The 142918-nt window shown below is 49.9% G+C and overlaps 1 protein-coding gene across 1 annotated transcript; it reads left to right on the top strand.

Annotated features, from left to right (window-relative positions):
• The first annotated feature begins 43085 nt into the window (after window positions 1–43085).
• BMP7 (bone morphogenetic protein 7) lies at window positions 43086–140248 on the top strand. Its single transcript, XM_054468135.2, has 7 exons — window positions 43086–43993; window positions 81339–81531; window positions 106754–106902; window positions 126643–126840; window positions 135697–135773; window positions 137428–137538; window positions 139632–140248. The coding sequence occupies exons 1-7, from the start codon at window positions 43576–43578 to the stop codon at window positions 139779–139781; spliced, it is 1296 nt and encodes a 431-aa protein (XP_054324110.1). The 5' UTR covers window positions 43086–43575; the 3' UTR covers window positions 139782–140248.
• The last annotated feature ends 2670 nt before the right edge of the window (window positions 140249–142918 follow it).

Below are 142918 nucleotides of genomic sequence, written 5' to 3'. Positions count from 1 at the left end.
TGCACCCTCACCTCAAATGCCGCCTACCATCCTTTGCCTTGATGGGTGTTGCTCATTCCTGGGGATGACCTCGTCCATGAGGTCCTCTGCACCCTCACTACCCCTGCCTCTCATGCTCACAGCTCCCAGTGACTCACCACCATTCCTGTGGGCACTTGGATGGAATCTTCTACTGAGAGCCAACGGCTGTCTAGGTCTCCCACCTGTAAGTAGGGCCACTGGATCACACAGTTGTTAAGGTTCTGTTCAAGCCAATATGGGTCTTTGGAACATAGCTAAGAAAATATTGATGATACCTGTATGGGGGGAATCATGAAACATTATTTAAGGACACGAAAGAAGATCAGAATAAATGGAGCTACGTGGCCATATTCATGGATGTAAGACTCAATATTATGAAGATAAGAATGTATCCACATTTACTGAAGTTCACTGAAATTGCAGCAATTACTTTTGGATGTTGCATTTCTCTTTTTAAGTCCAGTCAAGTGAAGCAGTGGGAGTGGGGAAGGAACAAATAAATCTGTAACGGGCTGTGATCAATTAGTTGTAAACACTACGGCACAGCCTGGGCCAGCCAGGATGTTGCATTCCTAGTGGAACTTAACAAACTGATTCCAAAACTCATATGGAAAAACAAAGGCGAAGAATAATTTAGGCAATTTGGAGAAGAACATGAAGGGAGGGCATACCAGACGTCGAGTTGTTTACAAAGCTCTAGTTATTGAGAGAGGCTGATATTGAAATAGTGATCGAGAAATAGATGAATGAAACAGAATGGAAACTTGCTCTGTGACTCAGGTGGCCTTGAGGACAAGGGAAAAGAATGGGTCATTCAAAAAAAAATGCTGGGACAACTATTTTTCCATACCTTAAAAAAATTGATTCCAGCCATATATCATACTCAACACTCAATTCAGGATGGATTAAACACCTGTGTATGAAAACCAAAACTTCAAAAAGAACATGTTGGAAAATATGACTCTTGGGGAAGGAAGGATTTCTTCTATCTATGAAAACCAAAACTTCAAAAAGAAAATGTTGGAATATGACTTTCGGGGAGGGAAGGATTTCTTGAATACTCCAGGTAGGAAAGGTGAGGAAGATAGCGGTCAGGCTGCGTGTTGTGGCTGTGAGTCACTCCAGCTGCCACCTGCCAGCAATGTCACACTGGACATGCTCTTCATCTCTCTGTGCTTCAACTGGTAAAATGTGAGTGTGCATTTTGGAAAACTAAATCTACTGCTGCCTTTCCCCATTCTTTTTTCTCCAGCAAAGTCAGCCCAGCTCCCACTATGGAAGATGAGTGCTCTGGCTAATTTCTTTTTAGTGAACTGTGGGCCGAGTAGAGGCATATGCCCCAAGCCCAGCGGACAAGACCTGAGGGCCTGTGTACCATGGGCTTCAGAGAAAGGCTCGCTCCCTAAGAAAGAGACATCCAGGAGCAGACACCTTCCACCAGCATGTCGTCCAGACCGTATGCGGTACCTGGAACTGCAGCAGCACCCTGTTACCATGAGGGCTCCAGCTGGCGGCATAGATGGAGGAGCACAGAGATGGAAAGAGCCTGGGTCCCTGAAGAGTTTATGGGGACACTGGTCTCAGCTGGGACTGCGTGGACATCGGACATCACATTCCGGGAGAAGATACATTGTCCTTATTGTTCAATCCACTTAACGCATGATCTGTGATCTGCTGTTAGATTCATTCTGACTGATGTATAACAGTCCTACATCATGATTCCTTGTAAGAATTAAGGGAGGCAGCCAGGCTGGGTGGCTCATGCCTATAATCTTAGCACTTTGGGAAGTCGAGGAGAGTGGATTGCTTGAGCCCAGGAGTTTGAGACCAGCCTGGGCAATATGGTTGCCCATCTCTACCAAAAATACTCCCCCCCAAATTAACCAGGCATGGTAGTGTGAGCTGGTAGTCCCAGCTACTCTGGAGGCTGAGGCAGAAGGATTGCTTGAGCCTGGAGGGTCAAGGCTGCAGTGAGCTGGGGCACCACTGCACTCCAGCCTTGGCAACAGAGGGAGACCCTGTCTCAAAAAATAAAAAGAATTAAATGAGGTAACAATGTGTATAAAGCACTTTGCACAGTTCCTAGTGCCGCTGAGAGCTTGATAAATGACAGCTGCGCAGTTGCTAGAACGTGGAAGCCCCTCACTGTGGTGACTGAGTAAGGCTAATGGTCGGTTAGAGACATGACAGGAAAGGCTGTGGCTGGAGTTCAATGGGCATTATCCCACGAGTCCTCATAAAGGTCATATGAGGTCGGTACTATTATTATCTCCATTTTAAACACCAGGAAACTGAGGCTCAGAGAGGTTAAGGAACTTGCCCAAGGGTCTGCAGCAAGAATGTGGTGGAGCTAGGGCTTAAATCCAGGCCAGGCTTAGACACTGCAGAGCTTATTTGTCTACTTTGGGAGATGGTTTCTCCTAGGACAGGAGCCCTGATGTTTCCTTTGTAGGGTGGTGGGAAGCATTTTCATGTCATCAACAAATCCTGCTGCGTGGAGCCCCACCAGCTCCTGGAGAGCCCAGCGCTGGCCTCAGCCCTCTGCCTCACTGTGTCATGGCTGGTCCTGGTGCACTCCCCCAGTGAGGCAAGGAAGAGCCAAGAACCCCTGGCTCAAACCCCTCACTAATAGAATTAGAATGTTCTTGTCAAGAAGGATTTCTTTTGGGGACAGCCAAGTGAGCCACATGCTCAGCTTTTAGAGGCAAAAGGACAAACATGATGCGTTCTTAGGGACTCAGCTACGGCAGCTGACACTTCCATCTTCATGGCAGGGCATACGAAGAGGGGCCTGTTAGTTGCACATGAAATCCAACTTCCTTGGGGGTGTTTTGATGATTTCTGAACACTCTGGACTTTCTTGCTATGTTTCTGTCAGTCTCCTCTTATGACTTCTGCAGGCAGTCTCCGTGCCAGCTCAAAAGGACCTTGATCACTGGGACAGCAAATGGTAAGGATAACCCCTACCCTCTTGGGGAGTCTTTTCAACCCATCAGCTTGTGAAGGGGAGGGTGAGGTACCTGAATTGGGGGAGGGGACCCCTGGTGAGATCCTCGACCATCTTAACATTATCCACAGCCCAAGGGGAAGCCCTGAGTCAGAAACTGCTGTTTCTGTTGCTTTTAAATTCCAGCTCTGGCTTTCCATGCAGATTTCCTTAGCCAACTTCAAGCTGGACACTGCACAGCTGAATCCCCCTGGAGCACTGGAGCTGGACTCTAATGAAGTCACCACTGAACTCTTGGGAGTCTTCGAAGAAGACAGAGAAGCCGAGAGGCAGCATCTGAGGCCACCAACCAGGGCCATCAGCCCACAAGTCACAGCCTCCAGCAGGCCAGGGACTTGTGTGGCTTGTGACTCAGTGTCGGAGATAATTGCACAGAGACCTGTTTCCCTTTTCTTCTTATCCATTTATCTGCAACACTGAAACTCCCACCTTCTTTTGCATAATATACGCAGCGAGGGAAGCTGTCCCTATCATCACGTGCTTGTGAACTGTCGTGTGGGTCAGCTTCTCACTGTGTCCGGCTGTCTCGCTGCCATTCCCGGGGGTACAGCATCTCCACTGTGACCCTGCTGAGATTCCATCTTGGGGTTATGGGTTCTTATGTGCTGGTCACAGATGAATGACTTCACATTCTAGGCTGTGCTAATCTTTTCACCACTCACCCAAAAATAGGCAAAATACAGATCCAAGAGGCCCCTTGCTGAGTCAGCTAAGCTGCTGGTGCGAGGGATGTGGGGAGTCACTGCAGGGGCCTGGCCTCGGTCCTCACGTTGAGCCCTAGGCTCCAACAGCTGGTGCGAGTGGATGTGGTATAAGCACTCCAACCCCCAGTGCAACCTCATCAGCCATCTCTTTCGGTTGCCATTTCAAAACCCTAGTATAATTTTCACTGCTGTGTGGTGGTATTTAATTTTACCAAAGTATGACCAACTCTCAAATACATTCCCTTTGGGGCTTTTCTCACTCCTCCTCCCACTTTAAAACATAACACATTTCAAACAAACCATAAATTCTTCCCCTTTCAACTCCTGTCCATGTCTTTCCCTTTGGGCTGCTTTATGTTTCTTCCTATCACCTTCTGACGTGATGTGATGATGTCTGATGTTACATCTGACTCTCCGGGTGCTGCCGGCAGTGGCAGCTTCAGGGGGACAGAGGCTTTGCAAGTCTTTTGCTGCTTCCTTCCCTGTGTCTAGAATAGTGAGTGTCTGGTGCCTTGTAGGAACTCAATCAAGATTTGGTGAACAGTGGCACTAAGCCATTCACTGAATATTATATTATTGGACAACCTATGGTATGTGTTGAGTACTGTGGAGGACACAAATAATGGCCAGATGGCTACCATTGATGGACGGCTAGGTGCAGAGGCCATGGGACATCTCTACATCTGTTCTACATTGAACCAGGGAGCAGTGGGATGTGGGTCAGAAAGCTGGGCTCCAGTGACCAACTGCCTGGGTTCATTTCTGGCCGCAGCACTTGGTAGATCTGTGACCTTGGGCAAGTTCTTCAGGTTCCCTCTGTGTCAGTTTCCACATTTGTAAAATGGGGATAATAGGAGTACCCATCTCGTTGGGGTATTGCCCAGATTAAATGAGGTCACACATGTCAAGCACTCAGACCCCCTGCAGGATACAGCCTGGATGAAGGCAGAGGTCACTAAACCCTTCAGCAGCTGATGAAGCAGGAACCATTAGGATGCCCATTAGCAGATGAGGAAATGAAAGAAGCTTGCCAAAGTACTCAGCTGGTAAGCATACGGGGCCTCAGAGGAGACCCATCCTGCCCTCCAGAAGCTTACAGTTCAGCCTGAAAGAGGAGACAATTGCACAGATAATGATGCTATGCAGTGCACTTTACAAAAACGTCAAACGCAGACAAGGTGCTTCAATTCCACCACTCAGATCTCTTTTCTTACAGGACCAGCTCCAGGGCCTATATACCCCAGTCACAAACCTGTACTCTGTGACTTCCAAACGCCTTGAACCAACTCACCTGCCATTTCAAGGGAATCTTCGGTTATGCAAGGACGTGGGCTGGGATGGGACCTCAGTGTCATGTGGTGTTCAACATTTTACACAAATAGCAGGATTTTTGAAGAGTGTTCTGTGAATAGAAAAAGCTTCAATAATATATATCACAAACCGGTAGCATTCCCAGTGATGGTTGAGGGTGGGCATGCTATTCCAATTAATTAACAGGCTAAATTCATGATGGGACTTATTAGTGCCCTGTAGCAAATGTCCATGCATTGACTGCATATTTCTGCTGTAAGAGTGCTGAGCCTGGGGACCCAGGACACAGACACTGTGGCTCCCATGAGCTTCCTATTCCTTAAGCCAAACTACTCCTTGCAAGACGAGGCTGTTTGCTGCAACCTCACCTAAGGGAAGCTCCATTCCTTGCATAACAAGATGAAACTTGCCTTAGATTGAAGGCCCATTAGGGATAGTCATTAACTGGTCCTTGCTTTGAACCTTGCCAATGGTGGTAAATATTCTTTAAAACGGGCTGAGCAGGCAGGCATTTCATTGGGGTGGGCCCTGTTTGAGGAATTAAGTCATCGACTAACAGAGTCTGCAGATAACTTCACGGTGACTTCCAAGGAGCAGGCCAAGGTCTGGTAGCCTCTTTAGTGCTCAAGGTCACCCATGGCTATGAGCATCAGTGGTAGACTTAGGCTGTGTACTGGGGAGAGAAGGTAAAGATTTGCAATAGTAGTCAATGTTAATGAGTACTCCCTATGGGCCAGGCACACGTGCATGACTTAAACTCTTCATAAATAGGAATTATTATTATTAGTTTTGAGATGAAGTCTCACTCTGTCATTCAGGCTGGAGTGCAGAGGTGCCATCTCAGCTCACTGCAACCTCCGCCTCCCATGTTCAAGTGATTCTTGTGCCTCAGCCTCCTGAGTAGCTGGGATTACAGGCGCCTGCCACCACATCTGGCTAATTTTTGTATTTTTAGTAGAAATGGGGTTTCACAATATTGGCCAGGCTGGTTTTGAACTCCTGACCTCAAGCGATCTGCCCACCTCTGCCTCCCAAAGTGCTGGGATTACAGGCATGAGCCACCTTGCCCGACCATGAGTAGGAATTATTATCCCCATTTATGGAAAAAAGTCTGAGTCTCAGAGAGGTTAAGAAATCTGCTTAGGTCACGCAGCTGGAATACTTGATGTCTGATGTTTATGATGTCTTGGATGTCTGGCTCTAGATTGTACACTCAGATTCAACTTGTCTGCAAGTCTCCCTCAAGAGAGAAGACAGGCTCTACAGAGAAGAAGAGGGGGAAGAATGTAAGGGGAGAGGAGGAGAGGAAGAAGAAAGAGTAGCAGGTGTCAGGGAGCGAATTTGGGCAGCTGTGATGATTTGCCCCAGGTCCCCCAAAGGAGCCTGACCTGTTGGGCAGGAGGGCCAGCTCACAGCCATCTGCAGAACACCAAGGGCAAATCTAGGAGGTGTGGCTACTGGAGCAACTTCAAAAGCAGCTATGTGTATTTTGCCTTTGGGTATGAGTGAGACTCTAGGTTGCAAGTGACAGAAAACCTAATCAAACCAGCTCAACAGAAAAATAAACATTAGCTCATGTAACTGAAATGTGCAGAGTTGGTGGCTTCATTCAGGCAAGGCTGTGTCCAGGTGTTCAAACAGTGCCTTTCTCTGTGTTGTCTCCTTTCTCAGGCAGGCACTCTCCCAGAAAGATGGTGGTCTGGAGCTCCAGGTATGTCCAAATCTCATAGTAACCCCAGCAGAGAGAATTGCCTCTCACAAGACTTCCGAAAGGAATTCTGGGACTGAGTGGTATTGACTCTGATGAACTTGGCCTGGGTCAGGTGTCCATCCTTGAGCCATCGTTGAGCCATGCTTGTCCATCCCTGCTCATGGGGGTGGGAGGATGCGATACTCTGTGCCCAGTTCACCCGTGGACAGAGCCAGGCTCAGCCCCACCAGACTATGTGGAGAGAGTTGCAGGGCTGGGTGGGGGTCTCTGTATTAGCCTACTTGGGCTGCTGTAGCAAAATACCGCAAACTGGGTTGCTTAAACAACAGAAATGTATATTTTCACCATTCTGGAGGCTGGAGGTCCAAGATCCAGGTGTCAAGATGGTCAGGTTCTGGCGCAGGCCCTCTTCCTGGCTTACAGACAAGCCGCCTTCTCACTGTGGCTCACATAGCCTTTCTCGGTGCGCACGGAGGTAGGGCATCAATGAGCAAACGCTCTGGTCGGTGTCCCTTCTAAGAAGAGCACCACTTCCACCACATCAGACCAGGGTCTCATGGCATCTAACCCTGGTCACCCCCCAAAAGCTTCATCTCCAAATCCCATCACACTGGGGGTACAAGCATTCAGTTTATAGTCTCTGAGGAGAAGTCCTAGAAGAAAGAAAAGATTAACATCCTGAGAAGAGAAGATAAAACCATCAAATGTCCTGTACAAAGATCTTTCTTAGAAATCTCTCATAGTGTTCCCCTTCTCCCTTTCTGTTGTCATGGCAGTGGCCCGAGGGGCTTTGGCTGTCACCCCTTCAACAGCTCCCTTGCTTGCAGCCCCGTGGCATCCTATGGGCAGAATGCTCTTCTTAAGAGGCTATTCAGGTGTGGTTCCCCCCTTTTAGCAATGTTTTCTTCCAGGGTTATAGAGTAACGCATGACATATTGGAAAATATAGAGAAAAAAATTGCCCACAATCTCACACTTGGAGGAAGCCATATTTCCCTCTAGCGCTTTTAAATGCACTATAGATATTTTTATACAATTGAGCTCGTTGTACTCATAGAATTGTATGTGTTGCTGCTTCACTTAAGTGGAGTAAACTTTTCCCTGCATCATTAAAATACCTTTGTAAAGACACAAAACCATGGTGGCCAAGGGCATGAGGCTGCGAGTCTTGTGCCTCACACCATAGCCAGGAGATCTGGTCACAGGGATAGGCAGCTGTACCAGGACCACGGTGGGAAAGCACACTGGGAAAAAGCAGTTCCCCTGATGAAGAGAGTGGGTCTGTTTTACAGACAAAAGAATACATGTTTGTACTTAACCTTCTTCCCGCAGGCCTACCTCCATATCCAGCTTCCTGCCGCCTGGCCAGAAGACACAGTGCGCACTCAGCCTCTCCCACTGTGTCCCCGGCTGCCCCATCCCTGTATTTCTCCAAAGCTGGGATCATTGTGATGCTCTGTGTTTCCTGGCTGGGAGCAATCTCACACCTTCTCCTCTCTTCCTACAGACATCATGTATGGTGAGGACTGCCTGTCTCAGGGCTATCTAGGCCCAGTCCTGTCTTCCCCCAGGGCTGTTCCTTACGCAGTGGTTACTTAATAAGAATCTATGGGGGTGGGCACTGCTGTGGGCTGGGGATGCCATGGACAGCCAACAGGCATGGTCCTGCTCTCCTGAAGTTACAGTCTCGAGAATCAGCCTGTATTAGTCTGTTCTTATGCTGCTAATAAAAACATACACAAGACTGGGTAATTTTTTTTTTGGAGATGGGGTTTTACTCTTGTTGCCCAGGCTGGAGTGCAATGCGTGATCTTGGCTCACTGCAACCTCCGAGTCCTGGGTTTGAGTGATTCTCCTGACTTAGCCTCCAGAATAGCTGGGATTACAGGCATGCGCCACCTCACCCGGGTAATTTTGTATTTTTAGTAGAGATGGGGTTTCACCATGTTGGTCAGGCTTGAACTCCTGACCTCAGGTGATCCACCCACCTCAGCCTCCTAAAGTGCTGGGATTACAGGCGTGAGACATCAGGCCCGGCCGAGACTGGGTAACTTATAAAGAAAAGAGATTTAATTGACCCTCAGTTCAGCATGTCTGGGAAGGCCTCAGGAAACTTACAATCATGGCGGAAGGGGAAGCAAACACGTACTTCTTCACACAGCAGCAGCAAGGAGAAGTGCTGAGCAAAAGGGGGGAAAGCCCCTTATAAAGCCATCAGCTCTTGTGAGAACTCACTCACTATCATGAGAACAGCATGAGGGTAACCACCCCCACAATTCAATTACCTCCCACCAGGTCCCTCCCAGGATACATAGGGATTATGGGAACTATTAATTATCTTAATACAATTCAACATGAGATTTGGGTAGGGACACAGCCAAGCCATATCACAACCACACAAATAACAATGTGACTGGTGCCCTAAACCTTGAGGGCATCCCTTGAGGAATTCCCCCTTGGGGAATCAGGGATGGCTCCATGGAGGAGGTGATGTCTGAGCTGAAGTCTGACAGATGAGAAGTTACCTGGTCTGAGTGGCAGAGAAGAGAGTTCCAGGCAAAAGGGACTGCAGGTGCAGATGTTCCAAGGAAGCATGGTGACCTCAGAAGTGGGTGAGGCTGGACAGCAGAGAGGTATCGGGAACAGGACAGGAAATGGGGAGAGGAGGCTGGAGAGGACCGTGGAGTGGAGCAAGTAGCACCTGCAGGACTGGTGCGGGTGTTGGTCCTTGTCTAAGAGCAATCATGAGGTGGGGGTTGAAATGACCAGTATGCCTCAGGCATCAATAGTGGATGGCAGTGGATCAGAGCTTAGAAAATAGAAGCTACTCTAGGTACTCCAAGTTTGTAGGGTTTAATCGAGGAATTGGGGGCTTTTGCAGGAGCAAAGGTAGTGAAGGATGGAGATGTTGCCAGGAAAGATCATGGTCTGCTTCACAGAGGGCTCAAGAAGAAGCTCCGGGTGTGTGGTTGTCAGGAGATCACTGGGAAGCCCCTGGGAATCCTCAGGTCTCCCGCGCCTGGCTGCAGCTGCCTCGGAGATCAGCGGCTCCTTCTTTTCTTCCACTGTCCAGGTTTCTCACAAGAACCTCTCCTTGCAAAAACTGACCTGAAGCCCATGAAAGAAGGATCCTTGGAAACACAGATCCTGCCCCTGCAAAGCCACTTTAGCTGGACATGGACGCAAAGAGCGCCCCAGACATTCTGTGTGCATGGTGTGTGGTTCACAGTAGGTGGTTTGGAATCTGACGATTTGGGTTCACATCTTGCTACTAACACTTTTGAGATATGGGACTTAAAGCACGTTATTTATTGTATGGGTCTCAGTTTCCTCTTCTGTACCATCTGCCATGGGTTGGTTAAGAAGCTGAAATGGGCCGGGCGCGGTGGCTCACGCCTGTAATCCCAGCACTTTGGGAGGCTGAGGGGGGTGGATCACCTGAGGTCAGGAGTTTGAGACCAGCTTTGCCAACATGGTGAAACCTCATCTCTACTAAATATACAAAATTTAGCCTGGCATGGTGGCGGGCGCCTGTAATCCCAGCTACTCGGGAGGCTGAGGCAGGAGAATCGCTTGAACCTGGGAGGCGGAGGTTGCAGTGAGCCGAGATTGTGCCATTGCACTCTAGCCTGGGAGGCAGAGCGAGACTCCATCTCAAAAAAAAAAAAAAAAAAAGGCCAGGCACGGTGGCTCATGCCTGTAATCCCAGCACTTTGGGAGGCCGGGGTGGGCAGATCACGAGGTCAGGAGAATCAGACCATCCTGGCTAACATGGTGAAACCCCATCTCTACTAAAAATACAAAAAATTAGCTGGGCGTGGTGGCAGGCGCCTGTAGTCCCAGCTACTTGGGAGGCTGAGGGAGGAGAATCACTTGAACCCAGGGAGGTGGAGGTTGTAGTGAGTTGAGATCATGCCCCTGCACTCCAGCCTGGGTGACAGAGTGAGAATCCATCTCAAAAAAAAAAAAAAAAAAAAGTTGAAGACCAAAAAAAGGAAATAATAATAAAAAAAGCAAGGCGAAATTCATATAACATATAATTAACCACTTTAAAATGTACAATTCAGTGGCTTTTAATATATTCTCGCTGTGCATGCATCACCACTCTGCAGTCCCAGAACACCTTCATCACCCCAAACAGAAGCTCTGCACCTGTTACCTAGTCAGTCCTCATCTCTCTCCCACCAGCCCCTGGCAATGACTCATCTTTCTGTCTCTTTGGATTTGCCTATTCTGGACATTGCGTATCAAGGAAATCATAACAGTGTGTGATTTTTGTGTCCACCTTCTCTCAATTAGCATGTTTACAAAGTTTATCCATATTGCATCATGTATTCGAACTTCATTCCTTTCACGGCTGAATAATATTCCGTTGCCTGGCTATGCCACAATTGTTTATCTATTCATTTCTGGATGGACATTTGGGTTGTTTCTACCTTTTGGCTATTAAAAATAATGCTACCATGAACATTTGTGTACAGATATATGTCTGGGCCCCTGTTTTCCATTCTGTTTGTTATATACCTAGGAGTGGAATTACTGGGTCATGTCATAACTGTTTAACTTTTTGAGGAACTGTCAAATTGTTCTGATGAATTCTTTTTATTTTTATTGTATTATACTTTATTGTTTTGAGACAACGTCTTACTCTGTCACCCAGGCTGGAGTGCAGTGGCATGCTTATGGCTCACTGCAGCCTCAACCTCCCAGGCTCAAGCGATCCTCCCACTTCAGCCTCCCTAGTAGCTGGAACTATAGGCATGTACCACCATGTCCAGGTAATTTTTTTTTTTTTTTTTGTAGAGACAAGGTTTCATCATGTTGCCCAGGCTGGATTTTTTTTTAATGGAGTTACAACCTTTACATCAAGTACACACATTGTTAGATAAATAGCTTGATGAATTTTTCCATACATATGGAATAAGAGATAGAACATTTCCATGACCGCAGAGGACTTTCTTGAACCCCTTTCCAGGCAGCACTTCTCCCCATCCCAGCGGAAAGGTGACCACTGTACCGAATTCTCTCACTGCCGATTAGCTTTGGAACTTTATGTAAATGGAATCATATAGTAAGTTCTGTTTTGTGTCTGGCTTCTTTGTCTCAACACAACGTCCATGAGATTCATTGATGTTGTCGTCGTTATTTTTCATGGCTGTGTAGTATTCTACTGATGAATATACCATTTTTTTTTTTGTTTTTTTTTGGAGACAGAGTCTCGCTCTGTTGCCCAGGCTGTGCAATGGTACAATCTCGGCTCACTGCAACTTCCGCCTCCTGAGTTCAAGCGATTCTCCTGCCTCAGCCTCCCGAATAGCTGGGATTACAGGCACACGCCAGCATGCCCGGCTAATTTTATTGTATTTTTAGTGCAGATGGGGTTTCACCATGTTATTCAGGCTGGTCTTGACCTCCTGACCTTGTGATCCGCCCGCCTCCGCCTCCCAAAGTGCTGGGATTACAGGCGTGAGCCACCGCGCCCAGACTACCATAACTTATTTATCCATTCTATTTTTGATGTATATTTGAGTTGTTTCCAGTTCTTGGCTCTAAGGAACCAAGCTGCTTTGAGCAGCCCCGTGCTTCTCTTTGTGCCGATGTGCGTGCACTTGTCTTGCTCGTGCCCTCAAGAAGAGCGTGCACTTAGCTTGAGTAGGTGCTGCCCGGTAGCTTCCAAGGGGTGCAGCCCATGGAGCACCCACCCTGAAAGGCAGGAGGGTTCCAGCTGCGCCACCTTCTCATCAATACTTGGATTTTAAGCTTTTGGTTTTTTTGTTTTGTTTTGTTTTGTTTTTAGCTGTCCTAGAAGAATTTCAATAAAATTCAACTAACAGAATTTCAACAAAAATTATTTAGCACTTTGAGCGGGTAAAACATTCAGACAGCTTCTAGTTCGAAAAGTATGTAAAAGTTAACAGTAAGAACCCCCCTCCCTCCCTGCCCCCGTCCATCCACCCCAGTTCCCATCCCAATAGGAAAGCCCTATTAATAGTTCATTATTTATCCTCCCAGATATTTTTTATAGATAAAAGGCAATGCAAATATATATATATATAGTCCCCATTTTAACACAAAAGACAAAATATTATGCACACTTTTCTGCATCTTGCTTTTTCCATAGAGCCATCTTTCAAAACTCCTTTCACTTCAGCACATGAAATTCACGAGTAGTTGTGCTGTGATGAGGTCCCCTTGTTGGAAATATTTAGGTGGTGGTTGATCATTTTCTTCTACAGAGAGAATTGCAATAAATAACCTTGTATAAAAATGATCTTGGTCCTGCTCAAGAGCAGATCTGACCAGGCACGATGGCTCACGCCTGTAATCCCAGCACTTTGGGAGGCCAAAGCTGGTGGATCATTTGAGCCTAGTAGTTCGAGAACAGCCTGGGCAACATAATGAGACCTGTCTCTACAAAAAATAAAAAACTTAGCTGGGTGTGGTGGCCCAGGCTTTGTGGTCCCAGCTGCTTGGGAAGATGAAGTGGGAAAATTGCTTGAGCCTGGGAGGCCAAGGCTGCAGTGAGCCATGATCAAGCCACTGCACTCCGGTCTGGGTGACAGAGTGAGACCCTGTCTTAAAAAAATTATCATTCATATTTACTTACTCATTCTTTCATTCATTCAGAAATACCAGAAATATCACCTGGGGTCCTTGCTAGGTGTCAGGCACTATTTCAAGTACTAGGAGGAACTGGTCACAGTGGCTCATGCCTGTAATCCCAGCACTTTGGAAGGCCGAGGCGGGCAGATCACCTGAGGTCAGGAGTTTGAGACCAGCCTGGCCAGCATGGTGAAACCTTGTCTCTACCAAAACTACAAAATTAGTCGGGCATGGTGGCATGCGCCTATAATCCCAGCTACTTGGGAGGCTGAGGCAGGAGAATCACTTGGGCTCAGGAGGTGGAGGTTGCAATGAGCTGAGATTGGACCATTGCACTCCAAACTGGGCAAAAAGAGTGAAACTCCATCTAAAAAAAAATAAATAAATAAAAATAAAAGTACTAGGAGGCATCTCAGGACCTAGAACAATTGGACAGTATGCTGTGCATAAAAGATGCTCAATCTAATATTTGTTAGGCAATGAAATGAGTCTCTATAGAGCTTTCCAGCAACACCATTCTTGTTCGCTGGTTGGTTGATTTATTGTTTATGATGGTTTCAACACAAAATCAATTGAAATTCCAGGTTTTACAGTTTGTGAAAATTGTAACCTGTACAAAAAAGTGCACAAATTTGTAAGATTTCCAAAATCTACAATTTATTATTTGTGTGACTTGGAAAAAAATATTTAAATTTCTGAGCTTCAGGCTCTGGACTGTACGAAGGGGGATAATAACATAACCCACAGGCTTGTTCAGGAGGTGGAAGAAAATCTGCCTTAGAAAGTGCTTAGTGCGGTCGGGAGCAGTGGCTCATGCCTGTAATCCCAGCACTTTGGGGGGCCGAGGCATGTGGATTACCTGAGGACAGGAGTTTGAGACCAGCCTGGCCAACATGGTGAACCCCATCTCTACCAAAAACAGAAAAAAATTATTCGAGTGTGGTGGGGCATGCCTGTAATCCCAGGTACTCGGGAGGCTGAGGCAGGAAAATTGCTTGAACTCGGGAGGTGGAGGTTGCAGTGAGCTACGATTGCGCCACTGCTCTCCAGCCTGGGCGACAGAGCAGACTCTGTCTCAAATAAAATAAAATAAAATAAATAAAATAAAACAGTGCTTAGTGCACAGTGCCTGCCTGCAGAAAGCCCTCAACAATGCTAGCACTGGTTATGCCTAGGACCTGGACAGCTCTGTGACATTTCATGAACCCAGAATGGCTGAGGAAGAAGCCGTGTGCAAGGAAGACAGGGGGAAAGGAGGACTGTGCCACCTCAGCCTTCCGTCCCCCAATCTGCTCTCTCCTCTTCCACTTTGAAGTGGCCACATCCCAAGGAGGGAGAATCTCATCTGTTGCCCCTTAGATCAAAGTCTCCCCGGTCTGAGCAGCTGGCAGGTCTCTCTAGGTGTCCCGAGGGGGCTGATGGAGCATGGCAGGCCCCACTCCTTGTCTGCCTGCACCTCTGATTAGCAACATATCCCCTAGCACAGCCCTCGGGTCACCTACCTAAAGTCACACTCGATGCCCTGAGATTCCTTTTGCAAAGTATGTAACAGCCCTTTCCAGGTCACTGCAGTGGAATTTGACCTCTGGAACCGGGCTCTCCCCCTTTCCAGAGTCACAGTATTCCACGATGTGTTCCCACCCTCCTCCAAAGACAGCAATCATGGCCATTTTCATTTTAATGTGCACTTCTTGTTATGGCATTATTTGTCGATTACAAAAGTCTTATATTCTCATTATAAAAATACAGAAACATAAACGGAGAAAGTGAATCCTTTTCTCTAGAAATGAGCAGTTTGTGAAAATTCCTTTAGAATGCATTTGCCTACCCTGACCATATTTTTTAAACTAAAATGGTATAACTGCATATTGTGTAGTCACCTTCTTTTTCTTGTTTCCTTTTTAACTTTAGGCACATGTTGGACATTATTCCAAATAGAGTCATCCTTTTTTAACCGCTGCAAAGAATCCCATCATATGGATGATCTGTAACAGGGGTCCCCAACCCCTGGGCGAGGACTAGCACTGGTCTGTGGCCTGTTAGGAACGGGGCCACACAGCAGGAGGTGAGCGTTGGCAGAGAGCGAGCATTACCATCTGAGCTTCGCCTCCTGTCAGATCAGCAGTAGCATTAGAGTCTCACAGGAGCATGAACCCTGTTGAGTTGCGCATGCGAGGGATCCAGGCTGCACACTCCTTATGAGACTCTAACTAATGCCTGATGATCTGAGGTGGAGCAGCCTCATCCCAAAACCATCCCACCGACCCAGTCCATGGAAAAATGGTCTTCCATGAAACTGGTCCCTGGTGCGAAAAAGGCTGGGGACAGCTGATCTACAGTATATTGTTCCCACCCCATGGGTTGATATTTAAGTGGCTGCCAATTCTTTGCTATTACAAATAGCTATGCAGCAACAAACAGCATTATACGCATATTATATGACACTTGAGGAATTGTAAAACTGAAAGTTGGAGTTACAATTGTAAAAATAGAATCTGGGCCAAATAATAGCTGTAATATCAATCAAGTGCCCACTGGATCCAGGCATGGTTTAATGCGCTTCCCGTTTACTAATTAATTTGATCCTCACAGCGATCTATGAATCAGGCACTGTCAGTCCCATTTCCAGGTGTAAAAACGGAGGCACGGAGAGGTTAAGTAATTGAGATCACGTGGCTGGTAAGAAGTATGTTTCGCCTTCTGACCCACATTCCAACACTGACTTCCAGAAAGAGTGTATCCAGGTGTGCTGTTGCCAACTCGGCCTTCCTCCACTACAGCAGAAGCAGAACACAGAGGCCTGCAGCTCACAATGACCGAGCACTTCGTGTAGATTCTGCCATTGCAATCCTTACAACCACCCCATTAAGTAGGAACCCTCCTTACCCCACTTTACTGTTGGGGAAACCAAGGCACAGAGCTTCAATGTTCACTTGTGATCAGCCTGCTGGCATAAGCAGATTTGGAATTATAATCTGTTGAATTAAAGAGAATTCACATGAAAGTGGTTTAAGAAGTTTATGGGCACCCAAGACTCCTGGTCCACTAGGTGACCCCTCTCCCCCAGGCATTCCCTTTGTACACCATTGGTGGATTTGGTGTCATTTGTGGATGGCAGTGACAGTGCCCTTGGAGACCTATGGGGGTGGCTGGGATGATTTCGGCAAAGATGTCAAAGCTGAGCAGGCTTCCATCTGTGAGAGGGCAGAACTGTCCTCCAGGCGAGGGTTTGATACCACTTAGTGGGAAGGGAGGGAGGGCAGAGATTCCCCCAAATGTGAGGAAGGGAGATGGGAGGGATACCTTGCTCTGAGATAGCCTCCAGGTGAGTACCTCCTGGGGCAGCCACCTGTGTGCCCCTCCCCATCCGCCGTCCCCTCCCCTGCACACTGGTCTGGGCTCCTCAGCTTCACTCTGTGGCCTCCCGGCATCCAGCCCCAGGTGCAGCCTGGGCCACCCACAGCTTAGTGCCAATTGCTTTACTCAGCTAATTAGATCAGCACCTCAGCCTTCTCAGGTGCCTCTGGATGTCCAGATGTGGGCCTGAGGCTGGGGAGAAAGAAGGACAGGTTCCTTCCCTCAGGGCTTATTAGGAAGGAGACAGACTTATTTCTAAGGAGAGACAGCACAGGCCTGGGTAGAGTTGGGGGTGGCCAACTGGTAACGTGGACAAAGCTGTCTCCGGGAGGGACCTCCGAGGAAGAGTGAGACAGGAAAGAAGGGGAGGGGATGGCTTCCTGGCCACTGAGGAAGGACAGTGGGGTGGAGTCAGCCCCCAAGGGGTAGCCTAGACTACTCAGATCCCCCACCCACCCCCCGCCGCTGCAAACACACATACCAGGGGCCCACAGAGCCCTGGGGCGCTGCCTTTCCTGCTTGGAGAGGGCTGCCCCAGCTGGGATGTGACCTCAGCCCCTGTTCATGAGTCTGGTCCTGGGACCCTGGCTCCTCTGTGGAGTCTTTGTATGTTTGTGGATCCTTTGCTCACTCCCTCTCCACTCTCTTAGAGTGAAGACAGCCATCTCTGGGGTGGTGAGAGGGCCCTGAGAGAACCTGCCTTGGTCCCCCTGGCTGCAGCATCGTGTGGTTGCCAGGGCCTGGTAGCCCCTTTTGTCTCCTGCTTCCCCTAGGGCCCCCTCACATCACCTCCCACAGCTGCACAATGGACACGGGATTTCTGCTCTGAACCTTTGCACAGGATGCTCTGTCTGTCCCAGAAAACATTTCCCCACTTCTGGGGTGGGGTAGGGTTATCATCCTGGGGAACCTTATCCATCCTTCAGATCTGAGGTGACATTTTCCCTGCCTCCCCTACTTATTCTGGGTGGAGTCCAGCTGCTAGCCATGGGTGCCTTAGCTGGGTTTTAAAAAGACGCCCTTGTACCATGATTATGCAAGATGCTAACGTTAGGGGAAGCCGGGTGAAGGGCACATAGGAACTCTGCTGGTTTTGCAACCTTGCTGCAAGCCTGAAATTACTTTCAAAACACAAATTAGTAAGCAAAGATGTCCATTCCTCCCGACAGTCTTAGTGGGCTTGATCTCAGCTCCCACTTTTCACATGCGCAGGGCAGCCTGTGGATCAGACCTACTGGTCCTGTGGGTTAAGGTCTCCCCTTTGTGTGTCCCCCATTAACACAAAGCGTGGCCAGATGGGGTGGCGCCCCAGGATACACACAGGTGCACTCACCTGTGCACTAAGCCCCTGGTCTTACCTTCCACAAGCGTCAGCACAGGATGTTTGACTCCTAACCTGCTGTTTGAAATCACTTTGCTAAATGTCTTTGCATTAGAGCAAGTTTCCCTGAAGCAGACCCAGAATCACTGATTCACACGCTCGTGGTTTATTGGGGATACGTGTCCAGGAGAAACCACTATTGGAGTCAGGAAAGCAGAACCGAGAAGGGAAAACATCAAGGAAATCTGTGTGATTTTAGGCACAATCCCAGCCTCACCTGATCCCAGGGAGTTCTGGGCTGTGAATGACACCTAGAGCTTGGCCTGCCTGAAGGCAGGGCTAGGCTTTCAGTCTCTGGCTACAGGCTTCGGGAAGGTAGGGACCAGGTGTGTCCTGCTCCCTGCACCTGCAGGGGGAGCATCTGTGGCACAGAGCACCTGGCGCCAGCTGTGGAAGTTGGGAGGAGAGCACAAAAGCAGAAAGGGGGACCCGAGGAGACCTGGGCAGGTCCAGATGCATGGAGTCAGGAGAACAGACAGTTGGAAAAGGAAGGTAGATGCAAAATGGGGAGAGGAGGGAGAAGCTGGAACCGACGGCACGAGCTGGTGCCCCGAGGACAGACTGAGCCCCGCATCCGTTCTTGTTGCCTCTCACCGTGGTGATGAGGATGTCACCAGCACTGGGCCCTTTATCACGAAGCTGAGCACACACCTGGACCTGGAGAAGCTGTAGGAGGAGCCAGGGCCAGGTGGAGCAACAGCAGGCTGGCAGCTGCCCCGGGCCGTGCAGTGTGCAGTGGAGAGCAACCATGTGTGTGCACGTGCTGCAAGGGGCTGAGGTGGTTTCACCCTCCAGGTCTCACTCGAGGGTCTCTCTCCCGGCCTCCTTCTCATGGGTTGCATCGTATCCCCCAAAAGATATGTTGAGATGCTAAGCCCCAGGATCTCAGAATGTGACGTTATTTGGAATTAGAGTCATTGCACATGTCATTAATTGAGGTAAGGAGATCATTTAGAATAGGGTGGGCTGCTGATCCAGTAGAACTGTCCTTATAAGGAGAGGGAAATGTGGACACAGACCTGGAGAGGGAAGACGACAGGAAGACACACAGGGAGAAGATGGCCAGGTGGAAATAGAGGCAGAGATTGGGGTGATGCAGCCACAGCCAAGGATGCCTGGGGCTACCAGAAGCTGGAAGGGGCCAGGAAGGCTCTTCCCCCAGAGGTCTGGAGGGAGCGCTGCCCTGCTGACATCTTGATTTTGGCCTCCAGGCTTCTGGAACTGTGAGAGAACACATTTCCGTGGTTTTCAGCCATCCAAGCCTTCAGAACTTTGTGACAGCAGCCTCTGGAAACAGCCTCACAGCAGAAACCCACATGGAAGGCAGTTCTGGAAGTGTGGCTCAGCCAGGCCCCGCAGGAGATCAGAGCCACCCCAGCCTCTGAGATGAATGTCTCCTCCTCACGGAGTTTTGCCAGGCCCCCTCCCTGAACCAGGGAGCCAGTCCTCTGCCCGGCTGCTTCCTGGTGCCAACCACAGTGGTGATTGCGTTGGGGCCCTGGACAGCCTTGCCAGGCTCCCTCAGGAGCCGGTCACTCTCTGAGGACAAGGGTACCGTCTGTTTCCTCTTTTGGTTGCCCCGGGATTCAGCAAAGGGCCAGATTCCTGGTAGGGCCTTTTGTAACTGATGGAGAGGGTGGGGAGTTGCAGGGAGAGAGAAGTGCCCATCCCCAGGGTGGCATTGCAGCCACAGGGGCCCGGTGGGCAGGAGTGGTGCCTCCCTGATCTACTGCACTCTGTTGCCCAGGCTGGAGGGCAGTCAGCTGGTCAGCTGATGACCTCGGCTCAAAGAAAACCCAGCTTTTCTTTCCTGTGGGACAGACAGCTCCAAACCCTGGCCCACCAGCTTTCTCTGAGTGTTAATTTATCAGGACAATAATAATCCTCCTATGATTTAGGGTTTGGAGGGATTACCAGGCTGTGGTGGTACAGCTGATAGGCGTTTATTACCTACTTAACCATTTAAGTAGAACAAAAAAGAAAATCCTTGTTGCACAAAAGGTGATGAATGTTTTTGTTAAAACACTCTATTAAAATGATTCATTAACATGACAAAGAATCGCCCGGTCTCCAGGCGCCCTTGAGGAGGTTGGAACATCTGACCAGACAAGCGTTTTTGGGGAACTGCAAGAATTCAGGATTTGCTTCTACTCTGCGTGGGGTGGGGGGTGGGGAGAACCCCCCACCCCATGCAGAGGATGCCCCGCTGCTTTGTGGGATGTGGGTTTTTTTAAGAACCCAGACCCGTGTTCTCCTATGACAGCGCTGCTGCGAACCATATTGCTAAGGGAGCAGCTATGAAGGAGTCCCAGCAGGTTTCCCAAAGTCTGCTACGTATTAGGTCATTTGCTCTCCTTTCCCTTTTAAACAGCAAAGGTGTCAGCTTGGCACGTCACTCCTGTGCCGTCCGATGATAGTGTTAGATCACTCAGGGGCTGACGCACAGTAGGTGGATTCTAAACTTTTAATGAATATAACATGGCAGGAAGTGGCTACCCTGGAGTGATGGACAGCTGGGTCGGGAGGTGGGCAGGGGTGCTTTGGACTGGCCTCGGTTTACATCCTCACTGCCCCGCCCTCGTGTGTGACCTTGAAGAAGTGACTTCTCTCCAAGCTTCAGTTTCCAGTCTGTAAAACGGAGCTCACACCTAGACTTTGTTCCTAGGGCTGTCGCAGGGGTTAAATGAGAGCACAGTGGCAATGTTCTTGGGCCAGTTCCTGGAAGGAACGTAGCACATTGCCCGGCACAGAGGAAATGCTGAGGAAAGTCACTTGGGGCTGTCTTCAGGCTGGATCAGAAAATTCCTCTTTCAGCAAAGACACCATCTGGCAAGCGCCCTGCAGTCTCCGCCATCCTCTGTAGTTCTGCCAGCTTATTACTGTTTTGTTTTGTTTTAAAAATATAGATGACATTTATCGAGTACTCACGGTTATTTCTCCCTTAATTCTCTCCACAGCCCCATGAGGTAGGTGCTGCCATGAGCCCTAGTTTCCAGATGAGGAAAATTGAGGCTTAGAAACAGTTAAGTGGCCCATCCCAGATCACATGGCCAGTAAGTGACTTGTGCCCAATTTGAACCCTAATCTGTTTGCATCTTTGCCTTCAGTATTTACAAATGTGTCTTGCCAGTTGGGAGAGGCAGGAAATGGGCAAGTGTTTCTTCAGGAATCACGAACCAGAATCTTCCGTGCCCTTTGTGTCATCGACGCGCCACGGCAGCACTTCAAAGTAGATGTTTTATTTGTTTTGATTTATGGCTGCTTGCTCATGAGTGTTATTCCTTTGGTGAGGAAGGAGAGGTCTTGGGAGAGGCAGGCAGGCTTTGGAGGAAAAAATGCATTTGGGTTCAGCTTCATGATGGAGCTGTGTGACCCAGGGGATGTTTCTTAACTTCTCTGTGTTGCAGCTTTTTCAGTGGTAATCTTGACACCTGCCTTCTAGGGTGGTCTGAGGCACAGTGTCTATGAGGGGCTATGCCAGTGCCTGCCCACTGTCAGGGCTTGGTAACTGTTGGCTGAGATGATCTGACAGGACCATGCTGGCCTCCCTATCATTACTCAGTGGATGGCGATGATCTGTGGGGTTTCCACCACTGCACACTGTTCACACCAGTCTGACCGCTGATAACTCCTCTACTCCCAACAACAGATCTCCCTATTTTCCTTTTAGTTGAAGATGAAATTCATATTTCTATTATCTACTATAGGTGTGTCTGAGAGCAAAAAGGGAAAAACATGTGATTTAAAGCCTGGAATTCAAACCCCTCAAATCTTTGAAGCTACAGCCAGCTGAAAAAAATTGCAGTCAACTGTAGTCATTCATGTTTATCAGGGGGAGAAAAAAAAAAAGGTTCACTCCAAACAAAAGCCCTTACCAGGGAGAGGGAAAATATGAGAAGTATTTGGTCGGACGCTTCATTTGCTCCAGAGCCCGCCTCTGAGCGGCTTACCCAGCAAGGCATTCTGGCCACTGCGGCTCGACCTGTCCCCCACCCCAGGACGTTATTAAGTTGGAAATAATTAAGGTTGCTAAGTGACTTCACCCCTTGTGAAACTGCTAGAAAGGAATCCAGTCATTGTTTAATTAAAAAATGAAGAAAGAGAGGCTAAGAAGGGCAAAAGAAAAGGGAGGAAGGAAGAAAAAGAAGGAAAAAGGGAAGGAGGGAAGGAAGGAATGGGGAAAGAAAGAGAGGAAAGGGAGCTGTGTGATGTACTCAGGGAATGGGCTCAGAGGCTAGGTAGGGGCATCTCTTCCTATCACACAAGACTCCATCTCCTGCTCAGCCGCACTGCGGTCCCTGCCTTTGCACGCCCCCGTGGCCATCATCCCTCCTGGCACCTCTGTTTAGGCAGCTGCCTCCTCCCTGCCACCAGGGAAGAACAAAGTGAACCTGGAGTTCTCTTGGCGTCAGACGCCAGCTTCTAAAGGCTCAAAGGGGCCCAGTTAACACACTGAGCAGGAGTTCCAATTCAAGAGTGGCTCCTGCGCTTCCCAGCCGTGTGGCCTGGGGAAACATCTTTTAACCCCAATGAAGCTGCCATTTTTCTAGGTTAAAACGGTCAGATATCAGCAATTCCATAAGGTCCCACCTGAATTGCTTAAAAGGAAAGAGCGTAGGAGTGCTTTTCAAATGGGCAAATGTCGTCTTAACTAACAGGCAGTAACGCGTTCCCCACGCAGTCACCGAGTATCTCTGAGATGTCAGCGTGGGGCCAAGTTGGTACGTAGTGTGGACCTGCTTAATCCTTGTAGCAACCCCCAAAATGGATGTGGCTGTTTCGCCATGTCGTAGATGAGGCAGCTGAGGCTCAAACAGCCCAAATCTCATGCCTCAGGATGTTCTACTAGAATGTGAAGCAGCTAGGATTTGAACCCAGGTAGTCTGGCTTCAGAGCCTGGGCCCTTCACTATTAATTAGTCAACCATCAATTAATTAAATCAATACATTCCTTTGTTCAGGATATACTTATGGAGTTTTCTTTTAATGGACCATGTACTGTTCTAGGCATTAGAAATGCAATGATAAGGAAGAAAGAGACTCTTCCATGGAGAAAGAAAACATGCGGCAGATAAATAAAAGGTATTACAGACAATGGTCGTCCCCAGGGGGAGAGATTTTGCTAGGGTGGTCTGGGTGGTGATATAGAAGGAAGAGGCAGGGTAGCTGGAACATCTGGAATGGGGCAAAGTGATACTGGCAGGGAGCAAGGTGAGGGGGGGAATTGTGGGCTGTGGCATGGACTTCCGGGGCCACAGTCCAGGCAGATGTAGCCTGGACCCAGGGCAGAAGTGGGTAGGGTCAGACTCTACCTTGAAGGTAGAAGCAGCAGGACCTGCTGATGACTTAGATGCGTGGGAAAGAAGAAGGCTATTATTTTTGTTATCCCAAGTCCACAGCTAGTAAGTTTCAGAGCAAGGACTGGAAGCCAGGCTCTTCACATGGGGCAAATATTCCCTTTGCCATTCATTACACAAGCATTTACTGAGTTTTGTGCCAGGTGCTGAGACAGCCCTGTTCTGCCCTTCCAGAGCTTCTGTTCTCCAGGGGAAGGCAGACTCCAAGCCACAAAAGTCATTGGGACCCATACAATTAGGTAGGTGCAAAGAAGCGGGGTGCCCCAACACGCAGCAAGGGGATGGACCCCCATCACTCCAGGCTTCCTGGAGCCTGCAGAGGGGCAAAGTTGGACTATAAAGGTAGCTGGCTGGGCGCAGTGGCTCACGCCTATAATCCCAGCACCTTGGGAAGCCAAGGTGGGTGGATCACAAGATCAGGAGTTCGAGACCAGCCTGGCCAACATAGTGAAACACTGTCTCTACTAAAAATATAAAAATTAGCCGGGTGTGGCGGCATGCACCTGTAGTCCCAGCTGCTAGGGAGGATGAGGCAGGAGAATTGCTGGAACCCGGGAAGTGGAGGTTGCAATGAGCCAAGACTGTGCCATTGCACTCCAGCCTGGACCACAGAGTGAAACTCTGTCTTAAAAAAAAAAAAAAAAAAAAAAAAAAAAAAAAAAAAAGCCAACACCTTCTGATGCTTCCCAGAGGCCAGGGAGTATGCTGAGAAGTTTACATCCATTATCTTATGTCAGTCTTTATAAGAACCCTGGGAGGCTGGGTGCAGTGGCTCACACTTGTAATCCCAGCACTTTGGGAAGCTGAGGCAGGTGGATCACTTGAGTCCAGGAGCTCGAGACCAGCCTGGGCAACAAGGTGAAACCCCATCTCTACAAAAAAAAAAAAAAAAATTAGCTGCACATGGTGACATACACCTGCAGTCCCAGCTACTTGTGGGGCTGAGGCGCAAGTATTGAGCCCAGGAGGTCAAAGCTGCAGTGAACCGTGATTGCACCACTGCACTCCAGCCTGGGTAACAGAACAAGACCCTGTCTCAAAACAATAACATCAAGAAAAACAACCCCCAAAACAACAAAAGCCTAGGAGGAGGAAACTATTTTTACTTCCTCTTTACAGATGAGAAAATCCAAGTTTTGGGGTGGTGGGGGCAGGTTGCCCAAGGTCACACCGCTGGCAGAGCTGGGACTCAAACCTTGGGGCTCAGATCCTAAACTTCACCCCTTCCCTCTCTGCTCAAAGTTCTCTGATATCAGCCCCTTCTCATCACTTCCTAGAGACAAAGAGATGTGATTAACAAATCCATATGTCAAATACTAAGCATGTTCTACCTCCAGACAGTCTCTGGTGATGGAAGCAGGTGTGTTTGGAGGCAGGATAGAAGGTTTGAGCTGAGCAAAATTTGATGAAAGTCCAGAATTTTGCATGGTTTTTAATTACTTTCAGATTTAATAGAATATCATTCAGTGTGATTTATTCTACTCAAAGATTGATTAGTAATACAACTTGAATTGTATTCCATTTCCCCCACACAATTTAAGATGATTTAGTGCCAAATAAAGACTAACCCTAAAACCTGTTTCTTTAAAGAGCCCCGGTTGCCCTTGTTCTCATGCACTTGGGAAGGACAAATTGTGCCTCCGCCAGTCAGACAGCAATTTGATCCTTCCTGAACTCAAACAAATGAGGGTACTTCCCATCTCAGCGGCAGTGGGTGCTTTAATGGGGTCTGAGTCACCTCCTCCTAGCCCAGGGTTTCTCGACCTCAGCACTATTCTCTTCTGGGCCGGATCCTCCACTGTTGGGGGGCCCATCCTGTGCATCAGAGGGTGTTAAGCGACATCCTTGACCCTCAGCCACTAAATGCCAGTAGCACCCCCTTTCCCCAGTTGTGACAGCAAAAATGTCCCTAGACATTGCTCCATGTTCTCTGTGGGGGCACAATTGCCCCCTGCTGAGAACCACTGATTGCTTTTGTGGGGAACCAGAGCATGTTCTTCAGAGGCAAACTTAAAATCTCACTCAAAAGTGGAGAAACTCCCTCTGAGGGATAAATCACAGCTTTTCATTTTTTAGAGACGGGGTCTCGCTCTGTTGCCCAGGCTGGAATGCAGTGGTGTGATCATAGCTCACTGCAGCCTCAAACTCCTGGGCTCAAGGGATCCTCCCACCTTAGCCCGAGTAGCTGGGACTACAAACGTGGGCCTCCAGGCCCAGCTATTTTTTTTTTTTCTTATTTGTTCTGTAGAGAGATGAGGTTTCACTACATTGCCCACGCCGACCTCAAACTCTTGGGATCAAGCTTTCCTCCCACCTCGGCCTCCCGAAGTGTTGGGATTACAGGCATGAGCCACCGTGCCCAGCTTGTTTCCTTGTTTCCTTTGTCCCTGTTGCTACATGGACAGCATCCTTCAGGTGCCACTGGGGGACCCTCAGAAGACTGACACCTGCAGATGTCAGGGCTTAAGAGGGGTGCGGAGCAGGCAGCTACTTGTGCCCTGGCAGCGGTTGGCATCTTTCCATCTGTTTCTTCCCTTCTGTATCCTGGATTCTGCATGAACTAAAGGGCCCCCTGAGGCCTCAAGATGAAAAGTAAAGTGGTCAGAAACGTGCCTCCCTTAATGCAGTTGGAGTTCTTGGGCTGGGGAACACATGTTGTTCCATTTAGTGGATTTGCTCTACCAGCTTCTGGGTGTTCAGCTTTTGGGAACCCCTATCCCTCCAGGATGATGTTTGATGTTACTGTGTGTGTGTCCCTAACACTCTGCAGGCAGTAATTATAGAAATTTGCGGGACGGTCGTCGTCCCGACGACCCCCTCCCCCTTTTCCATCTCAGACAACAAATAAAACAGCCCAGCTCTCCTTTGCGGCAGGACCACCACGGCTGAGCAAAGGGCCGCCGGCCCCTCCCCAGGGTCCCTCGCGCTCCCCACTTGGCTCTTTCAAGGGCGTTTCAATGAGCGGCCTTGTTGAGACTTCCACTAGGGCCCAGCCTAGAAGGGACCATTAAAAACAGTTTCATCAGAACAAAAGAGGTTCTGTTCTTATTGTCCCCCTGGCTGCAGTTTGGATGCAGCAGCTGAAAATCTATCTGGACCGAGCAACAAATCTGGACTCAACCACGCTGTGGAGTTCACCCTCAGTAGGGATTTCTGGATGGATCCTTGGAGCAGATAATTTACAGCTAAAGCAAAACACAAGGAGAAGCTTTTTATTTGGCACAAATGTTTTCTATTAAAAGCCTTCGGAAGCCCCGGTAACTGGAGCTCTCTTCTTCTTACACGAGCTTGAGGTGATTGTATTCCTGCACACAGAGCCCCTCAGAAGAATTCCTGGTTTGAATGCCAGTCTTGTCTGCGAGGAAGAGTGTGGAGCTGCGCTATGAAAGATCGCACGGAGCCCAAAGCATGTGGAAGGGGAGTGTCTTTGGGTTGATTTTAAATGCTGGCCCTGGAAGCTTTGTGGTTGGTGATTTTCTGCTGCTGAGACGCACCAAACAGGCAGGGGCATTTGTGGTCTGGACACAGGGAGAATTGCCCCAGAGTGGAACTGTTTGTCTGTCATGGGGGATGGAAACTTTTGTGGCCAGCTTTCTGGGACATCAGATGAGGTCAGTGCCACCAATTCCACGGAATGGACTGCCTAAAAGAAGTTATTTTAAAATTTCTGTTTGTTTTAAAAAAGTTATTTTTAGGCTGGCTGTGGTGGCTCACACCTGTAATCCCAGCACTTGGGGAAACCGAGGCCGGTGGATCACCTGAGGTCAGGAATTCGAAACCAGCTTGGCCAATATGGCAAAACCCCATCTCTACTAAAAATACAAAAAATAATTAGCCAGGTGTGGTTGTGGGCACTTGTAATCCCAGCTACTTGGAAGGCTGAGGCAGGAGAATCGCTTGAACTCAGGAGGCAGAGGTTGCAGTGAGCCGAGATCATGCTACTGTACTCCAGCCTCAGTGACTTAGGGAGACTCTGTCTCAAAACAAAACAAAACAAAACAAAAAGTTTTTGAATTTTTTTTTTCCTGTATTGCCAAAGATGAAATTTCGAGAGATGACTAGTTTCAGCAGCTTATTTAGTTTGACCTCTGGAATCCTCACGCAGATTTCCAGAACGGTCATTTTCAAAGCTGCCAGTTAGTGTCTGTATGCAGGGCCTAGTGCAGCTCAGAGCCACTTTCATTCGGGTCATGAATTTGTTGAAATAGAGGAGTCGCAGGAGCCAGTTTTGCTGTTCTGGATTCTCAACTCCAGGAAACACGTCCCTGCAAGGCCCTGAGGACGACCCCCAAGTGCAAACAAGAACCAGCCAGAAAGCTACAGGCCAACAGGTGTATCCCAGCATTTCTGAGAATTCTATATCAGATGGACGTCAGCAATGTTGCTTTCCCTGTGCCCAACAACCAGGATATTCCTGGAGTCTGTTTTTCTTTCTCCCTTGAGGAATTCAGAAGTGCCCTCCTGAGGAAATGTCAACTGCGAGGCCAACATGAAGAGTGGTACTGGCTGCCAGTCATTTCTTTCTTTCTTTTTCTTTTTTTTTTTTTTTTTTTGAGACAGAGTCTTGCTCTGTTGCCCAGGCTAGAGTGCAGTGGGGGTGATCTCAGCTCATTGCAACCTCTGCCTCCTGGGTTCAAGCGATTCTCCTGCCTCAGCCTCCTGAGTAGCTGGGATTACAGGCACCCGTCACCACACTGGACTAATTTTTGTATTTTTAGTAGAGACAGGGTTTCACCATGTTGACCAGGCTGGCCTTGAGCTCCTGACTTTAAGTGATCTGCTCGCCTCGGCCTCCCAAGTGCTGGGATTACAGGCGTGAGCCACTGTGCCCGGCCAGTTGTCATTTCTTAAGTTGATTTTGTGTTAGGCACTTTCCATGGATTATCTCATTGGTTCTTCCCAGGAATCTGAGGGAGACAGATGAGAGAAATAATTCTGCCCATTTTACAGATGAGAAAACAGAGACCCAGAAAGGTTTGGCAAATTGTCCAGGGTCGCATGGTGAGCAAATGGCAGATTCTGATTCAGGAGTCCTGGGTGGGCTGAGGTCCTGCTCCTGGTGGTGCTGAAACCCCATCTCTACTAAACAGACAAAAATTAGCCAGGCATGGTGGCAGGTGCCTGTAGTTCCAGCTACTCGGGAGGCTGAGGCAGGAGAATCGCTTGAACCTGGGAGGTGGAGGTGGCAGTGAGCCGAGATCACATCACTGCACTCCAGCCTGAGCGACAGAGTGAGACTCCATCTCTTTAAAAAAAAAATAAAAAAGGAATGCTCTTCCCCAGTGATGTGAGCGGCTCCCTCCCCTCTGTCCTCAGGGGTCTCTGCTCAGATCCAGGGCTTTTCCTGATTACTATAGCTAAAGTGGCATCCTTGTCCCTCTCTGCACCCCTGCCCTGTGTTACTGGGCCCCGTCTAACAGCGCTGTTAGGGTAAAAGTCCCATGTGCGGAGAAGTTTAGTCCATGTTGTTCACTCCTGTATGCACCACGCTCAGAACAATGTCTGGCACATGGTAATACTCACTAAATAATTAATGCAAGAGGATAGAATGAACCCCTAGAAGAATCTATTCAAAAAGCAGACAAAAGGAGTTTAAAATTCAAAGTAGGAACAAAGACGGGCACAAAAGCCAACACATAAGCAAAACCCAGCAGCAAGCAACGGCCGCTTCCTGACTGAGCAGCTGTGTTGAGTCCCCGCTACCTGCCAGGTGTTGAACCAGGAGGCAGGAGCCTGCAGCAGATGGTCTTATGACGGAGGTGGATGAGAAGTCAGGAACCACACTGGACTGAGTTAGGGCCGCAGCTGAAAAAGGGCAGGGGATCTGTGAATTCCTCTATTGATCAAGTGTTCATTGAACACTGACTGTATGTAGAGTCCCGTGTTAGACACAGAAAGTACAAAACAGCATATGCGGCATGTCCTCTGGAAGCTCACAAACCAACGGGCACGTGGCACCCAGTGCTAACGACCTGCAAACCCATGCCAGCGCAGAAATTCAGAGCTGGATAGGTCGTTGTCCGGGGTAAGCGTCTGCTCCCCAGGGCCTCTGTCTACAGAGCCCCAGTTCAGCTGGGTGCTCGGCCATCAAGGGGGGTTTTTGATCGAATTTTCTTTTCTTTTCTTTTCTTTTCTTTTCTTTTCTCTCTTCTCTTCCCCTTTCTTTCTTTCATTCTTTCATTCTTTCCTTTTTTTGAGATTGCATTTTGCTCTTGTCGCCCAGGCTGGAATGCAATGGCGCCATCTCAGCTCACTGCAACCACTGCCTCCAGGGTTCAAGTGATTCTCCTGCTTCAGCCTCCTGAGTAGCTGGGATTACAGGGGCCCGCCACCACGCCCAGCTAATTTTTGTATTTTTAGTAGAGATGGGGTTTCGCCATGTTGGCCAGGCTGGTCTTGAATTCCTGACTTCAGGTGATCTGCCCACCTCTGCCTCCCAAAGTGCTGGGGTTACAGGTGTGAGCCACCATGCCCAGGAAAATTTGGTTTCCTTTTTACTGACCCAGTGTCCCTTCCTGGATTCAGGTGACAGCATCCCCCTGCTTTGGGAAAATGGTGCCTGCCCTACGATATGGGTCTCTGGTGGGGCTGACCCAGTGCCCTGACCTCCACCCTCACTCAGAGGTGAGCAGGCGAGGCTGGGAAATCCAGGTGCTCCCTTCCCCATTTGCCATTACTGGTGTGCAAGGTGAGCCAAGACCTGGACATTCTCTCCTGGGAGCAAGAGGCTCTCTCTCTCTCTTCCCAGGGTCACCTGCTGGCCTTGACATATGGCAATGCAGAGGAAGCCTCTCTGTGGCAGGAAATAATGAAGCTAGCATTCAGATAGATGCCGAGTTGAAAGATGGAGACAGAGAGAAATGGACCCCAGAGGCAGAGATCACTCCATGAGCCGCCCGGCACAGCGTTGATTGATAGGACTTCTCTGTTAGGGACACCACTCTGAGTTGGGCATTGAGCCGTTTTGAGTTGGGTTTCTGACACTTGCACATGATAGATCTCTGACTTAATATAACAGCTTGTGAAACACTCTACCCTCTCCTCCCTAGTTAAAGACTGAGAATGTAATTCCAGCACTTTGGGAGGCTGAGGCGGGTGGATCACAAGGTCAAGAGATCAAGACCATCCTGGCCAACATGGTGAAAACCCATCTCTACTAAAAATACAAAAATTAGCAGGGCGTAGTGGCGCGTGCCTGTAGTCCCAGCTACTTGGGAGGCTGAGGCAGGAGAATCGCTTGAACTCAGGAGGCGGAGGTTGCAGTGAGCTGAGATCACGCCACTACACTCCAGCCTGGTGACAGAGCAAGACTCCGTCTCAAAAAAAAAAAAAAAAAAAAAAAAATTGAGAAGTCCTGCAGTGAAGAAACATGTTTCCCTTTCTGGAGCCCATCGTTTCTTAAACTTACTTGACAGAAAGTCATTTTCCCTCACAACATGTGCAAACATTTTGGTGAACTGGAGAAAGAGAGAGGGTCCTCCATGCAGTGAAACATTGAAGGCGTGGAGGTGATATTTGCAACAGGAAACTCCTCTGGAAAACGGAGCTTCGGAGTGGCTCCTTGAAGCCGGACATAGAGAATTATCTAGATGAAGCCTTCCTGTGCTGCTGTAGAACTTAGCTCCTGAGTAAAGAATTTTGTGTCTACATGGGGCCATTTTCCCAACACGACTTTTTTGAGTCACGTTCTGTTGTTTTATCTATAAAAATTCTGCCTTGGAGACAGGCCTGCTTTTTAAACACAGGGTGGTTTTATCTGCTCAGCCTGTTTATTGCTTCATGCCAAGAAGGCTTTCTGAAGTCACAGATGCCTTGAACCTCTAAGCAAGGGACTCAAAATGTCCACACTAGATTGATTTCTTTTCTCTCCTCAAAAAATGGAAATAGAAGAACCAAATGTCTGTAAATTGAATTTTCTGGTTATAATGAGGCTTTTAAACCCCTGTAAATCATCCTTTTGTTTCTCTGGTTCCCACCCCACCCCGCCAGCAAATTCCTACATGGCATTTGGGGATGAAAGAATATTACCCCATAAAAACAAAATCAGGGCTCCAGTGCCAGAGATGTGGAGGGTTGTAAGGAGCCATGGATTACGGTGGGGTCCAGGGAAGGGAGGTGGTGGTGGCTTGAGGTGCAGGGTAGCTTCTACCCTTCACTGGAGCCCTACAGAAAAAACCCTGGACTTGGTATCTAAACAGCAGCCTCAGGAAATGGTCTGGGTCTAAGGTGACCACAATCTTTTGCAAACTCTTTGATGTCTGGGAACATCATGTTTCCCGGCTTTGCAGATGCAGGCAGCTCACTGGGAGCTTGTTGGGAGCAGAAAAGGGTGGGGCAGAAGTCTGGCTGAGGAGGGTCACTGAGCCTTAGAAGAGGAGAACAGACCAGGGCCAGCAATGCCCATGTCTGGAGACTCTGTTCGGGGACAGGGGCCCCAGCTGGAAGTTGGGTCAGAGTTCTTTGGGCTGTGAGAGTTAGGCACCGCCTCGAGCCACCCCAAGGAATGTGGTGGGATCATAAAGACACCTGTGTCTGGGGACCTGGGCACAGGGAACCATCAACTCCAGGAAAAGCTGGAGTTAGGAGGGGCTTCTGAAGCCAAGCATCCCAGATGCTCTTGTGGGTCACCACAGGGCCTTTGCACCCACCGTTGCCTCTACCCACAGTCCCCTCCCCCTACTCCTCCTAGGCCCAGCTTTGGAGACCTCCCCTCCTCAGAGAGGCCTTCCCACCCTCTGCTCTCAGCCTCTCGCTGGGCTTTCTTTTTCTCCATGCACTTGTCAGTCACTCCTGCTTCTCGTCCATCTCCCCTAACTAAAATACCTGTGTGAGAAGTCTTGAATATCTTTTCACTGCTGCTGTCTCATGGTTTGAAAGAGACTGTCACATGGTGGGAATAAATTAATATATATGTGAATGAATCAATGAATGAATAAAATTCCAGGGCTGCTGGGTACAGTTGCTGAGAGTGTGTACTGCACAACTCCGGAGGTCACCGTTCTCAAAGGCAAGAATAGGAATGTTGATCCCAGAGTGCACAGTGTACAACCTACACTACCGGACCCCAGTGGTCTGAGCTCCTTTATAAGGCCAGCTTGCTCACCACCCATCATGGTCACACTTTGTACCTCTTGACCTGGCCTCACTCCTGTAACCTCGTTTTCTCTGGATTTCCTATTTCAAATACCCAAGGAAGTGAATCTGATAACTCTGGATAGCTGTCTTTCCTCAAGCTAGGTCATTGGTCACTCTGGGCAGCTTGGAATAATGGCCTTCACATGACATCCTCTATCCTGATTATTTCTGGCTGGGGGGAGGGCAAGGTTGCCTGTGGTGGCCACCTGTGTGTGCAGCCTGCCTGGACCCATGCAAATACTTCATACGCAATGTCTCATTTTATCCCCATGACATCCCAACAAGGCAGCACATTTATTTATTTATATCTGAGATGGAGTTTTGCTCTTGTTGCCCAGGCTAGACTACAATGGCACAATCTCAGCTCACTGCAACCTCCTCCTCCAGGGTTCAAGTGATTCTCCTGCCTCAGCCTCCCGAGTAGCTGGGATTACAGGCATGCATCACCACACCCAGCTAATTTTGTATTTTTTAGTAGAGACCGGGTTTCACCATGGTGGTCAGGGTGGTCTTGAACTTCTGACCTCAGATGATCCACCCACCTTGGCCTCCCAAAGTGCTGGGATTATAGGCGTGAGCCACTGTGACTGGCCAGGCAGCACTATAATTATACCTACTTTACAGGTGAGGAAATGGGCTCAGAGACTGCTATCAGGCTGGCTGAATGAAAACATGGTTCCATTGCTTTCTGGCGGTGGAACTGATTAATCTGAGCCTCAGTTTCCTCATCTGTAAAATGGGCACAAAAATATCTATTTCAAAAGAGTTGTGAGGATGAAATGAGGTGATGCAGACAACTGGACCAGACGTCTAGACTATTAGCCGTCGTTGGTACTGATGTCTGTTGGTGTGCTGTCCTTCCCTCCGACTCGGAAGTGCTTATGCCACTGTCTACAGTGATGCCAGGGGTGGGAGGAGCTTGCATATGCTCTGAACACTGGAAAAAATTGTTTTTGAGGGTTTGTGTTCCGAGGCTCAGTTGTCTGGGGCACGAGTGCTTGAAGGAGAAGAGAAGAGAAAAGCACACTGGAATGCTTGCACACGTGCTCCGGCAAGTTTGCATCTGACTCTCAAGGCTGTTTTGTCACCTGATCTCCCAGTGACTCTGAGATGTGTGATGAGTCCGGCTCAAGGAGTGGGGAGCTCAGGGGCATGCCCACTGACACTCAGAAGGTGAGTGACAATCTCAAGTCAGGCAGTATTCCAGACAGAAACCAAGATGTGCTCGCAGAGAGTTCATTCACTCATTCAGCAAATATTCACTGAGTATCAACTACATACGGGACACTGCTCTGGGCTCTATTCACGGTAGTGAACAAATCAGACCAAAACACATGCCCACATTTCCATGGCAGGAAGGAGAGAGACAATGAACAAATAAACATGTAACTATTGTATTTCAGGTGGTGGTGTTAAGAGAAAAAGAAACATGGGTTGCTTCTGAGAGACGGGCAAGGGAAAGCTTTAATGGTGAAATATTTCAGCAGAGACCCAGAGGAGGTGAAGGAGGTGAATATCAGCATGAGCCTTCCAGGCAAATGGCACAGCAAGTGCAAAGGCCCTGAGGCTTTTTGCAGAACCAAGGACACAGCTGATGCTTCTTGCTTTATGCGTAAAAGCCCCTTAGTGTAGAATTGCCAGACAGAATACACCGTGAAAAGTTAAGTTTGCATTTCAGATAAACAAAGGCTCATTGTTAGTGTAAGTATGTCCCGTGCAATTTGAGACATATTTATTCTAAAAAAATTAGTCATTATTTATCTAAAATTCAAATTTAACTGGATAGCCTATATTTTTTATTTGCCAAATCTGGCAACTCAGCTCAGTGGTTTGTTATCATGTGAGCTATGGAAATAAAAATCTCAGGCTGGCTTTACAGGGGCAACTGGCTGGGTGAAATAGGGGATCAGAATTGGGTCATCCAGGTTTGAATGCTGGCTTTGTCATTTGTTAGTCATGTTTCTTGGCCAAGTCCTTTGACCCCTGGGCCTCCAGATCTTCATCTGTGAAATGGGAGATACTGCATCCAATTTCAGGGCGATTAGAAATGAGAGCTAATCAGCAAAGCTTGGACATCAGATAGCTGTGTCATTCATGCTAACTCTTATTAGTTGTTGCATCATATGGAAGATGAGCTCAAATCTGTTAATCTTTCCATATGATCTTTTCACATGAGTTGGGACTAACCTGTTATATTTAGAGTAATGGTTTACCAATGGGGAGGGAATAAAGATAAAACTCAAAGTAAAAGAATACAATTTTTTAAATGAGCAGAAACACAGTGAAAGAGGTGAGAGAAGGAAGAAAACAACAGAGATGGAGAGAAGCACGACGTGGGATGGTGAGGAGTTCCCAGGACTCTGGGAGCAAGGAGCCCAGTCTAATCCCAGCTCTGCCCTCATTCACTGTAAGACTTTGGGTCCAACAGTTTCTCTTTGGGTGTCAATTTCTCTGTCTTCAAGATGAAGGAATTGAACCACGTGTCTGCAGGACTTTTGTTGTAACTGACTGGAAACTCAGTACACAATGGCTTAAACTGAACAGTCCTGGGTGGGGCTGGCTTCAGGGATAGTGGGCTACAGGGGCTCAATGATGCTGTCAGTCTCCTGCCTTCTCTTGTTTTACTGTCCTGTGGCTTCTCTCACAGGGCAGGCTCTCTCTGAAGGGAGGGAAGATGACGGCCAGCAGCAGCCCCTGACCTAGCAACCCCAGTGGGAGGAGAGACCCCTTTACCGGTAGTTCTAACAAAAGTTCTAAAAGTTGAATCTCATTGGCCTGGATTAGGTCACATGACTGTCACTGAACCCATCGCAGGGGCATCTCTGGTTGACCAGGCTGGGTCATGTGCCCAGTCTGAATTTTAGAGAAGAGGATAGTTCAACCTGAAATACAGGGACTGACAGTGAAGAAGGGGCATTTCCACTGAGGAAAACAGAGGAAATCTTGGCCAGGCAGAGTGGCTTATGCCTGTAATCCCAGCACTTTGAGAGGCCAAGACGGATGGATTGTTTGAGGCCAGGAGTTCAAGACCAGTCTGGCCAATGTGGTGTAACCCTGTTTCTATTAAAAATACAAAAATTAGCCAGGCGTGGTGGTGCACACCTGTAATCCCAGCTACTCGGGGGGCTGAGGAGGGAGAATTGCTTGAACCTGGGAGGCAGAGGTTAGAGTGAGCTGAGATTGTGCCACTGCACTCCAGCCTGGGAGATAGAGGGAGACTCTGTCTCAAAAAAAAAGAAAAAAAAAAGAAAAGAAAAGAAAACAGAGGAAACCTTTGCAGAAGAAGGAGAAAAGGCAGGGGTCTCAAATTAGGTGAGCTTCCACAGTGTTTTCTGTGGAACCCTGGGAGCAGAGAAAATGGTATTGAAAAGAAACCAGGCGTGGGGACTCTGGGCCCCTGCTGGGATCACCTGATAACAGGCAGGGTGTCCAGTCTGATTTGAACTTCAGATAAACAACGAGTAAATTTCAGTATGAGTATATATAATATATATACTCCAATATAATGGGATATATTCATACTAAAATTCATTCATTGTTTATCTGAAATTCAAATCGAACTGGACACCTATTTTTTTTGCCAAATGTGGTAACCCTAGTCCCTCCCCTGCTCTGTGTAACCAAAGAAGCTCTGTTTCTGTTTTCTGTGTCGAGCATGTGTGAAAAACTCCTTGACCAAAAGTTTTAGCTGCTGAACAAAAGAGAAGGCCTGTATCCTTTTAACTGACATGATTGCCATGCCCTCTCCAGCTCCCCAGTGCTGTATCCAGCAGGGCTCCTGGCTGCAGGCAGCAGAAAGCAGCTTGGGCAGGCTGGTGCAGAAAAGAAGACCACTAGAGGATCTTGGGGGCTCACAGAACCCCTGGGAAGGCCAGAGAACCAGGCTTGGGGGCTCTGTAGTTGGGACATGGCCCCAGATCACTCTGCAGAATAGTTTGAGCCTGCACTGATAGCTTCTGGGGTGGGTGCCTCTGACTGGCTGAAACTTGGTCACCTGTCAGGGCTCTCGCTGCAAAGCAGGCTATTCAGTGCGTCTCTGGATATACACTAGATGGGGCAGCCTCAACCATAAGAGAGGGCTCAGATCTAGCTGGAAGGAGGGAGATGCTGAAAAGCAGGAGCAATGAACACTCACTCCTGCTCTTGCAGATGGAATTCTGGTTTTTGATGTTTCTGGGGAGAGGGGGAGTTTATCAGATCAGTCACCAGGGCCAAACAGCAGAGTTCTGCTGGGAAGGGACTCTGGGGAAGGTTAGGGTCAGATTTTGCCTAAAGGGGCAGACAGCTCCAGCCTTTTCAACCGCTGGCTCAGTAGCCCTCGAATCATGAATTCAATGGAGCTGTCTTGAAATGCACCATCCTTGGTGGTCCTTTGGTTTGGGTGATGGGTTGGGGGAGGCTGGGCACATCCTCCAGACACAGCAGAGCCCTTTATGAGGCCAGGGCAAACCAGATTCATCGAATCTGACTGGTAGATGTGGCTTCTTTGGTCTAATAACCAAAATGAGTTGAATTAGTTGCCAACAGATAAACATTGAGAGATGTCACATTCAAACTCAAGTTTCTAGCTTCTCTGGAAAATCAGAACTTTCTGGTGATGTTGGAATCAAATTTCTGGATGGCATCACCCATGGGCATGTGGTTTCCAGTTCACCCCAGTCTGCACCCTCCTTATTTATCCAGGCCAGTGTCTCCTGCCACCTGTCACCGTGTCTGTGCTCATGATTGCCTTCCATTAAATTAAGAGGTAGAGAAATATTCCTTGAGCCTCATGTTGCATCTCTGTATTTATGTTACCTGGTTGGTGCCCGTTGGCTTTTGAGTGCATGACTTCTGCAATAAAGGAAGAATTGAAGAGGGGCTCAGGGGTATGTTCCTCAAACACTGATAGGGCATCTACTGTGTGCAAGGCCTCCATGGGTACTGGGAGGTCCCTACAGGACCAAGACAAACCCTGTGTTTTGGTGTACCTCAATGTTTAAGGACTTAAGTCCTGGAACAAGATAGCCGGAGTCAGAATTCTGATTTTACCATTCACTCACCATTGGTGTGGCTTTGGGCAGGTTCCCTCAAGTATTCGAGCCTCAATTTCCCCATCTGTAAAATGGGGATAATAATAATAATAACCATATAAGGTAGTTGGGAGAATTAATGAGTTAATTTTAAAAGACACCTGGAATCACAGATATTAAAGTTTTAATTTGAAGCCCCAATTTGTCAGCTATAACTTCAGAAATCTAGAGCCTCGATCCTCAACATACGGCCTGAAGACCACAGCCTCCAAGCCCCCAGGAGCTAGTTAGAAGTGCAGAATCTCAGCCCACTCAGACTGACTGTGGAAATCTATGTTCTAACAGACTCCCAGGGGATTCACATGCACAGTTGGGTTGGAGAAGTGTTGCTTTAGGTTAAAGCAAGGAAGGAAGGGGCTGCTCCCAGGTCACTGAATGTGCACTGATGCTTAAAGGCCTGGGCTGTGTAGACAGATGTGGCTTTGGATCCTGGCTCCATTACAGATTGGCTGTCTGACTCTGGACAAGGTGCTCTCTGGATGTTGGTCCTCCTTCTTTGCAATCTGAGGAGCAGAACTAGCCTCTCCATGCAGTGAGGAGTTGCGGGTGATGTGGGCTTGGGCAGTGCAGGCTTAGCAGGTGTCCAGCAGAAGCAAGTGCTCCCAACAGGTGACAGGTTGGCCGCTCCCCTGTCACGTTTTGGAAGGAGGAAAGGGCTATCTCTAATGCTGAACCAAGGATAGTTAGTGCTCAAAACCATACCAGGCTTCCTCCAATCAAGGAAGAAATAACAGCCCTGATAATAATAAACAAAACCACTGCTTCCCCCTAGCTGGCTTCCAGATCCTAGAAATCCTGCATAGTATCAGCTTTCTCTAGAGTGTGTGTGTTGTCTGTATTTTCCATTTGGAACTGTGGCCACTGCCATGTGTACTTAAGACTGATGGAAGACGTTTAATCTCTTATTCTGCTGCTTTTAAAGTTGTGCAAAGAAAATCTCAGAGTGTGCAAGCGTGAGGAGTCCAAGCCTCCCGTGCAATAAGAGATCTGCATGGGAGACAAAATTTCACCACAGGTGTGAGCTAATAATTTCCTCTGCAGGGTCCACCTCTCTGCACACAAGGATTTTCAAGCCTGTGCAGGAGGCAGCTCTTGGCCCTCTATTCCTTGTTGGGGTTGGAGGTCCAGGTCATCTGGCCTTAGCCAGGTGGTGTGGACAGAGAGAGAGAGCGGCCCACTGGCTTCCTTGGTTGTGCTCCCCAGGGAGCTCCCAGGCCAGCTGAGCCTCCTCTAGGGCAGACAGATGAAGATGAGGTCCCCACCTCGCTGAACAATGTGTGTGTCAGCAGAATTCTTTTCTTCTTTTTACTGCCTTAGAGAGACATGCTGACTTGGTCAAAATCGCTTCGGCAAGATGTGACTGATGATGTAGGAAATGAAAACTCCTGGCCCAGCACTGGGAGGCCAGCAGGCGAGGGGCGCGGATACTGGGTCGGGGCCGCCCGACACAATAACACCCCTTACAATTCCAGGCCGTCTTTCATCCAGGCAAAGGCGGCCCCAGGTGTGGAGCAGACTGGGGCAGATCGGATTACGGTCCTGGAGCCCAGTGCTGGGTGCCCTGGCCAGGGGAACCACAACTGGGGGTGTGTGGGTTGGGGGCTAGCTGCTGGGGAAATGAGATAGGCCCCAGGGAAGTCCCTGGGCCCCAGCTGGCCTGCAGTGGGCCTAGGCACAATGTGAGGATCGGAATGCAGTGATGACCTTTTCATCTCTCATGTTCCCTTCCACTTCGCTCTCTCTTTTGCTCTGGTACTTTTGCTCTTGCTCTCAGAGTCAGGATACATTTGCTTTTCTCTGCTTGGCCAAAAAGCAGACCATCATGAAAAGTTTTGTTGTTATTTTGTAACTCAGGAGGCTTTCCTGTTCATATTTTCCTTTTCATCCAGATGGTAACATAATAACATTTATCAAAGGTTTTCTCTGTGTCCCAGGCACTGTGCAAAGCCCTTTCTATGAATTAACTTCTGAAACCTCACAGCGATCCCAGAAGACAGGCGTTATCAGTCCCCCCATTTTACAGATGGGGGAACTGAGGTGTAGAGAGGTTAAGTCCCTTGCCCACGGTGCACAGCTGGAAGAGACAGAGCTGGGGTGTGAATGCGGGTGGGCAGGCTTCAGTGCCCAGGCTACCTCCTCCACACAAGACTTGCCCTCGGCAATCTCAAAGCCTTTTCTGGTGGTGGTCTCAGCTCCCAAATTGGCATCAGATGCACTCCCAGCCAGATATTTCTTGCTTGCTGGTTTTCATTCATTCATTCATTCATTCATTCATTCATTCATTCGGCATTCACTGAGGGCCTGGTGCAGTCTTGGGGATGCCTCTCAGGGAGGAAACAGGGAAAAGAAAGACCCCCCCAAGCATGGACCACAGGAAAGAGAAGGCTAAATGGGGGTTTGTGGGAGTTCAGAGAAAACCTTATATCTTGAGGTCTCAGATATGAAGGGCATGTTGTCTCTTCCTCTTGCATGAGAAAAGATGGCATCTCAGAGGAAGGGTTGCTGGGGTGAGGGATCTGGGAGATGCCTTAGCTTGGCGCCTGCACTGGCGCCTGCACAGTCAGCCCTCAGTCAACCGGTCTCTTTAGGTATTGGCTGTGCTTATTACTATTCATTCAACAGGTACTAATTGAGCACCTGCTGTGTGCCAGGCTCAGAATAGGCTCAGGTGAGATGCACAAAGAAGGGTAAACTAGAATCCTTGCTTAGACACTGACAGATCAGTTGTTTCATATGTAAATTGTAGCACCAAGACCTGCTGCCCCTGCCCCCAGCCTCACCTGCTTGTGAAGATCCCTCCAAAAGATTTGAGAGTAGAGAAAAAGCAGAGACTACTGCTGAAGAACAGGGCTGCTTTGGCTACTTATTATTTCAGACTTTGGAAGAAAATGACCTCCTTTCTCTCCACTGGCACTGGAGGTGGCATAGCCTGCCCCTAGCAAGCCAGCGCTGGAGGGCGTGTGCAGGGCTGGGGACCGAGCCTGGTTTCTGTTCCCTGCTCTGCAGGACTCAAGCACTTGCTGTTCCTCCACCTGGGATGCCTTTCCCTGGAAAAGCCTGTCTCTTGTCTTTCAGGACTCAGGTCAGTGGCATCTCCTCCAAAAGCTCCCCTTCCCAACCTCCATCACCTCGCCCTGTTTATCTGTGCCCCCGCCCCCATTGCCTGTCACTTATCACAGGCTGAAGTGACCCAGGCTCTCCAGTTGTACACTCTCAGATGGACCCTGGACGACTGTGGCACTCCTGCAATTTCCCCAGTCACCCTGGGGTAGGATTCCTGCATCGTGGCGATGCCCACCTTTCCTCCTGCATGTCCCCCTCTGCCTGGCTTCTCAATTGTTCCCAGAGAGAGTGATGGACAAGACCTGCCTCTCCTCCAGTCCCTGAATCTTATTTAAGGCTCTTGCTTTGCTTCCCTGGCCTGGAGGCTGGCTCCTTGATGGAGTCTACCATGTGGGTTCGCTCATGGCCGTGTCTTTCTGCCCAGCATTTTGCTTGGCCCTGGGACTGGCCACATAATATCTGGGCCAGGTGCAAAATTAGTACGGGGCAGGGGGGACTTTGTTCATAGGTGATTCAGAACTGCATATGGTGACCCCAGAGTAGGAAACCAAGAGTAGGACCCCAGCTTAAGAGCTGGGGGGCCCTGTATGACTGTCCACATTGCAGGCGCCACAGCTCCCCCCCTGATATCCTGTGCTCCACGCTTGTCTGTTGAAGGAAGGAGTGAATGAATGGATGAAGAGCAGGTGTGGGGGGGGGGTGGTTTGAGGGCCTTGCCTGGTGGGTGGGCAGAGGCCCCTCCCTGGCATGGGGCTCAGGACCTGTTCCATCCCACAGCCTGGGGCCTGTGTGTAAATGGCCAGGACCTGCAGGCTGGCATTTTTCTCCTCCTTCCCTGGCCTCTAGCCTCCCCTTTCTCCACCCATGTGGCCCCTCAGGCTGCCATCTAGTCCTAAAGTCCCCAAGTGAGACCCAGAGGGCCACTTGGCCAAACTACTTCTGCTCCAGAAAACTGTAGAAGACCATAATTCTCTTCCCCAGCTCTCCTGCTCCAGGAAGGACAGCCCCAAAGTGAGGCTTAGCCAGAGCCCCTCCCAGACAAGCGCCCCCCGTTCCCCAACCTCAGCCCTTCCCAGTTCATCCCAAAGGCCCTCTGGGGACCCACTCTCTCACCGAGCCCCAGGAGGGGAAGGAGACAGGATGAACTTTTACCCCGCTGCCCTCACTGCCACTCTGGGTGCGGTAATTCCCTTGAGATCCCACACCGGCAGAGGGACCGGTGGGTTCTGAGTGGTCTGGGGACTCCGTGTGACAGCATGCATGGCTTGGTATTGATTGAGGGATGAATGGAAGAGGAGAGACAGGAGAGGAGGCCGATGGGGAGGTCTCAGGCACAGACCCTTGGAGGGGAAGAGGATGCGAAGACCACCAGCTGGCTCCCCAGGCACTGACAAGGGGAGGGCTGATGGGAAGCCCTAATGGTGGGGCTGGGGTGTCTGGTCTCAGGCTGAGGAGTGGCTGGAAAGATACAGGGCCCCGAAGAGGAAGAGGTGGGAAGAATCCCCCCCACCCCCAGCTCACACGAAGTTCACTTATTCACTCAACAAATCGTGATTGCGCAGCTACAGTGGCTACCAGGCGCTGGGTTCAAGGCACTGTGGGTACCAGAGGTGCGGAGAAGATCGCTGATCCGGGCCCCAGTGCGCTGGTGTCTAGCGTGGGTAAGAAGGCAATAAAGAAGGCACGGAGTAACTCAAACACAATTCCAGACAACAAGAGAAAGTACAGGAAAGAAAACAAATGTGCGAGGAGCGAGGCGAGGAAACAACCTCAGCTTGGCAGGTCTTGGAGGTCTCTGGGAGGAGAAAGCAGCGTCTGATGGGGGCGGGAGGTGGTGAGCGGGGAGAGGTCCAGGCGGAGGGAATGGCGAGCGCAGAGACAAGCTGGCAACGGCTTCAGGGAGGCGCGGAGGGGTCAGCGTGGCTGGCTTAAAAGGATACAGGGACTGAGGGGCAAGATCGGCTCGAGGGTCACCGCTTCCAGGAAGCCTTCTATTTCCGCGCCGCCTCCGCGCTCCCCCAACTTTTCCCACCGCGGTCCGCAGCCCACCCGTCCCGCTCGGGCCGCCTTCCTGGTCCGGACCGCGAGTGCCGAGAGGGCAGGGCCGGCTCGGATTCCTCCAGCCGCATCCCCGTGACGTCCCGCCAGGCTCTAGGCACCCCGTGGGCACTCGATAAACATTTGTCGAGCGCTCTAGAGGGAATGAATGAACCCATTGGGCACAGCTGGGGGGAGGGCGGGGCCGAGGGCAGGTGGGAGGCCGCCGGCACGGGAGGGGCCCCTCGAAGCCCGTCCTTCTCCTCCTCCTCCTCCTCCTCCTCCGCCCAGGCCCCAGCGCGTACCACTCTGGCGCTCCCGAGGCGGCCTCTTGTGCGATTCAGGGCGCGCAAGGCTGGGAGAGCGCCCCGGGGCCCCTGCTATTCGCGCCAGAGGTTGGAAGAGGGTGGGTCGCCGCCGCCCGAGGGCGAGAGCGCCAGAAGAGGGGGAAGAAGGAGCGCTCGCCCGCCCGCCTGCCTCCTCGTTGCCTCCCCGGCGCTGGTTCTCTGGACTCCTAGGCTTGCTGGCTGCTCCTCCCACCCGCGCCCGCCTCCTCACTCGCCTTTTCGTTCGCCGGGGCTGCTTTCCAAGCCCTGCGGTGCGCCCGGGCGAGTGCGGGGCGAGGGGCCCGGGGCCGGCACCGAGCAGGGGGCGGGGGTCCGGGCAGAGCGCGGCCGGCCGGGGAGGGGCCATGTCTGGCGCGGGCGCAGCGGGGCCCGTCTGCAGCAAGTGACCGAGCGGCGCGGACGGCCGCCTGCCCCCTCTGCCACCTGGGGCGGTGCGGGCCCGGAGCCCGGGTAGTGTGTAGAGCCGGCGCGATGCACGTGCGCTCACTGCGCGCTGCGGCGCCGCACAGCTTCGTGGCGCTCTGGGCACCCCTGTTCCTGCTGCGCTCCGCCCTGGCCGACTTCAGCCTGGACAACGAGGTGCACTCGAGCTTCATCCACCGGCGCCTCCGCAGCCAGGAGCGGCGGGAGATGCAGCGCGAGATCCTCTCCATTTTGGGCTTGCCCCACCGCCCGCGCCCGCACCTCCAGGGCAAGCACAACTCGGCACCCATGTTCATGCTGGACCTGTACAACGCCATGGCGGTGGAGGAGGGCGGCGGGCCCGGCGGCCAGGGCTTCTCCTACCCCTACAAGGCCGTCTTCAGTACCCAGGGCCCCCCTCTGGCCAGCCTGCAAGATAGCCATTTCCTCACCGACGCCGACATGGTCATGAGCTTCGTCAACCTCGGTGAGTAAGGGCAGGCGAAGGTACGCGTCTCCTTTCGGGGGCACTTTGAGACTGGGAGGGAGGGAGCCGCTTCTTCTATGCAGCCCGCCCAGCTTTCCGCTCCTGGCTGAAATCGCAGTGCCTGCCCGAGGGCCTCCCACCCACAGCCCTATGACTCCCAAGCTGTGTGCGCCCCCAGGTTGGGCGCGCTGGGCTCGGTGGGCCTGTAGGGGTTACTGGGAAGGAGGGATCCTCCGAAGTCCCCTCCATGTTACGTCGCCGGCTGCATCTCTGGAGCTGGAGGCAAGGGCCGTTCAAAGCGCGGGGCTCGGTCATGTGAGCTGTCCCGGGCCGGCGCGGCTCGCGCTACCTGGATGTAAAGGGCCCTTCCCGGCGAGGCTGCCTTCCCGCCCAGGCTGCCTTCCCGCCCTTCCTGGGCCCCTCTCAGCCCTGCCTGGCCCTGGCATCGCGGTCGTCGCACTCCCTTACCCGCCCTGTCAAGCCCTACCTGTCCCCTCGTGGTGCGCCCGCCTTAGCGTACCGCGCGCTCCGAGCGCCTTGGGGCCCCTCTCCGGGCCGCCGGATGCCCCATTCTCTCTTGGCTGGAGCTGGGGAAGAAACGGTGCCATTGCTAGTTTTCTTTCTTTATTTTTTTCTTTTTTCTTTTCTTTTCTGTTTTTTCTTTCTTTTTTTTTTTTTTTTTGAGTCGGAGTTTCACTCTTGTCGCCCAGTCTGTAGTGCAATGGCGCGATCTCTGCTTGCCGCAACCTCTGCCTCCCGGGTTCAAGCGATTCTCGTGCCTCAGGCTCCCGAGTAGCTGGGATTACAGGCATGCGCCACCACGCCTGGCTAATTTTGTATTTTTAGTAGAGACAGGGTTTCTCCATGTTGGTCAGGCTGGTCTCGAACTCCCGATCTCAGGTGATCCTCCCGCCTCAGCCTCCCAAAGTGCTGGGATTACAGGCGTGAGCCACTGTGCCCTGCAGCTAGTCTTCTATTTTAAATATTTAGTGGTAGGTCCCCGGCCAGCAGAATCTATTTTCAGCGTTTATCACGTGTGGCGCGCAAATCACAGGTTTTGGCGATTGTGTTGCGCGGGATCTCCGAGCTGACGCCGCGGGGGCGGCTGGGGGTCCCGGTTTCCGACTGGAGCCGCGACGACCCGGGCGACGCGAGCCTGGGGCTGCGGCGAGGGCCGGGGAGCTCCCCCTCCATCTGTGCGCGCACATTCTCCAGACTTGCTCAAACTAACCCCCCGGCAGCGCCAGCGCACTGCGGGACTGATGATCAAATATTTGGTTTCCGAGATAACACACCCAGATAGCGCTGTTTCCTGAGCCGCTTTCATTCTACTTGTGTAACTTGCTGCGAAAACCCGAACCAAGTCAAGACAGCAAACTCACGCCCACGGGCGCTGTGTCAACATGGAAATAATGATACTGAAGCCCCACGATGGGCACCTGGGGCGTGGACTGGGGGCGCGGGGGAAGCGCAGATCCGCCTTCATGCTTCCCCCTCCTGATAAGGTCCCTGGAGTTCCCGGGAGGCCATTGTCTGTACTTAATAATAACTAAATCCAACTAGTGAACCAAGCTTCAGCGAGCAAGGGGTGGGAGGTTTAGATGCCAAAATACCTTCAAGAAAGTTTAAATTATACTAAGCAGCCAGTTAAGAAGGAAGCAGCAACATATGACCTGATTTAGAACCATCTCCAAGATGTATGAGGTGGAAAGAAGCAAGGTGCAGATGAGTGGGCTGCATGTGTGCCTGTATATCATCGTGTCCTCCTGGAGGAAGACACCAGGAACTGGAGAGAGATTTTACTGGAGGGGTAGAGAGGCGGCGGCACAGCTGGGGCTTAGGGAGTGGGAGCTGGGGTCTGATTTTCGTTGTCTGCACTTCTGTATTTGTGATTTTTTTTAAAAACAATGTGTATTTATTAACTGTACCAAAAACTAAAGGAAAATTCCAAATACATACACATAAATAATGAACGCAGAGCTCTCTCGCCCTCCTGAAGCCTGGGGTTAGCCAGGGCCCTTTCTCTGGTGGGTACCCCGGACTCCCACTGAATATGCAGGTCCCAGTGGCTGCCTTCAGAGCCTGGCTGGGATCATTAAAAAGGTATTTGTAATCTCTGGCTTCTGTAGAAGGCCCTGCAAACCAAGAGCAAAAAAGCTGCCAGTGCTTATGGGCCGACAGTGTGGGCTAGGCCCCGGGGCTCCCTGTCCCCCAGAGAAAGACCAGGTTGCTCGGAGGGTGCCTCTGGGAACTTTGGTGCGGGCTATTTGCTCCCCCCATGGTGGCAGGAGCAAGCTGGAACTTGTTTGGGAAGGCCACAGCTGGGTGGTTTTCTTCCTCTGGCTGTACACACACCTTTCAATCCATTTCTTTCATCTTGAAAGGACAAAGACCGGCTTGTCTGAGCCTCTTAATCAGTCAGGCTGGCTTTGGGCTTTGTGGGACCCTGACTTTCTCAGGTCTAGCTTTCTGGGACATCACTCCAAATTAGATGGCAGAGTGGCTTTTAACAGAGCGCACTGACCTTGTTTTCTTTCTCTCTCTGTCCCTAAACTCGAGGTCGTTAGTTAGGTGAAGACCTGGGCTGCAGTTTGGCGAGACGCTTCCTGTAGATGCTTCTAATGTTGGCCTTTAATTTCTGCTAAGCAGCAGCACAGGAGTAAATTGCCTGTCCCTTCTATTCTGTTGTAGCTTGGAATTTCTCCATAGGAGGGACTTGGGGGTGGCAGTAGGGTTGGAGAGGGTTGGGGGGAGGTGTAGGAGACTTGTCTGGCCACTGAGTTTGCAGAGAGAACACTGCTATACTGTTTTTCCTTGGATTGCAAATCATGTTGATCTGTAGTATTCGAAGTTTTCTAAAGGTAAGTTTATTCTCACAATTTACATAAGAGTGAGAAAATATCACTTGGACATATCAAACTATTACTTATTATTATGGTGGGACTTTGGCGCGGGGGCGCATGGGTGAGGATCTTGGCAGCCTCTGCTGCCCCTTCCCCCTGTACTGCATAGCTCTGCTGTCTTGTAGGCAGGCGGCCTGCGTGCGCTGGGGGTGGGGGGGGGGGGGGACCCCTGCCTGAATTCTGAAGGCTTTTGCAGACCTGGTGCGTTTATTCTTCCCTCTGTCTGCCGCCAAACTGGTTTTTGTTCCTATAAGTCGTTCTTGGAATTCAAGTTTTTTGCCAGGCTGAGCGGGATCTAAACTAGAGGGGAAACTAGAGGGGAATTTACGACAAAACCAGGTGGTGGGAATGAGGACTAAAGGCTGCACCTTATGACAAAGCCCAGCCTGTACCATAAAGCCCCAGGCAATGTGAACTGAGCTGCCTGAGTGAGACTCCCATCTTCCCAGCCTGGGCCCCTTAAGTTCAATGGCAAGATTTGTAAACTGGTTTGGATTAACAACCCCAACTCCTCTGTGTAGACTTAATTTTGGAATTCAAAGCAGCTACCCTCTCTTAAATAATCCCCAGGCAATGGTGATTCTGCACACTGAATCTAGCCATAGCCCGTTACCATTCTTTCTTTGGGAAGATCCAGCGGCTCTGTTAGGAATCTTCTAAAGTAGCCGGCTGGCACTAGGGGAGCGGAAGTCATGTTTCTCTCTGGTCCAGGTAATGAAGGCATGAAATTTGTGTAATCTTTGAAGCTAAATTGAAAAGAAGAGAAAGTTGGAAACCTATCATTATTGGAGTCAGCCTATAAAAGCGGCTTTTGTTAATGTAGCTGAAGAGTAGGGAGAAGGCCGTGCAGTTTGATTTTTGCTTTATGCCATCTGGCTGTCCTTTTTGTTGACAAGTGTTTGGCATTAAGACCTCTCCCATTGCCCCTCAAGAGCAGGCCCTACCACTGTAGAGTATTAGAAAAAGATTCTGTTACAGTTTAAAAATTTCCTTCAGGGAGTGCTTCGCAAAGGGGAGCGTGGACTGCAGGCATTTGCAGCTGTAACCTGGCTTGTGTTAAAATTTGGAAGGGGCTGCTCCACATTCCAGCACTCGGAGCGCCGGCCCTCACTGGTGAGCAGCCAAAGGTTAATATAGATGTCACACAGCTCCCCCCTTCTTTCTTTCTTTCTGCAGAGCGCCTTTGCTATAGGAGTGTACCAACAGCTGTGTTTTTCGTAACCCTTTCAAAATCACTTCTTTTAAACCTCATTTTCCTGCTTATATAAATCAAAGATTTTCCTCCACTTTTCCCAAGCATGTATGTGACCCAGCTTTGAACTTTTTTCATTTTTTATGTATTTTCCTTCTGGAATCAAGGCAGGGTAAGGCTGAGCCCTGGATGCCAACTTGGGTGGCTGTTTTTGGTTCTGGTTCCAGGGTTGTCATTCGGTTGTGGAGCGGTCCCCATGGAAGGGGTAACAGAGATGGCCCACTTGCAAATCAGTTTCAGGGCAGCAAGGGGGATGATTCTCTGAATGCACAGACAGAAGAAACCACTTTTGAGATGCAGCCCTCTCAAGCTACGGTTTAGGGCTTTACCATGGCGTAGTAGGCTATCAAGCCTTTGCCGAGATAAACACAGCTGGTGCGTGATCCCCTGACCACCGGAATACCTGCGATGTGAGCGAATATCACATGTCTGCTGAACTCAGAGACAACTGATGACTTCATTCCAGGGAGAGTCCCATCTAAGTTGATTGATCACTCCTATCGCTTTAATATCTCCCCCTCATTTGGTAAGGTCATATTTGGCCCATTGCAAGAATCAGCATGTCCTAAGTCTCCCCCGTCTCCACCCTTCCCCGTCTGCCCATCCGTGTAACAGGCTGAATATTTTGAATGGGGAGCCCTTTGCACCATGCTTCTGGCCACATTAACTCTTTCACGCTCACTCTTCAGTCTTAGCGGGGGGGCTGTCGGCACACTGGTTTCTTGGCAAGCCACTGCAAGGCTTCGCCTTAATGTACTCTGGCACTGTCACCGGGGTTAGGGCACAGGCAGGGATGTGTGGGACCTGTCATGTTATTGTCAGAAGGAATGTGCGGATTAGCCTTTACAGCATCGTGGTGGGAGAGCACTGCAGCTGTGTACACTTATTATAAAAGATTTAAGTCCCACTGGTAAAATCAATATATTGAATTGCACAACCCTCTGCTTTTAATTAGTTTAAATCAAATGCGCCGGTGCCATTTTGCCTTCTCTCGCCTTCATGGCATGAGGAAATACCAATATTTACATAGAAACTGTTAATTTGTGGTGAAAATGATAACACATTTAGCTTTACACACTCAAATTGCTCCAACTTGATGGATCCCAGATCAACGTGGAGTTGAGCTGAGGAGATGACGTCACCAGGAGCGGGGAGGAGACACCCGTGATGTCTGTTGCTTGGACCCTGGATTCCAGATGCAGGTGGACATGTGTGTAGAGGCAGTGCCTGGGGTTGCTGGTCCTTCAAGAAGAGAGCTGGTTCTTTCTATTGCAGGTCAGAAACAGTGAGATTTACCCACATCATCTAAAATCCTTTCTCGGAAGCATTCTTACAAAATTGCGAAGTGGGCACTTGCTCTTGGGTCATTTTGAGCCTGTTCTCACAGCATGCAAGGGTCATTTGTACTGGGCGGCTCAAGGCACAGTACTTTGTTTACTCCAGAGCTTCACATGCTTTTCTTTCCAATCCCTGTAACGGTTTATAGAGGAAGGGGGTTTGTTCACTGCAAATGATCCCATGTACGACCGTGGCTATTATGTGAGCCGTTTGGTATTAGCTGTGTGTTCAAGCTGGGATTGAATTCCGGGTTTTGCAGCAAATGGCATCTGACAAATAATATTTGACAAAAAATGTGACTTGGTATTTCTTAACATGGAACAGATAGTTCATTTAAAGCTTCCCCGGCAAAAAAAAATTGCTCAAACCCAAACTGAAACAGCAATGCCAGGGAATACCAGGACTGCTGCTGTGTATTTTTTCCCTCTCCAAAGTAGAGTGTTTATGATTTGGGGGGATATTAGAGTGCATGAAGTTTGACACTTACTTATGCGAAACTCAGGCAAGCATGTGCAATACCGCCTTTTCAACATTTGTGTCGGAAGGCATTGTGGGGAGCCGCGCAAAGCCTGTGCTGATCCGCGTGGAGTGGATTGAATTAATGACAACTCCGAGAGCACCAGCTTTAGGGTAATTGCTTTATTGTTTTGGAGCCAGGGTGCTTATAATCCGGTTCCTGTGCAAACATGTTGAACGTGTGTTAATGCATTTCCAAACCAGAGCCTCTCACACAACCCTGCTTTTCATTAATTGATGTCGGTAGCATGGTACAGTATTTCAAAGGGCTGGCCAAGTATAAACTGTGTTTCCAATTTCCTTCCTTTCCTGTGTTTGGAATGCCAATGTTAATTTGTTCCCATGCAGGAGCGGGGGCTGCCAACCGCGGCTTTCTATAAAGGGCTTCACAGTGAAGGCTTCCAGCCCTCGCTGATGCTTGGGGCTGCCTGGCCAAGTCTCCTGACACTTTGCAGCTAATTCTGGGTGATATATGGAGTGGGGGGTTGGGGGCTTCACTGCCGTGTAACGGAAGTTCTCGGTGACAGCAGTGGGTGTGACTTGGCAAGGGAGATTGGAACGGCATCCACAGTGATTCTCTGTAGACACAGCCTAAACCTATGTGTCTGTTTCCACTATGACTGCATATTAGCTGTGTGACCTTGGGCAAGTTACTTAACATCTCTGCATTTGTGTCCTCATTTTATAAAGGCTGCAAGAGAATCTCTTCCTCAACAGATTCTGAAGAAACAGAAATCATATCACCCATGTGCAGAGGCCCTCACCTAGTAGGTGTAAAATAAATGGTAGCTCTTGTTTTTATTGTGTTGGCCAGATGAAGATTTACATTGGTATGTTAGTCCAAATTTCAGTTTTTAAGTACTTAATCTTAAAATACTGAGATTAAACTGCCCATGTTATTTTAAGTGTCAAGAAAATGGTCCCCAGAGTGTGAATATGTGCGCGCCCCCCTTTCAGAGATCAATGGAATTTGAATGAACGCACCAAACTTATTTGAGGATGAATAGAGTCTAAGGCTGAATCTTTCCCCCAATTTTAGCATCTATGATTATTTAATGATTTTACTACTTGGGAAACTGGAACTCAGTGAGAGGGTATACCGGAACTCTCTGTAGTGCCTTTGCAACTTTGAATTAAAAATTAATTTCAAAATAAAATGTTTCATTTAAAAAATTGCATTACTGAAGTATTTCTTCCCAATCCTTTCTGGAAGACGGTCAAAGTACAAATTGTCTTTTCCTTCAAGGGAGTGACAAGCCCAAAGCATTCATTAACAGAACTGCACAACTTCCCCACTTTTTATTGGAGCAGGTGCAAGGCTGCCCAAGGCTCCCGCAGCTGGGGTTAGGCTGCAACAACAAAGCCCTGTGTGGATTCAGTGTGTTTAGAAGCCTCTAGAGACCAGAGGACGAAAGAGAATGGCTCCAGGGCCAGATACCGAGGGGTGGCATTTCCCATTCAAGACTTTCCGTAAATTCCCTTCAGCTCTTTATACTGTTTGAAAAATCCGACTTACCAAGTATTAGGTTTCCCTGCATCTCTGAGGTCACATGTTCTATCACATCTTTATCTCCCTGGAGTAGCTTTCAAGTTTCAATCTTTTGTTGCCTGGCTTAATTAAATTTGGCCGCGAATAAAAACTTGCACCGTTTCCAAAATCGAGGACTTGCGTGTTTCTAAGCATTGGGTTTAGGCCTGCCCTGTCTTGTGCTTCCAGCCTCTCTTCTGCTTTCATGTAGTTTGGACTACATAAAAAAAAGAAAAAGCTAAGCTCTTAGCATGACAGTTGGCATATAATCGTCCAAGTGCTCATCCCCCTGGCAACTTACACACACAAAGGCAGGCAAGTTTTTTTTTTTTGTGGCTTGTGTTTTGGCCTTCAATAAAGGATACTTTTCCTGTTTTCTTTCAGACAGCCTTATTCTCCTGCCCATGCACAGTCTTGCAGAATTCTCATGGCATAGAAGGTGCGCAGATAGATATTGGTTGTTTCTGTGCACGTATGGCATGAAGACATTCTAAGCAGTCTCTTCTAAATGCTTTTGATCTCCAATTCCCACTACTACCTTTTCGGGTACATACCCTAAATATTAATAAGTTGTATAACTACTGCAGGATAGCTAGGATAGCTTGTGCTTCATAAAGCATAGACAAAAATAGAAATTTAAGTAGGAGACACTAAAGCTAAAAGCAATACAAAATTTTGGTGTTTGTTAATTAATACAAATTCTAACTAATGAATCATTTTAATTTTAATTGTTAACACAATTTTAATTAACAATATACATTTAATTAAAAATTAAATTTTAATATAATTTAATTAAGTTTGCAGTCACGAAAATTTGCAGTGCAATGGACTGTTCTTTGATGTTTTCAAAATCATGATTTAACAGTTTAGGATCACTGATCTAAAGGCCTGGTCCCAAATTTCGATGACCCTTCATCTGGTCAGTATAAATGAAGTTATTGTGTGTGAAGAAACTCACAATCTTGGTGCATTAAAAATTCCAGAAGTTTGTTTTTCATTTGTATCACGTTATAGCTCTATCGTGGGTTCAGGGTGGAGGCGTGGTGGAGTTCTGCACATTGGTGGCAGCAGAGTCCCTGGGAGAGGCTGAGGTCCTCAGAATGTCACGAATAAGGTGCCAGAAGGAAAGACAATGTGAACTGTGCGTTGACTTTTAATATTTCTACCTGGAAGTGACTTTCTAACTTCAAAAATTTCTGTTTTTGTCTGTTTTATGAAGTACAAATGATCCTAACTAGTAGTTATACAACTTATTTCTTTTTTTCTTTCTTTTTTTTTTTAGATGGAGTTTCGCTCTTGTTGCCCAGGCTGGAGTGCAGTGGTGTGATCTTGGCTCACTGCAACCTCCGCCTTCCGGGTTTAAGCGATTCTCCTGCCTCAGCCTCCCAAGTTGCTAGGATTATAGGTGCCCGCCACCACGCCCGGCTAATTTTTGTTATTTTTGTTATTTTTTATTTTTAGTAGAAATGGAGTTTTGCCATGTTGGCCAGGCTGGTCTCAAACTCCTGACCTCAGGTTTTATCCACCTGTCTTGGCCTCCCAAAGTGCTGGGATTACAGGCGTGAGCCACCTTGCCCGGCCACAACTTATTTCTATTTAGGGTATGTACCCCAAAATTTACTCATCCACCTGAAAGAGCTTCTGCTCACATTTTATGGGTCTAAGCGAGCCATGCGGCCAAACCTGACCCAAGGTTGGCAAGGAGATGACGATACCACTGCTTGCTCAGAAAGGCAAAGCACCAGAGAGTGTCCAGGAAATGGCACAGATGACACCACGCTATCTTGACTGAAGCATGTCTCACAAGATTCAAAGACAGAAATGTGAGAAGTAAGTTGTGGGGTGCGTTACTGAAACCAGAGCTTCATTTTTCAACCCCACCTGTCAATTATGCAGATATTTTTGTTGAAGCTAGTGAACTCCCATGATTGTCAGTTGGAATTTGCTCAACAGTCATAGTTGTAATATATCTTTCCCTGACTCCCAATGGGTTCCTCTTGCCTCCTCCCCTTTTGCGCTCCATTTTGGAGACTGATGTTCTGGAGGCTTCCATCTCACTGAAGTACTCAATTGGTTCAACAAGAATAACATCTCTTTCCATTCCCACTTGTAAAGTGACTTCCCTGTTTATGACTTGTCTTTCAGCAAAGGCAAGCTTCAGCTTTTGTCCGGTTCACTATCTAGAGAATTAAGGAGCATTACTCTGCTCCTGGCTAATGAGGTAACTGCTGGTGTTTCCCCGGAAGGTGCAGGTTATCACTTCGCCATGAAATATTGTCCACAATGGAAGAGCTGCTTGCTTTCTCTCCTGGGCCTTAGAGACATTCCTTTTTCTTTCTTTCTTTCTTTTTTTTTTTTTTTTTGAGATGGAGTCTCTCGCTATCCCCCAGGCTGGAGTGTAGTGGCATGATCTCCGCTCGCTGCAACCTCCACCTCCCGGGTTCAAGCAATTCTCCTGCCTCAGCCTTCTGAGTAGCAGGGATTACAGGCTCCCACAACCACGCCCGGCTAATTTTTGTATTTTTAGTAGAGACGGTGTTTCACCATGTTGGCCAGGCTGGTCTTAAACTCCTGACCTCAAGTGATCCACCTGCCTCAGCCTCCCAAGGTGTTAAGATTACAGGCGTGAGCCACAGCAAATGGCCCCTTAGAGACATTTCTTAGTCCAGGCAGGATCTTGCATGGCTGAATCTAGACATTAAATTCAGAGACCCCTTCATCATCTAAATGCATCACTGAAATGGATTGTAGACCTCAGAGGGCTAAGATCTTTCTGTGTAGCAGCAATGGATTCAGAGTAGTCATCTTTATGGGGCCCTCATGCAGTTCTCTCAGTATTCTGCAGGGTAAGCAGTGTCATTTCCATTTTAGAGAGGAGGATGCTGAAGGGGCCCAAACATGCACAGCTAGGAAGTATGGGGCCGATGTGTCTGTCCAGCTCTTGCTGGGTGCAGAGCTGCCCATTCTTTCCTCCTGAACCTGTGGGGTATCGAATAGGTAGCGGGGAGCGTGGAGGAGATGATGTTGAGACCATTAAAACAGAAGCCGAGCCCATGGCCTTGACTCTGTGGTCCCGTGTTCTGATGAGTGACATAGAGATAAGCAGGCACACACCTTTCCCTTCTGTTATCCACCCTGCTTGTGATACCTCCCGTCTCCTCGGTCTTTATGGTTTAAAAATAATTGTCAGGGCATAGGGCCCTGAGTGCCTGTGGAGGGCACCTACATGTACCCCATACCCCCTCCATGGGGAAATTCCATAGCCAGCCAAGGATTGGTATTTTAATAGCAATTCCTCAAGATGCTATATAAAAAAGACCACAGAAACAGTTTTTTCCGTATGTCCCAGCATGCCTTTGTGTATGGTCTGTAATATTGTAAAGTCCCCAAAATCAAAATGTGCATGAACAGGGGATTCGAGAGAGAAGCAGGTGTAGCTCTGGGAGGGGATATGCAATAGTCGCCCCAGCGCAGGGACTTCTTCTTTTTTTTTTTTTTTTACTGTATCAATGTAGACGGGAAACAATGTCAGAAGGAGAAAGCAAGTAGCTGAAGGATGTTTAGGATGTAACCATTTGTTAATTACACACATAGGCACCCCCGCCCCAACCTCCCACACAAGGGCATCAACTCATAAATTTATTGTTAGTGGGTTCATACACATTGCAGTAATACCACGGACACATGGGCAGGAAGGACTCCCTACCTTCAGGGTGAGAGCTGCCCCTGGGGAGGAGGGAAAGGATAGTTTTGATGAGAGTTTCAAATAAATCTCACCTACTTCTGTCAAGTTTTCTGTCTTTTAATAAGAAGAAACCAAAAGAGGCTGGGCGCGGTGGCTCACGCCTGTAATCCCAGCACTTTGGGAGGCTGAGGTGGGTGGATCACCTCGGGTCAGGAGTTCGAGAGCAGCCTGGCCAACATGGTGAAACCCCGTTTCTACTAAAAATACAAAAATTAGTGGGGTGTGGTGGTACACACCTTTAGTCCCAGCTACTTGGGAGGCCGAGGCAAGAGAATCACTTGAACCCGGGAGGCAGAGGTTGCAGTAAGCTGAGATCACGTCACTGTACTCCAGCCTGGGTGACAGAGGAGCAACTCTGTCTCAAGAAAAAAAAAAAAAAAAAAAGGAAGAAAGAAAGAAAGAAAGAAACCAAAAGAAAATACAATGTGGTGTCCTGGACTGGATCTTAGACCAGAACAAGGACATCTGTGGAAACACTGGTACAGTCTGAAACAAATCTGGAGTCAAGTTGACAGTTACACAGCAATGTGAATATCTCGGTTTTGTCAAATGCCCTGTGGTTGTGGAAGATGTTCACCCTGGGAGGACTGGGTGAAGGGCACTCAAGTATTCTCTGTACCAGCTTTGCAATGTTCTTATAAGGTTATTCTAAAATAAAAAGTTTATTTATTTATTTTTTTAAAGGAAGCAACTATGATGCTACCTCTCATCATTTCTCTGTTATGGGTACATGGATGTCCACGAGCTCAGCCACCAGCTGCTCTTTGTGGTGGTCCTGCCATTTCCAAGGCTGGGGGCAGGAGAGCCAGTCCTAGAGCCTGTTCAGTATGGTGCCCTGAAGGCCAATAACGAATCAATCTATGGACCCATTAACACGACAGGGACTCAGCAAGTAAAAGAAAAACCCACAGGACAGTGCCCTGAGAACTTTAAAACTCTCTTCTCCTCATTCATAAGGTGCCCGATATAAAGCAGCTGTTAGTTTATGCTCAAGAAGGGAGTAGGGTGGGAGGAGATCTAAAAGATATTTCGATTTTCTTCTTGGTCCTGAATTTTGTAAAATGCCCCCTACTCCATTCCCCAATCTTCCCCCTTCTCAAGTTTCAGTTTTTGGCTGACTTGACCTAACATTTCTTGAGAGAGAAGCCCTTAAAAATGGCAGCAGGGCCTCAGAACCTTCCAGGCTAGTAAATGTTTATAGGATGGAGGCACTGGTTGGTCATTTCCTTTAGGAGGAAACAATAAATGAAGCTACTTGCCTTATGCCTACTCAGACCCTGAGCTCCTAATTATCTTAATATACTGGCGGGAAGTGGGGATGGAAGGGGGTGGGGACCCAGAAATCTCTGCGCCTCTGAAACTTGGAAGTGCCCTTTTTAGTACGTTTAGTGTGCAGTTTCTCAGCCTGGGCACGATTGGTGTGTTTAACCAGATCATTCTCTGCTAGGAGCTGTCCTGTGTATTATAGGATGTTTAGCAGCATTCCTAGCCCTTCCCCCAGGATCTGACAACCAAATGTATCTCCAGACATTGCTAACTGTACCCTGGGGGGCAAAGTTGCCCCCAGTTGAGAACCACTGGTTTAGGGTAACTTGCCTCAACCTTGGGAATTCATCTGGGAGCCTTAGCCTCAAACCCATTGACCCACAGTGGTAAGTGGGAAAAACAGCATTTCTAGATGGACGGGTTATTTTCTGGCTGAAAGGAGTACAGATTGCAATCAAAACTCGAGCCTTCTCCTGGGAACACAGCTCTACCTGGCTTTGAAACACCCTGGAGACTGAAATGGAGCTCAAGTCTCTAACGAGCAACCATTGTCTCCTGGGAACCAAAATACTTGACTGCACCTTTTGCTCGATGATGCTAAAAGTTTATTAAACACACATTGAGGACTGGCCCCTCTTTTATTTTTATCTTCGGATGTTCCTCAGAAAGAATAGGGCAGATCTCTCTCTTACCTTGTTCCCCTCACTTGGCAGGTAACTTACTCGGGGGTGGGAGAGGGAAGGTGAGCACAGAAGCTATATTTTCCCGTGTCTCCCTGTAGCTTAAATGCTGCTTGGAGCAGGGAGACCTGCTTGCTTCAGACCCCAGCCTGCGGGCCAACTCCAGCCCACCGGCCAACTCCAGCCCACAACCTGTTTTTGTACAGCCTGCGGGCTAAGAACGGCTGGTACATTTTTAAAAAGTGTGATAAATAAGAAGAATCATATTTCATGACACTAAAATGACATGAAATTCAAATTTCGAGGTCTATAAATAGAGTTTTATTGGAACACATCTATCCACTTACGCATTCGCTCTGACTGCTTTACTGCCGCTGTGATGGGGTTGAGCAGTTTCCACAGACATGATGGTGACCGAAGCCTACAATAGTTTCTGTCTGGCTCTTCATGGAGTTTGTTGATCCCTGCTTTCCACAGGCTATGTCCCCTACCTGGGAAAGCGCAAAAAGTAAAAAAGCCTGAGTTTTGTTTTGTTTTGCTTTGTTTTTTTGAGACAGAGCCTTGCTCTGTCACCCAGGCTGGAGTGCGGTGGCGCGATCCCGGCTCACTGCAACCTCTGCCTCCCGGGTTCAAGCAATTCTCCTGCCTCAGCCTCCCGAGTAGCTGGGATTACAGGTGTGCATCACCATGCCCAGATAATTTTTGTATTTTTAGTAGAGACAGGGTTTCAACATGTTGGCCAGGCTGGACTCAAAGTCCTGACCTTAAGCGATCTGCCTGCCTCGGCCTCCCAAAGTACTGGGATTACAGGCGTGAGCCACTGTGCCTGACCAAAAGCCTAAGTTTTTTATCTGGCCCTTTTGTCCTTCTGCAGACAGTGACTCAGCCACGCTTCCTGTCCCCCTCCATGTTAACTGGAGCTCCTCTGAGTCTGCGAAAGCTCTAGGTTAAAGGATGTCCCCTCGGAAGACTCCTCTGCGTCTTTAACGTGAGGCATGTGCTCTGAGTCCCCACAAGGGTGATGTCGAACACAGTAAGGCTTTTCCTGCATTTGCTTGGTCCCAGCACCCTGTTCTCCTGTGTTCTGCTTTTGAAAAAATTCTGAAATGTCTCAGATGGTAGTTAAGAATTTGGGTCTGAGTCAGACCATCAGACTGCAGAGCCCCCACCGCTCTGCCCCCACCTCCCCGACTCAGGTAGGTTGTTAAACCCTGGGTCTCCTGTTTCCTACTCTGGGGTTAATGTGGGTGCCTGTCTCCTGGGCTGCTGTGAAGATCTCATGTGGGGAGACAGGAGGAGGGCTGATCTCGGGCCGCCTGCAGCTGGTGCCTGGGGATGCCAGTGGTAGGTAGCGATGCTGTCATTTGCTACACCATAGCCAATCAGGAACCCACCGTGCACGGGACCTGCCTGTGCCCTCAGCTCAGCTGCCCTGTTACGCACTGTGGTGGGATGTGCTGCTGGGATCCAGAGCAGGGAGTGGGCACGGTGGCCCCCAAGCCGTGTCTCCATAGGACTTGGATCAGGGCAACTGGCCTTCTCTTTGTGATGATACCTCAGCTGAAATGGGAGGCTTGTCGGTGTCGACTGGGCACAGGCAAAACAGGAAACTGGCTGTATTTTGACGAATCCTGTTATACTAGAAAATTGCCTCCTGCTGATTAAGATCTGTGTTTATTGGTGCAGAGTTTTAAGGAGACACCCAGATCTGCCCACCCTTGCCAGCTGGGGGCACAGGCAACCTGTTGGGTTTAGACAGTTGACTGTGGGCTGGCCTACTCCAAAAAAAGCACATAAATAAAACTTTCACAGTAAAGTTGTGTATTTTTCTTTTATTTCTCTGAACACCATTCATGTCAGATTTAGTGGGGTGGCATTTCTGTATTTCCCCCACTTTTTGATATGGGCAAATGAATTTCTCCTTTTTTTTTTTTTTTTTTTTTTGAGTCAGAGTCAGGGTGACAGGTTCTGTCATCCAGGCTGGAGTGTAGTGGTACGATCTTGGCTCACTGCAGCCTCTACCACCTGGGATCAAGTGACCCTCCCACCTCAGCCTCCTGAGCAGCTGGAACTACAGGTGTGTGTCACCATGCCTGGCTAATTTTTGTGTGTGTGTATATATATATCTATATTTAATATAGATATATGTTTATATATTATATAAATATAAATATATTTATATAAAAATATATTTATATAAAAATATCTATTTTTTTTTTGTAGAAATTGAGTTTCACCATGTTGCCTAGACTGGTCTTGAACTCCTGGGCTCAAGCAGTCCTCCTGCCTTGGCCTCCCAAAGTGCTGGGATTATAGGTGTGAGTTACTGCACCTGGCCCATTTCTTCATTTTAAGTGAGGACCTGCCCATGCCAGATGTTCATTAAATAGCATGATTTCAACATTTATTTTTATGTATGTGAAAATGGGATCAGGAATGACAAATTACTCACCGAGCTTTGGGGATGGCAAGTCTGTCTGTCTTTGGGTCCAGGTCACTGTTGTGTGTCCTCAGGCAAGTTACTGAAGGGGTTGGAGTGCTCTGGGCCTCAGTTTCCCTCTCTGGTGGGTGGCTCAAGGCTCAGGACACTGGGATTAAGTGAGGTCATGGCAGGAAGGGGCTCAGTCCTCACCTGCAGGGAACTCTCAGTAAACAGGGCTGCTCCTGGCTGCCTTGGGGGTCCAGTCTCGCTGCAGAGCCTCTTCTAGGCTCATCTGTGAACATAACAGTAGACCAATATCAATGGAGAACATGACAATGGCCTGATGATGTTTTAGTTCAGCAGCTGTAATTCACTGGAGATGCCTGGAAGTTTGTGACCAAATCCAGCCCTCATATCCAAGACTATACACTTCCCTAAGTACCTTCACATTTCAAACATTATATGTATCTTATTTACTCAACTCCCATCATAGATTTTGAAAAGAATCCGGGACATTTGAAAAGTGTGATGCAGTCACCCCTGCATCAGGGGTAGGCCAAAGACAGCAGGTAGAACAGACATTGGGCAGAGTGGGAATTACCTTTGAATTCCCATGGGAAGCTGTTTCGTTATGCAGTATCTCCGTATGGCTGAGTCCCTTCTCCCAGTTTCTCTTCCAGTGTTGCAGCAGATTGCTGCTTCTTCCGTTGCACATGGGATGAAATAATCTGCTTGAGTGTAGGACCTGTATCGTTCCAAAATACTTACCTTCAAACACTAGAAGGTAAGAAGTTTGGTACGATACAGGTCCTACACTTAAGGACCCTCTGGGTGTTATACTTACACTTAAGGACCTATAACACCCTCTGGGACAGCAGATACTATAAGAGATACACATCCTAATGGCCACTACCTGCTTCTGTGGAGAGGAATGGTGTTTCATTTAGAACTCGTTTAGCAGTCGGCCAGGCGCGGTGGCTCATGCCTGTAATCCTAGCACTTTGGGAGGCTGAGGCAGGCAGATCATGATGTCAGGAGATCAAAACCATCCTGGCTAACACGGTGAAACCCCGTCTCTACTAAAAATACAAAAAAAAAAAAAATTAGCTGGGCGTGGTAGCGGGCACTTGTAGTCCCAGCTACTCAGGAGGCTGAGGCAGGAGAATGGCGTGAACCCAAGAGGCGGAGCTTGCAGTGAGCCAAGATCACACCACTGCACTCCAGCCTGGGGGACAGAGTGAGACTCTGTCTCAAAAAAAAAAAAAACACACAAAAAAACAAAACAAAAGAAAAACAAAAAAGAATTCATTCAGCTGCAGTTCACAGAACACCTGCCTAGCATGGCTTCAGCACAAAAACATGTCATTATCTCCCCTAACAGCAAGTCTTCAGGGAGACAAGTTCACGTTTGCAGGGGCAGCTCAGTGATACTGTCTAAGCATCCATGAGCTTCCCACCTCCCCCTACCACCATCCTCAAATTCCTCGTGTCTCTTACCTCATGCTTACAAAATGGCTGCTGCCACCCCAGCCAGTTCATCCTCATGCAATCTCACATTCAAGGCAGGAGGATAGGGAATGTCACAAAGAGCTCTCCTTGCCTGCCTGCCTGCCTGCCTCTTGGTTTCCTAAAAGTTGCTTGGAAGACTTCTCCTTGTCTCTTGGGCTAAACTGTGTGTAAGCCCCCATCTTGTTGCTTCAAGGGAGGGTGTGAATGTATATAGCTGGCATCTAGCCAGCACAGTGAGAAGCAGGGGAGGGAAAAGTGGGTTGGCAGTGGTTGTTGGGTGGCCACGTTCAGATGACTGAAATGGTTTCGCTCTCCCTCTTTGTTGTTGTTTCCTGTGTTGTGTACAGTTAGATTTACAAAAGGTATTTGTACATGTGATGTGGCTCCACTGTATGCACATATAAATAGAGGCCCTAAGCAAGCTTCCAAAGCCTCCCGATGATAGTGTTCCACTGTGAATATATACAGAAGGTTGGTTGCACATCGACATTAATTTAACCAGACCCTCTGTAGCTCATAGAGAGATTTTAGTTATTCTTTAAACTCAAACCTACCCTCAAGTAGGTACAACATTAGCTCTAACTTTGAAGACTATATAGAACTATATAGGAGACTATAGAGAACTATATAGACTATATAGACTATATAGAACTATATAGAAGACTATATAGAACTCTAGCCAACAGCCAATTGTTTGCTGAAAACAAGCTTTGTTTTATTAACATAACCCTCCTGATCTCCTGAGATAGGGGCAAAATTTCTTGAAAATGACCCGAGGAGGTCAGGAATTATTGTCCCCTGGGAGGAAGCAGAGGCTGGGGTGGAGCTTGATTTGAGTTCTGCTTGTGGGACAGGCAGCTCCTGTTTCCCCTGAGTGGAGGATGAACACAGCAGGAGACTCAAAGCATTTTAAGAATCTGTGTCAGTGTTTGTTAGCCAAGGGTGGAGAGCTGCTTGAAAGAACCGCCTGCCTGCCCTGGTGAAATGGTGGAACCTCATGCTTACACTGGGAGCCTGATCAAATGTTTTCTGGTAAAGGGTTCTGGGCACCTATATTCCTTCTGCTTATTCCCGTGGGAGACTAATGTGATAGGGTCTGGGTGCCTCCTTAAGCCCGTTGGTTGGAGGAGATGATTAGGCGAGAAGCTGAGAGGTGGTTCTGAAAAATATTTTGCTTTCTAATAAATGGCTGCTGAGCAAATGGAACTCTCTGTTCTCTTCCCCATTTTCTTGCCTTGAATTTGGTTTTGTGAAGACATGTTGCTTGGAGCCACAGCAGCCATCTTGTGACTGTGGGACAAGAGACCTAAGAATTAAGTCAACATGCAGACAATGATGGAGCAAAAAAGACAGAAGAAATTGGGGTTCTTAGTCATATGTTTGAACTACTATATTCAACTACAATTCTTGCGGAGAGTCTCTTAAGCAGTTTGAATCACATGTTCACTCATGAATCAGTTGGGTCTAGAGGGTAGACCAGGCTACATCAACACAGTTGCTGGAGTCAGCCTCTGGCCCTTTGTGCCTGGGCTGGGGTGTGGAGGTATGTCTACTATCTGATTACAGCTATGTTAGCCATTGTAATAATCATCCCAGTAGCGAACATTTGTCGAAGGCTTACAATGTGCCAAGCACCCTTTGTCCTCTTTTGGTTTTTTTTTTAGATGGAGTCTCGCTCTGTCACCCAGGCTGGAATGCAGTGGTACAATCTTGGCTCACTGCAACTTCTGCCTTCTGGGTTCAAGTGATTCTCCTGCCTCAGCCTCCTGAGTAGCTGGGACTACAGGCACGTGCCACCATGCCCGGCTAATTTTTGTACTTTTAGTAGAGATGGAGTTTCACCATGTTGACCAGGCTGGTCTCGAACTCCCAACCTCAGGTGATCCGCCCACCTCGGCCTCCCAGAGTGCTGGGATTACAGGCATGAGCCACTGCACCCAGCCTGTCCTCTTTAGTTGATATTAACGTATGTAATTTTCATGACAGCCATTTCAGGTGGGGCAGTTATTATCACCCCTATTTTACAGAGCAGATAAATGAGCAGAGAGTGATAGTTGGCCCAAGACCACATACCCAGTTAAGCGTCATTGGATTTGGAGATCCAGTTCCTGGAGCCTTCCCTGTTACACTTGATCCTGAACTGCTTCTCAAGCCTGAAGGATAGGTTTGGAGCAGGCCAGTCAACAGCATTGCTAATTGGAGAGTCTCACATGAGGGCAGGAGGAAGCCGCATAGGGGTTTTACAGTTATGTGTGTCAGGCCTAATGCCCCGTATCTTTGCTTATCTAAGTTTCTGAAAACCAGGATGTATTTAAATTGATTAAGATATTGGTATCTTTTCCCAAAGAGCTTCTGTTGAATTGATTGTGCCTCTTAGTATGGTGACAAGCGTGTGTTGAGTAGAGCTGGCAATGGGTAAAGCTAACGACACTTATTATGAATAAAACTGCTAGTTGAGTTTTAATGAAACTGCTTATTGAGGTTTAACGTGTGCACAACAGCACGGAAATCAAGAACACTTGTGAGTGTTTACAAGGCAATCACACAGGGTAACCAGTGTGTAGATCAACAAGCAGAAGCGACCAGAACCCCCTCGTACTTGTACCCAGTGGTAACTATTGTCTTGTTTTCTAATAGCATAAATTAACCTTGCCTGTTTCTAAACTTTATATAAATTTAATTGTACAACAATACTGTTACATCACTAACCACCAGGCGTGGTGGCTGACGCCTGTAATCCCAGCACTTTGGGAGGCTGAGGCGGGCGGATTATGAGGTCAGGAGATCAAGACCATCCTGGCTAACACGGTGAAACCCCATCTCCACTAAAAACACAAAAAATTAGCTGGGTGTGGTGGCGGGCGCCTGTAGTCCCAGCTACTCGGGAGACTGAGGCAGGAGAATGGCGTGAACCCGGGAGGCGGAGGTTGCAGTGAACTGAGATGGTGCCACTGCACTCCAGCCTGGGCGACAAAAAAAAAAAAAAATCACTAATCACAGGAGCAATGATTTGGAAAGAAGACCCCAAGTAGAACTTTTTGGAGTCTGTTTGCAACTCTTCCAGTTACATTTCATATAGGATACAAAATGTAATTTAAAAACCATTCTCTGGGCCCCGTGGGGTGCCTCATGCCTGTAGTTCCAGCACTTTGGGAGGCTGAGGCAGGAGGATCACTCGAGCTCAGGAGTCCAAGGCTTCAGTGAGCCGTAATTACATCACTGCACTCCAGTTGGGGGTGACAGAGTGAGACCCTATCTCTATAAAAAATAAAAATTAAAAAAAAACACCACTTTTTTGTTTTGATCTCATATTCTCCTGCTTCCTACACCGGAAAGAGGTTCAAAGGACAACCATGCAATTTGAAGGGTGTTTTGATCGTTTAGCTTAGGGATTTAAGTTCGAGTTCTTACAATGTGAACTTGAAATGAGTGAGGCTCTCCAAGATTTCCAGTTCCCACCAAATCTCCCCCATCAGCCCCTGGGGCAGCTTTTGTACATCTCTGCACCTTCCTGTTTTCAGAAATGAAGCCGATTACTCTGGTGCAGGGACAGAGTGTGGCTTTAAAGAAGACTCTTATTTTGAAAGGGAGACAGGGGCTGGGCATGAAGGAAAAAGGCAGAACCATCTTTTCCTTCACTGCACCTGCATCTCCTGGGCCTAATGAGTTTAGGCTGATGGAACCCAGGCCTCAGGAAGGATTATAAATTCTCATTTGATTTGATTTGCCTCTAAAATACCTTAAACCAGCTGTGTCTGCCCAGCTGACCCAAGCCTCTCTGGCTGCTCTGCGGGGAAGGTCTGAGCAGGCCCCTCCTGTCCTGGGGAAGGGAGGGAGGACGGCAGCTTCACTTCCCCCATCTGGCTGCTCTTGGGGCCTGCTCTGGCCTGGCTGGGAGCAGGCAAGGCACAGGTCTCAGCTGCACTCCCTAGTGGCCAGCCTCCATGTCCTTGAATTCTCCCAACAGCCCCAGAAGTGGGGGCCTCTGTCTGTCGCCATTTTATAGAGAGAAAAAGTTGAGCCTTCCAGAGGTGGGTTAACTTGTCCTGGGTCACTGCTGGTGATTGGCAGAGCCTGCGTTAACTTGTCCTGGGTCACTGCTGGTGATTGGCAGAGCCTGCGTGTGAACCAGACCTCCAGGCCCCATGGCCGACGCTCAACCCCAGTTCTCTCCTGCATCCTGGGCTGAGTGAGGCTAAGGAGCGGGTGTCTTCCTCCTGATTTGCTCATGGAGAGAGTTTCAAAACCCACTTCACTAAGTCTCCGGAGAAGCTGCTGAGTGCCCAGCAAGTGAGCGTGGGAGGTGGTGTGTGAACAGTGCTAAGCAACAGAGCAATCATAGCGAATAGCTTCCAAGACTATTACATGTGCCAGGCACTCCACGGACACTCTCCTTTCCTCTGGTTCTCAGAGTGGGGTTTCTAGACCTGGATTATCACCATCACCTGGGCATGTGTTAGACATTCGTGCTCTTGGGCCCACCCTAGATCACCCACCTTAGACATGCTGGGAGTGGGGCCCAGTGGCCTGTGCTTTAATAAGCTCGCGTGTGACTCTGGGCATCCTGAAGGTGGAACATGCCTGGTCTACTTTACTCCTGGGCTTTAATTGGCAGCCCAGTGGAGTCAGTGCTATTACTAGCTCCACCTGCATTTTACAGAAGACGAGTGACGCGCCCTAGCAAGTGGCGGAGCCGGGACTCGCCCTCTCGCCCAGCTCTGCTCTGGAAACCTCCTGAGTCCTGCTCCTTTGCTCAGTTCTTACTTCCCTGGAGTTAAAATCTAGAAGAGAGGACAGTGGAGAAACAGGTCAGCAGGCCTCTCACCAAAATAATCCCAGTAGTTAGGCTATGGGAGGGAAATGAAAGGGGCTGAGAGGGAAGGAAGCTCAGGGAGAGTGTCAGTGGGGGTGAGACCAACTCAGCCGTGGGGAGGGGCCGCGGTGCCCGGGCAGGCCTGGAGCAAAGCCTCTGCGGTTTTGAACTTGGCGCGTCTGACAATTACCAGCAGGATACCATTCGCCAGGTGCTTGGTGGGGAGTGTTTGCTCCCTAGGTGACCCCATGAGCAGAGTGAGGATCCTCGTACCTGTTGAACAGCCTCCATCCCAGGCCTCGAACCCACAATCAGGAGTTAAATTCCTGAATTTCTCACACTGGGAACACCATTTCATTATTTTTTTTATTATTATTTTTTTAGGGCAGAGTCTTGCTGTGTCACCCAGGCTGGAGTTGCACTGGTATGATCCCAGCTTACTGCAACCTCCGCCTCCCAGGTTCAAGCGATTCTTGTGCCTCAGCCTCCTGAGTAGCTGGGACAACAGGAATGCACCACCACGCCTAGCTAATTTTTGTATTTTTAGTAGAGACAGGGTTTCGGCATGTTAGCCGGGCTGGTCTCCTGGACTCAGGTGATACACCTGCCTCGACCTCCCAAAGTGCTGGGATTACGGGCGTGAGCCACCAATCCCACAGTTTTAAAGAAAAACTTTCTCCTACATCTCTGAGAACATAGTCGGGGATCCTCATTTGCAGTGGCCCCCTGCAAACCCTTGGTGCTACAAAGCAGTGTGGGCGACAGCACCTCTGCAGTGATGGGGACACCTACGATCTGGACTGTCCACTAGGAAGGTTATGAGCCACATGCAGCTGTTTAGATTTTATTTTATTTTTTTGAGATGGAATTTTTGCTTTGTTGCCCAGGCTGGAGTGCAGTGGCACCATCTTGGCTCACTGCAACCTCCGCCTCCTGGGTTCAAGTGATTCTTGTGCCTCAGCCTCCCAAGTATCTGGGATTACAGGCACGTGCCACCATGCCTGGCTAATTTTTGTATTTTGAGTAGAGACGATGTTTCAGCATATTGGCCAGGCTGGTCTCAAACTCCTGACCTCAAGTGATCCACCCACCTCGCCCTCCCAAAGTGCTGGGATTACAGGCATGAGCCACTGTGCCTGGCAGCTGTTTATATTTAAATTAATTACAATAAAATACAATTAAACATTCAGATCTCAGTCACGGGAGCCACATTTCAAGTGCTCAGTAGCCCCACATGTCTCAGTGTGCCTTACCAGACAGCACAGATAGAGCCTCCAAGCTGCCCCGAGGTGTTGGGGTGAACCGCATACAGGTCAAAACTGGTAGAGTATCAGCAGCTTTACATGGTACAGTCTAATAGGTGAGAAAAGGGACTTCAGAGAAATTCAGTGCTTTCCTTTGTTATGGGAGGAAACTGAGGCCCAGTGAGCCTGGGGTTATACCAGCCAGCTCACAGCTCAGATGAGGCCAAACCCCAGGTTTCTTGACCCTCTTGAGCTCTGCCTGTCTGTCTGTTCAGATCAAGGACTCTCAACTCGACACTAGTCACATTTGGGGTTGGATGGGGGGCCATCCTGAGCATTGTGAAATGTTTAGTGGCGTCCCTGGTCTGTACCCACTACATGCCAGGAGCACCCCCTCCTAAGTTATGACAACCAAAAATGACTCCAGACATTGCCCAAGGTGCCTTCATGGGAGTGAGGGGAGGACAAAGTCAGCTCTGGCTGAGAATCACTGGTTCTTTTCCCTCAATTTCAATGAGCTGAGGTTGGGGTTGGAACCCAGACATCCCTGGAGACTGCGTTCCTCCCTCTGGGAGGTGGGAAGCTGTAGGCCAGGGGGCTGCCTGGGTCTATAGTAGAAACAGCAACATGTGCTTGCAGCCCATTTTTCTTTTCAGCTCTACGGGCATCTGGGTCTTTTTAGGCAAAGAACTGGCCTCAGCTCTAGAGATAATTAAACCCATCTTTTCTCCCTCTCCCTGCCCCATCCCCTAAACCCTTTGGTTCATTCAATTCACAATGATAACATTGTTCAAGCAACACTGCACACATGTTGACATTGAAGTGTTTAATCTTGTGGTACAGTCATTCCCTCTGGCCCCTACCCCAACATCTGTGCAGGCTGCAGGCTCAGGGTTCATGACAAGAGGATGGCCGGGGAGATGCCTGCCTGTGGTCTCGCCTCCAGGTCTCATGTCTCTGGACGCAGCCCCCCAGCACCTAACAAGGAGGCAGTATCTCCAAAGACCCTCTTGGAGAGCCAGGCGGGTAGGACTCCAGGTGGTATAGCTGGCAGCTGAAGCATTTGGTGGAAAGTTCGAGAGTTGAAGCAGTTCACGGACAGGGGAGACAATGCTGCCTGTGTGCCCTTTGCCAGGCAGGGCCCTGCCCCCCAATCTGGGGGCCTGGGGAGGGGTGACGAGGAGATGGGTGAATGCTACAAAACCTTCAGGCTGTCAGCCTCCCTCCCTTAAGGACTGGCATTAGGCAGGAGCAAAATTTACAAGCCTGAGAGGGAGCTGAGTCGGATGCAGAACCTTCACTTTGAGTTTAGCTTTGGAGATTTATGTGGCAAGCGCATCGAGTGTGCCAAGAGCAGAGCATGGTTCAGCTCAGAGCTGTCCTTATCGAATTGTTGCCACAGCTAAGAGGTCACTGGCAGCTCCCATGTGAGGAAGAGAGTTGGTATGGCTGAGTGGGAAAGAGTACGGGCCTTTGAAGATTCAGATCAGCTATGTGACCCTGGGCAAGAGTCGGTCTGAGCCTCAGTGTCCTCATCTGGAAAGTAGGCATGATGTGTCCCCCTGCCTCTGAGAGGGGTTTTCATAAGGATTCAATGAGATGATGTACAGGACATGTGAAGTCCCGGCTGCCCACCTCACAGCCATCAGGATGGTCACTGATATGGTTTGGCTGTGTCCCTACCAAATCTCAACTTGAATTGTATCTCCCAGAATTCCCACATGTTGTGGGAGGGACCCAGGGGGAGGTAATTGAATCATGGAGGCCAGTCTTTCCCATGCTGTTTTGGTGATAATGACTAAGTCTCACAAGATCTGATGGTTTGATCAGGGGTTTCCACTTTTGCATCTTCCTCATTTTCTCTTGCCGCTGTCATGTAAGAAGTGCCTTTCACCTCCTGCCATGATTCTGAGGCCTCTCCAGCCATGTGGAACTGTAAGTCCAATTAAACCTCTTTATCTTCCCAGTCTTGGGTATGTCTTTATCAGCAGCATGAAAATGGACTAATACATTAATTGGTACCAGTAGAGTGGGGCGTTGCTGAGAAGATACCCAAAAATGTGGAAGTGACTTTGGAACTGGCTAACAGGCAGAGATTGGAACAGTTTGGAAGACTCAGAAGAAGACAGAAAAATCTGGAAAAGTTTGGAATTGCCTAGAGACTTGTTGAATGGCTTTGTCCAAAACGCTGATAGTGATATGGACAATAAAGTCCAGGCTGAGGTAGTCTCAGATAGAGATGAGGAACTTGTTGGGAACTGGAGCAAAGGTGACTCTTGGTATGTTTTAGCAAAGAGCCTGGCGGCATTTTGTCCCCACCCTAGAGATTTGTGGAACTTTGAATTTGAGAGAGCTGATTTAGGGTATCTGGCAGAAGAAATTTCTAAGCAGCAAAGCATTCAAGAGGTGACTTGGGTGTGTTAAAGGCATTCAGTTTTAAAAGGGAAACAAAGCATAAAAGTTCAGAAAATTTGCAGCCTGACTATGTGATAGAAAAGAAGAACGCATTTTCTGGGGAGAAATTCAAGATGGCTACAGAAATTTGCATAAGTAGCAAGAAGCCTAATGTTAATCCTCAAGACCATGGGGAGAATGTCTCCAGGCCATGTCGGAGACCTTCATGGCAGCCCCTCCCATCACAGGCCTGGAGGCCCAGGAGGAAAAAGTGGTTTCATGGGCCAGGCCCTGGGTCCCCCTGCTGTGTGCACCCTAGGGACTTGGTGCCCTGTGTCCCAGCCACTCAAGCCGTGGCTGAAAGGCGTCAATGTACAGCTTGGGCTGTGGTTTCAGAGGGTGGAAGCCCCTAGCCTTGGCAGCTTCCACGTGGTGTTGAGCCTGTGGGTGCACAGAAGTCAAGAATTGAGGTTTGGGAATCTGCACCTAGATTTCAGAAAATGTATGGAAACGCCTGGATGCCCAGGCAAAAGTTTGCTACAGGAGTGGGGCCCTCATGGAGAACCTCCACTAGGGCAGTGGGGAAGGGAAATGTGGAGTTGGGACTCCTACACAGAGTCCCTAGTGGGGTGCAGCCTAGTGGAGCTGTGAGAAGAGGGCCACCATCCTCCAGACCCCAGAATGGTAGATCCACCAACGGCTTGAACCGTGTGCCTGGAAAAGCCACGGTCACTCAACATTCGACGCCAGCCCATGAAAGCAGCTGGGAGGGAGGCTGTACCCTGCAAAGCCACAGGAGTGGAGCTGCCTAAGACCATGGGAAGCCACCTCTTGCATCAGTGTGGCCTGGATGTGAGACCTGGAGTCAAAGGAGATCATTTTGGAACTTTAAAGTTTGACTGCCCTGCTGAATTTCGAACTTGCGTGGGCCCTGTAACCCCTTTATTCTGGCCAATTTCTCCCATTTGGAATGGCTGTATTTACCTGATACCTGTACCTCCATTGTATCTAGGAAGTAACTAACTTGCTTTTGGTTTTATAGGCTCATAGGCAGAAGGGACTTGCTTTGTCTGAGATGAGACTTTGGACTATGGACTTTTGAGTTAATGCTGAAATGAGTTAAGAATTTGGGGGACTATTGGGAAGGCATAGGTGGCTTTGAGATGTGAGGATATGAGATTTGGAGGGGCCAGGGGTGAAATGGGTTTGGCTGTGTCCCCACAAAATCTCAACTTGAATTGTATCTCCCAGAATTCCCATGTGTTGTGGGAGGGACCCGGGGGACGTAATTGAATCATGGGGGTGGGTCTTTCCTGTGCTATTCTCGTGATAGTGAATAAGTCTCACAAGATCTGATGGGTTTATCAGGGGTTTCAGCTTTGCTTCTTCCCCGTTTTCTCTTGCTGCTGCCATGTAAGAAGTGCCTTTCGCCTCCCGCCATGATTCTGAGGCCTCCCCAGCCATGTGGAACTGTAAGTCCAATTTAACCTCTTTTTTTTTCCTGGTCTCGGGTATGTCTTTGTCAGCAGCATGAAAACAGACTAATACAGTCACCATCAAACAAAACAAAACAGAACAGAAAATCACAAGCGGTGGTGGACATGTGGAGAAATTGGAGCCCTTCCCGACTGTGCGCGGGAAGGTGAAATGCTATAGCCACTGTGGACAGCAGTGTGGCGCTTCCTCAAAAATACTGAAAATAGTACTACGATATGACCCAGTGATTTCACTTCTGGGTATGTCCCTGAAAGATTTGAAAGCAGGGTCTCCAAGAGGTATTTGCACACCCGTAGTCACAGCAGCATTACTCACAATCACAAAAACGTGGAAGCCGCGTACCATTCAGGGATGAATAAACAAAACGTGGCCCATCCATACAGTGGAATATTATTCAGTCTTAAAAAGGAAGGACATTCTGACAGGCTACAGCACGGATGAAACTTGAAGACATTTTGTTAAGTGAAATAAGCCGGTCACAAAGGGACAAATACTGTGTGATTCCATTTATAGGTGTTGCCCAAAGCAGTCAGATTCATAGAGACAGAAAGTAGAAGGGTGGGTGCCTGGAGCTGGAGGAGGTAGGAAGAAAGAGGAGTTAGTGTTTAATGTGGACGGAGTTGTGGCGTTGCAAGATGAAAAGAGTCCTGGAGACTGGATGCGCAAAAATGGCATCCCGTGTGTTTAAAGTGTCTGAACTGTACACATAAAAGTGGTTAGGATGTTAAATTGTATATTCTGTGTATTTTACCATAATTAAAAATGAAAGTTTTAAAAAATGGTGGCTGTTTACCTGGCTTAGGGGTTCCATAGGTTGTCAGAGCTGCAATCTAAGTGAGCTTCTATGAACTGCTCTGCTACAGTACACCTGAGGGCTCTCACGTCCATGCTGGGGCGGCCAGAAAGTCCTTGCTGAATGAGTACAGTGGAGCTGTTATCTGAACAATGTGTATCATTGTCGACTTCTAGGCGATGCTCTGTTTCTCTGGGCATAGAGCATTCTCCTCCCTTCTCCCAAGAGCTGTGTGTGTCAGTGTGGCCTCCCCAGAATGCTCATGTTATTAAGAGAACATTTTCCTGTTAGAGTAGTCAGGTATGTCTGTTCCACTTTCCAGAATTCCCAATTTATTGCATGCCTCTGGCGGCTTTTTCAAGCTCCTTAATCTTGCCATGTAAATCTTTGAATGAATGAATGAAGAGCCATCGTCAAATTTCACATCCCTGAAACTGCGGGCTGTAAACTGCCTCCTAACAGCAGCCGGGATAAGTCAGCTCCAGTGAGTTCTGGTGTGTGCCAGAACCTTCCAGATGAGCTATAGCCCTCCAGGGAAAGAGCGAGCCAAGGTTGGTAGTTTCAGAGTTAAATGGGTACCCGGGACGTTCTGGGATATGGGGCCCTAAGCAGTCCTTGGGTCTGTGAAAACCCAGTTCTGACTTCTGGTTATAATGTGGACTTCAATGAGTCCTTTTAGCTCCTTGAGCCTCATCCTCATTAAAGTGGGGTGCAGGGGTCTCTCGCCGGCCCCTAACTGGAGCTGAAGAATGCTTTGGACTAGTCTGTGCTCACAGAAACCGGACTCTGAGTGAGGAGCATGGAATTCTAATGCTTGACTTGTGGTTTTTGCCTGGAAAGCATCCCTTTGCTCATAAAATATTTGTTCCTGCCTTGTAGTTTAGCGGCATCTTTGGGGGCAGTGAGAGGACCGCATAGTCTGGAAGGTTAACCAAATTTTTTCTGAAGATCATAAAGTTTTGGAAGGAGCTGCTGGGTGATTATTTACTATCCATTTATCAACTCTTTCCAGCCCTGGCTGGGAGAGCGGCTTCAGGAGGAAACGAAGGCGGCTTTGCCTGGGCTGACGTTTCCCCTTTTCATGGATACAAATATCTTTCATATGCAACTGGCCACAGTCTTGCTCATCAGGTGTTTTTTTTTTTCTGCATGGCTGTCCCCATGAGAGCTGCTTCCTGAGGTTTCTGAGCAGCCAGTGACCAAATACAGTGAATAGTCCCTGGAAGAGGGTTCTCCCTGCCCCCTTTCTCTGAATCTGGCCACTGTTGCGCCGTCTTGCCCTGCCAGTCCTCTGGTCCTGCCCTTCCTTTGGACCAAGTCCTTCTGGTGGCATCGTTCTCCCCCTCCCAGGTAGGCCCCAAATATTGCTCCAAGGCCATGCTGGTCTTTCTCATCATAAATGCATTTTTCCTGCATAACTTTATCCATAAACCCAATTCAACAGCTCCCAGCTTGAGCATTCTTGCCAGGGTTATCTAAACCTCTTTTTCCAACTGTCCAGTTGAACTTTCTGCAGGTCATCTCAAGTTTCACCTGTCTGCAGCCACACATGTTTTCTTCCCTACCACTTCACCTCCTGAGCGCTGTCTCCTGCGTTGATATCTACTGATGGTGTCATCGCCCTGCTGGCATTCCAGGCCAGCAGTGGGCAGCATCCTCTAGTTCCCCCTCTTCATATGCTTGCTTGTGATCAATTGTCTTGTCCCTTCCCCTAGAGAAGCACTTCTGGTCCTTTACACTTCTAGGGTCCTGACAAGAGATGGAAAATGCTGATATCTTTTCTCTTGAGCCAGTCAGGATTGATAGTGGCTGCCTGGGTGCCAGAATTAAGAAAAGAGTGTTGCCATTGTTCAGTGATGCCTGCCTCGGGTGCCAGGAGGGAGGAGGACGGTGCATGTACTGGGTATGCATCATCTGTGATCCAGAGCCTCCTCTGAGCTCTCTGCCTCTGTCCTCACTCCCTGTAATCCACTTTCCACAGGGTTCTCTATCTAAAATAGATCTGGTCAGGGCACTGCTTTGTGTCTAACAAGGGACCAAGCCATCATGGTTGACGACATCAATGATCAACCCCTTAGCTTGACATTCAAGCATTTTCCCAATGAGGAATTTGTTGCTTTTTTCTTGTCGTTCTCAGCAAACTTCTTACCTAAACTCCCCAGCATGCCCTGTTTCTTGTCTCTTGGGCCCTTGATCATGCTGTTGCCTCTGCCTGCGGTGCCCTTCCTTGTCCTCTGGGACTAGTGGGCCTCCGTTCTTCCTTAAGAGTCCATTCAGCACCTCTCCTGGGAAGAACCCTCACCTGCAGAGCTGCCTCCCACCTTCCTCATACCTGAACACAGGCACTGAGATTTGCCAAAATCAACAAAAATGAATGATCTCTTTAGGGACTGTGTCTCCTTTGGCCTCATACCCTGTTTCCCCAAAATTGTTGACATGGAAACAGTCAGATGTGGAACTAAAGCTGAATGTGCCTACCCTCTGACCCAGAAATCCTGCTTCAAGACATTTACCCAGTGGACACGTGTTCACCAAAAGCCATGCACAAGAGTATGCATTGCAGCACAGTTTGTCTCAAACTGTAAACTCCCCAATGGCTCAAACTGGAAACTCCCCAAATGACTATAAAAAAATGAGTGTGTCCTATACATATGATGGGGTTCTAGATAGCAGTGGGAATGCATGGACCACTGGTACACAGAACCACGTGAGTGAGGCTGTCGAAGGCTGCAGACACAGAAGAGAACACATTTGTGATTCCATAGGCAGGTGTCATGGAGGCAGAGCCAGTCCGTGGTATTGGGTGTTAGGAAGGCAGTCAGCCTTAGGGGAGGAGGGACTGGTGTTTGGGAGGGGCCCCTATCGGGACGACTTTGGAGCTGGTAATAAATGTTTTGTGTCCTGCTCTAGGTGTATTCACGTTGTGGAAATTCATCACACTTTATGAATGCTTGTCTGTGTGCCTTACTGTGTGTACGTTATCAACAAAGTAGTTTACTTAAACTAGAAAGGAGTTGCGTGAAGAGTAATGTGTTCAATGCAGAAGATTTATGAGACCCTGCTAAGCATCAGGCTGTGGAGGGCGTGGGATCCAGAGCTGAGACAGTCATGGGCCCTGTTCTTACAGAGCTCAGTCAAGGGGGATGCCTTACATTTGGGAATGATCCAAGTCTGAAGAAAGCAGTTTTCATGGTGAATGGTCATCTGGAGAGAACACAGCTACCTGGGAGTGTTTCCTGCCCATCCATTTCCACTTCTGGGTGTGTATACAATTGGGCTTGTGTGTGTTTTGCTCAGAACTGCCTTGGTTGCAGTCAGGCAGCAGGCTGACTAGAGTTAGCTTAAAGGGGACTTCTTTGAAGGATCTCAACATAACTCATAGACTGGAAGAGCTGAAACCCCAAACTTCAGGAAGGGCAGGGACTACCAGACCAGGGGATCAACCCAGCAGGTCTCTCTCCTCAATTCCAACCTCAGTCCTCCGTGCTTGGAAGCGTCTTTCTTACAGACCAGCCTTCCTTGCAGGGTGCTGGCAAGGGGCTTCTCAGAGCACTGGATTACATCCTTAGAGATCAAGGCGGGGAGAGCGAACAGGGGCTCTTTCATACCAGGTTCCAATAAAAATAAAAGAAGGCCTATGTGTGGCCAAGGTTAAGGCTGGCTTCCTCCCATCCCTCAACTGGGGAGAAGAGGGTCATGGAACAAGATGGTGGCTCCCTTGGAGTCCCATGGCTCAACTGGGACAGTGATGATGGACTCTCCAAGAGAGACATACGAGGGATGGGAGGTGGGGGTGGGGGGACATGGGCAAGGCTCCTTAACAGTTGTGCATCACAGTGAGCCATGCCCCAACTTTGCTCATCCTGATGAGCTATGCCCAGCACAAAATGATCCCTCAGGAAGCAGGAGAAATATATCTTCTGTATCTGTTTTCTCGTGTTTGTAGCAATTTATTTAGTTTTGTGTATTATGATGTACAACTGTACATATGCATATATTTGGGTTCATACCCCTAATTTTTAGGGTGTTAAATACTGTCCCATAAAGCACGGCTCTGAATACTGCAGGTTCTGTTTAAGCACGAGCTGCCCTTTGCAAGTCTACAGAGTGGGTTGCCAATTTCTTTGGTTGTGGCCCTCGCTTTGTATCAGACAAATATAACTTAGTGAGGGGTTTGCCTGAATATTTCTCATAACTGTAGGTGGGAGGAAGAACCCCAGATGTTAGGGAGAGGCAAGGTACTCCTGAGTGATGCCAGGGGCAGGTGTGACTCCCGTCTGGGACAGAAGTCTTCCCTGACATGGCAGAGGATCATGAAGTGGGGGCGCCCAGGTGGGCTGCCTCTTGTTCCTACCTGTCTCTAACCCATTATTGACACCCTCCAGCCCAGAATTTCCCCTCTTAGGGCCAGTTTTGGGGCTATTTCGGGTTTTTGTAAAAGAAAGACACTGGACTTGTCTTTGGGACAGTGATGGGTCTCCTTGCTGTCAGGATGGTGTTTTCTGGAATCCATTTTCTTTGGACTTATCTTTTGGTCTTGGGGTTTTAGGCCCTTTTAATTTTTTGAAGATGAAAGTCCTTTGTTAATGCCTGTAAGCCCTCTCAGCCCTTGGGGTGCTGGGATGTAACTGGAGGTAGAGGGAGGAAAAGCTGGAATCCTAGGCTCTGGGCTTCTTTAGGAAGCTTTTCTCTGTGGGCATGGGGAGATGTCAACTCTAGACATTTAGTTTAAAACTCAAGTCTTGGGTAACCAACTAGATGCAGTAACTTTAGAAGAAAGTATAAAGACATATTTTCACCTGAAAAATACATGCAAGCTTCTACCTCTTTTAGTGGTAATAATTCAATTGTCTTGATACTTGAGTTGAAATGGTGTAGATTTCACACTGTGGAGTGGCTTCCATAGAAAAGGGAAACCTTGGAAAGATGAGATTTGGAATTTGGTTTGGACTTTGAATTATCCACTGCTTATTTGTGTGTGTGTGTGTGTGTGTGTGTGTGTACTTCATGACTGTTCTTTCTTTGATAATGGATACAAAATTATTTTCAGAACATGTGACAATGTGGGTTTCAGGGAGAACAGAGTAACATTGTGGTTCCTGCTTCTCATAGTCTCCAACTAATTAATGAAGGAAATCCTGTCAGAAAGCCATACCAAAGAGCCCACAAATGTTTGCAAGAAATTTAGTTCCTCACTTTATCCCTGAGTTTCTTTTTAGAAAAGAACCTTGTAACTCTGATACCTTAACAGTTAAGATACAGTTCATCTTCTATATTAAAAACAGTTGTACCTGCAGCTGTTGTAACAAACCTTGTGTTTATGATTATGTGTCAGTGTTTTCTTTCTTCATTGAGCGTGACTCTAATGATTGTACCTGTGTTTATGTCATGCTTATTCAAACATATCTTTATTGTTCGGTCTATTGCACTTTTTTTTCCAATGTATTCATAAATGCACTGTGTAAATGCCCATAGCACATGTTGCTTCTTCTGCATTGATTGTCATTCTTCTGGCTCATTGTTTTAGAGGCCCTGTAACAATGGCGGACTCAGATGGCTCACCTGTGGTTTTCTCCTGTCAGCAAATGGCTTCTGTGATCTTCCCAACAACTCCATGAGAAAGGGCCATTGTTACTATCTCCGGGGGGAGGGGAACACACAGGGATTAAGTAGCCTGGGGAAGGTCGCACAGCTGGTAAGTGGCACAGCCAAGATCAAACTCAGGCCACCTGGCTCTAGAGAGTGTGAAGGTCAAGAGGGTGAGCTTTGGAGTTCAGCCGCTCACCTGACTTGTGACCTTTGAAAGTTACCCGGCCTCCCTGAGCCTCAGTGTCCTCATCTGTAAAATGGGGATCAATCCTGCGTCATGGGGTTCCATCAGATGATGGCAAAGAGTGCTCAGTGCAGGGCTCACAGAGTAAGCACTCCGCAAACGTGCGCTTTGTACTTCCGGGCTCTTCAGCCATCCTCAGTTGTACATCCTCAGATGTTCCCCAGCCCCTTTCTCTGCTCAGGCTGATTGCATATCTGCCAGTGGGGGCTGTTCTGAAGCTGGGTTCATCCAGCGCTGGGAGCAGGGAACTGAGGTTTGCTGGAGACCCACTGTGTTCAAGGCATTGGACTTTGCTCCTGTGCATGATTGTGGGAGCAACCCTCTCTGCTGAAAGTTGAATTATGGCACAACTCAAGGGCTCTTCGTGGTCTATGGAGGTCTGGCTGTGCTGCGGTGGAGAACAGAGATGGTTGGAACAAGACTTCATCTGTGCTTCACCTCTCCTGGTCTCCTGGAGAAAAGCACTAGAGAAGCCATGAGTTGTCCCAAGACTGTGCCACCTCCTTCAGGGGGCAGACCTGGCCTCTTCCACCTCTCTCCTAGCACACTCTTGAAAACCTCTCAGATGCAATGCTTTGGGAGAACAGCTTCCAGGGTGACTAAAGCTGCACATGCACAATTCCACTTCTAGGCATGAAACACATGTCCTGTGATGTTCATAGCAGCACTGCTTTCAGAGCCCCAATTTGGAAACTCCCTGAATGCCTATGAACTGTAGAGTGGATACATGAATTGTGGTCTAATACAACGATGGACTATCATATGACAATGAGGATGAACGAACATGCATGGTGACATGGATGAATTACACAAGCACTGTTAAATGGGAGAAGCCAGATACAAAAGATGATATAGTGTATGAGGCCCTGCAGGGACTGTTCAAAAACAGGCAAAGCTAACCTATAGTTTGAGAAGTCCAGGGAGGGAAAGGGGATTGGTAATGTTCTGTCTCTTGACCTGGAGGAATCTCCATGACTGGGTTTACTTTGGTTTACACACACGCTACACGTATGCAACAGTGCAGTTGAAAAGTTCTAGCAAATGGCCAGGCACGGTGGCTCACACCTGTAATCCCAGCACTTTGTGACCACCCAGCCGAGGTGGGCAGATCACGAGGTCAGGAGATCGAGACCATCCTGGCTAACACGGTGAAAACCCCATCTCTACTAAAAATACAAAAAATTAGCTGGGCATGGTGACGGGAGCCTGTAGTCCCAGCCACTCGGGAGGCTGAGGCAGGAGAATGGTGTGGGCCTGGGAGGCGGAGCTTGTAGTGAGCTGAGATCGCGCCACTGCACTCCAGCCTGGGCGACAGAGTGAGACTCTGTCTCAAAAAAATAAATAAATAAATAAAGTTCTGCAAACAAGCAGAGGAATGGCCCTTGCTGAGCTGTTCAGCTGCTCATGCAGCCACAGAGATGCATGGTGGTTCAGGCCTCTGGTTTGGGCGGGACCTGGGCTTGAATCCCAGGTCTTTGGCCCTGGGGAGGTCACTGGACACCTCCTGGGTCTCAGGTGCATGCCTCACCTACCTATGTGGGATTGTACTCACTTCCTCGGGCTGCTCACCTTTTAGGGCTGGCATGAGGGTGGACTGAGCTGGAAAGGTGACAGAGGACTGGCCGGGGGTAGTCCACGGTGACAGTCAGGCCCTTTGCCCCGCCTTCCCACCTGGGGTCACCTCCCGAGGCTCACTTGGTTCCCAAGTTGCTGCTCTTTACGGAGACTCCTGCCTTCTCTGTAAATCAAAGCGGGGGATTGGTGACGTCCCCAAGGCCTTCTCTGCCATTCATCTGTCCTGTCCCATAGATTGGGTCAGGAGGGAAGGGTTCCTTGTGGGCGTGAGGGGCGTGTTGTGACAAGCAGAGCTGTCATCTGGAGGGACCCACCCACAGTTTCTGGAGAGTCCTTCCCTCCTGCCAGCTCTCCATATAGGGCCCAGGATTCTAGCAGCTGTGGTTCAGAGGTCATCTTCCCGAGGTCTCTCCAAAGACAGGGATGCTCCTGTGTCCAGCCAGAGACCCCAGCCTCCGGGACTTCATTTGCCCCTTCTTCCTGAGAGGGAACAGCCTGAGCGGGTAATTCCCCCATGCTCCCTGCCCTCACCCTGCTGTCTTTTTGGACTATTGTTAAGGTTTAAACCAGATTGTTTTTAATGGAGCTGCACAGCTAGGGTCTTGGGGCTGCCAGTGCTGTGAACTTCCTCAGTGGTGTTCCCATCCTGCTGTCCCACTTGGAACCAGGCAGCCATAACCCAGCCTGGAGCTGAAGCTTGCTGATCGTATTTCTCCTTTCTTCTGACCAATCTGCCGGCCAAACTGGTTCTGCTCTTTCTCCCTCTCTCTCCAGTTCCCCACCCCCAGACAGGAAGTGGAGATGGGCTTGTATTTTCCTGCAGATGAAAGGTGTCTGGAGGTTCTTCTCACTGGCCTGAGTGTGGTCATTCTGCCCGTTCCAGCACTCTGTGGCTGCCAGTGTCATTCCTGCTCCATGTTGGTCCAGAGGGGGCATGATCCACAGGAGCCACAGGTCCCCACCCAGAAACACCATCCCCGGGCTTTCATCTTGGTGCTTATCGTCTATGAAATGGACATGACATCTTAGTCTAATATCTCTGCCAGGAAAAGGGAGAAAGGTGGAGGCCTTTTGCCTTATTTTGTCCTGAAGTCACTTTCAACCCCCACCCCAACTCTGCCATTCACTCCTTTTACTGCTGTTAGTCTACTGCTGTGACTGTAAACCTTGGCAACTCATTAGAAATATCTGGGGGTGCTTTAAAGAGATGTGGATTCCCTTGGTTCAGGAGGGGGTTGGAGTAGCTGTGTTCTGGAGCCCACTGGGTGCTTCTCTTCCCATCCATGTCCAGCGACCTCACATTGGTAGCTTGAAATCTGCCAAGACGGCAGTATTTACACTGTGGAGTCAGGGTGCTTCAGATCAGGTCCCTGAGAGCCAGTTGTTAAATGTTTACCAGCCCACACCTGGGCCAGGACATCAATATTTTCTAAAAGTTTCCACGGTGATTTTCATGTGCATTCAGGGCTGAGAACCCCTGGTCCTAGAGACATCTCATACTAGGCACAGTAAGGTTTATGCTTACCAACAATAGCTAACAGTTATCCAACCCTAGCAGATGTTAAACTATTTGTGAGAATGAGATCATTCAACCCTGACCATAACCCATGGAGAAGGATTACAATCCCCATTTTTTAGATGATGAAATTGGGTTCCATAGAGGTTTTCTGTTACCTTATCTAGGGCCACTCTGTTGGTTAGTGGCTGAGGCCAGATTCCAACCCAGGCCTGAGCCCCTGCGACCTGAGTCTGGCCAGGACCTCTTGGATGGCTGTGGTTAGTGCCCTACTTTTCCCAGCAGTTTGGACGCAGAATCATGCTCTTGTCGTTCAGGATGACCATGGGGACCATGGGATCTGAGCCTGTGACCCTCCAGTCTGCAGTGTGTTGGTGCGGAAGGAGCAGTTGTCACTGGGGTCACTGGCAGTGGGCATGCCTCCATCTAGCTTAGGCAAGATGCTTGGACTCAGAGCCAGAGAGTGAAACCCAGACACTAATGAGCTGTCGGTGTTGGTGTGTGTTCTCTTCCTCTTCCAGTGGAACATGACAAGGAATTCTTCCACCCACGCTACCACCATCGAGAGTTCCGGTTTGATCTTTCCAAGATCCCAGAAGGGGAAGCTGTCACGGCAGCCGAATTCCGGATCTACAAGGACTATATCCGGGAACGCTTCGACAATGAGACATTCCGGATCAGCGTTTATCAGGTGCTCCAGGAGCACTTGGGCAGGTGAGTACTATACGGGTATCTGGGAGAGGTGCTGAGTTTCCTCTGGGGGCAGAGGAAGAAGGTGGTGAGGGCCAGAGGATGGGTCAGATTGGCACAACCACGTGCCAGGCCCTGTACCAGATTATCCCTTCTAAAGAAGGTGTATGGTGTATGTCACTTTCTTAAAACCATGACCAACAACGAATTCAGGAATAGTAGAAGGCCAGGGAGCCCGGGGATGTGTGGCGCCTTGTGGGTTTTTATAGGCAGTATAGATCTGGCTGGGTGCTAAGGGACATAGAAGTAAAGGGGAAGGGGAAGAAACATTTTTGAAGGGCTACGTCTCTCCCGTTCCTCACTCTGAAACCCAGTGCACGATGTCAGGCAACCAATTAAGGTGGCCATCTAAAATAAAATGCTAGGGGAAGAAAAAACCCAAACCAAAATAAACAGAGAACTCTTAGCCTTCCAAGAATCACTAGGTCAGAAACCAAACGTGTATGTTGAAAGTCTTTAATTTATTGAGATCCATTAATTTCAAGGTCTTGTGAGAGGTAAGGAGGCTAAGAAAAAGGGCTGGGACATTTAGCAGGTGCATTCTATTCAGACAGTCCCGACGCGGAAATGACCAAGGTCCTATTACTCAGTGGCGGGGTTGCTGGACCCCTCAGCCTGTCAGACATCTACTGTCCCCACTGGGCAGGGAAATTAATGGAAGAAAGGTGGTGTGGGCACCTCCTTGTGATGTGCAGGCCTAGCATCTTCAGCTAGAAAGGGGACTTGCTACCATAGACAGGGACAGAAGAACCATCACAGCTACGTTTGCCAAGCACTGCTATTTGGTGGGGGGGTGGGCGGCGGGGGTGGTCATCTAAGTACCAAGAAAACAAAAGTGTTCTTGAGCGTTTGCACAGTGTTTTGCACTCGATATCTTGTTTCATATTCACAGTAGCCTTCAGAAGTGGTGGCTCATCTGTAAAATGAGGAGAACTAAAGGGACCTGAAGCCAAAGAATGAGGCTACCCAGAGAGAATGTGGCCACATTAGGATGTGAGCCCAGGTTTGCAAAGCTGGAGCCCATGCTTGTGAAAGATACTTCTTTCAAAAATTTGTTTTTAGGCCTGGTGTGGTAGCTCACGCCTGTAATCCCAGCACTTCGGAAGGCCAAGGTGGGTGGATCATTTGAGGTCAGGAGTTCGAGACCAGCCTGGCCAACATGGTGAAACCCCGTCTCTACTAAAAATATAAAAATTAGCCAGGCATGGTGGCGTGTGCCTGTAATCCCAGCTACTTGGGAGGCTGAGGCAGGAGAATTGCTTGAACCCAGGAGGAGAAGGTTGCAGTGAGCCAAGATGGTGCCACTGCACCCCAGCCTGGGTGACAGAGCAAGACCCTGTCTCAAAAAAAAAGTCTTTGAGTAGGCAAGACATGTTCATGGTATAAAATCAAAAGGAAAGAAAAGGAACCACGGTGAAAATGAAGGCTCCCAGCCCCCGCTGAGGCGGCCCCTGATGCCGGTTTCTTGAGTCTCCTGAAATCAGCAAAGGAATCTGTGTTGCTGTTTTCACCTGTGCAGCCCCACAGTGCACTCACTCCTGCCCCTGGCTTTCATCGTTGGATGATGAACCTTGGCAGCCCTTTCCAGTGGTTCCCGCGGGGTGCCCTCGTCCTCTGAGTCACCTCACTGTTCCACGGCACGGGTTGTGCTGTGTTTCATGTATGCACGCTGGCTCCTCTGTTCTATGATGGACAGTGCTGCAGGGCAGGTACCCTTGCTGACATACGTGTTCATGTCTATCAGTCAGATAAAGCTCTAGAGATAGAATTGTGGGGTCAGAGGGCCCACACATGGGTGGCTTTGGTAGACACTGCTGAGCAGCTCTCCTGGGAGGTGACATCGACATCTACTCCCAGCAGCCAGGGAGCTTCTTGCTTAGGAAGAAACCATAGCCTCAGTGTCTGCGCTGTTATCTGGATTCTCCACTCAGCTCCGGCAGCTCTTGGTCCTTCCTGCTGGCTTCATGGGCACCTGGTCCCATCATGGTCTGAGGTGCCTCTGCTGTCTTGCCTGAGATCCATGGGGTTGATCCTGAGGACTTGCAGGGTTGGGCAGCAGGCCTGAGCACTGTGTTTGGAGGAGGGATGGACATTCCAGGCATCCTCCCTGCCAGGCTGCCGGCAACAAGCAACCTGGGCTGGGGGTGCCCATTCTAGTGCTGGGGTCCTGCTCCTGGGGACTTCTGGGCTGCTGGGTGACTGAGTCCCCCCTCAGCACAGGTACCTGCTGCATGCCATGCCTGAGGGCATCGACCAGAACGAACTAGACATGAGTCCCTGCCCTCTGGAAGCTCACGTTCCAGCAGAGGAGAGGACACGGCAGGTGGGAGCGTTGAGCAGGGAAGGGAATAGGGTGAGAAGCAGTGGAGGGAAAGACAGAGCTACTTTCTTTAGGTTTCTACACATTCTTCCTGTGCCTCCTGCAGCAAAGCCTCCATTCTTCAGAAGTTAAATGGTTAAATTAAAAAAATATATATTATTTATTCATTTTTCTGGACAGGTTGTTTTGTTTTTGAACCTAGAACCAAGATACCCCTATTATGTAATTCCCCAGCTATTAAGAGCATGGATTCAAATCCTGCCACCAGGTACCCATGTGGCCTTGGGAAAGAGTCATCTCTCAGAGCCTCAGTTTTTCCCTCTGTAAAATGGGGATAATAATTGAATCTCCCTCCCAGAGTTGTGCTGTGGATGAAAGGGGGTGACATACTTACAACAGTGTCTTACACACAGGAAGTGCTCAATAAATGGTCACGTGTGTTAGTATCATCGTCATCACAGCAGGAAGTGGAGCAAGACCTCTTTAGGAAGACAAGAGCCCTGGGTGGTGGCTGTGGCACTGCCTTCCCGTGTATGTCCACCGAGCCAATTCCCCTAATTCTGCAATCTCCCAGTGGGAACAAAGCCCTGAGCTTGAAAATGCTCTTCAAATCCCCCCAGCTTCCTCCAGCTCACCTGTTCAGAGATGGGGCTCTTCTTTGCATGTCCCCAACCTGGGCCTGCACAGCTTCTTCCAGCTGAAGGCCTCCTGCAGACCTCAGCCCCGGGGGAGCCCAGAGCCTGCCCTGCTGTCCCTGCCATGTGGCTGCCTCTGTCTCTGTGCCGCCAGCTGCCCAGCTGTGCAGGGCTGGGACATCTGACGAGCTGTGCCTGAGCTCCAGGAAAGCCCCGGGGGTGCCGAGGATTAGCCGGCTTTGGGTCGGCCTCAGCGTCTCTCCCCTTGTGGGAGTTAGTTTCCACTGAGTCCTCTTGATCTCTCGGAATCCAGATTAAATTCCGATAATGAGCCGAGCTGGAGGCCTTCCATAGCCCTGCGGCTCTGCTTAAAGCGCGGCCCCAGACAGCTGGAAAGACATGTTGGGGCCGCCCTTGGCGGGCTGTGGAGCGAGTGGGGGCTCAGAGGCAGGTCTGGGGACAGTGGCCTTGGCTCCAGAGGCCTTGCTGGGGCGAGAGGGGGCTGCGAAAGGATCGGAGTCTTATCCTCCTTTTCTGCACCCCAGGCCTGAGGCCAGCTGGGGCCTGGCTTTCAGGAGCTGGACTTGCTCCTGTCCCCGTTGGTGCGGTCTTTGGTTCCAGGTGGAGGATATTTGGGGTAGGGGTCGTGCTGTTTGCCCTGTTTCTGCTGTGGAGCTGGGACCTGGCATCTTCCATCCCAGCCTTCCCCGTCTCTCCCTGAGCATGTCCCAGGCTTGCCCCACTCCACAGCGCTGCCCCACATGTAGGCGACACACTTCTGCTTTGGGAGCTGGCCTCTGAGAACCTCCCTGGGAGGCCAAGGCCAGCCGGGGCAACAGAATCTGCTCCAAGGGAGTCGGCCGCCACCAAGGTCGAGATGATGTCGGCAGCTGGATGAAAATGTCCCTGGGTTCATCTCAGTGATTTTGGCTGCCAGGAGGGTGACCTCAGCGTGGTCTCCAGGGCCAAGATTTGGATCAGCTGCAGCCTGAGTCACTCTGAGGAAGAGGGAGCTGCCCCCTGCCTGTCCCCACCACACAGGATGGATTGGCAGAGGAGGCCTGGGCTCAGCTTCCTGGGTCCCTTCAGCCCAGGCAGAGGCTCTTGCCCTCGAACAGCCCTGGGATGGGGGCCCTGAGTTTCTGCCTTTCTGAGAATCTCCCTGGGGACACCCTGATGATTTTGGTCCATAAACCTGAGAAGGTAGATGGGGCTGGATGTGGTAGGAGGAATGATGCAGCCCCCTCACAGGGCGGCCCTCGGGCAGTGGGCCAAGGGCTGTTTGCCCAGTCCTCTCCTGGGGATGCTGGGGTGGCGGCAACTTGTGATGTGCGGATTCATGACTTGGTAGCAAGACTCTGGGCGGGTTTTGCCCTGCCGTTAGGCCCCATGAGCGTGTTTGGGCAGAGAGCCATGGTCACGTTCCAGAGCACATCTCCACCCTGTGGTTGAGGCTTCTTGTTGCGTGGTGCTTACTGTTTATGACTGTGCTGGACACTTCAGCTTTGTTTCATGCCTTGGAAAGGTTCCTATGAAGATGTATCATCCCCAGCAGAGCCTGGCTCAGAGGTGGGAAGTAGCTTGCCCAAAAGCACACAGCTACAAAGTGGCAGAGGTGGGACTCGAACCCAGGCTCTTAGATTCCAGCACTCACCATCTTAGCCATGGCCACGCGTCAGTGATTCCCATAGTGCCGATTCCCTCACCTGGGACTCAGATGGGTGCATTGATGAGTCCTGAGCTGGTTTTCAGCCTTGGCTATGCATTAGAATCACGGAGGCTTTTAAAACTCCTGATCCATAGGGGTTGAACTATCATTGGTGTGCTTTAAAAGCTCCCAGGTGATTCCCTGTGTGCTGGGGTGTGAACAGGTGGCTAAGATCTCTCTAATTTCTCACTCATGAGCTGTTTTACATGCCCAAGAGGAAGAGAAGAGATTCCTTTTTTTTTTTTTTTTGAGATGGAGTCTCACTGTGTTGCCCAGGCTGGAGTGCAGTGGCATGATCTCAGCTCACTGCCACCTCCACCTCCCAAGTTAAAGTGATTCTCCTGCCTCAGCCTCCCAAGTAGCTGGGATTACAAGTATCTACCACCACGCCTGGCTGATTTTTTTATTTTTAGTAGAAATGGGGTTTCACCATGTGTTGGCCTTCTGTGACACATTCCATGTTCCCTTCAGCTTGGTGTCTCAGAGAAGACTGTTTTTCTTCTCAAGAGACTGAGCCCAAAGTGTAGTCCAGACCACAATTGTCAGTCTCAATGGCACAGGAAAGGGACTGGCTAAGGGTGAAGATCCCTTTGGACTCTGACTCCAGAGGCTTCTGGAAGCTTCCGGAAGCCTCTGGAGCTTCTTGCTGCTCCTGAAGGCTACGTGCCTCTTTCCTCGTCTCCTGGCTTCTACCCCTTGCCACTACACCTCAGCCCCAGGGCATGAGCTCTGGTTTTGAGCTGCCTTCTCAGGATGTGCCAGGTCAGCTTCCTGAGTAGCCTTTTCAGAGGGCAAGGAGGATTCCTTCTGGCTGCTGGGAACTTCCAGGATGTCCTGGAAGGTCAGAGGAGAGCAGCCCTCATCAAGGAGCCTTGGCATTTTTCCTCGCAGTCCCTTTCTCTGGGCCCCACTCCAGAACCCAGACTGAAGCTGCCTGAGCGGGAGTGGCAGGCCCTTAATGCCTTTGGTTCCACTTGGAGTCCTCTCATGGATCTGCAAGGATCCCTCTGGAAAAAGCCACCCAGCTGGGCAGAGATGGCAAACCACTTGTTCAATCCAGTTAATGCCAGAGACACGGCCAGCATCCCCTACTCAGCATCCGGGGGCCAAATGCCCGTTGGCTTCCTGTCCTGTGGCCTGAGGCCATCTGGTGGGCCTTGGTGGCTTTTTTGTTTAATCTCTGTCCCTGTTATTTCTTCCCATAATTCATTCCAAGCCTGGCTTCACAGGGAGCATACGGGTGGTGGCTGGGAATCAATGGCAACAGATTCCGTTCGCTGAGTGTTTGCGGTGGGCGGGGGCTCAGCAGGTTGCCCACATTTTCCCTGATTCCCCGTAGGTGTTATATCATCTGCAGTGAAGCCGAGCGGGTGTCCCCATGAGGTGGTCAGTCCTGCCCCTCTCGTAGACCATCTGTGGGAAAGGTCTGCTCCCTTTACGTTTCCATCGATTTAGCCGGGTCCATAATGCGATCTTGGAGCCTCCTCTCTCCCATGACACTTGTCTATACTGGGAGAAGGGATGGCTGCCTTTGGGAACAGTCATGATGACAAAAGCTAACTGCATGCAACGGGGACTCTTTACTGCTTCCCACAGCAACCCCCCATAGAGACACCCTTATCCCTGCCCACCCCTCTTTTTTTTTTTTTTTTTAGAGATAGACAGGGTCTTGCTCTGTTGCTCTGCTGGAGTGCAGTGGAGTGATCACAGCTCACTGCAGCCTCAACCTCCTGGGTTGGAGCAGTCGTCCCACCTGAGCCTCTCAAGTAGCTAGGACCATAGGAACACACCACTATGTCTGGCTAGTTTTTTACTTTTGTAGAGATGAGGTCTCACTGTGTTGTCCAGGCTGATCTCAAACTCTTGGCCTCAAGTTGTTCTCCTGCCTTGGCCTCCCAGAGTGTTGTGATTACAGGCATGAACCACCGTGCCTGCTCCCACACCCTCTTTCACAGACAAGGAAATGAAGGCACAATACTGGGTTGGGGATTAAGGATGAGAAGCTTGCATCTTTCCTCAGTCACATGTGTTTTTCTTCTTTGGCTGGTGGATACACTTTTTTCTTTCTCCTCATGGCAGTCCAGTCCTGTAAATTGGGAAATGGTGGGGCAATTCGTATTTTCCACACAAGGAAATTGAGGCAGAGACCAGTGACCTGCCCAGCCTGTCCCAGTAGTGTGTAGTGAGGCTTTGCAGACGCACCTGGAGCCGCCTCTTGTTCCACTCCTCGGAAGTTGCACGGACTTGGACAGCATGTGGACCCTTGCTGAACCGTGTGGGGCTGCATAGTGAAGATCTGAGTGGGATCTGAGTGGGACCCAGCAGAGACAGTGACAGGGGCTCCACAAGGGGAGGAGTTTTGTTCGTTTTGCTCACTGTGGTATCCATTTTGCCTAGAGCCTGGCACATAGTAGGTGCTCAGTAAGACACCAAATGCACGAAAGGATAAAAGCACGACCCGGCCTTCCCTTTGAAGATGTGGGCTCTCTGAATTCACAGACTGCATGGTCTGGTCCTGTGTGCCTGAGCGCATGCACAACAGATGCCTGCTGGATGAGTGAGTGCCGGCCGCAGTATCTTTGCCCTAGGGCTAGTCCGTCCTAGCAAATGCTCCAACGTGCTTTCTCTTCCAGAATTGAAACTCGAGAATGCCTTGCTTGCAATCTTTCTTCAGCATCTGAGCCCAATTTCCAAAAAGTGAAAATTGCCTGTAATTATGATACTTTTTGATCCTATGGATGTTTCCCTGTGATGATTATAATTACGTTATTTAGAGCTGTGTGCCAGTGGGTGCCCAAGGGTAGGTCGGTTCTTGTTTGCAAATAGGGGAGACATCAGCGTGTGTGCGGCAGCCTGGGGTTCTTTACACTGGAATGCATTTGGGAAGAATGGGCTTTCGTGGAGGCAGCTCTCTGGATAACTTGATTTGGCACTTTGATTCGAAAAGCACTTCATGCTTGGCCCTGGGCCTCTGCTCGCATATAGAAGCTCATTTTTCCAAATGTATTAACATCTGTGTTTCGAATCAGGATCTGTAATTGCTTTAGCCTTTTTGGCAGGAGACAAAGAGAATTAATATTTTTCAATTTGGTCACAAGCAGTCATCTGTAGCTGGGAAGAAAAGTGTCTGCTCAAATATTAACTCGAAGGGTGGGGAATACAGGCTTACCAGGAAAATGATGATGTTTTAAAGGAGACAACCACAGTTAATGAAGCTAGTTCAACTTCAGATTGGAAGTAGGCATGTGGGTAAATACTCAAGGTTCTTCCAAACCCTGCTTCTTCCTTTGTCTTCCTATTGCAACCTCTGTCGGTGCCATATTCTTCTTTCTCCTCTGCAATGCCCATGGCTTTCCATTTTGCCACCCCAAGAAAGAAAGAAGGAAAGCTGACACCTGGTCTTGCATTCCGGCACGCATGCCACCCTTCTCCTCCTGGGACCAAGGCAGGCATTGCTAATGGATCCCTTTCCCTCCCTTTCCCTGGATCCTTGGTACAGGTCTCTAAATAAGGCAGCCACTGCCAGTTGAGTGAAGCTGCCATCAAGTGCAACCTGTTGGCCACCGGTTTCAGGTCAGGTTTCTCCGAAGCTCACCCTCAGCTGAGGATTGTGTGGCTGTGAGAGTGAAGGATTAGAGAATGTTTCCAGGAAAGGCCTTTAGGAGCACTAGGCAGTGGGGAGATGGGGAGGCCAGGTGAGGGAGCAGTGCTGCGCAGAGCACCCCGAAGGGTGACTTTGGCTCACTCTTCCTGCTAGAGGTTCTGGAGACAAAGTTGCACCCTCACCCTAGTCCCGTCAAGAGAGCTGAAGTGTTTATACCCTGTCATTTGAGGCAGGGTTTCGGTTTCTGAGCCTCCGCAGTAGTGACATTTGGGGGTGGCTCATTCTCTGGGGTTAAGGGCTATCCTGGGCATAGTAGGGCACTCAGTAGCAGCCCTGGCTTCTGCCCACCAGATGCCAATGACATATCCCCACACTCAGTTGTGAAACCAAAAATGTCACCAGACATTGTCAGGGTCCCATCTTTAAAAGGGCCTCTAACTAGGCCCTGGGGAAGAGTTAGGAGACGAGGGCAGAATGGCCCTGACTGAGAAGCACAGGGTGGAGGGAGGGATGTCAAGTACCTCTGGGTGACAGCCAAAGCTGAACATACTTAAGTGGGAAGTCCCTCGCCCACCCTGTCTTCTTCCCACCTTCCCACTTACCTTGCTCACTGCTACCTACCACCAAACACCAGCTACCACCAAACACCAGCTACCACCAAACACCAGCTACCACCAAACACCAGCTACCACTGAACAAACACCAGCTACCACCGAACAAACACCAGCTACCACCGAACAGCTACCACCGAACACCAGCTACCACCAAACACCAGCTACCACCGAACAAACACCAGCTACCACCGAACACCAGCTACCACCAAACACACACCAGCTACCACCAAACACCAGCTACCACTGAACATACACCAGCTACCACCAAACCAACACCAGCTACCACTGAACAAACACCAGCTACCACTGAACAAACACCAGCTACCACCGAACAAACACCAGCTACCACCAAACACCAGCTACTACTACAAAACACCAGCTGCCACCGAACACCAGCTACCACCGAACACACACCAACTAACTACCACCGAACACACACCAGCTACCACCAAACACCAGCTGTGCAGCTCCTCACACACATCTGTCTGGGGTGGTGCTCAAACTCAGCTGTTGTCAGAACCTCCTGGAAATACATTGGAAGAGAAAAATACAGGTTCCCATGTTTAACCCCAACTAGTCAGGTGTAGGGGCTAAGAGTTTTCATCATGAATGTTTAAAAACAAGCTCCCAGGACTGGCTGTGTCACTTTTGGGGCCCAGTGCAAAATGAAAATGTGTCAAAAATGTATAAAGGATTTCAAGACAGCAACAACAGAGCATGAAACCAAGCTCGGCGTACTTCTGTGTGTCGGGCCCTGTGTGACTGCACGGGCCACATGCCCATGAAGCCGGCCCTGGCCTTGCCATCTCCCTGGATATAGATGTCTGTTGATATCACTGTTGACAGATATCTTTATACAGATATTTTTCAGCCCCAGCCTCATTTCCAGCTGTCTCCTGTACATGTAAACACATGGAAACACAGACAGATCCACAGAAACACAGACACAGACACAGCACACAGACATGCAGACACGCCTGGTTTCCCCTATTTTAACACCTTACATCAATAGGGTACAGTTTTCATAATTAAGGACCCAGCATCTGCATTTTTATTAATGGAAGTCAATCATTTATTCCGGACCCCTTTGCTTTTACTTCTTGTCCTTTTGTCCTGTCCAGGATGCCACCTACCCGTCAGTGGCCACATTCCCTGGGGCTCCTCCTGCCTATGTGTTTCTCCGGCTTTGCTTGTTTCTGAAGGTGACAGTCACCCAGCGTTTGGAGGGAGTTGATGCAGAGTCCTCTCCCAGTATCGCTCGGTCTATCTCAGCCCCACCTATTTTAAAATTCAACCTGAATCCTTATGCTCTGGCTGTGGCTCGATGTCTTCTGAACTTGAGTGACCTGGGTCACAGCCACACGAGGTCCCCAGTCTGGAGTCCTTGTAACCCCTGGGCTTTCAGCTCTGGCGACCTCGGTGCCTGTCACAGAGCACTCCATGTGGCTTTGCTTCTTGAGTAGAAATGAGATTATAAGAGCCTTTTTGGGGTAAGGGTTCTTTGTCTCCTAACTCTTCCCCAGGGCCTAGTTAGGGGCGCTTTAAAGATGGCACTTGAGGTGTCCTCAAAAGCAGGCTCTTTCCCCTCCATGCTGTGGGCTTAGGGAGTGGGCTCAGCCTTTTGCTCTGGGGTTGAACCCACAGGTCCCGGAAGTGGGAGAGGGTGGGTGGGGTGGTTTGGGAGTCAGGTTTGCAAGTGGGATTGAGGGCTGGAACCAGGAGCTTCCCAACAAACCTGTCATGGTCATTCTCCTTGGAAAGCTTTCTCCAGCTGAGTCCTGCCTCCATCCCTTTCCCCTTGGGTGTTCCACATGCGGGGGCTCACGGTGCAGTAGGAAAAGCATCTCTGAGGCCCTAGTCTTGCTCCTGGACATAAGAGGGATCCTCCAGCTTCCCCAGCATCGCTGGTGTTTGAGTCTTTTCTCTGCAGATGCCACCACAGGTTGTCCTGGCGGGGGTCCCTGCCATGAGTGTAGACAGCATTTCTCCTCCAGCCCATGTCTGGCTGCTCAGGCAGTGATTCCCACCACGTCAGCCTCACCAATTGCCACCTTGGACAGGGCCTCCACTCCTCCTCGGAGAGATGGACCCGCTGAGCTGCAGACCTCGAGGCTTCCCCTCCCCACACACCTCCTCCTATGTGGGAGCTCTGCTGGGAACTTTCTCTGACCCACTGAGGAGTCGGAGTCGAGGTCTGTGGAGAATTCCCCAGCCCCCTCACCCTCAGGAGACAGTCCCTCACCCTCAGGAGACAGCCCCTCACTCTCAGGAGACAGCCCCTCACCCTCAGGAGACAGTCCCCTCGCCCTCAGGAGACAGTCCCCTCGCCCTCAGGAGACAGCCCCTCACCCTCAGGAGACAGCCCCCTCACCCTCAGGAGACAGCCCCTCACCCTCAGGAGACAGCCCCTCACCCTCAGGAGACAGCCCCTTCGCCCTCAGGAGACAGCCCCCTTGCCCTCAAGAGACAGCCCCCTCGTCCTCAGGTGCACCCCTCTGGAGCTGCTCCAGGAGGTTCTGACGGGCTTAAGTCCCAGGCCCACAGTGTTCTGTTTTGACGATCTCCAAGCCTGCCTTATTCCTTCCCTGCCCTCTCCAGGTGGTTCCTGGGGTCACCTCTCAGACAAACTACTTGCATTCAAGTCCTTGACTCAGGATCTGCCTCTGGGGTCATTGAAGCATGACAGAGGCCAAGTGTCAACCACACAGGGCAGCCGGGAGGGCTTCCTGGCAAGGGGCAGCTTTGGCACCGGCACAGCTTCTGGGACCTGGTGAGGGTCTACTAAGTGCAAGCTGAGGTCCTCAGCCTGACCCCTTCCTTGACCCCCTGGCTTAAGGATGCCACCATGAGAATAAGTCTTAGAACACCCCGCTCTGGCCTTCTCTAGATGTTCCAACCCAGCCTCTGTTTTTGAGAATGTTGACTTTGGAAATTGCGTCACTTGTTTCTGTCTGCAAAGCACTGTCAAGTTTCTTTCCTCTTGTCGCCCTGCTTTGCTGCACTTTTTCTGTCTCTGGGTTTGGAATCTTAAAACAGCCTGTGGTTCTCTTAAAAAAAAAAATGAGGTTGGAAAGATGACCCAGCCCGAAGACTGTATTTGTGGTGCTTGTTTATTCCTTGAGTGTGCTGCATGAAAGGGGCTCAATTTACCTCATTCTATTTTGGTCTGGACCTGGAGGCTGGAGGAAATGCGGTCCCCAGGGGAAGTCTAGAAAGCTGAGTCTTCCCATCCTCCATGGCTGCCCGCCCACCTCCACAGTGCCAGATGCAGGGAGCTGCCCATCTGTTTGGGATTTCCCCCAGAGCCGCGTCAGAAGCTCTGCAGTGCCCCCCAGGTTTTTCTGGGGGGACCCCCCAGAGTTCTTGATGTTTCACCAGAGTTCTTGGTATGTTCTGTGAGCTGGAATCCAGCTTGAGGCTCAGTTCCGCTGGGTTTCTGAACGGATCATGCCTGGGTGGAATGGAACGGTAGAGCCTCCAGTTTTCCAGAAATTCTGGGGCTCAAACCCTGGTATCTTAAGCAAAGAGAGACAAGAGTCAGGTCCAAAAGGAAATGTGAGATGTGCTTTCTTCCCAGCTGCTGCTCTCTGCCCGCCTGAGTCCTCTTGATTTTTGCCTGATATGGGGAAAGGAGGTGGCTCTGAAGAGGTGACGGGGACAGGAAATGGGGGCACTCAACCGGAAGCCCATGCAGCCTGGCAGTTTCCAGCGAGGGGTCAATTGGAGGTAATTTGACAGCCCCCTGGTTCCATAGCCAGGCCTGTGAAGGTGGAGGGTATGGAGGCGCCCAGGGGCTAACGAGGGTCTCCCTTCAACTAACATGTGCAGCTGGATGCCCATGGCCTGGGAGTGGGTGCCCAGTGGGGCATAGGGCAGGCTGGGTGGGCTACGGCCCCAGTGAACTGAGTCAGAGCCATTTCTGGAGCTACCTGAATAATCTGAAAAAGTATTTCCCATTTCTCTTTTAATAATATAAACTATTGGAAGTGAAACCAGAAAACCTTACTGGCATAAGGATGCAGAGGATACCAGCACATTTATCCAGCGTGCATCTGAGGCCTGCTTTGTGCTAAGCTGTGTGCTCGGTGGAGAGGCTGCTCCAGGGCTGAACAAAATAGGGCTGGTTCTTGCTGACAAAAAGCTTAAAACCTGGCAGGAAAAGAGGAAAACCCAAAAAACGATACAAACAAACTGAAACTCCAGCCCAGATGGCGCAGGGGAGAGGACTTGGGCTTGGAGGGTGTCCGACGTGGATGCGCCATTAGGGCATCAGTGGACACTTCCCTGGGATGCTCAAGAACAGGCAGGTGTGAGGGAGGTGAAAAGGCAGGGAACAGTGTTGCAGGCAGTGGGAACAGCATGTGTGAAGGGCTGTGGTGGGCTGGAGACTGGCACAGATGAGGGCTGGGTGGGAGGAGACTGTGGAGACAGGGGCCGGACCATCCAGGGCCTTACAGGTTGGATGACCTGGAGTTGACAATAAAGCCTCCTCTCTCTCCCCGGTTTCTCGGTTTGGACTGTCACTTCCATAGTCTTCTTTATCACAGAACACATTAGAGAGCTTTGGCTTTTTATCCTAAGAGCTGATAAAGGGTTTGAGGCAGGGAAGTTAATTGCTCAGCCCCTGCAAGCTGCTGGGGCAGGGGGATTGCGGGGTGAGAAGAGTGGAAGGGGAACCCCCAGGTTCTCTGGGTGGTAGCTCTCCCTCCACCATCAAACCATTACCGTGCAGGACTGACACTTGGCTGGAACAGGGCTCTGGGCTGGCTCCATTCACTGCCTGCATTTTTCTGAGCCTCAGTCTCCCACCTGTGATAAGAAGACTACAGTGCTTGCCTCTCAGGTACCATAGGGTTCAGTGGGCTCGCTCCGTGCCTTGTTCTAAGATGGTTCCATCTTGAGTTGAGGTCAGCTCGCTTCAGCTGTGATCTTGCTTTTTAAAGCCAAGACAGCTTGAATCCCATGGTGGAAGATTCACACTGACATTGAGGTTTGCTCCAACCAGCTGGGAGCCTTGAGTCTCTGGCTTTGCGCTGGCATCTCGAATATATCTTTCCATTTAACTCATTCTCAGAACAATCCTCATGGCTACCTCCATTTTACAAATAAAAGAACCTGATGGACAGAGGCTGACTTGCTCAGGGTTACTTCACTGAGATTTAATTCCAATTTTCCTCAACCCAGAGCCTGGAGCCCTACAGCCTACATCCCTGAGCACCCACTGTGGGACCCAAGGACAACCCTGGGGATTTCATCACAGAGAGGATTCCGGGCCTCTGACCCCCTGATTGTCTCTGCTGGTGGCTGTGTCTCTAATGAGGGAGAGCCTTCCATTTGTCGCCGTATTTCTCTTCCCTCTTGACCCCCTGGCTCTGTGACCCACACCTTGACACAAGTTTGCACGGCTCGTTACTGCGCTCCATTGCCGGAGCAGACATTTCTTTGCAGCAGGACTTCTCAGAGCCTTTAAAGAGCTAAGGTGCATTATGACATCTCTAAGGAGCAATGTGTCGTGTGGCGCTTCCCAACCTTATTTCACCACAGAGCATTTTGGATTTTTGACCCTCTCATTTTCCTTTCTTAGCTATCCTATTAATAAGTTGCAGTTTTTGAGACCTTGATAAACTCCAAACCCTTTGTCTTGTGGATGGAGAAACCGAGGGCTAGAACATAAGGGCCACTGACTCGCTTTCTGACTGTGGCAATGCTGGCCTCCGGGTGCTGGACGGGCATCTTCCTGATCTTCCCGTGAGTGGCTGGGTTGGTGCTGTCTGCAGTCAGCTGGCTCTGCCCAGAGGGAGACAGACAGCTGGGGTGGGTGAGAGGGCTGTGGGTGGCCACCCGAGCTCTGTCTGGGGCAGGAGGATATTGCGCCTCTTTGTGTATTTTTCCACCTTACTCCCCAAAGCTCTAATTTTAGTCTTCCTGGATATGCACCGTCTTCAAGAAAGTGTATTTTAAAAAAGCCTTGGACCTCCCTGACTTCATCTTCCCGTCTCGGGGATGCCAGGGACTGTTCTATGATTTGGCAGGAAAGCAGGGCATTCCCTGAAGCCGAGGTGGGGGAGCCTGGGGCTCGGGCTGGGTCCTCCCCAGCCTGCAGCTCAGAAGGGGCACCCCTTGGACCCGGGAGCTGGCTGCCAGGGTGGGGCCGGCTTCCTTCTGGGCTCCTTTGATCTCCTTCCCGGGCTTCCCTGCAGGCTGGGGTTGCTGCTGGGCTGACTCCAGGTGCACGGTGGGTTGCAGTTTCCCGGCCTGACTCACCGCAGCCGCAAGCCTGTGCTCCCTCCATGACATCATGCTAGCCTGGGAATGCTCTGGCCGTGCTCGCTGGCTCGCTCTCTTGCTCCTTTTCTTCTGAGGAATATCCTTGCGGCCCAGCAACCGTTCACAACATGCAGGCCTTCAGAATGTCCAGCCTGCAGTTTTCCAAAGAGCAGCAGAGTGAGGCGAGGGTGAGGGTCAGACTAGGGGTCGGGGAGCGAGTCAGCTGGGTCTGCGAGTGGCAGAGCCCGTTATCTCCACTCCTGCTTAGAACTCCTCCCGGCTTCCCAGTGCTCAGCAAGACCTGACCTCCCGCGGCCAGAGGCCCTGCAGGGGACATCCTGCACCTGTGCCCTCTCCTCACTATTTCTCATCATGACTTCTGCATTCGGTTCTCTCTGCCGGGAATGCTTTTCCCTGCCCTTTTAGCTGTGTTAGTTCTGCTCATCCTCTGACCCCCTTCGGGAGATGTTTCTGTGGAATGTCCTCTCCGCACACCCTCACACCTCACATCTAGTCCTTTTCTTTTGTCTTGCTCACCCAGAGGCCTCTTCCCTCCTTCACGCCACTTAATTAGGGTTTGAATGACCCTCTTTTGTGCTACGCACGCCCAGCCTCTGGACCCAGAGCTCTATCTCTGGCTGCCGCTGTGTCTCTGGCTCCTAGCAGAGCACCTGTGGAGAGGAGGCGTTTCAGCGTGGGTCTCAGGAGAGAAACTGTATTCGTTCCTCTCGCTGCTGTACCAAGTGACCGCCAACTTAGTGGCTTAAGACAACACACATTTATTCTCTTAGAGTTTGGGAGGTCTAAAGTCTGAAATGGGTTTTACTAGGCTCAAATCAGAGGGTCCATAGGGCTGCATCTTTTCTGGAGGGGCTGGGGGAGGATCTGTTTCCCTGCCGTTTCTGGCTTCTAGGAGACAGAGCCCCCTTTCTTGGCTCAAGGTCCCCAGCCGCAGTCACACCACACCACCCTGACCCCTGCTTTCGCTGTCACAGCTTATTCTCTGGCCTCCTGCCTCACCTGTTATCAGGACCCTTATGATTCCTTTGGGCCCACGAAGATAATCCAGGATAATCTCCCAACTCAAAAATCTTTCATAGCATCCACAAAGTCCCTGCTGTTGTGGAAGGTGGCATACCTATAGCTTCCGGGATCAGGACCTGGAAGGTGGCATACCCACAGCTGCCGGGGTCAGGACCTGGAAGGTGGCATACCCACAGCTTTGGAATCAGTACCTGGAAGGTGGCATACCCACAGCTTCAGGATCAGTACCCGGAAGGTGGCATACCCACAGCTTCCGGGATCAGGACCCGGGAGTTGGCATACTCACAGCTTCCGGGGTCAGGACCCGGGAGGTGGCATACCCACAGCTTCTGGGATCAGGACCTGGGAGGTGGCATACCCACAGCTTCCGGGGTCAGGACCTGGAAGGTGGCATACCCACAGCTGCCAGGGTCAGGACCTGGAAGGTGGCATACCCACAGCTTCGGGATCAGTACCTGGAAGGTGGCATACCCACAGCTTCGGGATCAGTACCTGGAAGGTGGCATACCCACAGCTTCCGGGATCAGTACCTGGAAGGTGGCATACCCACAGCTTCGGGATCAGTACCTGGAAGGTGGCATACCCACGGCTTCGGGATCAGTACCTGGAAGGTGGCATACCCACAGCTTCGGGATCAGTACCTGGAAGGTGGCATACCCACAGCTTCCGGGATCAGTACCTGGAAGGTGGCATACCCACAGCTTCGGGATCAGTACCTGGAAGGTGGCATACCCACAGCTTCCGGGATCAGGACCTGGAAGGTGGCATACCCACAGCTTCTGGGATCAGGACCCAGGAGGTGGCATACCCACAGCTTCTGGGGTCAGGACCTGGATGCGTCTGAGGGAGTGTTATTCTGCCTACCACATCATCTGAAGTGTGTTTTCCTTTTTTTGATGGTGGGCCTGGGCCAGCCCCATCGTCTCCTGCCCTGCCTCCTGTAACTTCGGTGGGGCTCCTGGAGACGGCTTTCTGTGCTTTCAGTAACCTCTGGCCTGGGGCCTGTTGCTCCCAGCAGAGGTGTGTCCTGAGCCTCCCTGCCCCTCAGTTTTTGGTACAATCCCCATCCCCATGTAATAGGTGGTATTAAGGTGATATTAAGTGGGGATACGGATTGTACTGACCTCATTGGAGGAGGGAGGAGGAGGTGGGAGAGTGACCCTTAAGAGCCTAGTGTGCAGTAGGTGCCCAGGACGAGGTGTCAGGGTGCTGAGGGCCCCCAGCCACCAGCCGGGTGATTCCAAATGCGGCCCTTCCAACCCTGGCTTGCGCCTGCTCCCTGAAGGTAGTGGGGGGCTGTGTCTGGAGGTAGCAGAGGGAGAGATCAGGCTGGCTCTCAGGCTGTGATGGCGAGAACATTTTTCATTAGACTGCCCTAAATTGTGGCCCAGAACTGGTGTCTAATCCTCTTTCAGCCACCAGCTGCCCATGCGCAAGACGGAAACTCTCTCATCTTTCCAAGCTGAAAATTAAAATGACCAGAATGGATTTCCAAGGGGCTGTTCTGCTCCTAAGACCCTGGATGGCTGGGCCCAGGGGCAGGAGGCTGAAGGAGCCCTGATGGTGGGCGCAGACAGGATGGGGACTGTCGCAGGTACCGAGACAGTGTGCACTGCGTGGCCATGTTGGAATTCGTGTTTCCTGTGGCTCCAACGCCTGCGTCGGTGCCTCAGGGCCGGAGAGATGCTCAGACTCCCAACTCCGCTCTGATTTGCCCTGGGGCAGTTTTAGGGCCGCCTTCTCTGGATCTGTGTTTGCGCTGAGGCCGGGTCCTGCATCCCACGTGGGAGTCGTACTCCCCTGGGAGGGGGGTAGTGGGTGAAGGCCCATGAGGATCAGTCTCTAAATAGCCTCTAGGTAGGTAGCCAGAGGCCAAAAAAAGGACTTCCTGCCTTCCCACGTTTGAGATTTTAAAATATCCCCTTTTCCATTGTGGTAGAACTTTCCAGGGGAAGGTGGGCTGGGAGACACTGGAAACGAGCCTTGGGATGTGCGGTTCCTCCTCCTGCTCCCTCTAGAATTAGATTTCAGCCAGTTCACCTGGGTGTCCTTGGGAGGAGGCACCCGAAAGCCCAGCAACGCGCTGTCCCCAGGCTGGTGGTTAAATATTAACGCCTCTCAGTGCTGCGGCATTGGGGTCACCAGCGGTTCATGCCTTGCAGAGCAGGGCTATGGGAGAACCCAGTTTCAGAAGAGAAGAGAGACGACTTTTGGAGTCTTGCTGTTTCTTTAATCAGAAACAGCCTGAGAAAGTGGAAGGATCATCAAGTTTATAGACAACAGACATGTGGCCTGTCCCCTGGCTCTGCTGCCTTTCTCTGAGATTAGAGGAGTGGGAAAAACTGTCTGAACCCAGGAAAGAAGGTGAGAGCCAGGCTTGCCCCCTCACCTAGGTTTGTTCTGCTGATCAAGTATAACATGGAAATATGTTATCCCATACAGATCTATCTTTTTCCAGAAATAGGGCATGCTTACTAAATTGAGACAATATTGATGTACATGTGTTAGCTTGTAAAGGGAAGCAAAATACTTCACAGTGAAGGGTCTCGCTCTGTTACTCAGGCTGGAGTGCGGTAGCATGATCACAGCTCACTGCAACCTCCGCCTCCTGGGCTCAAGCGATTCTCCTGCCTCAGCCTCTCGAGTAGCTGGGACTACAGGCAGGTACCACCATGCCTGGTTAATTTTTTATATATATATATATATAAAAGTATATAAATATAGATATTTGTTTATTTATTTATTTATTTTTGAGATGGAGTTTCACTCTTGCTGCCCAGGCTGGAGTACAATGGTGCGATTTAGTAGAGACGGGGTTTCTCCATGTTGGTCAGGCTGGTCTCGAACTCCCCACCTCAGGTGATCCACACGCCTCAGCCTCCCAGAGTGCTGGGATTATAGGCGTGAGCCACTGTGCCTGGCCAATTTTTATATTTTTTGTAGAGACGGGGTTTTGCCGTCTTGCCTAGTCTGGTCTTGAGCTCCTGGACTCAAGCAATCTGCCTACCTCTACCTCCCAAAATGCTGGGATTACAGATGTGAGCCACCACACCTGGCCCTACTTCCTGTCTTTATGGATTTGCCTATTTGGGACATTTCATAGAAATGGACTCATACACTATGCAATCTTTTACGTCTGACTCCTTTTTCTTAGCATAATGATTTCAAGATTCATCTGTGTTGTAGCCTTTATCACAACTTCATTTTTTAGTGCCAAATAATATTCTGTTGTATCAATAGACTGTATTTTGTTTATCTGTTCATGAGTGGATGGACACTTTGGCTGTTTCTACCTTTTTGGCTGTGAATAATCCTGCTATGAACATTGGTGTGTAAGATTTTGGGTGGACATGTATTTTAATTGCTTCTGTGGGTAGTCGAATTACTGGGTCACATGGTAATTCTACATTTGACCTTTTGAGACACCACCATACTGTTTTTCAGAGTGGCTGCCCCATTTTCCAATCCTACCATTAGTATATGAGAGCTCCACTTTCTCCACATCCTTGCCAGTAACACTAGTTATCATCTGTGGTTTTGGCTCTAGTCATCCTAGTGGGTGTGAAGTGCTGTCTCACTGCGGTTTCAATTTGTGTTTCCCTAATGGTTGCTGATGATGTTTAGCATCTTTTCATGGCTCACTGGCCATTTGCACGTCTTCTTTAGGAAAATGTCTGTTCAAATTAGCCTTCTCTATTTTGGGAGTCAGTGGTGTGCTAGATTTACAGTATGGGTTTCAAACTCTCCCTCTTCCATATTCTTGATCAAATTATATAAGAAAGAATTATCTGTTGATAATTTGCAAAATCTGTGGTTATAAAACCAACTGGGGTATGGGGATGGGAAAGACCTTCCTATTTCAATTTCTTTTGGGCAAATCAAAATTTTCATTTCTTTTTGCACCAATTTTTGCATTTTGCATTTTCCCAGAAGTTTACATCCTACAAATTCTGTTTCTTAACACCTTCCTATCATATTTCCACCTTGTCAACAAGTGTAGATTTATACGGTCCTTTGAAGCGGCTGTGCAGGGCTCTGTTGCCTTGGATGTGTCATAATGTTTTTACCAGTCCCTCTCACTGGATGGTTAGTACTCAGTTTTTCTGTTATAAACAATGTGACTGTTGTTTGGGTTATCTGTCTCTGAAACTAACCACTCATATGTAGTGGCTTAAAACAACATCATTTTATTGCTCAGGAATTTCGGCAGGGCTTAGCTGGGTGGTTCTTCTACTGTTTCTGGTATCTGCTGTAGTCACTGATGGAGCTAGGAGCTTGACTAGGTCTGGAAGGCCCGAGATGGTGCCTCACTGGGGACTGGCTTGGTTTTTCTCTCTCTCTCTGGTTTATAGACCCTTATCCTCCATGGCCTGTGCCTCCTTCCCCTCCATGTGGTCTCTTCCTTCAGCAGTATAGTCAGATTTCTTCATTCAGTGGCTTGCTTCCCAGAGGGCAAAAATAGAAATGATAGGCTTCTTAAGTCCCAGTCCTGAGCCTGGCAGGGCCTCAGTTCCACTGGGTGCTACTGGTCACAGCAGATCACATGGTCAGTCCAGACTTCAGAGGTGGGGAACAGACTCCACAAGTTTGTGGGACAGCAGCATGTGCGTACAGAGACAAGGAATTGTTGGTGGCCGTATTTGCAGAAAATCTAACACTACTGTGAACATAGTACACTTTTCTGACAAATTTTGGAGTCCAAGGTAGACATTCTTGGAACGGACATGTGGTCTGTTGACTGGAGAATCACGGGCAAGTCAGTAACCTCTGGGGCCAAGACATGGTAAAGTCCCCATCCTAGGATTTCCTGAAGTTTAGCAGAGAATAGATACCAACGCTGACATACCTTGTAATAACTATAGATGCTCTTCCAGGAGCGTCTTGGAGTTTGCTGCCAGGCTGGTCTTAACTTGGCTCTTCCTAATCATTGAAGAAGATGGCATTATTCTCATTTTACATAAGAGGAAACCAAGACACAGGAATTATCTGGTGTAACCTTGCCTTATCCCTTCTCTATCACCTGGGTTTCTTCCCCCTCTAGTATTTTCTCTGCCCCACACAATGCTGTGCTGACAACACGTATCATACAGGATTCGACATCTTCCTGTGTGTCTCTTATCCCCAGGTGAGTGAAGGAGGTGGCAGGGTTTAAGCGCTCAGGCTCTTGAGTTAGGTTTCCTGCACTGTCGCCTGGTTCTGCCACTTATCAGGTGTGTCACTGGAGACAATTGGCTTCATTTCACTGACCCCGACTTTTCTCATCTGTAAAATGGTAACAGGACTTTGATCATTTCATAGGGCTGGTGGGGAGATTCAGAGAACTGAAGCATGGAAAGCACCGAGATTCTCAGCAGTGGCGAAGGTGAAAGAATGCATTTAGGTTCCTCAAGACCTTTCACCCTGAGCCTTGCCTACCTCTTCTCTCACCTGGGCTGGGCCGGGGAGGCCAGTGTGTTCAAGGTAAATAAAAATGTCACAAAGGGCTCCTTCAGTGCTCTCCTGGTTGTAAGAACCAGTGTTCTTTTATGATGCTCAAGGCGGCAGCTAGAAATTCCCCCTCTCCGAGCTGTCAGACTGGACCTGGCTGCTGAGTAATTCCTTCCTTGTCCTTTCCGTGAGGTCCAACCTCATGCCTGGGCTCTCAATCTGAAAGCAAAGCCCGTGTTAGCATCTCACACTCGACCCACCTCAGCAAGGCTCCCATCTCCTGGTGCCTTCCAGTGAAGATTTGGCTCTCCTAAGTGCGCCTGGGACACTTTGCAAACTATGACTTGAAGGAGGGGAGTTGACGCATTCACGTTGATTCATGGATGAGTCAGTGCTGGCCTGTAGCATCTGGCCTCAGTGTCATAGCCTGCAACAAGAGAATGCTCAGTATCGTTTGGCGAGGCGTTCTCTGTTTAAAGGTCTCACTCTGTTCCCCTGGTTACCATTCATTGTTTTACTGTCCTCGAGGGCCTGTCCAGATATCTGGTCACATTTTCCTGCTAATAACAATTTTCCAGCAAAGTCACCACCTGGATTTGTGAATTCTATGCTGAGGTGTGGATATTTCCTACAGGGGACTTGGGAGCCTGATTCAGTAGAAGTTGTTTCGACTTGGAGTGGTGCTTCTTGTCTCGTCTGTTAATTGTTGAGAATAGCTAATGGTTCATTGACAACCTTGGTAGCTTTTCAAAGCCAGGAAAGTCATCCAGGCAAACTGGAGATAAGACAGCAGGAAATTCTTGTTTATAAGTTTAAAATCTGTGTAGACATTCCCGAAGCCAGCCTGAAACTACCTCTAAAAGATCATGGGGAAGAAGAAGTAAATGAGTCATGAAAAATCATCTCATGATTTTAATTCAGTTTGGATGTAAAAGGTAAACTTAGGGTCTTCAAAGTCCTGTGTGGCTCTAAAAAGACTTCCTTGCTTCTGTCATCTCTCTGTGCTTGAGAGAGGAATGAGTCCTTTACAATCTTTAAAAAAGAAACAAAAAAAACCCCTCATTCCTTATAGTCCTGGAGACCAGAAGTCCAAGATCTAGGCTCCTGCAGGGTCAGTGTCTGGTGAAGGCTGCCCTCTGCTTCAGGATGACACTTTGTTGCCATGTCCTCACATGGCCGAAGACGGAAAAGCAAAAAGCGTCCAGACTTTCTCCCTCAAACCCATTCATAAAGACATCAATCCATCCCCAATGGCCTAATCACCTCCTAAAGGGCCCACCTCTTAATAATGATGCATTGGGGATTTTCAACGTGAGTCTTGGGAAGGACAAAACATTGAAACGACAGCAATAACAGAATTAAGCATTTTCTGAATCAGGTCCTGGAGGTCATTGAATATTACTTAAAAAGGAGAGTTTGAGGTGGCATGGGATGAGGTGACTCCTGCGCCCATCTGTGGTCCTGGTGATGCTGTCCATTGCTGTGGGGTGCCCACCCTCCCATGGCTAGGAGTGGGCACATAGATTGACTGGGCCAACTGGATTCTGTCCCCCAGAGTTTTGGATGGAGAGAGACCCAGAGGGAAAAGCAGCTCCGATTCGTTCCTTCTGTGCTTGTGCCTGAGAAAATTGCCCTGTGCCCTCGCACCTGCCTCGGTTCCTGTCTGTTTCTGACCCTGGTTCTTCTTCCCTGTGTAGGCTTCTCTGGGTCTGTTAATCTCCCAATACTTGCTAACATTACAGATCTGTTTCCCGTATGTCTTCTGTAAGCCTTGTTCACATTGATGTGCCTGACGAATGTCTAACATATTATGGCATGCAGCAGAAGGATGATCTAGCAGACCTCACAAACCTAGAGTTGTCCAGGTCAGACAGGAAGATAAATAGGGGTGGCTGTCTGCAGTGTTAGTAGGGAGAGCTGGGGGCTGGAGCCAACCAGAGATGTGTGCCTCATCAAAGGGACATGGGTGGCTCGGCTCCTGCCCATGGTTTAGTGGGTTACATTCCAACGAGGTTGACTGGTGAAAGGCTCTGAAAAGGCAGTGTCAGGAAGAACTGTCTTTGTTTACGGTTGCAAGCTTGGGCTTGCAGGTAGCCTGGTTGGTTTCCAGTCCTGCCTGGACTGTCCTAGTGGCATAACCCTGGGCAAACAACTTGACCTTTCGGAGCCTCAGTTTTGAGTTCTGCACAATGGCATGGGGAATATTATCTACCCCACAGAGTGTTGTAAGAAGTAAGTGACATGAGACTGGTCAGGCATTTCAACCCGGAGCCTGGCACATGGTAAGTGCTTCATAAAGGGTATGCCTGACATCTTTACGTGTGAGCAGAGAAGATTCACTATAATCACCAGGAAGATTAGTTAACTCCAGGTATGATAGAGACTGTTGTTGCCTTGGGGCAGGGACCAGTGTCATGTTGTTCATCATTATGCCTTGGTTTCTCATACAACACAGAGGTATAAATATTCTAGTTGACTATTAAAGGACTCAAAGTATTGAAATTTTGAATCCTTATTAAAAGTGTGCAAGAAATATTATAAAGATCTTTCATACTAGGATTCTACTATCCAGAAATGTAACAATCCACTTATTTACCCTCTTATTCATCTACTCGTCTACCCATTCATCTACCCATCCACTCATTTACCCATCCACTCATTCACCTTCCTGCCCACCCATCTACTCATCCATCCATCCATCCATCCATCCATCCATCCACTCACCCACCCACCCACTCATCTACCCATCCACTGACTTATCCATCCATCCATTCATCCATCCATCCATCCACTCATTCACCCACGTACCCATCCATTCACTCACCTACCCATCTACTCATCCATCCAACCACCCATTCACCCTCCATCCCCTATCAAGTTAATTATGATTTTACCCATTTTGCTACTGTAAAAAGTGAGGAAGAGAGAATGCAAGGATTTTCACTATTAATACCATCAGTCCAGAGATTCACCTCCTAACTCTTGGGGGGCTCATGAAGATGGTGCACGCCCTGGAAATGAAGAGTATCTGCCCAGGTAACTGGGCTGAAACTCCAGCTTGGCAACTTCCTGGTTAAATGACCTTGGGCAAATCATGGCTTTACCATAAATTGAGTGGAAATGATATTCCCACAACTTCGGGTTGTGGGAATTGAATGAGATAGTGTAGTGTTGAGCCTGTGGGACAGTATCTGGCACATGGTGAATAGTTCAGTCACTGTCAACTTCTGCTTTCTGAGACTCTTCCAGCAACACGGAGGCTGCGTAATCCCTGTCTTCCTGTACTCTGTCCTGCTGGGATGCCCTTAACAATTTGTGGGGTGAGATTGCCATGTAACAGCTGCCTTTTCCCTGCGTGTATCTCTTTGTAGCTCTTCTGCACTCTCTTTCCTCACCACAGCTACTGAGGGGTCTTTGTGCCTGGATCTTGGTCTGATGTTCCCACTTGTTGGGGACCAGTGGACTCTTTCCCTCCCCTCCCACCCCATGAGGCTCTGCTTCCCATCTGTTGGGGTAGCGGAGCTGTGACCTGGCTAACGCGAAGCCCGTGTCTCTCCTCTCTCGCAGGGAATCAGATCTCTTCCTGCTCGACAGCCGCACCCTCTGGGCCTCGGAGGAGGGCTGGCTGGTGTTTGACATCACAGCCACCAGCAACCACTGGGTGGTCAATCCGCGGCACAACCTGGGCCTGCAGCTCTCGGTGGAGACGCTGGATGGTGAGTCCCCCGGCCACTGCCAGTCCTAACGCAGCCTGTGCTCCTGGACTTCGGGAGGCTCTCAGCAGTGCTCATGCTTACTTCACTACAAACAGGCTTCCCCGCCCCTCCCAACCAGTACTCCATGTTCAGCCTTTTGATCCAAACCAGAAGCAGCCCCTTCCCCTCTTTTCACAAGAAGATTACATGTTTGGTCGTAGCAGAATTGGATAAGGCTTCATTACACAAAGGGTGGTCCCATATCAGCAGGGGTGAGGGCAGCCCTCTTATGAGAAATGCAGAATCCTGGGCCCACCCCAGACCTGCTGCATCAGAACCTGCACTTTAACTAGAGCCCCAAGGTGACACCACAGGACACAGGACATTCTGGACTGTTCCGTGCACTGCAGGGTGTTCAGCAGTGTCCCCGGTCTCTTACTCAATAGATGCTAGTAGCATCTCCCAGTTGTGACACCAAAAAATGTCTCCAGACATCACCAGATTGTGCCCTGTGGGACAAAATTGCCCTTGTGCAAGGCATCAGTCCCTTCCACATTAGAACCTGAATGTGGGTCTGACTCCCCAATTCCCGGAGAATCCATTGTGAGTCTGCCCTCCCCCACACCTCTCATTCCCACCACAGTTCTGCCTCCTTTGAGAAGGGAAGAAGGAAGGATGGTGAGTGGAGAAGTGGGAAGGATGGTGAGTGGAGAAGTGGGAATGGGCTTCTCTATGCTAATTTTTCCCGACCCCAAACAGATAACAAATGATACCTTGTAGCTTGACTTTGCTTAAAATTCGGTGGTGATGGTTTCCAGCTGTGTAGCTTCTTCCTTCTACCAGTTTTATGAAAAAACAATTTTTTTCATTTATTTTTGAATAAACACCTTCACAATGTTTGCCTTTGGAGCTATGAGCAATACATGTGTAATACTAAATAGTTTCCCTCCCACTTTCTTCTCCAGCTGCTGAGTTCCACTTCCCAGGGACAACTGCTGTTTCTGTCTTTTCAGAGATGCTCTCTGGGTATTTCAGCAATTACATGGAGATTCGGCTTTCTGTTTTTCCCCTCTCCCATAAATGGTGGCCTGGCATATACAGTGTTCTCCAGCTGACTTATCTCGGAGATTGGTCCTGTCAGCCATTAAAGAGCTTCCTTGTTCCATGTGTTTTGTGTCCATGTAGCTCTGCCACCCACACACTGTGACGTTGGACAATTTCCCTAACCTGTCAGAGCCTGGGCTTTCTCATCTCCAGCATGCAGGTGATGAGAGGGTTTGGGCCATTGGGTTGTTACAAGATGTAATGGGTTATTATGGGAAGAGTTTTTAAAAATAGTGCCTTAATGTACATAGGATTTTCCCGGGCATCTTGGTAAAATGCAGATTCTGATTCAGCTGGCCTGGGGCAGAGGAGTCTGTGTTTTCAGACAGCCACCAGATGACAGAAGGTGCTGGTCCCTGGACTGTGCTTTGAGTAATGAGGCTTAGAATAGGACCTAACCGTAATACACATGTAAAGGAGAGCAGTCATCATTATCATCATCATCATCATCACCAAAACTGACTTACCCAGCTCTCCTGGGATGGATGCCTAGGTGTTTTCTAGTGTTTTGGTCTCACAAACAGGGCTTCAGTGGGAAACCTTGGTGTGTAGGTCATTTTTCATTTGAGTGTAGCTCTAGGACCAGTTCCTGAGGTGGCATTGTCTATTTGTAGTTTTATTTTTTTTTGAGATGGAGTCTCTGTCACCCAGGCTGTAGTGCAATGGCATGATCTCGATTCACTGTAACCTCTGCCTCCCAGGTTCAAGCGATTCTCCTGCTTCAGCTGCTTGAGTAGCTGGGACTACAGGTGCCCGCCACCACACCCGGCTAATTTTTCTATTTTTAGTAACACATTTCTGTGGACTTGTAGATGTTGGGGAAACCTTCCAACTGGGCCCCAGTGGGTTCTGTGCTTCTCTGTCTTGCCTGTTCTGCTGGCTCAGGTGATTTTCTCTTAGTTGACACCAGCCCTGTGGCCAGCTCCTCCTACTACCAGTCCTGCCCTCACCATTCCCCCAGACACAGCCCGAGTCCTTTTGCCCCTTTCATCTCCAGCACCTACTCCCCCATTGTCCAGGTTATGGAGAAAGGCTCAGCATTGGTGGAGGCAGTGCTGCCTGATGGTTAGAGCTCGGGCTCCTGAACCAGGCTCCCCAGGTTCAAATCCTAGCCCTGCTATTTTCGGCCTTGTGACCCAGGGTGAGTCACTTAATGTGTCTCATCTGGAAAATGGGGTTAATAATAGTTTCCATCTCCAAGGGTGGTTGTGAGGGATTAGATGAGCTCATGCAAGTAAAGAGTTTAATTGCTCAGTCTGTGGTTGCTACGAAGCACCGTCTCTTGTGATCGTCACAATTACCCAGCAAGGTAGATGCTATGGCTCACATCCCCGTGGTGCAGGCAGGAAATGGAGGCTCCTGAGAACCTGCTGGGGCTCCATATTTCAGCAGCCCACCTGAGACCCTCTCCATTCCCTGCAGCCTGGTGGCCGCAAGTTGCTATCTAGAGTCAGATCAAGGATTAGATGCTGTGTCCCTGATCCCCTCTGACTCCGGGACACCATCTTTGCTCCTCCTGGGCAGGGCCCTGGGGGCCGGGTGTGGTGCCACCGCCCAGTGACTTGGCTTGTCCAGGTGCTGTGCGCGCCCAGGCAGCGAGTTTTGTGTGGTTGCCCAAGTCAGAGGAGGATCACCCACTCGGATTGTCAGGGAGGGGCAAAGTGTATAATGGCCAGTTGGCTGTGTGGAGTTTTGGACCTCTTGGGGAAGAGCTAAAGAGCAAGTGAGTCCAGGATTTTTGAGACATCGTGGCTGTGAAAATGCTTTGTTTTCCCTACCGTGGAGGACCTCAAGCCTGGCATCCATCAGGGTCACCCTAGGGGGCAAACTGCACATGTGGGTGCCTGAGCTCCATTTCAGACCCACTGTGGGGGATCTCTGATGATGCGCCCAGGAATATGCCCTTTTTCCCCAGTAGCTTTAGGGGTACATGTGGTTTTGGTTCCATGGACAAATCATAAAGTCTGAGATTCTAGTGCTCCCGTCAGCCAACTAGTGTACACCGCACTCAATATGTAGTTTTTTATTCCTTAGCCACCTTTTAAAATAAGACTTGGGTAACTTGAGGCCTGGCCCACTGGCAAAGTCGTGCACGGTGCTTGGGGCAGCCTGTTTACGAGATGGTGCCTGGGCTGACAGGTGCCCCTCGGGTTCTGGGTCTCAACCCTCCCCTGCCAGATCCTACACGGGGAAGGGCAGCAGGGCCTGTGGGAGGCGGTGTGCATCCGACAAATCAGTGCACACCTGCTTTGTGCCTTGCCCTGAGCTGGCTGCAGAGACCCTGGTCCCTACCCTGGGGACCTCTTACTGATCTTAACTCAGAGGATATCCTGCCTGCACCAGCACCCAGAGAAGACAGGTGCCCAGGCAGCAGCGCCCACGTCATCATCTAGAAGGGGTAGAGACAAGGTCACCTGAACCTTGCAACCACTAGGCAGTTACACTGTGCCTGGGTGGAGAGGGGCCCCAGCAGCTGCTGGAATTTGGAGCCTGGACACCTCCTGGGGCCTTACTTTTCTCATGCACACAATCGGCATGTGGAGGATAGTAATTTGGGCCAGTGTGTTTCCATTCTAGTGGGGCGCAGCCATCACAGACCTTCTCTCAGAAGGCTGGTGTTTAACCCCGCGTGAGCCCCTGCCTGCCAGTGGTCTCTAAAACTCCAAAGCCCAGATGGCGCCCTCCTTCCCTCCCATCTGGCCACGGGTGGTGGGGGGTCTCGAGGTCAAAGTGCGGAGGTGCCCTTCTGAGACCACCCAGGAAGCGTGCGTCTGTTCCCTCTTCCTCCCAGCTGGGCCCTCCTGTGAGTCACCATGCGGAGCAGCCACAGCTGGGGCTCTGCTCCAGGCCAGCATGCCCTCGCGGGGAGAAGCCTATAAACTCCCAGGCACCTGCAGCTCATCAGGAGGAGGCCGAGCGGGGAGCCTGGTCTCATCTCCCTGGGGATGGGCTGGCGCTGCAGGAATGAGGGCTGGAGTCTGTTTGTCTTTCCCTTAGTACAGAAGAGAGGAGAGGCAGCCTCTCCACTTGTTCCAGCCCCCAGGCTGTGCTTTCCACCCATGGACTGGCTGTGTCCTACACCCCGTGCTGGATGCTGGTGTCAGGGACCTAGGGTGAATCTAGCACAGCCCAGAGCCCTGCGAGAAAGGAGAGGATAGAGAGGAGAGCGAGAGGAGAGGAGGGGGAGAAGATAGAGAGGAGAGCGAGAGGAGGGGAGAGGAGAGGAGAGGCAAGGCACCCTTGAGTGGAGGGAATCCTGCAGCTCAGGGCTCCTCCCACTTGTGGCCTTAAGGCAGAGGAGCCCTCCCTGCAGGCCAGGCCCTGAGCTGCCAGTGTGGGTGCAGCTTTTAGAAGCAGGATGGACTAGTAGCCGCTGCACATACATACTCTGGCACCGCTGGCCCTGTCATAGCACAGCTCCTCAGTCACCTTTGTGTGGTCTCAGCAGCTACTCCAACTTCTTGGGGTCTTGTTCCTTTGTCTGTTCTATGAACATAATAACATCATGGATTCTGTAGGCGGCTGGAAGAAGAAAGTGAGTTCACAGAACGTGCTGAATCCCAGGCCCAGCACCCTGTCTGTGCTCATGAATGTTAGATGTTCTAATTGTTGATTTATTTAGTTCTCACAATAATCCTGCCCGGGTAGCACAATTGATATCACCAACATTTTATATGTGAGGAAATAGAAGCTGAGAAGGCTGGGGAACTTTTTCATGACTCCCAGGTGTAGACCTGGGCTTTGGCCAGAGGATTGTGACTCCAACCCCCTTCCTCTTTGCTGGAAAATCTTCCAAGGAATGTGTTCACCAGGCTGCAACCTCAGGATGGGGTTTGGAGGGGCAGATGAGCCCCTGCAGGGGACCCAGCCTGGCCGTCCGGAGGTAGAGACCTCAGGACCCTCTAACATGTTAGGTCTTACCTGGCTTTTCACCTGGGAAGGGAAGTGTTTCTAAAAAGCACTCAGAAGACAGTAGGCTTCTTGCAGGACTCACTGTAGGAGCCCCCTTTGCAGAAGTGACCAGGGCTGCCCTTGACTTCCATGGGCTCCTCCCTCCATTACAAAAAAATAAAATTAGGGCCGGGCACGGTGGCTCATGCCTATAATCCCAACACTTTGGGAGACTGAGGCAGGCAGATCACGAGGCCAGGAGTTTGAGACCAGCCTGGGCAACATGGTGAAACCCCGTCTTTACTAAAAATACAACAATTAGCCAGGTGTGGTGGTGCACGCCTGTAGTCCCAGCTACTCGGGAGGCTGAGGCAGGAGAATCACTTGAACCCAGGAGGTGGAGGTTGCAGTGAACCGAGATCATACCACCACACTCCAGCCTGGGCAACAGAGTGAGACTCTGTCTCAAAAAAAAAAATTAAATTAAAAAGTATGTTCTATGGCCATGTTAATATCAAGATGAATATTATAATTCTGGGTGAATTAAAAATTAAGATTATTTTTGAGATGGGGTCTTGCTATGTTGCCCAGGCTGTCCAGGCTCAAGCAATCCTCTAGCGTCGGCCTCCTGAGTAGCTGGAATTGCAGGTGCCCAGCTTTGAATTAAAAACCAAAACTTTCTTAGATACTAAAAGTTCATGTTTTATCTTCCAATTTTAAGAGACATTATAGCCTTTTCATGGGCCCTGCATCCCAGCATGGGGAGTGAATGATGAATGATGGTCTTCCCCCACCCCCGCATCTGGTTGTTAGAACAAGTTCCCTACAGCAAACAGCCTCTCCACCTATGTTGGACGCACAGTTATTCACTCAACAAACAATGAGCCAAGGACCGTTGTGCCCCTACAATGAGCCAAGGACTGTTCGAAGCAGCAGGGGCACAGCCTGAACAAAATGAAGATTTGGCTGTTGTGTTGCTCACATTCTTCTAGGAGGAGGCCGACCAGGAGCGAGAAACCATGTACTGAAGGGCAGGGGTGAAGCCATGCAGATGAGGTCTGAGGCTCTGAGTATGGTTCAGAAGGGCTTCCTGCTGCTCTGCAAATCAATACGCCCATTTTCCTTGTGCTGTCTTCTAGCCGCAAAGCCTGCTGCAGAGAGATGAAGACTGGTTTGGGCTGGGGAGACTGTCGTCCTTGCAGACATGGAAGCACCAGGTCATTTGTCCCAAGTAAGGGACTGCAGCCTTTTGTTCTGGTTCATAGTGTACCCCTCCTCTTCCTTGTTTGCAGAAGAAATCACTCACTCAAGACTCAGGAGGGCCATGTCAATCAGCCCTGCCTCTCAGATCCAAGAAGATGATCGGGGAGCCTTTGTCTGCCTCATATTATACTCCCTCGTTGGGGACCCATTTCTGCAGCTCCTGTGAGCGCTGGCTCTCCATCCCCTGAGCTCCAAGGCCATAGGGCACCTCTGTCCCTCCTGCACCCCATCTTTGCTTCCTGAAGTCTGCTGGGGGTCAGGAGCATGTGCATTTTGGCTATCTGCATGCAGAGAGCCCCGAGCGTCTCTCCTGTGACAAACAGCACGTGTCTCACTTCATGCTCATTCCAGATTGAATTGGATGGGATTGCAGAGCATTTAAAGGATTGAATGGCATGTGCTGTCCAAGTGTGACGCTCAGCTGTGGCAGCTAAGGAAGGAGCCAGGAGGTGAGCCACTCGCCTGCGGCGGCTGCAGAAACTAAGCCCCACAAAGCCAAGGCTGGTGAGCGATGCCACCCATGGCGCAGCTGGCTCCAAGAGGCCTTTGCTCCACGCGATTGCTTCACATCCTGTTTGTCCAGAAGCCGGAGAGGGAGAGAAAAGAGAAGGCCTGATGACCCAGTGGCTCGGATCGGTCTTTCCAGGGCTGGGACGGCAGGAATGGGGAGGGCGGAATTGGGTAATTGGAGCAAGGCAGATGTCACAAGTGTTAAGTTCTCACTTGTCACTTGGGCCTTGGTCCACCCAGAGAAATGGCTGGAGTGAATGTGTTTTTCACAATTAATGAGAAACATTCTTGTGCTGTGGGCCTTGGAGGGGTAGCCTGTAGCCCTGGGCCTGGAAAACAAGCCACAAGGAAACCGAGATGCCGCCCCTGTGCGGTGTGGGTGGGCTGCATCCCCTCCTTTACCAAGGGGCCTCACTGTGCTCCCTGCCTGCTCTCCAGGATCTTTCCGCAGAGTTCGCTGGGTTCCTCGGGCTGGCCATGCTGATTTTGCTCAAGTCGCCTGGGGTTTGCCAGCGGTGTGAGGATGCACTGGCTGGGCCTTGTCCTCAGCTCACTCTGAGTCCTGTCTCCTCCAGGCTCCTCTTAGAAGGCCTTTCCCTCTATGCCTCAGTGAATCCCTCCTACCTTTGGGGTCCCCGTAGGTCACCTACATCCATGCCTGGGCAGTCTCTCTGAATTTTGGGGGATCCTTTTCCCTGCCATCGCCTGGACTCATTGGCAGATGGTTCAGGGGTCAAGCTTGCAGGCTCCAGTCGGCTGGGCCAGGGTGTGGACTCCATCTCTGCACTCCCTAGCATTGGGTCCCTGGTAGGTGACTTTGCGCCTGTGACCTTGCTTTCTTCCTTTGTAAATGTGGGGTCACAATTCTACCTTGTGAGATTCCAGCGAGGAGCAATGCGTGGAACGGGCTTAGCACGGTGCTTGGTACACATTGGTGGGTTTTCATTTTTGTGGAGAAGCAATGATGGAATCAACTGTACCCAGAATACTTATACTGGCAAATAATAGAAAATAATGATGTCTTATCTCATGAGGACACTGATGGTTTTCCCTACAAGTCTGGAAGTAAGTGGATCTAGGGTTGGTTAGAGTCAGGGTCAGCAAAGGTTTTCATTTTCAGTAAAGTACCAGAGAGTAGATATTTTAGGCTTTGAGGGTCAGACATTTGTTTTTGCCTGCTGTTTAGTGTGACAGTAGCCACAGATCATGTGTTCCTGACTGTGCATTGACTGTGTTCCAATAAAACTTTATTTGCAAGAAGAGGCAGTGGGCTGGATATGGCCTGCAAGCTGTAGTTTCTTGGCCCCTGGGCTAGAGTATCAACAGACTCAAGGCTTTTTCCCTTCCAGCCCCATCACCTTGACAGTGTTGATATTTTGTCCTGAGGCTCTCTCATCATGGTTGGCAGTGTGGCTGCCTCCATGTCCCCAAGCATGGAAGGAAAATGCAGTAGGCAAGGAGGAAGGATGTTTATCTCATCATGTGCCTACCTTTTTTGGGGAGAAGACACTTCTGAGAAGCCTGCAGCATCCATCCCCAGCAGGAGCTGCAGGGGAGGCTGGAAAGGGTCTAATGTGCAGCCTTCGTGGATGGAGGAAGGCCAGGCATGAGGGGGCTGGGCATGGCTGTGGGGTCCACACCAGCCGCTTCTGCCTCACTTCCCTGCAGTGATTGGGCATTCTCCAGTCTGCTCTGGACCATCGGAGCAAAGGTGTGGTCAGACAGCTTGCCTGGCCTCTTCAGACAATAGTAGCTGTGATGCTTTGTGAACAGAGGGCGCCTACAGCGTGCAAAGGGCTGAAGTTTTGGCAATGTAAAGGACTCAATTTCTGCTTTACGTTGGAAAAATGCCAAGGTAAGTTCACCCCAAAACCTGCGCACGGTGTCTCTCATATGCGTAATCACCAAAGCTGGAAGCCACCAGATGGATGGATAAACAAATTATGCTACTTACATACAGCAAAAAGGAATGAACTATTGAAACACGCAGCTACGTGGATGATCTCAAAGGCACTGTGCAGGTTGCAATAAGCCAATGCAGAAGGGTGCAGGAGTCCGTTGGTATGAAATGTCTAGAAAATGCAGTTATAGGGATGTGAGTGGGTCAGTGTTTGCCAGAGGCCGGCAGTGGGAGCCATGTGACTACAAAGCGGAGTTTCCCAGCCTTGGCACTGCTGGGTAGTTCTCAGTTGGGGACCGTCCTGTGCATGGTAGGATGTTGACAGCTTCCCTGGCCTCCACCGACTCAATGCCAGTAGCAACTGCTCAGTTACGACAACCAAAAATGTCTCAAACATTGCCACATGTCCCTTGGGGAGCAGCATCGCCCCGGTTGGGAGCCACTGAGCTAAAAGGCAGCTCAGAGAGTTCTTTGTGGCATGGAGCTGTTCTGTATCCCGACTGAAGCTGGGTACCAGCATCTGTACACGCGCTAGTGCTTACAGATGGGTATACCAAAAGGGGTCGATTTTACTGTACGGTAACTTAAAAACTAAGACTTCCAAAAGCAACAAAACACACCACAGAGAGACAAGCACTGAGTCCCAGTGAAGAAACCAGCAAAGCCATGACCTCTGGGCCCCTCTTCCTGCCTGTCAGGTAGGCCAGGCCCCTTTCCCACCTGGCTGCTGCAGCCTGCAGAGGGCTCAGTTATTACACCGCGGGAAAGCCTTTCTATCCCAACCTTAAGGAGAATCTCTTGGCAGATAGAATACAAGATGCCCAGTTAAATTTGAATTTCAGACGAACAACAAAGAATCGCTTAGTTCAGCATGTCCCTCGTATTGCAAACATTATATGTTTATCTGAAATTCAAATTCAATCAGGCACTGTTTTTTTTTTTTTTTTTTTTTTTTGCAAAATCTGCTATTCTTGGGCAAATCTGCAGGCTTAAAAAAAAACTTATTAAACCTCTGCTAAAATATATTTTCCAACTTTCTCAAAGATACAGATTTTATGGTTAAAATATGCAGGTCCTGCTTCCCTGCCTACATCAGTTCGTTCACTCACCTCGCCCCTATGCCTTACAGATGCCTTACAAGCCAGTGTGACTTGTCCGGGACATTTAAATACAAATAAAGTAAATAGTTACACGCACTGACTAAATCTGATATTTTATAACATAAAATGAAAAGGAATTGTTCTCCTGCAAAATAACCTTTTTCAGCCCTTCCTGGGGTATTAGAACAAAATAGATGTTACATCTGTACACAAGCACCTACGTTAGTATGTGCTTTATATATATATACATAAAAAATACATAATATATTAATATATCTTCTATATTTTATATATAATATATACACTATATATTATATATTATAGTATATACACTATATATTATATATTATAGTATATACACTATATATTATATATTATAGTATATACACTATATATTATATATTATAGTATATACACTATATATTATATATTATAGTATATACACTATATATTATATATTATAGTATATACACTATATATTATATATTATAGTATATACACTATATATTATATATTATAGTATATACACTATATATTATATATTATAGTATATACACTATATATTATATATTATAGTATATACACTATATATTATAGTATATACACTATATATTATATATTATAGTATATACACTATATATTATATATTATAGTATATACACTATATTATATATTATAGTATATATACTATATATTATATATTATAGTATATATACTATATATTATATATTATAGTATATATACTATATATTATATATTATAGTATATATACTATATATTATATATTATAGTATATATACTATATATTATATATAATATATACATATATCTATGTATAAGTATATATTATATATAATATATAGTATAATATATGTATATATTATATAAATTTATAAACATAAATAAATATATAAATTTATAAATATTATAAATATAAATTATATATAATATACCATAATATGCTATATTATATATTATATATACAATAATATACAATTATATATAATATAGTATATACTGTATTATATGGTATATACTATATCATATATATAATATATACTATAATAGAAAATATATATAATATAGTATATTATATATTATAGTATATATTTTTATATATTATATATAAAATATATAATATATAAAAAACATACTATAAAATATAATATATAGTATATTATATATATTATATGTTATAGTATATATTTTATATATTTTTTTTTTTAGGTGGAGTCTCACTCTGTCACCCAGGCTGGAGCGCAGTGACATGATCTCCAACTCACTGCAACCTCTGCCTCCCGGGTTCAAGCAATTCTCGTGCCTCAGCCTCCCAAGTAGCTGGGATTACAGGCGTGCACCATGACGCCTGGCTAATTTTTTGTGTGTTTTTAGTAGAGATAGGGTTTCTCCGTGTTGGCCAGGCTGGTCTCAAACTCCTGACCTCAAGTGATCTGCCCACCTCAGCCTCCCAAAGTGCTGGGATTATAGGTGTGAGCCACCACACCTGGCCGCCTACATTTCTTTCTTCCTAGGTGTAATCAGGCTAATTTGCATGCTGCTCCTCATTTAGTCGCTCATGGGAGGGAACTTTCCTTCTGTTGGCCCCACCAGAGCCTGGGCCTGTCTTGCTGCTGGATCACCCCAGAGCACACGGTAGTGCTGGACTCAGTACCCGAGGCATGAACACGTGTTCAGTAAATGAATCTTCAGGCACTGGTTGATGCTTCGTGATGCGCCTTCTAAATTCATTAATCTCTTCTTGATAAAGCACTACATTCTCTCTTGGGTTTTGTAGGTCAGACTCTGCTGCGATGACTCACCTTTACACATCTTCCTTTCTTGGCTTGCTTAGGGAGTGTGTCTGTACAGCCATGGCTCTTGACCAGGGACGGTTTTCCTCCCAGGGGACATGTAGCAATGTCTGAAGACATTTTTGGTTGTCATGACATGGAGAGGTGCTACTGGCATTAGTGAGAAGAGGCCAAGGGTGCTGCTAAACATCCCACCATGCCCGAGGCAGCCCCGATGGCCACTGCACCGGAGTGGGCAGGCGCACCATGCTGGCTGTGGCCTGTCTGGTGAACAAGCTTTGGAGCCAGTGTTAGAGCTGGCTTCTGTGCAGGAGCAGTGGGTGCAGGAGACCATCCTTCCCCTGAGTTGTTGAGCTTGTTGGAGGAGGAGGGTAGTATGTGTGAGGGTCCCAGGGAGGCCAGCCCTGAGCATGGTGGGGCCTGGAGGAGGGGCGGGCAGGAGCGGACGTGCTTCTGGACCATCACTCTCTCTCCCAGCCCTGTTGGTTCCCCACACGGCATCCAGAATGGGTATCCCACCACAGAACCCTGGCCACGTCGCCACCTGCCCAAATCCCCCGCTGGGCTGGGAGACCCCACGTGACCCAGCCCCTACCCACCTCGGCTTCACCCCCTCGGGCTCCTCACTCACTCTCTCCAGCCTCACCCCCTCGGGCTCCTCACTCACTCTCTCCAGCCTCACCCCCTCGGGCTCCTCACTCACTCTCTCCAGCCTCACCCCCTCGGGCTCCTCACTCACTCTCTCCAGCCTCACCCCTTTGGGCTCCTCACTCACTCTCTCCAGCCTCACCCCCTCGGGCTCCTCACTCACTCTCTCCAGCCTCATCCCCTCGGGCTCCTCACTCACTCTCTCCAGCCTCACCCCTTTGGGCTCCTCACTCACTCTCTCCAGCCTCACCCCCTCGGGCTCCTCACTCACTCTCTCCAGCCTCACCCCTTCGGGCTCCTCACTCACTCTCTCCAGCCTCACCCCCTCGGGCTCCTCACTCACTCTCTCCAGCCTCACCCCCTCGGGCTCCTCACTCACTCTCTCCAGCCTCACCCCTTCGGGCTCCTCACTCACTCTCTCCAGCCTCACCCCCTCGGGCTCCTCACTCACTCTCTCCAGCCTCACCCCTTCGGGCTCCTCACTCACTCTCTCCAGCCTCACCCCCTCGGGCTCCTCACTCACTCTCTCCAGCCTCACCCCCTCGGGCTCCTCACTCACTCTCTCCAGCCTCACCCCTTCGGGCTCCTCACTCACTCTCTCCAGCCTCACCCCCTCGGGCTCCTCACTCACTCTCTCCAGCCTCACCCCCTCGGGCTCCTCACTCACTCTCTCCAGCCTCACCCCCTCGGGCTCCTCACTCACTCTCTCCAGCCTCACCCCCTCGGGCTCCTCACTCACTCTCTCCAGCCTCACCCCCTCGGGCTCCTCACTCACTCTCTCCAGCCTCACCCCTTCGGGCTCCTCACTCACTCTCTCCAGCCTCACCCCTTTGGGCTCCTCACTCACTCTCTCCAGCCTCACCCCCTCGGGCTCCTCACTCACTCTCTCCAGCCTCACCCCCTCGGGCTCCTCACTCACTCTCTCCAGCCTCACCCCTTCGGGCTCCTCACTCACTCTCTCCAGCCTCACCCCTTCGGGCTCCTCACTCGCTCTCTCCAGCCTCACCCCTTCGGGCTCCTCACTCGCTCTCTCCAGCCTCACCCCTTTGGGCTCCTCACTCGCTCTCTCCAGCCTCACCCCCTCGGGCTCCTCACTCGCTCTCTCCAGCCTCACCCCATCGGGCTCCTCGGTCACTCTCTCCAGCCTCACCCCATCGGGCTCCTCGGTCACTCTCTCCAGCCTCACCCCATCGGGCTCCTCGGTCACTCTCTCCAGCCTCACCCCTTCGGGCTCCTCGGTCACTCTCTCCAGCCTCACCCCCTCGGGCTCCTCACTCACTCTCTCCAGCCTCACCCCTTTGGGCTCCTCACTCACTCTCTCCAGCCTCACCCCTTCGGGCTCCTCACTCACTCTCTCCAGCCTCACCCCTTCGGGCTCCTCACTCACGCTTTCCAGCCTCACCCCCTCTGGTTCCTCGCTCACTCTCTCTGGCCTCACCTCCTCTGGTTCCTGGCTCACTTCTCCAGCCTCACTGGCCTCTTCACTGTGCTGAAACACACTGTGTATTTCTCATGGACCTGGCATGTGCCATTCCCTCTGCCAGGAACATTCCCTCCCCAAAGCCTCCCATGGCTCGCTCTGCCGTGTCCACGGTGCCCCACTGTCGTGTCACTGCCACGGTGCCCCACTGTCGTGTCCCTGCCACGGCGCCCCACTGTCGTGTCCCTGCCAGCCTGTCCTGGGTTCTTCCTAGTCCTTGCCACCATCAGACACAGCACTGTACACCCCTGAGCTGATCTCCCTCGCCAGTCAGCTCCCAGGGTGGTCGCGTTCTCATTCACCGATGTGCCCCAGCCCCTGGCACACAGTAGGTGCTCAATAAATAGTTGCTGAATGAATTAATCAATGAAAAAACAAGTTAGTTGTTCAAGCCTGGGACACAGAACCTACGTTAGGAGAAGAGGACGAGGCAAAGGATGCTTCTGTCTCAGTGTTTCCAGATGCGAAGCTCCTCTGTGGCCACCAGGGAGGAGGTCAGTGTGTGTTTCGTCAGCGTGGAAATATGTCTGCAATATATTACGTAAAGGGCAGAGTGATATGAAACAGGATTGACGGTGCAGTCCCAATCACGTGGAATCGCACCCTGTCTCTGTGTCATGCGCGTGTGATGGGGCCAGCCTCACGGGTGTGGGTGAACTTAGAAGGGCCCTGTGCTGGGTTTGCTTCTGCTGCCCCAACCTTGAAATGATGAATCACTTTTGAACAAGAGGTCCCGCATTTTCATTTTGCACCAGGGCTTGCAAATTGTATAGCCGGTGCTGGCGCCTGGGGATGGATGGGAGGTCGCTGCCCGCAAATGGGCTCTGAGCAAGATGTTCCAGGGCCTGCATTCTTCTCTGTGATTTCCTCTGTTTGCAGTCATCAGGTATTGTTTTCAGAGCCCCCGTACCCCAAGAAAAAGTCAGATAACTGAGTTCAGAGTATTTCAGTCCAATTTCTTCCAAATGACTATAGTCAGGCATTTGACATTTCAAGGAATAACAGGGACAAAAAGACTTAGCTGTTGGGAGAAGTTGTCCCCTCCCCACCCCTGGGGTGCTGACATCCAAGCTCATGTGTAGGCCCCACCCCCTTCTGGGGAGCCTTGACCCTAGTTGAGTACTGACTGTAAACCCAGACGGAAAGGAGGCCTTGGGTGTGTTTGCAGCACGAGGGCTTGTGGTTGTCGTGGCAGAGCATGCAGGCTTTGGTTTTGACAGACCAGGGTTCGAATCTTGGCCTTGCCATGGACCAGCTCAAAGGCCTTCCTCACTCAGAGTCTTGTTCCTCCTTTGCAAAGTGAGGTTGCAGTATCTGCCCTGGGGCTGTGTTGAGGATGGGGTGGGCCTGAGCTCCCAGTCTGCTGCTGGTGAGGCAAGGCATTTATTCATTGGGTAAACAGCCAGACACTGCGGTAGGCATCCTTACTGTTTATTCATACAAACTGTCCCTCTAAGGCACAGTGAGTGGGTCATTCCCACCCCTGTTTTGCTTTGTAGTTTTTTTTAAAAATGTGAGATCTAATTTTCCTAACATAAAACTCACCATTTCAAAAAGTGCAATTTGGTGATTTTTTTTTTTTTTTTTTTTAGTATATTCTCATTGTAGTGCGGCCATCCCATTGTCTGATTCTAGAACATTTCCATCACTCCAAAATATCCCTTAACAGCCACTCCCTGCTCCCCCAACCCCTAGCTCTAGGCAACCAGTAAGCTACTTTCTGTTGCTATGGATTTACCTGTTCCGGACATTTCACAGAAATAGGATCATTCAATGTGTGGCTTTTGTATCTGGCTTCTTCCATTTCGTGTAACAAGTTTAAGGTTTGTCCGTGTTGTAGCATGGATCAGAAAATGACTCCTTTTTATGGCAAACAATATTCCACTATATGGATTCACCATATTTTGTTTATCCATTCATTAGTTAATGGACATCGGGTTGTTTCCACTTTTTAGCCATCATAAATAATGCTGCTGCCAACTCTCATGTACACGTTTTTCGTGTGAACCCGTGTTTTCAGTTCTCGCAGGTACACGCCTAGGAGTGGAATTGTTGGGTCATGTTAAGACTACATATTAAATTTTTTTAGGGATTGCCAGTGTATTTTCTGTATCCATTTGTTGTTGTTGTTGTTGTTGTTGTTGAAGGGTGAATAAGTGTCGCTGTGGTGTTGTTCAGCCTTTAGGTTAAAAACCTGAACCTTTTCCCAAACTTGGTGACAAAGGGGAAGATTCCATACCTGCCCTCAGAGCACCTGTTCCATGTCAGGTCCTAGATGGCTGGCACCATGCTCCCTGTCCCCAAGTCTCTAGGAAAGGGGCAAGAACAACCCAAAATACCAGTTCAGACTAAGCAATCGAAGGGTTTTTCATCTTAGTGGCTGGGGTGAGAATGCGGGCTTCAGGGCTGGCTTGATCCAGTGACTTAGCAATGTCAGGAGAGACCCGGTCTCTGTTCTGCCTTCTACCAGGGTGGCCTCTTTGGAAACATGGTCACTTGTGGTTGCCAGATGGTGGCTGTTTCTGTGGCTCCATCTATCCCTCCTCCTTCAATCCTGTTGAGGGAGGGTGGGGGGGGGGGAGAGAGAGAGAGGGCAGGCTTCCTTCTGGACACTAGAGTGGGAGGCTTCTTTTCCAGAAACCTCCAGGATACCTCTCCTTCATTTATTGGCCAGAATGGGTCATGTGCTCATCACTGAACTAATCACTGTACCCAGAGAATTAGTTGCCTTTTATTAAACCACAGGCCCCACCTCTAAGGCCAGGGTGGAGGCTATGTAAGGCACAACTGCCTTAATGAAAATCTGATTGGCTATCACGGAAAGGGGGGACAGATGAGTTTCATGGCATCATCCGCATTTTACAGGTGAGGAAATTCAGACCCCAGCATACAACTTGCCTCTCTCAGCCCACACAGGCTGGTTAGTGGCAGATGCGGGTTTAAACACCCTGGAGACCCACTTCTTGCCCCTCTGTCCTGACATTTCTCAGCTGAGGCTGTGGCTCCCTGGATGTGGCTGTCCTGACAGCTGCCCAAGGCAAGCCAGACACCTTCGCTCAGAGTTGCAGAGAGACTTTTTGCAGCGCGTGGATTTAAGGTATCTGGAACAGCATCAGCTTTTCAGGCCAGGCATTTTTATTTTACCCTAAAAGCTTTCTGGGGGGGAAACACAATTCCTAGGGGCTCAGCTTTAATGGTTTCTTTTATAGAACCATTCAAATTATAGATGGGTGAACTCCGGGAAACCCCGCTCAAGAATGCAGGAAAGCCAAACGTTAAAGGGGGTTAAGGTAAAATAGCGGCGGGTGGGGGGAAATTTGTTGTTTTAAACACTAGTTGTTAAAAAACCAAAGTGAACCCCCTGGTGCCGATCTGGTCCTGGGAGGCTGGGTTTCTTGACTTCTGGCCCGTCTGGGGGACTCCAGGTGAAGTTAATTCCAGATGTGAACGGGCCCATCGCTTTTGCTGGCCTCTGACCCCTCCCACCTAACTTGGGGGCACCATATCTGCAGAGGCTCAGCCTCCCAACTCCCCGTCATCCTCATCTGGGTTCAGATTCTGCTTTGTTGCTTCCAAGCCGGGTATCCCTGGGTGGGTTATTCAGCTTCTCTGAGCTTGTGCTGTCATGAGTAAAACAGGCTTTGTTTCCACTGGATGCTTTATTTTTGGCTTTGAAATACTCATCACCCCCAGACATGGTATTACATATATATTTGCCAATGACTTCATCATTGTCAAAGCCAGTGGATAGACAGTGTATTCTTAAGTCCATCTGCAGAGCACAGGACACGGAGTTTGCTCCCTCTACTTCTCCCCTGTTTTCCGGGACCCCATACCCTGTTGGTGTCCCCATTCTTCCTGCCCAAGCATCTTCCAGATCCTTCCTTACCAGGTACTCCTGCACAGTCTCCGTTGCATTCCCCTGACCTCTCAGTGGAACACAGAGGCCACCTTCACATTGCTTGTCAGGCTGTACACACGTTCCCCAGGCGAGCTCATCCGGTCTTCTGGCTTTAAATGCCATCTCTATACTAGGGATGCCCAAGCTTACATTACTGTCTGGACCACTGCCCTGAGCTAGCATTTATTGGGCACTTAGGGTATGCAAAGCTCTGCCCTGAGCTAGCATTTATTGAGCACTTAGGGTGTGTAAAGCTCTGCCCTGAGCTAGCATTTATTGAGCACTTAGGGTGTGCAAAACTCTGCCCTGAGCCCCAGCTGTGCATTAAGTGACAGAGGCAGTGCTTTGAACCTGCCTGGGCCCGGCTCCCTCCCTCACTAGCCCAGAGCTCATCTCTTCCAATTGATCAATTGATCAAGCCTAGGCCAGACCTCTGACACCTTCTGCCCACCTGACACCTTCCTTTTGGTGTCAAGTAGGGATTTCAGACAATATCTGCTAAACCAAACTGCATTTTGTCTTCCACCCTCTATTTCCCAGCTTATGCTCCATTGCCTCAGTTTCCCTACCTTGGTAAACAGCCCCTCCCTTCTTCCAGGGGCTTGGACCAAGAGCATGCCAGTCTCATGAGACTCCCCTTTTTCTCACACCTTTTATAATACCTTCCCAAATTCAGTCCTAAATCTGCCACTTTCCTGGTTTGGAGGCTGTGTTCTTGTTATTTGAGACGTCACCTTTGGGGGAAACTGGATGAAGGGCACTTGGGACCTCCCTGTACATCGACTTTCAACTTCCTGTGAATCTATAATCATTTCACAACAAAAAGTTAAAACCAAAATAAATTCTAAAGATGGATTTTAAAAATGAACTCTTGAGGATCTGGCCGTTTCTCACCAGCCTCCCTCCCCACTGCCCTGGGTCCAGTCTCACGTCACCTCCCACGTGGACCATTCTGTTGCCTCCACTTGGTCTCCCTGCTTCCAGGTTGACCCTTGCAGTCGGCTCTCCAGGGGCAGCCTGAGTGGCCTTATAGAAACCACTGAAAGTCCCACCCTAGTGGTTCTTACTTCTTGCAGAGCGCCTTGGTGTCTGACCAGGGCCCTGGATGCGAAGTTCCACTCACTGGGTGGCTTGAAACAACAGGGCTTTATTGTCTCACAGTCTGGAGGCAAGAAGTCTAAAGGCAAGGTGCCACAGGGTTGTCCTCTTACAAAGGCTCTAGGGAGGAATCCCTCCTTGCCTCTTCTGGCCTCAGAGGCTCCTGGCAATCTTTGGTGTTTCATGGCCTCTGTCTTCCCCGGGCTGTCTGCATCCGTGTCTTTACGTGGCCTTCTTATGGGGACACTAGTCACTGGATTAAGACTCATCCTAATCCCGTATGAGCTTATTTTAACTGATGACAGCACATCTGCAAAGACCCTGCTTCCAAATGAGGTCACATCCTGAGGTTCCGTGTGTGTGTGAATTTTAGGGAACACCAGCAACGCAGGACACTGGGCTGAGGCAGGTGCTCATGTTGCCCATAGGACCCGACCTGACTCGTGCCCCTACTGCCCCTCCCAGTTGTCCCTGCTACTCACCCCTGCCCCTTGAACCCACCCTCCTTGCTCCTGCCTCCGGGCATTCACCTCTGCAGTTCCCTCTGCCTGGAATACACTCTTCCCAAACATCTATTGGGCCCCCTCACTCACTGTTACCCAGATCTCTGCTCAGATGGTCCCTGTAGTCATTAGGGTTGTTTGCAGTTGCTCCCACCTTCCCTGGCATGGAGCAAGATTGCCCCCCAACTCCCTGAAATTAGGCAGATACCACGACCTGCTTTGGCCAATGGAATGTGAATGGCACTTATGGGGTTCGCTAGCTTGCCACCTTCCGCAGCCCTCAGCCTGGTTCCCCACCCCTTATATTTCCTGCCTGCCTTCCCCACTTGCATGGAAACCCAGAGAATAGGATGTTTTCTTGGCTGCTTTCGCAGTTGTGTTCCAAGTTCCTTAAATGGTACCTGGCCTAGAGTGAGTACTTAATAAATACTTACTGGATGGAGGAATAAGGAGTTCATGAATGAACCGGGAGACATAGCATCTGTGCAGCCCTGTCCCGCTCATGGCCCTCCTGTAACTACTCTTCTGTGCACTTGGCTGCTTCCTGTCCAGGGCAGAGCATCAACCCCAAGTTGGCGGGCCTGATTGGGCGGCACGGGCCCCAGAACAAGCAGCCCTTCATGGTGGCTTTCTTCAAGGCCACGGAGGTCCACTTCCGCAGCATCCGGTCCACGGGGAGCAAACAGCGCAGCCAGAACCGCTCCAAGACGCCCAAGAACCAGGAAGCCCTGCGGATGGCCAACGTGGCAGGTACACCCAGGTGGGAGGGATTACAGGAACCCAGCAGGGCCCCAGTGGGACCCGGCAGGGGACTGACTCAAAATCCATTCAGGTGCTCACCAGATGGCTCTGGAACAAATATAGCAGGAAGAAAACCCCCAAATCCCCCCCTACACAGAACATCTTAATTCTGTAAAAGTAATAAACTAGCTTAGAAATGCAAGTAGCAAAGCATTCGTATAACACAATGCCAAGCATGTAAATATTTAAATGAACAGAACAATGGCGGCACTTGCAGCTACACAGAGATGAAGGAAGACCCTGAAACATGGATGGGAAGACCCCCGGGGGGCCTACCCCATGGAAGGGAGGGGGAGGAAAAAATGGGGAGGTAGAAGAGTTTGCTGTATCTTTATTTCATAAATGAAAAATATTTTAAATTCATGGCAAACTTTAATACTTGATATATATATACACACTTTGTTTTTTTTTTTTTTTTTTTTGAGACGAAGTCTCACTCTGTCACCCAGGCTGCAGTGCAGTGGTGCGATCTTGGCTTACTGCCACTTCTGCCTCTCAGGTTCAAGTGATTCTTTAGCCTCAGCCTCCCGAGTAGCTGGGACTACAGGTGTGCACCACTGTGTCCAGCGAATTTTTGTATTTTTAGTAGAGACGGGGTTTCACCATGTCCATCAGGCTGGTATCAAACTCCTGACCTCAAGTGATACACCTGCCTTGGCCTCCCAAAGTGCTGGGATTACAGGCATGGGCCACTGCACCCGGCTAGGTGGTAGGTTTTTTAAAAATACATGATTTGCGATACTTTTCAGTTTGTTTGAAATGTTTATTTACGATAAGTTTTAAAAAAAAGATAATATTTTCATTGCAAGCAAATCAAACATTAACAGTAAGTATAAGTAAAGTTAACGCATTGTGCGAAGGAGACTTCCAGGAGGTCGCGCTCTGCAGGTCCTCTAGAGCAGACAGCTTTTAGCCCATCACGTTGTGTGGTTCTTGAGGCTCTGAGGTAGATGGCCTCCCACTTCACAGAGGGGAAAACTGAGGCTCAAAGAGGGTAAGTCATTCGTCTAAGGGCACAGTGTAGGTAACTGGCAGCCCTGGGATTGGGCCCCTGGGGTCTGCGTTGTCCCTTGCCCCAGGCCCTCTTCCCTGTTGGGCATTGCCGGGGCCATCTGCCTGGCCTGGATGAACTTCGATGTCCCCAGCAATCCCATTGGGTGCTTTCTGACAATTCACCAGGCATTTGTGGAGGCCCCACAGGAGCCTGGCTTTGTCCCGGGCACTGGGGCTGCGGCTGGGGTGCAATCCCTTTCCCCATAGGCTGATTGGGAAACCGACATTGACAGCCTCTGGTGGCCTGGGGGTGCTGGGATCCCAAGAAGGTGCATTCTGGTTTTGAGCTTTGGAGGTGGGCTGGCCTGGAGCAGCCCTGCTGGCACCGTGGGTGTCTGTGGGCAGCCCTCCCACACCCCTTGCCTGGCTCACGCCCCCTGCACATGCACTGTCAGTCAAGTCTGCCGGAAGATGCATCTGGACCCCTCCCAGACTAAAACCAAAGCTTCAAATCAATGAACCTCACAACAAACCATTTTCCAGTGGACTGGAGGGGTGACATCCCCCCAGATCCAAGGAGCCCAGTTTGCTCCCTATCCCCAATCCCATCCCGCCGGCCAGGGAAGCTGCTGCCTGGGGGTGCCGTTTCTCTGGCTCTTCGGGAAGCCATTTGCAATGAGCAGGGCAACAGCCTCTCCAAGATGCCAGTGTCTTAATCTCTGGAACCCGTGAATGTGTCACCCTCCAGGGCAAAGGGGAGTTACGGCTGCCCTTGGAATCACAGGTGCTAATCAGCTGGGCTTCCAATATGCAGGCTCTGTGTAGCAGGGTGGTCCCATCAGTCCTTACAGGAGAGAGCCTTTGTGAGCTGTGGTTGGAGCCACGTGAGCACAGAGGGGTGGAGATGAGCGGGGCCACCAGCCCTGGGATGCGGGTGGCCTGGAGAAGCTGCACAAGGCAAGGAAGGGATCCTCCCCTAGAGCCCCCAGTTGCATTTACCTGCTGAGACTGGTGCTGGACTTCAGAGCCACAGAGCTATAATCCGTTTGTATTGTTTTGATAATTTGCTTGGTTAATTTGTTAAAGCAGCGATAGGAAAGAATACATCTTTGTTGGCAAAGTGATTTTCTTTTTCTTTTCTTTTTTTTTAGAGACAGGGTCTCACGCCATTGCCCAGGCTGGCGTGCAGTGGTGTGAGCATGGCTTACTGCAGCCTTGACCTCCCGGGCTCAAGCAATCCTCCCGCCTGAGCCTCCCAGGTAGCTGGGACTATAGATGGATGCCACCACACCTGGCTATTTTTTGCAGAGACGGGGCCTCCCTATATTGCCTAGGCTGGTCTCGAGCTCTTGGGCTCAAGCTATCCTTCCGCTTTGGCCTCCCAAAGTACTGAGATTACAGGCATGAGCTACTGCCCCCGGCCTCCTCAGAGTGCTTCTGTCATCCTGCTAAGGAGCTGGGACACAACCATCTGGGAGCCGGCTCAGGAGTTGCAGCCTTCTTGGCTCCAGGCTGATCACAAGGCAGAAAAGGGTCTGAGGTGCAAACCTGCCCTGCCACCATGTGGGAAGCTATTAGCTGCTTATCAGCTCCGGGGCCTGCGGTTGGTCCCAGGAAGCACCCAAGGGGAGCAGGGGGCTATTGAGAAAGGTCCTGGCGAGGGGACAGCAGCAGCCCCACCCCCAAATTAACCCTTTAGTGCCAATAGCTTCTTCCTCCTCACCTAGCCTAGCTTGAAATTTATGTTCATTTTACTTTTCAAGGGAGAAGGCAGGTCAGCGGGGTTGGTGGCCTTTTTAAAGACAAGGCTTCCTGACCCCTGTTGGGTGTCCTGGGGCCCCCAGATGGACCTCAGTGGGTCTGCGTGGCCCAGAGTGTGTAGGGATTCTGTGTATTTTCTTTTCTGGCAGTGGATCCATTTTTCCAGGTTTCTCAAAGGGGTCTGTGATCTCCCAAATCAAAAACCAACTGAATTCCTTCATTTGTATTTGAAGCCTCTTTTATGCTGGACTCTTGAAGGCTGGGGTTCAATGCCGAACACCCACACAAAGGCTGCCCTTGGGGGTGTTAATTTAGGACAGGAAGGAGGGGGTTGCCATTCACATCCATACATAGTAACAGGCCCAGAGTCAGGGTGGTGCCTAGGGAATGCAGCCCATCCCGAGGGCTGCAGACAAGATTTCGTGGCGAGAGAGCTGAGAGCTCTGGGCCCAGTGGGTGCCCACGAGGCCAGGCTGGTCCGGAGAGGATGCTCTGGGCTGTGGGACCTGCAGGGGCAGAGGCCTGTGCTGTGGGGTTTCCTGGCACCTTTGGGGAGTGGGGAGGAGGCTGTGGGGGCTGAAGCAGGGGAGGGGAGTGAGGGTGCGTGGGTCAGGCATTCTCTTGGGAGCCACATCTTGAGTTTGAACTTCATGCCAAGCATGTTCAGAAGTCTTTGCAGAGATTCAGGGTATGGTGTGGGGTGTAGGTGATAAGATCATTCTGGCTGCTCTAAGAAAGGTGAGGAACAGGGTGGGTGCCCAGGGGGTGCTTGGAGCCCGGAGACTCCTTAGAGGATGTTACAGATCATCCAGGCAGGAAGTGCAGGCAAACTGCATCCGGCAAAGACTTCCGTGTCTTGGAGCTCCATCGGGTGCACCTGGATAATGAAGGGGTGAGGAACTAGGCCTCGCTGGCTTAGAATTCAATCTGATTTTCCCCACCGCCTCCTCATCAAAGCCCCACCAAGTCTCCATTTACACAGTCCCCAGGACGGGGCTCTCACTGTTTCCCGTGGCAGAAATTCATTGCTGGGAACCTGCCTCCTTCCCGCGGATCGCTCGTGGCCCTGTTTGAAGTTCTTCTAAAACCTGCCTGGAAGTTAAGAAAAAAATAATAAAATAAAAATACCGAGGCCTGGACCCCACCCTAGGCTTAGGCCACAGTCCTTCAGTGTGAGTGTGAGTGTGTACGCCTGTGTGCCTGCCCCTTTGAATCGCTCGTCCCCCCGGTTTTGGGCTGGAGCCCTGTCGTGGGGCCACACAAGTTGAATCTCTCAGCAGCCCTGTGTGTGCTGGGGCGGGGGCACATGCTCCGGCACGCCACCCCACGCGGAGCTCGCTTTCCTGCCCGCCAGCCCCCTACCCCGGGGCTTCACGTGCTCTTCAGATGGTGCGGTTTGGGGTTGAGAAACTGGGTCCCTGCACTTCCTTCTCCCCACCCACGTTTGGACCCAGCTCCCTGGTAAGCAGCCGCCTTTGCCAGATGACCCTTAGGGGCGGGAGCTGAGCCTGAGCACCAGTCCTGACTTGTCTGCGGCCCAGGCAGGGGGTTGAGGAGGTGGATGAATCCCGGTGCTTGCGTCCGGGCTGTCTCCTGCTCACTTTCTGTTGCTTGGGGGCGGGTGGGGCAGGCTTGGAGGGACAGAGGAGCTGGGAGTCTCTCCTTCGTTTCCTTTCCTTGCTTTCCTGCTAATAAGTCCTAAGGATACACAGGAGCTCCGGCCACTTTCTGCTGGGACAGCCATGATCAAAGAACCCTGGAAGCACAGAGCAGGGTCTGGGGTCCCTGGTGGCAGGGCCAGTGCCCACGCTTCACTCATACACCACAACTAGCTTCATGAGCTGTGCTCGGCCTTGGTCTGTTTGGCCTTGGGTTTGAACTAAGTTACGCCAAATGTCGTGGCTTTGCTTTAAGACAGGGTTGGGGAAAGTAGCACTCAGGCCACTCCTTGCCCCTCCTGTGCTCATGACAGACATTGCTAATAGATCATGGCCTCTCCTGTGCTCATGACAGACATTGCTAATAGATCATGGCCTCTCCTGTGCTCATGACAGACATTGCTAATAGATCATGGCCTCTCCTGTGCTCATGACAGACATTGCTAATAGATCATGGCCTCTCCTGTGCTCATGACAGACATTGCTAATAGATCATGGCCTCTCCTGTGCTCATGACGGACATTGCTAATAGATCATGGGACTTCCTTCTGACGGAGCCTGAACACAGCTTCAGAATCCTCCTTGACTCCAGACACCACGGAGTCAGCAATGTCCCTGGCTCGAGCTAGCAGCTTCACCCGACACATCCCTGAGCTGAGGGGATGTTCCTTCTCCTCTGCCCTGCCTTCTGCCTCCCCATACGGAAGAGGGAGGAGGCTTGTGGAGGGGCATGGCTACCTGTGGCCCTGGGCAATGCCACAGCCATGAAGGCTATCTTAGGTTTCTGCTTGGTGTCGTGTGCTCTAGAGGGCAGGCTATAGAGTCCAGCTGTTTGGGCTCCTCCCTGATGGTTTCTTGACCTTGACCTTCTCGTGTTGAGGACACCCTGGCCCTGGGGAGGTTCCTGCTGCCCCAGAGCTGGTTCTCTCTCTCTCAGCCCTGCTACTCCACCACTGAGGGTGGGGACCAGGGGCCTCTGGGCTCCCCCTGGCTGCCTCCATCCACTCTGAACACCCCGTTGCAGCATTGAGCCTTGGGGCTGGTTCCAGCCGCGCAGATCTTCCCTCCGCCCATGCTGTCTGCTGACCCAGGCCCCAACTTCCTCATTCCTTGCCGGGCTCAGTACCTGCCTCTGATCCTCTGTCCGATGCTACTCCAGCGGCCTCAGGCATGGAGGGCGCCTCGTCCCCACTGCTCAGCATCCTCATTTAAGAATGCCTCACCCTTGGATTCCTCCCCCCCCCCATCTCACTTCCTTTTGGTTCTTACCCACATGTCACCTCCTCAGAAGAGCGCCTGCTGGTACCCCCGGCAGCATGCCCACTCACTCCAGCTTCTCCTGCCTTGTTTTCCTCTGTAGCTCTCATCTCCATGTAAGTCATGTGCACTCACTTATCTATGACCCGCCTCTCGTTCTGGAAAAGCCCCTGAGTGGCAGGGCTTTGCTGTCTTACACCTGGGACTCATCTCATGCCTGCACACCAGGAAGCAGCCCCTAGCAATGGCTGAATGAATGAGTGACTCCACAAGGCATGCAGGCCGCGAGGGCAGGGCACCCAGGGGCAAGCGCTCCTGCCCCACAGCCTGGAGCCCACCGGCCCCGCCCCGGCCTTCACCGAGTTCGCTTCACAGAGAGTCTCGAGTGTCTCCTCAGGACCAGGTCTAAACACACATGTGATTCAGTTATAATCAATTAAATGTAATTTCCTTATTGGTGTGCATATGTTTCCACATTGCTTTTCTGAACTATAGATAAATTTTATATCCGTATAAATAGATATATTCAAAAATGGCATTTTGGGAGGCCAAGGTGGGTGGATCACCTGAGGTCAGGAGTTTGTGACCAGCCTGGCCAACATGGTGAAACCCCGTCTCTACTAAAAATACAAAAATTAGCTGGGCATAGTGATGAGTGCCTATAGTCCCAGCTACTCAGGAGGCTGAGGCAGGAGAATCGCTTGAACTCAGGAGGCAGAGGTTGCAGTGAGCCAAGATTGTACCACTGTACTCCAGCCTGGGCAACAGAGCAAGACTCTGTCTCAAAAAAAAAAAAAAAATTGCTGATGAAAACCAAAGCCGCCTGCTTTTCAGTCCCCAGCAGGGAGCATGATGCTCCTGTCTCGGCCTGAGCCTTGGAGGCCGGTTCCTGACTCCTTCTGTGCTCTCCATGCTATTCTCCCCTCTCCTGCATCCTTCCTCCTCAACCCTCTTCTTTCTCCTTCTTTCTGCTTTCCACTCTTGGCTCACTGCCTCCAGCCCATTTCATTCCAGAATTGTTCTCAGCCATGGGGTAGCTAAGGCACACTGAAGGTTTCTAGGACCAACAGAATGTCCAGTCTGTGTCTGAGGAGGTGTCCTAATTTGCAGTGTATGGTCCATGGGAGGCTAGCTTACTGCACCACTCCTGTCCCACCCATTTTACACATGAAGAAAGTAAGGCTCAGGGAAGGGAGTTCAGCGATGTCCTTATCTTACCATTTCTCATCATCCTAGAAGCCATGCAGGTAGAATTCTCATGAATCAGAGAAAAGCCAAAAATTAAGTGGTGTTCCACTCTTTGACATATACCCTAATGGCATGTAGTGGGTGTGGAGGAAAGAGCCATGCATTCAAACAGTTAACAGGTGTGTGTGTGTGAATGGAGAATGTGCGTAGTTTCAAATTTCCCTAACAAGTGGGCTAGAAGAAGAAGAATAAAATATGAAACTGCCATGAACACTCAAGGCTACCCCAGGAGGTATAGGAGCTCTCTTCATTTTGCAAACCAGGAGTCCAAGATCTAGGAGAGCTGGGGTTTGACTCCAGAGCTGGAGCAGTCCCCAGGACCTGGTCTTGACTCACGAGTTATACTCCACTCAGAGGCTGACTGTGCTCCAGGGTCTACACCTCTAAGGGTGACACCTGGGCTCAAGCGGACTGCCATTTTCTATGTGGGATGAGCCTTCACAGGGCGGCCAGCTGGGGTGGGTTGAGGGTTGGCTGCAGATATCAGAAACCCAAGTCAAATGCGCTTCAACCAGTAGAAAATTCATCAGCCCGCAGAGCCAAGGTTGGGTGGACATTAGGGTTGGTTGATCCAGGAGCTCAACAGTGTCCTCTGAGCCCCAGCTCCTTCTGCCCCACCCCACCATCTTCAGTGCTGCTTCCTCTCAAGGCCGCAGCTATAGTTGGCCATGGGGGCAGCCAAGGGGGGCTTCATTATTTTTTGCTCCTGGGCAGTAGGAGGAAGAGAATGAATGTCTCTCCATGGGTCTTTCTTAGGAACGTGGAAACTTTTTCCAGAAGTCCCCATGTCTTTTAGTTTGTGTTGGGTCACTTGCCCTTCCCGAACCACTTCTTGACTCCTGGACACGATGTGCACTGATGAGCTTAGCTTTGGGGATCTAATAGTGACTTTACAAAGCCTCTTTGAGGAGGTGACATTGGAACTGAGGCTTGAGCCAGACACAACAAAGATTGCAGGAAGGGGCATTGCAGGTGGAGGAAACGGCACATGCAAGGGCCCTGCGGTGGGAGTGAGCTTGGTGTTTGGTCAATCAGTTGTCAGAGCACGCCCGGCCCTGTGGGCCACAGGCACAGCCTGGGCCCTGCTCTGAGTATGACAGAGAGCCCCTGGGAAGTTGTAGGTGGAGGAAAGACAGGTCATGACTAAGAAAAAAGCAATCCCTCTGTTGTGGGGTGGAAGGAAGGTTGCAGTGTGTGTGAGAGAGAGACAGACAGACAGACAGAAACTTCTGCAATGTTTACAAGTGCTCAGGCCCTGACCCAAATGCTTACAAACTTACATAGTTCTGGAAAACCCCAGTGTATAATTTTCACTACTCAAAGAAACCTTGGGAGTGTTTTTTTTGAAAGGTCATCAGGTTTTGACTCTCTGCTGTCTCATTTCTTCTTGCTGGTGGTGGTGATGGGTGCTTGTCCCAGGCCCTGTCCCGCATCCTCTTGCCCCTGCAGAGGGATGAGTGTGTTGGGGCCTCACAAGTTGAGGTTGTTCATAAGCAGATCTCTTTGAGCAGGGCCCCTGCAGTGGCCTTGTGTGAGGTGGATGGGGTTTGATTCCCTTATGGAATCCAGGCAGATGTCAGCATTTAAACAACACACGTGTATAAAAGAAACCAGTGTCTGCAGAAGGTTCCAGAAAGTATTGTGGGATAAGACTGTGTGAGAGAGGAATGGGGGCATTGGCACCTCCCTTAGTAGGGCCTTTGCTGGGGGTAGAAATGAGTTTTAAGGCAGCTAGACCCTTGAACTGGCTTTTGAATCAGGAAATTTACCCCCCAGCCATTTGTGCTTCGTTGCTGTTCACATCACTGCCTAAGATGGAGGGAACTTTGACGTGTGTGTGTGTGTTTTCCTCACTGGGCTCTGCTTCTTCACTTCCTTGTCAACGCAGAGAACAGCAGCAGCGACCAGAGGCAGGCCTGTAAGAAGCACGAGCTGTATGTCAGCTTCCGAGACCTGGGCTGGCAGGTAAGGGGCTGGCTGGGTCTGTCTTGGGCGTGGGGCCTCTGGCGTGAGCTCCCACGAGGCAGCGGGTCTGTGCTTGGTCCTGTTTCTCATCTCTGCCAGTTAAGACTCCGGTATCACGTGGCCTCACTAGGGAAGGGGACTTGGGCTAAGGATACAGGGAGGCCTCATGAAATCCAAGAGCAGAAATGTGGTTGAGACTTGAACTCGAACCAGGAACCCAAACACTTTGGACTCTGAACCCCATTCTCTGCATGCACCTCATTCCCATCCCTTGGCTGGCTGCTTCTCAAGATGATGCCGGGCCGTGTGTTTGAATGTAGATACCTGGGGAGCCATCTCCCCCTCTGCCCTCTGTCTTCACTTACCCCATTCCCATTCCCACGGGAGGGACGGATCTGCCCAGCTTGGTTCAGGCGCTTGTTCCTGAACCAGTCAACTGTGTTAGGGGTGGGGTCATGTTACTGGCACATGGCTGCCCCCTCTGGAGCCATTCGCATGGAGTGAGGCAAAAGGCAGGGGATGAATCCTAGGAGAAGAGTGAGGGTCATGTGATCCACCTGCCGTGAGCTCTGGTGTGATTCTCATTCAGCAGTCGTGCAGCATCTGCAGCGTTCTGGGCCCTGTTCTAGGTACTGGATTGGAGATGCAGCGATGAACACTGCAATGTGTCTGCCCTGTGGGGCTCAGATATCCCTGGAGAGGGTATTGTCATGAGGTCATCAGGGCAACTGGTGTTATTCTACCCTCAGGGAGCTTGTAGTTCAGTGGGAGAGTCCAGAATCTTCCCTGGGGATTATGCCCAGACACACTCAGGGCGTACATGCGCACAGCCAGTTCTGAGCCTTCCTGTGAGCCTGCCCTCAGGACTGATGACCATATCCACCTGCTGCTGGGACAGAACCCAAACTCCAGGGGCCTCTGCTGGAAGATTCCATGTGCTTAAGCATCACTGAGGAGTATATTGATTATTGGGCAACATTTCTGTGCCACCCAGACCATAGAGGCAAGGATGATACATGGATCCCTTACTGACCAGTGTACATACCTATCTACACTGTCACTGAATTCTCACCTGGAGCCAGCATGGGTGATGCCATTATGAGTTATTAGCCTCTCTGGCAGGTGGGCACACCGAGGCATGGAGGTTTGTTTAAGGTGAACTGCCAGTGTGTGACCACCTAGTGGGAATAGAGCTGATGATTGCCTCACACTGGAGGCTCCTTCCTGTGCCGCGTTCTGTCCAGAAGACACAGCCACGGATGTCCATTTTAGGATCAGCCAAGCCCCGTGGGGCTTTCCTTCATTTTTATTTTATGTTTTTTTAGAAATGGGGTCTTGCTCTGTCACCCAGGCTGGGGTGCTGTGGTGTGATCATAGCTCACTGCAGCTTTGAGCCGTCTTCCCACTCAGTGTCCTAAGTAGCTTGGACTATAGGCCAAGACTATAGAGTGGTCCTCCTTTCCATTATTTTGGGACCATGAGAGGCCACCCACGTTTCCTGCCCCTGCTGGGCCCCCTGCTGCTCAGAAGGCATGGTCTGAACCTTCAACCTTGGGTCGTGAGCCTGGCGTGGTGGCTTCTGGCCAGCATGGGGGTTGGGATGCTGTGGCTCAGGCCTTCTGCATGGTTTCCCACACTCTCTTCTCCTCCTCAGGACTGGATCATCGCGCCTGAAGGCTACGCCGCCTACTACTGTGAGGGGGAGTGTGCCTTCCCTCTGAACTCCTACATGAACGCCACCAACCACGCCATCGTGCAGACGCTGGTGGGTGTCACGTCATCTTGGGGTGTGGTCACCTGGGCCGGGCAGGCTGCGGGGCCACCAGATCCTGCTGCCTCCTAGCTGGGGCCTGAGTAGATGTCAGCCCATTGCCATGTCATGACTTCCAGGGGCCCCTTGCCCCATTAAAAAAAAAATCAAAAATTGTACTTTATGACTGGTTTGGTATAAAGAGGAGTATAATCTTCGACCCTGAAGTTCATTTATTTCTCCTAATTTTTAAAGTAACTAAAAGTTGTATGGGCTCCTTTGAGGATGCTTGTAGTATTGTGGGTGCTGGTTACTGTGCCTAAGAGCACTGGGCCCTGTTTCCTTTTCCAGTAGAGGGAATAGGTAAACAGATGAGAAATTTCAGTAAGGGGCAGAGTGATCAGAAGCGGGCCAGCAGGATAATGGGGTGGAGAGATGAGTGGGGACCCCTGGGGCCATTTCAAGTTAAATTTCAGTGGGGTCACCAAGAAGATTCCATGTGATAATGAGATTAACGTGCCCAGCACGTGGCGACACTCAGTAGGTGTCATCCCTGCTCTGCCAACAGCAACCATACTGATAAGAACGATAGGGATTTTGTTCTTTTGCTTAGAATCCAAGGTTCAAGGACCTTGGTTATGTAGCTTCCTGCCATGGACATCATCTGAACCTTTCCTGCCAACTGATCATCCACCCTGCCTTGAATGCTTCTAGTGACAGAGAGCTCACTACTGGGACTACTCCCTCCTTTCATTTAGTAATCTGCCTCCTTCGTTTCTTGTCCCTGTCCTGTGTGTTAAGTCCTGGAGAAAAATCTCATCTATCCCTTTCATTTGGTTCTGTTCTTTGAGGGCAGCGGTTTTTGTTTCTTTGTTTGTTTTTTTAAGCATTGGTTTTCCAAAGCCCTCGCTCCCCTCCTCAATTGTAAACTCCAAAGCCCTACTTGGGATTGAAGGTCCTTAGGCTGGAAACAGAAGAGTCCTCCCCCAACCTGTTCCCTGGCCTGGATGAGCTGTGCTGTGCCGGTATCCCCTGGAAGGTGCCAGGCATGTCTCCCCGGCTGCCAGGGGACACATCTCTATCCTTCTCCAACCCCTGCCTTCATAGCCCATGGAACAGGAGCGCCATCGCCCTGTGTGCACCTACTTCCATCAGTATTTCACCAGACATCTGCAGGATCAAAGTGAATTCTCCAGGGGTTGTGAAATGATGCAATTGTGGTCATGTTTAAAAGGGGGCAACTGTCTTCTAGAGAGTCCTGATGAAATGCTTCCAGAGGAAATGAGCTGATGGCTGGAATTTGCTTTAAAATCGTTCAAGGTGGAGCAGGTGGGGAAGGGTATGAATGTGTAAGAGTTTGAAATTGTCCATCATAAACTGTGTAAAAAGCATGCTGGCCTATGTCAGCGGTCACAGCCTGGAGGCTGTGAACAGAGTGCCAGTCACTGATGCTCTTGCCTGGCACCTACAGTTGCTGGAAACCCAGAAGTTTCACATTAAAAACAACAGGACAGTGGAATCTCTGGCCTGTCTTGAACACGTGGCAGATCTGCTAACACTGATCTTGGTTGGCTGCCGTCAACTTAGGTTGAGTGGCGGCCTCTTCCCTTAGTTTGCCTTAGTCCCCACTATTCCCTATTGTCTTACCTCGGTCTGCTTTGCTCATCAGTGGCACTCATGTGGCACTCATAGGCGTTTGAGTCTGTGTGTCCCTGTCCCACATCCTCTGTAAGGTGCAGAGAAGTCCATGAGCCAGATGGAGCACTTCTAGTGGGTCCAAGTCAGGGACACCATTCAGCATTCTACAGTGCACAGGGCAGTTCCCCAACAGAGAATTACCTGGTCCTGAATGTTGGATCTGGCCCCTTCCTTCCCCACTGTATAGTGTGAAGACCTCTATGCTTTGGTTCCCTTGTCTGCAAAACAGGGATAATCCCAGAACTGAGTTGTCCATGTAAAGTGCTTAGAACAGGGAGTGCTTGGCTTGGGGAGTGTCACCTGCAGTCATTCATTATGCCCAGACAGGACGTTTCTTTATAGAAACGTGGAGGCCAGTTAGAAGGACTCACCGCTTCTCACCACTACCCATGTTTTGGTGTGTGTTTCAGGTCCACTTCATCAACCCGGAAACGGTGCCCAAGCCCTGCTGTGCGCCCACACAGCTCAATGCCATCTCTGTCCTCTACTTTGATGACAGCTCCAACGTCATCCTGAAGAAATACAGAAACATGGTGGTCCGGGCCTGTGGCTGCCACTAGCCCCTCCGAGAATTCAGACCCTTTGGGGCCAAGTTTTTCTGGATCCTCCATTGCTCGCCTTGGCCAGGAACCAGCAGACCAACTGCCTTTTGTGAGACCTTCCCCTCCGTATCCCCAACTTTAAAGGTGTAAGAGTATTAGGAAACATGAGCAGCATATGGCTTTTGATCAGTTTTTCAGTGGCAGCATCCAATGAACAAGATCCTACAAGCTGTGCAGGCAAAACCTAGCAGGAAAAAAAAACACGCATAAAGAAAAATGGTCGGGCCAGGTCATTGGCTGGGAAGTCTCAGCCATGCACGGACTCGTTTCCAGAGGTAATTATGAGCGCCCCCGCCAGCCAGACCACCCAGCCGTGGGAGGAAGGGGGCGTGGCAAGGGGTGGGCACATTGGTGTCTATGCGAAAGGAAAATTGACCCGGAAGTTCCTGTAATAAATGTCACAATAAAACGAATGAATGAAAATGGTTAGGACGTTACAGATATATTTTCCTAAACAATTTATCCCCATTTCTCGGTTTATCCTGATGCGTAAACAGAAGCTGTGTCAAGTGGAGGGCGGGGAGGTCCCTCTCCATTCCCTACAGTTTTCATTCTGAGGCTTGCAGAGGCCCAGTGTTTACCGAGGTTTGCCCAAATCCAAGATCTAGTGGGAGGGGAAAGAGCAAATGTCTGCTCGGAGGAGGGCGGTGTGTTGATCTTTGGAGGAAAAATATGTTCTGTTGTTCAGCTGGATTTGCAGCGGCAGAAATGAAACTAGGTGTGTGAAATACCCGCAGACACTTGGATTGGCTTTTCAGCTTGCCCCAGTGGTAGTAAATCCATGTGAAATTGCAGAGGGGACAAGGACAGCAAGTAGGATGGAACTTGCAACTCAACCCTGTTGTTAAGAAGCACCAATGGGCCGGGCACGGTAGCTCCCACCTGTAATCCCAGCACTTTGGGAGGCTGAGGTGGGCGGATCACTTGAGGTCAGGAGTTCGAGACCAGCCTGGCCAACATGGTGAAACCCCATCTCTACTAAAAATACAAAAATTAGCCGGGCATGGTGGCACGCACCTGTAATCCCAGCTACTCTGGAGGCTGAGGCAGGAGAATTGCTTGAACCCGGGAGGCGGAGGTTGCAGTGAGCCGAGATCACCCCACTGCACTCCAGCTTGGGTGACAAAACAAGACTCCATCTCAAAAGAAAAAAAAAAAAACAGCACCAGTGAAGCCTAGTTCTCCACGGGAGTGGGGTGAGCAGGAGCACTGCACATCCCCCCAGTGGACCCTCTGGTCTTTGTCTGCAGTGGCATTCCAAGGCTGGGCCCTGGCAAGGGCACCCGTGGCTGTCTCTTCATTTGCAGACCCTGATCGGAAGTCTCTGCAAACAAATTTGCTCCTTGAAGTAAGGCGGAGATGGCATAATAGGAGGTCTGATGGGTGCAGGATGTGCTGGACTCACATTGCAAATAGAAGCCTTGTTGAGGGTAACATCCTAACCAAGTGTCCCGATTTGGAGGTGGCATTTCTGACGTGGCTCTTGGTGTAAGCCTGCCTTGCCTTGGCTGGTGAGTCCCATAAATAGTATGCACCCAGCCTCCGGCCACAAACTCAAGGCCTCGGGGAGGGCTAGAGTTTTCTGCATCTGTAAAGAAAACAAGGTGATCCAAAACTGTGGCCATGTGGAACCCGGTCTTGTGGGGGACTGTTTCTCCATCTTGACTCAGACGGTTCCTGGAAACACCGGGGCTCTGTTTTTATTTTCTTTGATGTTTTTCTTCTTTAGTAGCTTGGGCTGCAGCCTCCACTCTCTAGTCACTGGGGAGGAGTATTTTTTGTTGTTTGGTTTCATTTGCTGGCAGAGCTGGGGCTTTTTGTGTGATCCCTCTTGGTGTGAGTTTTCTCACCACTTACTGACCCAACCAGCCTCTGGTTAGCATCATTTGTACATTTAAACCTGTAAATAGTTGTTACAAAGCAAAGAGATTATTTATTTCCATCCAAAGCTCTTTTGAACTCCCCCACCCCTCTAATCTCTCGTTCAGGACGACGAGCTTGCTTTCCTTCAACCTGTTTGTTTTCTTATTTAAGACTATTTATTAATGGTTGGACCAATGTACTCACGGCTGTTGCGTCGAGCAGTCCTTAGTGAAAATTCTGTATAAATAGACAAAATAAAAAGGGTTTGACTTTGCAATAAAAGGAGACGTTTGGTTCTGGTTCTTTGGCCTGTGTCTGTCTGTGTGTGTTGTGTTTTTCTCTCAGTTCTTGGACACTGAAGTTCTCTCACACTGCTAAGAGCTCCCTGCCTTCGCCTCCACCGTGAATGCTCTGTTTAGCGTCCAGGCCTTGGGGGGAAGTGGCCGCTCGTCAATATTTGGTGCAGCTGTGTGGGGCTCTGGGCAGGAGAGATGGAACCAAGCAACACATGTGAATTTGGTAGGCTCGACTACAAAGGTCCTTGATTGAATTACAGTGCAGCTGTCAGCAGCTGTTTCAAAGAGGCAGGGGGTAAATTAGCTGTGTTTACTGCTAACATAGTTGAAAGATTTAGTCATCCCAATAAAATAGAGGCACCACAGAGAGAAAAAGGGCAGGAGGTGCACGCCCAAAACTTTAAAGCGGTGCCGGCCCCAGAGCTGACACTGTCCAATGCAAATGATTGGGGCAGTTGGGGGCAGCTGCTGGAGCACGGCTGTGGACGTGGATGGCCCCCAGCAGGCCTGGCGAAGGCGGCCAGGGCCCAGTGCCTCGCCGAGCATGGAGCAGCACTCGGCCGTGTAGCGTGGAGCAGCATTTTGGATGCCTTTCCTCTTTGAAGTGCACACTCAGGTCACCTGATGGCTGTTGTTGGAATCCCAGCCTGATACTTGGACAGGCCGCCCATTCTTCCCCTATTGCTCGGAATAAAGCGGCTGCTCCTAACAAGTCCCAGTCCTTGTGATTTCCAGACCCTCCTGCCATTGTCCAGACGAGCAGTTTAGCGTTTGTTCCGTTTTCCAGGCTGAAGGCCACAGCCACACACTGGAGGTCTAGATGTGGCCTGCACACGGGTCTTATTCCCCCGGCGTGGTGGTGTTTATCCATGTCTTAAAATGTGGATTCATTGCCAACATGCTTTCGAATATCAGAAGATGGGGGGTGAAGAAAAA

This window comes from Pongo pygmaeus, chromosome 21 (genome assembly GCF_028885625.2).
Source record: "Pongo pygmaeus isolate AG05252 chromosome 21, NHGRI_mPonPyg2-v2.0_pri, whole genome shotgun sequence".
NCBI lineage: Eukaryota > Metazoa > Chordata > Mammalia > Primates > Hominidae > Pongo > Pongo pygmaeus.
The sequence above is the reverse complement of the archived record's forward strand: the minus strand, read 5'-3'. Positions and strand labels throughout refer to the sequence as shown.

What these genes read in the sequence shown, in the direction of transcription:
- BMP7 (XM_054468135.2), top strand. Translation starts at nt 43,576, where the DNA reads ATGCACGTGCGCTCACTGCGCGCTGCGGCGCCGCACAGCTTCGTGGCG. An exon ending in CATGAGCTTCGTCAACCTCG is followed by an intron (nt 43,994 to 81,338) that starts GTGAGTAAGGGC and finishes TTCCTCTTCCAG; the next exon opens with TGGAACATGACAAGGAATTC. An exon ending in GCGGATGGCCAACGTGGCAG is followed by an intron (nt 126,841 to 135,696) that starts GTACACCCAGGT and finishes TTGTCAACGCAG; the next exon opens with AGAACAGCAGCAGCGACCAG.